This window comes from Balaenoptera acutorostrata, chromosome 2, assembly GCF_949987535.1.
Source record: "Balaenoptera acutorostrata chromosome 2, mBalAcu1.1, whole genome shotgun sequence".
Lineage (NCBI taxonomy): Eukaryota > Metazoa > Chordata > Mammalia > Artiodactyla > Balaenopteridae > Balaenoptera > Balaenoptera acutorostrata.
In genome coordinates this window covers 167,900,902-168,045,080 of record NC_080065.1, presented here as the reverse complement: position 1 = coordinate 168,045,080, position 144,179 = coordinate 167,900,902, and the positions used below count along the sequence as shown (strand labels likewise).

Sequence of the window (144,179 nt, the reverse complement as noted above, 5' to 3'; positions counted from 1 at the left end):
CATGGACTTGGATCGGGGAGGAGTGAGGTCTACTACCCTACAAAAGTAGGGGCCACAGATTCAGGGCAGGCATAAGCAGCTGTCCACCCCTGGTACTTGCCTTCCAGGGGTGTGGGAATAGCTCCCAGATGCCCTGGTGGATTCTAATGCTGACAGTGTTTGGCCTGAGGAGTGGCCTGCCTCACCCAGAAAACCTGAGCTGTCTTCTCACCACCCCAGGCTCCATCCAGATGAGAAGTAACTCTAGAAGGTGGAGACCTCAAAATACCACTTTAGCCAAAGTCTGGAATCTCACAATCAGATGTGAGAACAAAATACAAAGTTTAAGTATTCATAAAGAGTTGGCAATAGTATCATCATTTGTAGATGATACAATTACAAACCTGAAAAACTCAAGAGAACTCACTGAAAGTTACTAAAAACAATAAGATAATTCACTGAGTTATAAAATCTATACCCAAAACAAGATTGATTTCCCATAGTTTGTTATAAGAAATAGAAACAATACCAACTAGACTGTGTAACACAAGAAACTATATCATTCACAAAAAGGACAAAAGAATTTTCAACTAGGAATGAACTGTATGAAAAAAATATTAAATGATGTAAAGGAGGACCTGAATAAATAGGCATACCTTGTTCCTGAATACAATACTGATACAAATTTTAAAGATGTTCTACAGGGTTTGAGTGTCCTCCCAAAATTCATGTTCTTCCTGAATCCTCAGAGTGTGACTTTATTAGGAAATAGGGTTACTGAAGATGTAATTAGTTAATATGAGGTCATACTGGAGTAGGGTGTGTCTTTAATCTAAAACAACTGGTGTCATAAGAAAAGGGCAAGAGACACACAGGGAGAGCACCATGTGATGACAGAGACAGAGATTGGAATCATGTCTACCAGTCAGTAAATGCCAAGAACTGCCAGTAACCACCGGACACTAAGAGGAAGGCATGGACCAGATTCTCTTCTAGAGACTTCAGAAAGAGCAGGGCCTGCTGACACCTTGATTTCAAACCTCTGGCCTCCAGAACTGTGAGAGATTAAATTTCTGTTGTTCTAAGCCATGTAGTTTGTGGCAATCTGTCACTGAAGTCTAGAAAACTAATACAGATATCAATTCTCTCCCATATTAACTATAAGCTTAATTCAATCCTAAACAAATTCTTAACAGGATTTGGCTGGGTTTGAAGTTTGGTTTGGTTTGACATTTCCTTCCTTCCTTCCTTCCTTCCTTCCTTTCTTTCTTTCTGGTTTAGGATAGTATCTTGCTCTATTTTTTTCTTCTCTTTTTTTTTTTTTGGAAAAGGAAGAGATTTAAAAGCCAATCTTGGGACTTTCCTGGCAGCACAGTGGATAAGACTCCATGCTTCCAGTGCAGGGGCCTGGGTTCAATCCCTGGTCAGGGAACTAGATCTCACATGCCTGCTGTAACTGAGAGTTCATATGCTACAACTAAGGAGCCCGCCTGCTGCAACTAAGGAGCCCTGGAGCCGCAACTAAGGAGCCCACGTGCTGCAACTAAGGAGCTGGTGAGCCGCAGCTAAGGAGCCCGCAAGCCACAACTAAGGAGCCTGCCTGCCACAACTAAGACCTGGTGCAACCAAATAAATAAATAAATAAATATTAAAAAATAAATAAATAAAATGTTGGCATTTAAATAAATAAATAAATAAAAGCCAGTCTATCCGAAGGAAAATAAAGTTATAACCAGGAAATTTCTGGAAACCAAAAGTAACAAAGCAGGACTAGCACTCTCTCCTGGATGTGATAAACCCACCCGGCACCACTGCCAAGAAGGAGAAATCGGGGCAGACAAGGGAGGTCAGAAATAGTATAAGTAAAAGCAGGGATCTGATATGTGTTAGAGGAGAACCATTGAATCAGTGGGCAAACATAGCTCATTCAATAAAAGGCATTAAGACAACTGGAAATTTAATCAGTTAAAAATAATACTAAAAATTTAATGCGGGGCTTCCCTGGTGGCGCAGTGGTTGAGAATCTGCCTGCCAATGCAGGGGACACGGGTTCGAGCCCTGGTCTGGGAAGATCCCACATGCCACGGAGCAACTGGGCCCGTGAGCCACAACTACTGAGCCTGCGCGTCTGGAGCCTGTGCTCCGCAACAAGGGAGGCCGCGATAGTGAGAGGCCCGCGCACCGCGATGAAGAGTGGCCCCCGCTTGCCACAACTAGAGAAAGCCCTCGCACAGAAACGAAGACCCAACACAGCCAAAATAAATAAATAAATAAATAATAATTAAAGGTGCTAATAATTTAAAAAAAAAAAAAATTTAATGCCAGGTCACAACCATACTCCTTTCACTAAAATAAAGTTCTCATGGATCAAATATATAAAGCTAAATGAGTCAAACAGATATGGCCAATTCAAGATGGTGACCCATATTCATATCATATCCCCTACTTCCAAAATAGCTAAGAAATAGCAGGAGAAAACAGCATTTTCAAATGAATAAGTCCCCCCAACAATATGGGGAAATAAAAATGATGCTCTTGATGGACCACATGTTTTGAGGAATTTCTGAAAAATAGAAAGCAACTAAGATCCAACTTATGAGAGAAATCAGTGCAGAGGAACTTTCATTTTGGGTGAGGATTTATTTTTCACACCAAACCTCTTTGCTGCTCTTGCAAAGGGATCCCGACACCCAAACGTACCTGAGACCCAGGGCATGTGCCTGCAGTTACACTTAGAAGGATTCTCAGAGATGAAATCCAACATTCTAATAAGGAAAAATATTACTAATCAGATAAAATTTTCTATTCATCTTATAAACCATTTTCCATTCAAAGATTTTAGAAAACTGAAGCAAACTCAGGAATTCCTGAAATCTAAAGGTTGTTATTCAAGTAAACCAATGTATAAGACATAGATGACATTGTATAAGACACTGTGTAAACCAAGGTCCCACTACTGATTTATACTCCTGCCACACCGAGCACCACTTGTCATGTTTTGCTCACAGCTCTGTCCAAAAGAGGAAAATAAACAATTGAGGGTGAAGCTGCTGCAACACCCCACAAGAGAAGAACACAAAGGACACTGGATTCAAGCAAAGGCCAAATTCCCTTCTCCTTCTCTCCTCCTACACAAATACCGTTCAGACAGTTTTTAGGCTTTTTGTAAGCTATCCTCCAAAGACCTCCCCCAACAAGGACTGCATCTGCTGAAATGGAATCATTCTCCTGACAACATCTCTGAGCTTGGCTGAGTCCTGCTGGTGTTCCTGCAGCGAGTGTGTCCTTTGAGTTGGTTCCAGAAGTTGTGATGGATTTTCACTTATCACCTCCTTGGCCCCTCTCAGGCAGCCCACAGAAACAGAGCTGGCCCCGTGGTGGGAGCAGAACACACTGGCCTTTGCTACACAGTTGGAGACATGCTCTGTATATTCTTGAGAAATGGGAAGACCACGTGGAGGCCAGGCCCTGTGTCCCAATTCTCCGGCACAGTCTGAAAGCAGCCCCATGGGCAGTAGCTAAGGAATAAACACAGTCCCACCACAGGAGAAAGAGCCCACACCAAACAAATCCATAGACATCTTCACCCCTTGCTATTAAAATTAAAGCAACATTGAAGTTTCATTTTACACCCATTAAATTAGCAAAGAATAGGAAAGTTAAATGGTTGCTCTGGATGCTGGCAAGGACATGATGAAATCTGTGCACTGGTGCACATGAGGCTCCTGGGCAAGGCCCTTCTCCCAGGAGGTCTAGGGACCAATATCCCTCAGCTACTCAAGTCATCTTTGTCACTTACAACCAAAGAGTCCTGACTAAAACCAGGACTAAACACAGAGATGCTTAGAGCATCTCTGCAAAATTAGAGACAATCTCAGTCTACCACACAAGATTTACTAAAAAGCAATGACACACCAGCACAATAGAATCGGATGTGGCCTTAAAATGATATAAAGACTAAGTAGTACGTATATCAAATCATTATGTTGTACACCTAAAGCTCATACAATGTTACATGTCAATTATATCTCAATAAAAACAACAGTAATAATAGATACCTTTCTAATTATCGGAAGAAATACACATAAAAAGACAGATAATATACGGAGTTTTTTAACAGCCTTAAAAACTAAATTATATGACAGAACTAAGACAAAACACACTTGCCATGTAGGCTAGTACATAGATTAATACACAATTGGGACTTCCCTGGTGGTGCAGTGGTTAAGAATCCACCTGCCAATGCAGGGGACATGGGTTCAAGCCCTGGTCCGGGAAGATTCCACATGCTGCTGAGCAACTAAGCCCATGAGCCATAACTACTGAGCCTGTGCTCTAGAGCCCACAAGCCACAACTACTGAAGCCTGCATGCCTAGAGCCCGTGCTCCAAAAAAAGAGAAGCCACCACAATGAGAAGCCCGTGCACCACAATGAAGAGTAGCCCCCGCTCACCACAACTAGAGGAAGCCCGCACACAGCAACAAAGAAAGACCCAATGCAGCCAAAAATAAATAAATAAATAAATAAATTTTTTGTAATTCTAAAAAAAAAAACTATACAATCAAAAATGTCCCAAAAAGCAACATCCCACTCCACTCTAGGTACAAGAGATATAACTAAAACAGAATAATTGGGAAAGATAAACATAAAAGTATGAACAACTTATATCAGAAATGCAGCAGAAAGAGTATAAAGGAGGTTGGGTTCATGGTGAAAAACATTAATTAATATGAAGACTGGCCCTTTTTTATGGTCAAAGGTGCAATTCTCAACATAGATAATGATACCTAAATAACAAATAACATAGCATCAATATTCATAAAGCAAAAATTACAGAAGATATAAAGAATAATAGACACATGAATATTAAAACCTTAAGCTCACATCTCTTCTCCATGACAGTGCAGGAGACCAAAATAAGGATTAATTAATTATTTTAAAATAAATAAAAGCTTAAAGTAAATAGTCTCTTTTGTGCATCTTCCCACTTAAAAAAAAAAACCTCCTCCTCAATATCAACAAACAGAAACAAACACAGACACACACAAACACACAGTATAAAAAAACACACATGATGCCCAGTTAAGGGAAAGAAGAACTCAGAATGAGATCCATCTCATCCTTCCAAATATACAAAAAGTAACCACATGTGTGGGCAAGAATGGGTCTTTATTTGGCCCTCATTTTATGCCAGGACCAGTGCTAAGTGACATACATATACTATCACATTTAACATTCACTACGGCTCTCAGGCAGGTAGGTTTTGCAAACAAGGACACCGAGGCTTCAAGAAGTAGCCTTAGGGATAACCCTCACCAAGGAGGTGAAAGACTTATATGCTGAGAACTATAAAATTTTAATAATGGAAATTAAAGATGATTTAAAGAAACGGAAAGATATCCCATGCTCTTGATTGGAAGACAATATCGTTAAAATGGCCATACTACCCAAAGCAATCTACAGAATTAAAGTGTTCCCTATCAAATTACCCATGACATTTTTCACAAAACTACAACAAATAATCCTAAAATTTACATGGAACCGTAAAAGACCCAGAATTGCCAAAGCAATCCTGAGGGAAAAGAACAAAGGAAGAGGCATAACCCCAGACTTCAGACAATACTACAAAGCTACAGTAATTAAAACAGTATGATATTGGCACAAAAACAGGCATATATCAATGGAACAGAATAGAAAGCCCAGAAATAAACCCACACACCTATGGTCAATTAATCTTTGACAAAGGAGACAAGAATATAAAACAGGAAAAGATAGTCTCTTCAGCAAGTGGTGCTGAGAAAGTTGGACAGCTGCATGTAAATCAATGAAGTTAGAACACACCCTCACACCATGCACAAAAATAAACTCAAAATGGCTTAAAGACTTAAAGACAAGACACCGTAAAACTCCTAGAAGAGATCATAAGCAAAATATTCTCTGACATAAATCATATCAATATTTTCTTAGGTCAGTTTCCCAAGGCAGTAAAAATAAAAACAAAAATAAACAAATGGGACCTAATCAAACTTACAAGCTTTTGCACAACAAAGGAAACCATCAACAAAATGAAAAGACAACCAATGGAATGGGAAAAAATATTTGCAAATGATGTGACCAACAAGGGCTTTACTTACAAAATATACAAACAGCTCATACAACTCAACAACAAAATAACAAACAACCCAATCGAAAAATGGGCAGAAGACCTAAATAGACATTTCTCCAAAGAAGACATACAGATGGTCAATAGGCACATGAAAAGATGCTCAACATGGTTAATTATTAGAGAAATGCAAATCAAAACTATAATGAAGTACCACCTCACACTGGTTAGAATGGCCATCATTAAAAAGTCTACAAATAACAAATGCTGGAGAGGGTGTGGAGAAAAGGGAATCCTCCTACACTGTTGGCGGGGATGTCAGTTGGTGCAGCCACTGTGGAAAACAGTATGGAATTTCCTCAGAAAACTAAAAATAGAATTGCCATATCATCCAGCAATTACACTCCTGGGCATATATCTGGACAAAACTATAATTCAAAAAGGTACCTGCACCCCTATATTCATAGCAGCACTATTCACAATAGCCAAGACATGGAAACAATGTAAATGTCTACCAACAGATGAATGGATAAAGAAGATGTGATACATATATACAATGGAATATTACTCAGCCATAAAAAAGAATAAAATAATGCCATTTGCAGCAACATGGATGCAACCAGAGATTATCATACTAAGTGAAGTAAGTCTGGAAGAGAAAGACAAATACCATATGACATGGTATCAAATACCATATGATACCACACTTATATGTGGAATCTAAAACATGGCACAAATGAACCTCTCTACAAAACAGAACCAGACTCACAGACATAGAGAACAGACTTGTGGTTACAAACGGTGGGAGTTGAGGGCAGCATGGACTGGGAGTTTGGGGTTAGTAGTTGCAAACTATTACATATAGAATGGATAAGCAGCAAGGTCCTACTGTATAGCACAGGGAACTATATTCAATATTCTGGGATAAACCATAATGGAAAAGAATATAAAAAATAATGTTGGGCTTCCCTGGTGGCACAGTGGTTGAGAATCTGCCTGCCAATGCAGGGGACACGGGTTCGAGCCCTGGTCTGAGAAGATCCCACATGTCACGGAGCAACTAGGCCCGTGAGCCAGAACTACTGAGCCTGCGCGTCTGGAGCCTGTGCTCCGCAACAAGAGGGGCCGCGACAGTGAGAGACGCGTGCACCGTGATGAAGAGTGGACCCTGCTCGCCGCAACTAGAGAAAGCCCTCGCACAAAAACGAAGACCCAACACAGCCAAAAATAAATAAATAAATTTATTTTAAAAATTAAAAAAGTTAAAAAAAAAATAACGTATATATGTGTATAACTGAGTCACTTGGCATACAGCAGAAATTAACACAACATTGTAAATCAACCATACTTCCATTTTAAAAATCAATGTAAAGAAAAGAGTTAAGTAGCTTGACGGTGATCCCCAGCCACAGCTCTCAAAGGAAAAGGAGCATTCATTGAAGGTAGGGAGGACTGTTCAGAGGCTTTTCATTTGTTGGTTTGTTTTCAAATTCCATTTTGAGTTTTTCTGTCATCTTTTCCAATTAAAACAAAATCAAGAAAGCTGTGAAAAGATAAGCACCTTCCACCTGGCTCTCAAATCCACCTCCTTTTCCCCGTGCCTGGCACCCACTGCCCCGGTTCAGCCCTGGCCTCAGCCACACACTCTTCATTCTGGAGTAGTCTTTCTTCTGCTTGCCACCCTCCTGTTCATGTTTTTCACTGGCCCATCATGGCCTTCAAAGAAAATCCAGGCACCACAGCTTGTGTGCTCCAGCCCATGCCCACTGCTCTCGTCTTCCGCCACACCAGTGCCCCTCCACTCACTGCCAGCTGCCATCATCACATCAAATGTTCCAAGTTCCCAAACACACCCATTTATAATGCCGTTCCCCAGCCCAGCATGCTCTTCTTACTGCTGAGTGAATTCTTTTTTTATTAACAATTTTATTGAGATACAATTAACATACCATGAAGTTCACCTTTTTAAAGTATACAATTCAATGGTTTTTAGTGTGTCACAGAGTTATGAACCATCAGCAAAATCAATTTTAGAACATTTTCATTACTCTCCCCAAAACCTCCATACCCATTAGCCTTCAGCCCCTTTTCCCCTCCAGTCCTAAACAACCAGTAATCTACTTTCTGTCTCTGTAAATTTGCCTCTTCTGAACGTTTCATATAAATGGAATCATATAATTGGTCTTTTATGACTGATTTCTTTCACATAACATAATGTTTTCAAGGTTTATCCATGCTGTCACATATATCAGAACTTTATTCCTTTTTATTGCCAAATAATATTCTACTGTATGAGTATACCATATTTTGTTCCATTCATCAGTTGATGGATTTTGGAGTTGTTTCCACTTTGGGGCTATTATGAATAAAACTACTATGAATATTTCTGTACAGGCATACCTCATTTTATTGTACTTCACTTTATTACCTTCATGGATCTTGAAATTTTTACAAATTGAAGGTTTATGGCAACCTGTGTTGAGCAAGTCTATTGGTGTCATTTTTCCAACAGCATTTGCTCACTTCGTGTCTCTGTGTCACATTTTAGTAATTCTCCCAGTATTTCAAAATTTTTCATTATTATGTTTGTTATGGTGACCTGTGATCAGTGATCTTTGACGTTACTATTGCAAAAAGATTACGATTCACTGAAGACTCAGATTATGGTTAGCATTTCTTAGTGTTAAAGTATTTTTCAATTAAGGTATAGACATTGTTTTTTTAATGTAAGGCTATTACACACTTAATAGACTAGAGTATAGTGTTAACATAACTTTTATATGCACTGGGAAACCAAAACATTCATGTGACTCACTATATTATGATATTCAGGAACTGAACCCACAATATCTCCAAGGTACGCCTGTACAAGCTTTTGTGTGAACGTGTCTTATTTTTGTTGGGTATATACCTAGGAGTGGAATTGTTGGGTCATATTGTAACTCCATGTTTCACCTTTCAAGGAATTGCCATATTGTCTTCCCAAATGACTGTACTGTTTTATGTTCCCACCATCAGTATATGAGGGTTCCAATTTCTCCACATTCTCACCAACACTTGTTGTTATATGACTTTTTTATTCTAGCCAAGCCAAGTATGAAGTGGTTCTCATTGTGGTTTTTTTTTTTTTGATAGATCTTTATTGGAGTATAATTGCTTTACAATGTTGTGTTAGTTTCTGCTGTATAACAAAGTGAATCAGCTATATGTATACATATATCCCCATATCCCTTCCCTCTTGAGCCTCCCTCCCACCCTCCCTATCCCACCCCTCTAGGTCGTCGCAAAGCACCAAGCTGATTTCGCTGTGCTATGTTGCTGTTTCCCACTAGCTATCTATTTTACATTGGTAGAGTATATATGTCGATGCTACTCTCATTTCCATGATAGCTAATGATGTTGAACATCTTTTTATGTGTTTATTAGCCACTTGTATATCTTCTTTGAAGAAATGTATATTCTGATCATTTGTCCTTTTTTTTTTTTTTTTTTTTGCCACGCAGTGCAGCACGCGGGATCTTAGTTCCCCGACCAGGGATCAAACCTGTGCCCCTTGCAGTGGAAGCGTGGAGTCCTAACCACTGGACCATCAGGGAATTCCCCATTTGCCCATTTTAATTGGGTTATTTGTCTTTTCTTAGTAAAATGTAAGAGTTCTTCAATATTTTAAATACAGGGCCCTATCATATATACAAATATTTTTACATGTTTGATGGTGTCCTTCACAACACAAAAGTTCTTGACAAAGTACAACTTATCTCTTTTGCTGCCTGTGCTTTGTTGTCAATCTGTCTATGTGCTATAGGTCTATTCAGATTTTCGAGTTCCTCCTGAGTCAGTTTTTGCAGTTTGTCTCCTAGAATTTGTTCATCTCATCTGTTATCTAATTTATTGACAAATAGCTGTTCATAGTATTCCTTTATAATCTTTTTATTTCTGTAACGTCGATAGTAACATCCCCTCTTTTGCTTAGTAAAGTCTTATTCATCTTGTAAAATCCAGCTCTTACTTAGTGAGTTCACCACCTTCCCAACACACACACTCACACACCTTCCTGAGTGTTCTTCTGTGTTCACTGCCTACCTCAGTCACACTGTAGCCAGGGCACCTTGTCACTCAGTGTCACAGTCGGCTTGCTTACACATCAGGAGACTGTGAGTTCTTCAAAGGATAAGACATCCCCACTCATCTCTGAGTACCCAGCTACCAGGGCAGTGCTGGCTGGACCGTCACTGAACTGGATGAGTCTTTGCTGGCATCAAAGAAGGGGATATCCTTGGCTTTCTCTGGCAGTGCTGAGGACTCAAAGAGTGGGAGTAGAGAAATCAGGTGTGGGGGGAAATGAAGTAAAAACTAGTAAGGGGGCTCCTTTCCAAATGTGAGTGGTTCCCCAAGCCCTCAAAGAACAAATTCTTTGTAGACCATATAAATTAACTGCTAAGGAAGCACAGTGCATGGAAGGCCCTAGGGGCAACACTACACTATTAGGTATTCATAAAGTGCCTTTATGCAGCCCTCTTTCTTTCTCCAGAGGTATTTGGCATAAGGGACTTGACAGATAAGGTTTGAAAGTTAAAACCAGTTCCCACTAACACAGTCCCGAGGTCCTTTGGATACTATCACCAGCCATCTGAGCATGTAATAAATACCGGGGCTGAACAAAGCCTGGCATGGCTGTTTCATCAGGGCTGGTGAGATTTTATGGGATCCCTTTGCTAATTAAAATTCACTCTGCCAGACAGCTGTGATCTTTGGTGTCTTATGCACCTGAAAAATATATCTTGACATTTAAGCCACACTCTCTGGGATGGTTCTAGTGGCAGTAATAAGCCCTAAATTCCAATCAGAATGAAAATGCTAAATTCTATGTTGGGGCTTGATTTAAAGGGCAAGGACACCCAGACTCCTAAGGTTTGTCATTAATCCATCACTACCCCTCTCCCTGTCCTTGGAATGACAAGGCCAACAACCCAAGGCCACTGCCCACTCCAGAAATTTGAGGCTATTATCACAACATACCACCTTCTTGCTCTGGACAATTTGGGGTGCTTTTAATGGGCAGTTGGAATATAGTTCAGAAACTCACTGGGCCACACAAGGTCAGGAGACTGGGTGAGCAGAGCCCCCAGCCCTGCTCCAGGCTCAGTCCCAAGACCACGGTGACAACTAGCTGCCACCTCTGCCCAGGATCCCAGGGTCCCAAACAGGATCCAAGTGACTGGGGGCGGGGGGGGGCGGGGGAGGCTCCTCGCTTTCTGCCAGATCTCTGCTCTCAGGCTCTCCTATCCTGGGACCCTGGCCTTTCAGCCACCCACACAGGCCTCCTCCCCAGTCCCTCCCAGGTCCCCAGGAGGGAGCCCACGTGGAAAGGAAACACTGTGACTGCAGTAGTCCTCTTCTGTCTGTGCAGGCCAGGCAGTGCATTCCTGACCAGGAAGGCTTTGAACCCTGCCTGAAATGTGGGCCCCAAGCACACTTTGCCTTCATGCCTTTGCAGTGCTGCTGTTGGACCAAAATGCCCCTCCCCATCTGCCCCTAGACCAGGACTGCACCCCTCATGGTGGCTTCCCTCACCTGCACCCCAGCAACCAAAGAAGATCAACTACCTCCATTCTGGGGTCCCCCACATCTCTGGTGTAGACAGCCCTGATGGGCTAGTCGTGCTCCCATGGTCAGCCGTTGCCTGTCCCCTCATGTAGGGAAGGCAATAATGGCTCACGGGGTGGGGCTGGGGTCAGGAACACAAGGAGAAATCTGCCCCGGAGGTTAGCTAGACCCATCACCTGCCTCTTGGTCACATCAGGCCCAGGGAACAGGAGGAGCTGGGCTGTCTTCTCAAGTGGAAGAGCAGTTTAAGGAAACGCTGTCTTTGTTCTTCCTTCCTCTAGGAGACTGCCAGAGAATGCAGTTTTTTACAGGAGACAGAATCAAAGGATAAAGGGAAGAGTGAGAGAATGAGGCAGAAGATAACTGCAAAGGAAAGGGACACTGGGACAGCAGCCCTGAGACAGCCAGTGATGCTCACTCCAAATAAGCTGGTTCCTGCTCCAAGCTCTGGGTCCCATCTGTAACCCAGCACCAAGGTTTTTGGTTCGGTTTGGTTAACAATACAAATGTATTACCTATTCACAAAATTAAATTTATCTTAAAAATATGTGTGGAAGCTTGAGGCTGGAACATACCAGGCCGGCTGCCAAAGCCCTTTGTTGCCCTTGGGCCTGGCAGGCATGTCTGGTGAGGGTGAGTGGTCTAGGTATGATTGGAGATGCCCCTGCTGGGTCAACGCCACCAGCTGCAACTAGGGGAAAGCAGGATGAAGTGGTCCAGTTTTTAGGATAGTCGCTGCAGGGCAGCTTCCTACACCCTCTACTTCAGGGATCCCCAACCCCCATACCGGCCCGCAGCCTGTTAGGAACTGGCTGCGCAGCAGGAGGTGAGCGGTGGGCGAGTGAGCGAAGCTTCATCGGCCGCTCTCCATCACTCGCATTACCGCCTGAACCATCATATCCCCCCGCCACCAGGTTCGTGGAAAAATTGTCTTCCACGAAACCGGTCCCTGGTGCCAAAAAGGTTGGGGACCGCTGCTCTACTTAATATTCTCTTTAACTCAAGACATTCTGACTCTATCTTGGAGGCTGGTACCAGAAATTGCCATGCTTGGGTTGGACCCAAGGCTGTTGGAACTGTGACATTTAAAAGTCCCTTGCAAAATATTTGTTGACTTTATTGTTAACCACCCCATATTTTTGTTGCCTTAGTAGATTTATTTATTTTCATTCTTTTTTGGAGTATATACAAAGGCAATTTATTTTTGTTTATTGATTATATATCCAGCAGCTTGCTAAACTACCTTATTAATTCCAGTCTTCTGTCTGTCAATGGAGGGAGGAGGTCTATTTATACAAGCATATCATCAGACAATAATTACTATTTGGTTTCCTTTTTCTAATCCTTTATGTTGAATTTCTTTTTCTTCTTTGTCTGCCCTGTCTGGGACCTATAGGACAATACTGGATGGAAAGAGCACACTGGGTATCCAATCTTATTCCTGATTGGCTAAGAACTACGTCTAGCATTTCACCCTGGAGTGTAATGTTTGCCATATAGTATATAGCTTCTTCTATTTCTAATTTGCCAGAAGTTCATTAGGGTTTTTTTTTAATCTATTTATTTATTTATTAATTTTTGGCTGTGTTGGGTCTTCGTTGCTGTGCGTGGACTTTCTCTAGTTGCCAAGCGGGGGCTACCCCTTGTTGTGGTGCACGGGCCCCTCACCACCACGGCCTCTCCTGTTGCAGAGCACGGGCTCTAGGCGTATGGGCTTCAGTAGCTGTGGCTCACGGGCTTAGTTGCTCTGTGGCATGTGGGATCTCCCTGGACCAGGGCTCAAACCCGTGTCCCCTGCATTGGCAGGTGGATTCTTAACCACCGCGCCACCAGGAAAGCCCAGGTTTTTTTTTTTAATCATGAGCAGCTTTTGAATTTTATCAAATTCTTTGTCTGCATCTATTGAGAATATCATTTTCTATTTTCTCCCTCAGCCTATTAATGTGTTGAATTCACTAGTAGACTTTCCAATTCAACATTGAGTTTCTGGAATATTACAACCTAGACATGCTTATATTTTTATATATATTGCTTTGAGTCAGTTTGCTGATATTTTACTTAGACAGGTTTTGCACCCATGTTCAGGAGTAGATTGGCCTATGATTTACTTTTCTTCTAATTTTGTCTAGTTTTAGTATCTCCGTTATTTTAGTATTAAAATTTGAATTGGAGAGTATTTTTTTCCAGATTTTATATAACCCTGAAATGATCTTCTCCTTCAAAGTTTTCTTAAACTTACCTCAGTCTGTTGTTTCATTTACAAAGTATTGTTTACTAATAATTTAGTTTCTTTAAGTATTATTAGGTTTTTTTCTTCCTCCTTGAGCCAGTGTTGTTTAATTGTATTTTCTAGATGTTTTTAGAAAGTTCTGGATTTAAGGGCATCAAATCTTCCATGTTATTTTCCTATTGTCTTTGCTTTATCGTCTCTTCATTCCTGAAATTTTTGGTGTGCATGTGTGCCTTTTTTTTCCAACTTTATCAGGATATATTTCCTATAGCATAAAATTCACCATTTAAAGTGTAGAGTTCTGTGGTTTTAGCATATTCACAGAGTAGTGCAACCACCTCCACCATCTAATTTTAGAACATTTTCAATATCATTAAGAGAAACCCCATTCACATCAACAGTCATTCCCCATTCCCACTCCCTCCTTACCACCTGAATTGGCTTTTAATATGTTGAATGTTTACATTGGTTCAAAAGTCAAAAAACATTAAGTGGTATAAAATAAGTATAAAAATATACACAGAGAATTCTAACTCCCACCCCCTCTTTATAGGTAATTATTTCATTAGTTTTCTATTTATTTTTTCTGTATTTCTTTATGCAAACATAAGGAAATGCAAATACATTTATTCCTGTTTTCCATACTTTCCTTACAGAAAGATAATATAATTTACACACTATCTTGCACCTTGTTTTTTCACTTAGTAGCTAGAACTGCTGGTACTATGTTGAATAGCAGTGGTGAGAGCAGACATCTTTGCCTTGTTCCTGATCTTAAGAGGAAAGGATCTAATCTTTCACAGTTAAATACAATGTTAGCTACAGGTTTTTTGTAAATGTTCTCTTTCAAGTTGAAGAAGTTCTCCTCTATTCCTAGTTACCTAGGAGTTTTTATCATGAATAGATGTTGAAATGTGTCAAATGCTTCTCTATATCAATTGATACAATCTTGTGATTTTATTGATATAGCAGATTACATTAATTGATTTTTGAATGTTGAACCAACCTTGCATCCTTAGAACAAACTTTATATGATCATGGTGTATAATTGTTTTTATATATTGTTGAAATCTGTTTGCTAATATTTTGTTAAGAATTTTTGAAATATCTTACAATTCTATATGTCAGTTATACCTCAATTAAACTGAAATTGTAAAATAAAACTAAATTAGCAGAGAAAAAATAATTTTTGCATCTATATGCATGAGGGATATATATATTATGTCTATACGCATGAAGGATATATACACTAGTCTGTAGGTTTTTCTTTTTCTTTTTCATTTTCTTTTCCATTTTTTTTTTGGCATTGTCTTTGTTTTCTAAGTTCTTGAGTGAAAACTTAGACTATTGCTCTGAGACTTTCCCTCTTTTCTAATGTAAGCATTTGGTGCTACAAATTTCCTTTTCATCACTGCTTTAGCAGCATCCCATGAATGTTGATGCTATATTTTCATTTTCAATGTATTTTTTTAATTTGCTTTAAGATTCCCTCTTTAATCCATGGATTATTTACAAGTGTGTTGTTTAGTTTCTAAGTGTTTGGAGATTTTCCTGTTATTTTTCTGTTACTGATCTCTAGTTTGATTCCAGCATAGTTGGAGAACATACTCTGTATGATTTCAGTTATTTTACATTTGTTGAGGTTTATTTTATGACACAAGATATGGTCTATCTTGGTATATAATCTGTGGGTGCTTGAGAAGAATGTGTATTCTGCTGTTGTTGGGTGAAAGGTTGTATAAATGTCAATTAGATCTTATTTGTTGATGGTATTACTGAATTCTTCTATATCTTTAATGCTTTTCTGTCTAACTGTTCTATTAATTGTTCAGAAGGGGTGTTGATGTCTCTAACTGTAATTGTGGTGTTGTCTATTCTTTCCATTTTTTCAGTTTTTGCTATGCATGTTTTACAGTTCTGTTATTTGATGCATACACATTTAGGACTGATATGTCTTCTTGACAGATTGGTCCTTTTGTTTGGTGGATTGGCTTTATTATCATTATGTGATTTCTCTCTCTGTCCCTGGTAATTTTATTTGCTCTGAACTCTACTTTATTTAATGTAAATATAGCCACTCTTGCTTTTTTTTTAATTAATGTTTGCATGGTATATATTTTTCTACACTTTTACTTTCAACTATATCATTATAGCTGAAGTGAGTTTCTTGTAAATAGATATAGTTGGGTCATGTTTTTTAATCCACTTTGCCAATCTCTGCCTTGTAGTTGGTATATTTAGACCATTTATATTTAATGTAACTATTTACATGTTAGGGCTTAGGTCTGTCAGTTTATTTTTTCTGTTTATTCTCTCTTTTACATTTCTGTTTTCCTGTTCCCATTTTCCTTTGGGTTACCAGGACTTTTTTGTTTTTTGTTTTTTAGAATTCCATTTTGATATATCTCTGATGTTTTTGAATGTATACTTTTATAGAGCCCTTTGGTGGTTGCTGTAAGTATTACATTATATATACATAATTTATCACAGTCTAATGGTATTGCCATTTTACCAGTTTGAGTGAAAGAAACCTTACCTCCTTTAAAGTTCCTTTACCCTCCACCATTTATAGTTGTCTTAACTGTTACCTCTATATATATTGAGACCCACATTAGACAGTGTTATAATTTTTACTTCAACCATCAAAACTAATTTGGAAAACTCAAGAAGGAAAGTCTATTGTATTTATCTATATTTTTGTTCTTTCCATTGTTCTTGTTTTTCGATGTTCCAAGATTCCATCATTTTTAATTTCCTTTCTGTTTGGGGAACTTCCTTAGCCATTCTTTTATGTTAGGTCTGCTGGCAACAAATTCTCTTAGTTTTCCTTCGTCTGAGAATATCTTGATTATCCCTCTATTCCTGAAGCATATTTTCATTGGGTTGACAGAATTCTGGGTTGACAGTTATTTTTTTTCAGCTCTTGAAAAATATTGTACCACTTTCTTCTAGTCTCCATGGTTTCTGGTGAGAAATCTGCTGTAATTTGAATTGTTTTTCTCCACAGGTAATACATTGTTTCTCTCTAGCTGCTTTCAAGATTTTTTATTTGTCTTTATTTTTCAGATGTTTGACTCTAATGTGTATTGACATGGTTTTCTTCAGGTTTATCTTATTTAGAGTTGTTTCTTACATCTAGATGTATGTTTTTTGCCAAGTATGGGGATTTTTCAGCCATTATTTCTTCAAATACTTTTCAGTCCCATGCCTTTTCCTCTCCTGGGACTCTGATGTTATAGTCCCACATGTCCCTGAAGCTCTGTTCTTTTTTTTCCTTCTGTATTTTCTCTCTGTTATTTCAATTGGGTAATATATGTCATTCTATCTTTTTTTTTTTTAATATGGAGCACTTCAGGAATTTGCACGTCATCCTTGCACAGGGGCCATGCTAATCTTCCCTGTATCATTCCAATTTTAGTATATGTGTTGCTGAAGTGAGCACTATATCATTCTATCTTTAAGTTAACTGATTTAATTGATTCTTTCCCCTATCCTCTCCAATCTGCTATTAAACCCATCCATTGAGGTTTTTGTTGCTGTTGTTATTGTATATTTTAGTTATAAAATTTTGCACTTAGTTCTCCTTTATATCTTCTATTTCTTTGTTGAGGCTTCCTATTTTCTCATTTGTTTCAAGCATATTCATAATTTGCACACTGCAGCATTTTTATGAAGGCTGCTTTAAATTTCTTGTCAGATAATTCTAACATCCATGTCATCTTGGTGTTGGTGTCTGTTGATTGGCTTTTCTCACTCGTGTTGAGATTTTATTGTTTCTTGGTGTGATGAATGATTTTCTGTTGAAACTTGGATGTTTTGGTGATTATGCTATAGGGCTCTGGATCTTATTTAAATATTGTATTTTAGCAGATTGCCTCTGACACTACTCCAGTGGGGAAGGGAATGCTGCCTCATTAATACCAAGTGGGGTAAAAGTTCAGGTTCTCCACTCAGCCTCCATTGACACCCAGGTTGGAGAAGGGGCTCCTTGTTACTGCTGGGCAGGGATGGGAGTTCAAGCTCCTTACTAAGCCTCCAATGAACCACCCTGCCAGGAGGGCAAGGATTACCTCATTACTGCAACCCACATCTGATCCCTTGAGGAGGCGGCCTCATTACTGCTGAGAAGTTGTTAAATTCCTGACCCTCCCTCAGGCCTCCTCTGACAACACCCCAACAAGGAGGCAAAGGTGTGCCCTGTTACTGCTGAAATGGAGGTGGAAGTCCAGGCTCCCCATGTGGTCTCCACTGACAAGCAGGGTGTTGGGGTGGTAATGCTTTGTTTTCACCCAACAAGGATAGAAGTCCTGGCTCCTCACTTGGCCTTCTCTGCCACGAAGCTTCTGATGGGGGCATAGATCGAGCTATCTCATTACAGCCTGGCAAGAATGAAGTCTAGGCTTTCTTCACAGCCTTTAATGATGGAGGTGGGGGTGAGGCCATCATTTTTTTTCTGTGGAGTTTGGCTGAAGTAAGGGGTTATTGTCTAAAAGTTTTCTGTCTTGCTAGGCTGTCTCTTTCTAGTCCTTTGGCCACAGAGAGCAGGCTTTGTTTTGTCTTTTAGTCAGTCTGCTTTTATCTCTCCACCTTTCAGAGTTTTCTTACATCTGTTTTATAAATAACTTCCAGGAGTTTTAGTTGTACTTAGCAGGAGGAGTAGGGAAAATTATATCTACTCCATCTTTCCAGAAGCAGACTGGAAGACTGTTTTAATATTGTCAAATGTATTTTACATTCCTACCAGCAATGTACAAGGGTTGCATTTTCTCCATGTCCATACTAACACTTGTTTTCTGTTTTTTCGATCATAGCCATTCTAATAGGTGTAAAGTGATATCTCATTGTGATTTTTATTTGCATTTCCCTTATGATTACTGATATTAAGCATCTTTCCATGTGCTTACTGGTCATTTATATATCTTCTTTGGATAAATGTCTATTCAAGTCTTTTGCTTATTTTTGAATTGGTTTGTTTGGGGGTTTTGTTATTGAATTTTAGGAGTTCTCCATACGTTCTGGATATCAATCTTTTATCAAACCAGTGCTTGCAAATATTTTCTCCCATCCCATTACTTTTTTACTTTGTTGGTGGTATCCTTTGATGCATAAAAGTTTTTAATTCTGATGAAATCTAATTTGTCCATTTTTTTCTTTTGTTGCCTGTTCCTTTGGTCTCATATCCAAGAAATCATTACCAAATCCCATGTCATGAAAATTCTCCCTATGTTTTCATCTAAGAGTTTTATAGTTGGGAGTTCCCTGGTGGTCTAGTGGTTAGGAATCTTTGCTTCCACTGCTGTGACCCAGGTTCAATTCCTGGTCAGGGAACTGAGATCCCACAAGCCATGCAGCCAAAAAAATAAATAAGAGTTTTATAGTTTTAGTTCTTACATTTAGGTCTTTTATCCATTTTGACTTAATTTTTGCCTATGTTAGGTAAGGGTAGAGTTCATTCTTTTTCATGTTGATATCCAATTTTCCCAGCACCATTTCACAACACTACTGAAAAGACTGCCCTTTCCCCAATTGAATGGTCTTGGCAACATTGTCAAAAATAACTTTTTTAAAAGACTGAAATCATGAATTCATAAAAATATAAAATAAATACATTTAAAATATTTAATTTAACTCATTGACTAATGATAAAATAGATAAGATGTTACAACCAGTTTAAAGGAGAATTCAAAGGACAGAGACATACATAGAGCATGAAATGAATCTACAAATAGATATAAAATTGACCTTTTTAGGGGTGTATGTATTAGTTTCTTACTGCTGCTGTCACAAATTTACTGGCTTAAAACAACAAATTTATTATCTTACAATTCCAGAGGTCAAGAAGTCTAAAATGGGTGGACAGGTCTTTTTCCCTCTGGAGGCTCTAGGGGAGAATCTGTTTCCTGCCCTTTCCAGCTTAGGCAGGTTGCCTTCATTCTTTGGCTCATGCCTGTGCATCACTCCAACCTCAGCTTCCATTGTCATGTCTCCTTCTCTAACACTGACCCTACCAGTCAAAAGGACCCTTATGATTACATTGGGCCCTCCTGGATAATTCAGGAGACTCTCCTCATCTCAAGATCATTAACTTATCACATCTGCAAAACCGCTTCGGCTATGGAAAGTAACACATTCACAGGTTACAAGGATTAGGACATGAACATTTGGGGGGGGCATTATTCTGCCTACCAAAATGGGGAGTCAATTGTTCCTTCCATCATAAAGAATTAATTTGCATATGTACAGATTAAAATCATTTGCATTGCTATTGGTTATCTTTAATTTACAAAATTATAAAATAGCACAAAGACAATGAAAGGCGCAGACACAAGAGGTAATAATCCAGAAGGTAGTGCTTAGTTTTCTATCCCACTCCAAAGCATAGTTTTCCATTGAAGATACCCAATAATTCTTTTGGCCCATTTCAAAGTCTTTCACAGTTTGTACTGATTCTCTAATCTGTTTTATCACTTTATTTCTGTTTCAAGTTCTTTCCTCATTGATAACCTCTATATGCCTTATCATGCTTTCTGCTCTATTCTCCTTTGAGCTCCTTTTAATTTTGTGTTCATTTCTGATTTTGTATTTTCTTCTGCTTCTCTCCTAACTTCTACCAGGCCCTAATGTCCACTGACTATCGGCCCATCTCTTCCTCTTGTCTGGCTTTTTCTTTCCTAAGGTCTTAAATTTCTGCTTTGCTGTCTTTCTTCAAAGCTGCAAATACTTCATTGAGGTATTGTTATTATTATTAATATATGTTGTAAGGTTAGGGTACAATTTTCCCCCTCCTTTAGCAGCATTTTTTCTGATGTATTTTCTTCATCTGCAGAATAATTCTGTTGTCCCTTTTCAGGATTTTCCTTATGGTATTCTTATGAATGTGCTGCAATACCTATTATGTTGCTGATATTTAGGTGAGTTCTATTTTCTTGGACTAGCTATTAGCAGGGGAGTCCTGGGTGTTAGTGGGATTGGGGGACATGGCTCCAGGGCTCCCTCCTCTGTGACTACAAAGGACAGTTTCTTTCACCTATATCTCTGCAGAGCCAGGACACCAGACTAGAAGGGCTCCCCCAAGCTCACAAATACAACTAAACAACACACTCCCAGATAACCAATGGGTCAAAGAAGGAATTGAAAGTAAAATCAGAAAGTACTTCGAGATGAATAAAAATGAAGACACAACATACCACAACTTATGGTATGCAGCTAAAGCGTGCTTAGAGGGAAATGTATACCTATTACTGCCTATATTAAGAAAGAAGAAAGATCTAAAATCAATAACCTAATGGTTTACATTAAGACACTGGAAAAAGGAGAGCAAACCATCCTAAGGAAGGGTGTCTTCCCAGCCTCTGAGCTCCTTCAGTTCCTTCACCAGCAGCTGCTGTTTCCAAGGGATACTGAGCCTGCCTTCCAGAGATCTACTCTTTCTCCAAAGCAGTTATCTCTAGGTTGGCCACATCTGGGCCTCCTCCAGGCCCATCCACATCTTCTCTCAACCTCCTCCAGCTGATTTTCAATCTTTATCACAGCAGCTTCTCCTCAGGGTGAGGCCTTCTCTTTCTAGGACCTGCTTGTTAGACTCTTCCCCACTCCCCCTGCTTCTCTGTCAGTCCTAGTGCTCCACTGTGAGAGCTTTTGGTCACAGTTAAATGCAGTTTGAGGCTTGGAGCTTTCTTCTTGTTCTTGGAGGGACAGTGGTCTTGAAGAAGGATCTTACTTCCCTGTTTAGGGATTGAACCTAGCTGCCAGTCTACCAGGGGCTAGAGGCTAGAAGCAAAGTTCCCTGATTCTTACCCCATTTGAAAGCAAAAATGTTTCAAGGAGGCAAAAACTGCAAAACAGGTACAAAGTTTATTATTTAGAAACAGGCAATCAACATATGGGAGAGCACACAGAGAAACAGTTTATTTATTTAAAGCAGAAATGCACACCCGGAGAGGAGTGCGAGCGTCCTGAATGAAGAGTGCATATGAAGAGGTGATTTAAATCACTTACATAGGACAGTTCTTCTGGGTCTTTTTTTACATTTGGCCAATTATCTTGTTTCTTTTTTTCACATCTGACTAGTCTTAGGACCCTCCCCAAGATGCCTGCACAACTCTTTTCTAAGATGAATCCCACTGCAGAGGCCTATGGGTGTATGTCCATACATATTATGGGGTGGCACCACCTCCCTTTCTGATCCCCAAGGAGCCTTCCTGCACATGTGCAGACAGGGAAGTTTTCCTTGACCCCAGGGGTGGGCACCTTATCTCTTTACTTTAGCAGAGTTCAGCTTCTGCCACTAGCTTTGTCCTTGGAGAGTCTGGGTGAGAACAAAGCTTCAATTTTACTCCACCTGACAAACACCAGCTGTCTGGCCCAGGGGCCCATCTATCTCCTACCTCACTCAGTCTCCTAGATTCACCGAAGGTGGAGCTTTGTTTTGTTATTGGGGGATGGGGGAAAGTTCAGGGTCTACACTGTTCTGCATGGTTTTTAGGACAAAAAGTGTGAAGGTCTGAACCCTCAGAATGGGAGAAAATATTTGCAAACGAATCAACGGACGAAGGATTAATCTCCAAAATATATAAACAGCTCATGCAGCTCAATATTAAAGAAACAAACAACCCAATCCAAAAATGGGCAGAAGACCTAAATAGACATTTCTCCAAAGAAGTTATACAGATTACCAACAAACACATGAAAGAATGCTCAACATCACTAATCATGAGAGAAATGCAAATCCAAGCTACAATGAGGTATCACCTCACACCAGTTAGAATGGGCATCATCAGAAAATCTACAAACAACAAATGCTGGAGAGGGTGTGGAGAAAAGGGAACCCTCTTGCACTGTTGGTGGGAATGTAAATTGATACAGCCACTATGGAGAACAATATGGAGGTTCCTTAAAAAACTAAAAATAGAATTACCATATGACCCAGCAATCCCACTACTGGGCATATACCCAGAGAAAACCATAATTCAAAAAGACACATGCACCCGAATGTTCATTGCAGCACTATTTACAATAGCCAGGTCATGGAAGCAACCTAAATGCCCATCAACAGACGAATGGATAAAGAAGTTGTGGTACATATATACAATGGAATATTACTCAGCCATAAAAAGGAACGAAATTGAGTCATTTGTTGAGACGTGGATGGATCTAGAGACTGTCATACAGAGTGAAGTAAGTCAGAAAGAGAAAAACAAATATCGTATATTAATGCATGTATGTGGAACCTAGAAAAATGGTACAGATGAGCCAGTTTGCCGGGCAGAAGTTGAGACACAGATGTAGAGAATGGACATATGGACACCAAGGGGGGAAAACTGCAGTGAGGTGGGGATGGTGGTGTGCTGAATTGGGCGATTGGGATTGACATGTATACACTGATGTGTATAAAATTGATGCCTAATAAGAACCTGCAGTATAAAAAAACAAACAAAACAACTAATACTAAACTTTCATTGGGTTATTTGTATGGAAATATGTTAATATAAATGTTTCAGACATTGCATGAAATTTCTAAAAATCTTATATTTGTATTTGTATGGAAATATGTATGGAAATATGTCAATATAAATGTTTCAGACATTACATAAAAAAAAAAAAAAACCTGGGCCCTGCAGTGAAAGCGCCAAGTCCTAATCTCTGGACCACCAGAGAATTCCCTATAACCTCTCATTTATTTATGGCAAACCAAAGTTTTTTCTTTTTTTTCTTTTTTTTTAATTTTCAAAGTCCGCTAAGTGTATACTCATAAAAGAAATCATTTCTGGAGTAATAAATGTTCTGAACAGCTCAAAATAAATAAATAAAGCTAAAGTGAGCCCCCCCCCAAAAAAGTGTGAAGGTCTGGAACTAAGCTGCTGCCAAACTCCTGCCTGAGCCCCTGCAGGTGTTCCAAGGAGCTTTATCCCCACATAACTCAGTCTTGACCACAGCTCATGTGAGAGGGAACAGGGGGCTGTCCCAGCCCATGGTATTGGGGGTACCCTAGGTTACACTAACATGGCTCCCACACCAAGGAAGAGAGGCTACTGTCCCCCTGCATGCTCAATGCCACATTTTTACTGGGATTATTGAGCCAGAGTGCAATACTTCAGTTAAGTTCTGATGCCAACCACCAAGAGCTAGCATCAGATTCCATAAGCCTTTCCTTACTTCAGACACAAGCTGGCTACAAATTTGGGGGTTCTCATGACCCCCTCAGTTTCAGTAATTTACTAGAATGACTCAGATCTCAGGAAAGCACTAGACTTATAGTTTTATTATAAAGGATACAAATCAGGATCAGCCAAATGAAGAGACACATAAAACAAGGTCTGGGAGAGGCTCAAATGCAGAGCTTCCATAGCCTTTCCCCTGGAATCAGGACACATCACCCTCCTGTCACATCAAGGTGTTCACCAACCAGGAAGTTCACCTGAACTTCAGTGTCCAGTGTTTTTACTGGGGTTTCATTACATAGGGATGGTTGACTGAATCATTGGCCATGTGATTAAACTCAGTCTCCAGCCCCTCTTCCATCCCCGGAGGTTGGGAGTTTGGGCTAATATCCCATGGCTCAAAGCCCCAATTCCATGGTCTTCCTGCCATGACCAGCCCATCCTGAGTCATCTTTTTATTTTTTAAGTTTTTGTTTGTTTGTTTGTTTTTTATTTTGGCTGCATTGGGTCTTCGTTGCTGCACGCGGGCTTTCTCTAGTTGCGGCAAGCAGGGGCTACTCTTCGTTGCAGTGCCCAGGCTTCTCATTGTGGTGGCTTCTCTTGTTGCAGAGCACTGGCTCTAGGTGCACAGGCTTCAGTAGTTGCAGAGTGTGGGCTCAGTAGTTGTGGCGCACGAGCTTAGTTGCTCCACGGCATGTGGGATCTTCCCGGACCAAGGCTCAAACCCATGTCCCCTGCATTGGCAGGCGGATTCTTAACCACTGCGCCACCAGGGAAGTTCCCTGAGTCATCTTATTAGCATAAACTCAGGTGTGGTTCAAGGGCCACCATTAATAACAAAGACTCTCCTGTCATTTGGAAAATTTCAAGAGTTTAGAAGCTTCATCCCAGAAACCCAAGACAAAAACCAGACAAATTCTTTATCATAGAACATAAGGGCTACCAGATAAGTGTGCCCAAGACAGTGAGAAGCTGAAACCTGTCTTCAGAGCAGTCGAGGGGACCAAGAAAGAAGGCCTGGGAAAGAGAGGATGGCAGACCAGAGAGCTGTGTCCATAAGAAGCTACAAGGGACTTATTCCTCTGGGCTCAGAAGAACAGGCAATTCCAGGCCTAGGAAACAGGCTGGTCACTAGGAGAAAATGTCCCTCCTACTTGAACCCCTCTGAGACAACAGTGGACTAGCATGTAAGCCAGTGGCTGCCATCTCTGGGCTCCCATGTGATGGGAGGCTAGAAAAGACCCTTCTTTAGGAAAGGAACCAGGTGACCTCTAAGGATCACTGAAACTCACAGGGGTCCCGCACAGTGCCCAGACCTCAATGCACACTCAGTAAACGTTTTGTTAGTCTGTGCTAACCTGCCCCTCCAGCTTTTGGAGTAATGGGGGAGGGTGGAGTAATGGGGGAGGGTGGAGTAATGGGGGAGCCACTGTTGTATACAACAGGATGCAGCATCAAAATTGCATTATCGGGGCTTCCCTGGTGGTGCAGTGGTTGACAGTCTGCCTGCCAATGCAGGGGACACGGGTTTGAGCCCTGGTCTGGGAAGATCCCACATGCCGCGGGGCAACTGGGCCCGTGCGCCACAACTACTGAGCCTGCGCGTCTGGAGCCTGTGCTCCGCAACAAGAGAGGCCACGATAGTGAGAGGCCCGCGCACCGCGAAGAAGAGTGGCCCCCGCTTGCCGCAACTAGAGAAAGCCCTCGCACAGAAACGAAGACCCAACACAGCCATAAATAAATAAATAAATAAATTTATTAAAAAAAAAAAAAATTGCATTATCTGCAAAAGCCCCTCTGAGCAGAGCTCACTGGCCATCTTTCCTCCTCACACCTCCTCTTGCCATGGTCTGGGTCTACTCTCTTCTTCTCCCACAGTATCAGCCTCTTATCCTCAAATTCCTGTACACAACCCCAAATGAGGCTCCAGGACAACCTCTACTCAACTATGAACTCACTAAGCTGAACCGTAAGCAAAACACCAAGGACCCTTGGTCTCTGCCCTCAGCAGTACAGAAAGGAAGATTTGACCCCTCCTCCTTCAACACACCTGGGTCTGTTCTTAGCAGGGTCCCCACTGCAAGGGTGGGCTAGGGTGAGGTGTTTCCTCCCACTTTACCAGCCAGACCAGAGACAAATAACACCATCCTCTCAGGGGCTCTTCTGTCTGTCCTTCTGCTGCTCACCCGGCCTGGTTTCTTGGGTACTTGCTCTGGACTTGCTCGCCATGCACAAGCTGATTGGAATTCTGCTCCATGATGCCCCCTCTCTTGGTCCCCTGCCTGTCAAGTCCCCACCTGTGGTATCCTCAGAGTCTGCCCTTCTCTTCCTGTGTCTATGACTTTCACACTCTCCTTAGGTGCTCCTACCCAGTCCTATGGCTTCGCATCCTACCCAAATACTAAAGACCTCTATTTTCTGCCCAGGTCCCTCTCCCACCTGTAGATGGATATACAGGGACTTTTAACTGTGGTTTCCTCTGGGGAGAAGTTCCAGGAGTTTGGGATGGGAAGAACACCCTTTTTACTTTACTCATTCCCTACTACTTGAATATTTCACGATTCTGTGGTTTGCCATCTATGAAGGTTAGTGTTATGTATCAACTTGGCTAAGCTGTAGTATCCAGTTATTCAACCCAACACTAATTGAGATATTGCTGTGAAAATATTTTGCAGATATGATTCACTTCTACAATCAAGTGACTTTAAGTAAAGGGGATTATCCTTGATAACCTGGATGGGCCTCATCCAATCGGATGGAAGTCTTTAGAGTAAAACTGAAGTTTCCCTGAGGAAGAAATTCTGCCTGTGGATGCAGCGTCAGCTCCTCCCTGATGGTTGCAGCCTGCCGTTCCTCACAGCCTGCCCTACAGATTTCAGACTTGCCTAGGCAGCTCTACATGTAAGCCTTGCAATAAATCGACCTCTCTCTCTCTCTCTCTCTCTTTAATATCTTGCTGATTCTGTTTCTCTGGCAGAACCCTGACTGGTACACTGTTTAATACCATTAATTAAACTCAAACTCATTATTCTCACTCCCTCTGCCCCACCACTGCTCCCACCCAGGTGCGCTCCCACGGTCCTATCCTGATGGACTGCACGGCCTGCTTGGCAGCTCCCCAAGTCAGAAGCCCTGGGGTGTGACCTGACTCCTCCCTCCCGCACCTCATATACCCAGTCAGCCGGGCAGAGGGAGGTGGTGAGGGAGCGTGGTTCTCTCGAATCTGTGCCCACACCTCCACCCCTACCCCAGCCTCTTTTCCCTCTGGCTCCGGCAGTAGCCGTCTCACTGGGCTCCCTGCCCCCATGACAGCTTCACCCTCCCCATCCACCCACCAGCCACAGTGGCCTCTGAGAGACCCACTTTCCCTGTTTAAAGACACCTCCCTTGCACAGCATGGAGTCCACACCCCTAAGCCAGTGAGCTCTGCCCATCTCTCACCACACCTCCTACTTCAGCTGCTGCCCGCTTCAGTTCCGTGCCTGGAATGGGCCTCCCTCTCTCACCTCTGCACCTTTTCTTCAACTTTCCCGCCTCCCCAACTGCTCCACGGGTCTAAGACCAAGTTATCAGGCCTTGGGCTATCACCTGGCTGGTTGCTTACTTCCCTGAATCCCCAGCAAACTCAGCCCCTGGTGGCAAGGGCTTGGGCTGGCTTCACTCAGTTCCTACTTCAGAGCCAAGAACCACAGTAAGGGCTCAAAAAATGTCTACCCAAGGAGTCATCAAATGGACTAATTTACTCGCTCTTCCCTTGTCTCATTTTCCTTTTACTGGTCATGATACAGAACCAAAGAAATGTGTTTAATTAGTTTAGGGGGTTACCAAAGGGAATTTCATTGTCTCTGTTCATGACCTAACTGCAGATGATTTAGGATGAAGAATATTTTGTCCCTGAAGAAAACTAAATAAATTGCTTTGACTCATATATGGGCTTAAAATGAGTTTAATTTTTTGTTTCCCAGTGGCACTTGATACTAAAATATGTTCCACTCTGTTCAGTGATTCTTCAGTATGTCCAAGGAGAATATGTGGCTTCAGGGCCACTTCTTTAGGGTCTTAAGCAGTTGAGAAGAGCTTTGTTCTGCTCCATGTCCTGAAGGTCCCTGCTGTTTGTGCCACCGTGACTGTTTTGGATGGAACCCATTCCATCTTCATTTCCCAAGCCAAAGTCTTGTCCCTTACCTCAAGCCTTTGTCTCCATCCCCATCATGGAATTCTTTTAAGCATTAACTCATCAGATAAAGCCTGGTCCACCAGATCTTACCCCAAGGGCAGAGCCCTGAGCCTGGTGTCCTTGCTGGGCAGAGCCCACAGGGTCCCATGCCTGCAGAGCTGGCTGGTCCCAGACACCACAGGGCTGAAAACATAGCAACTGCAGCCTGCCGACGTGGAAACCAGAAGCACTTGCTGAAAAAGTGTTGGGGAACTGGGACCTGACTTTGACATCCTTCTCCATTTGAGATCCTTCATTTCCCTTGCATGACCCTGAGTTCCTAGTAATCCTGTGATAATGTTTCCTCACTGGAAAATTATGGACAATGATTGAACTGACATTTCTGTCAGCAAGTAACTGCAACACATACAATCTTCTGAAGTTAATTTTTTTTTTTTTTTTGCCTTGCCTTGCCTTGCCTTGCCTTGCCTAGCCGCGGGGCCTGAGGGATCCCAGTTCCCTGACCAGAGATCTAACTCAGGCCCCCTGCAGTGGAAGCACGGGGTCCTAACCACTGGACCGCCAGGGAATTCCCTGAAGTTAATTAAATGAAGAGATCCTATGAAACAAAGATGGCCAGACTCTTAATTCTAACAGCCCACGTGCCAATGACATCTGTGAAGAGAATCCCGTGGCCCTTTGGGGGCGACCCTGTCTTTCCTGCCACCCTTTGCTGGAAGCTCAGCCCTCAGAATCGGCCTCACCTCGGAGTTCCAGCCTCCATTCAGAGAGACGTGCTATCTCCCGGTACTTTTCCACCCTCGCATTCTGAATTCCTGCCATTCAATCGCTTAAAGTCGCACTTTTTATAAGCTCAGAACTTTAAGGTTCTCTCACACAGAGACCAGACTTATAAAAGGAGTAACAAAAGAAATTCTAAAGCTCCAGGAACTAAGAGGAGCGAAGAGGGCGGCTACCAACAGCAAAGCAGGTGAGCCAGCTCCGAGCGGAACGAGCCAGCCACCTGGCCTGTCCCCGCGGGCCTCCGCAGCCCACTGCCATGGAAACCGCACACAGCATCGCGGCTTCTCGCACCCTCATGGAGCAGGCGACAGTGTTTGGCAAGGCCACTCGGTGGATAGAAAAGAGCTGAGCGAAACCTTGGGAAGCTGGCCTTCTTTTCTCCGGTCTGACACCCTCTCTTCTTATGTCTGGAACGAGGGATTGGCCCATCAGGAGGACCGCCTCTCCCTGGAGGATGGGAAATAATATCAAAAGAAGAGCGGATAAGAAATCCTGATTCAAAGGCACCAGCTGCTCTGTGAGCTTAAAGGGACTCAGTGTTTCGATTATTATGCATTGAATGACAATGATGAGGCCAACCCTTGAGGGGCCAAGTGGGAAAGTGGCCCCTTGCCCCTTCCAGTCAGAAAGCATAATAGAGAAATTACCCCTCCTGACTAATGAATTCTCCCCGAACCCCCTGCATGTGATGTACCAGACAACTGCTAAATAGCAATATTACACATTTCTTACCATAGCAAGCCACAGCAGGTACATGTAAGAATTAAGAATTGCAGTCTTTAGTCTCTTCCCCAATCCTGAGGCCACTGGAATTAAAATCTGCCTTGACATGGCTCTAACCGTCTCCTCCCTCTACTGTGAAACCTTCCATGACTGCCTGTTGCCTGCAGGAAAAATCCAAAGCTTTTGGTGTCTGGCAGCCCAGGTTCTCCACAATCTGTCCCTGAGCTTCCTTCTCACTACTCAGCAGCTTGAACATGGACCCCAGCCACCCTGAACTCCACATCATCCCTTAAATATTCTGAGTTCAACAATTCCTCATCTGGTGTACCACAAAGCAAATATAACACATTGTCTACTTATGAGCAGCTATAAGAAACTTGTACTAAAAGAAACCTGGACAATACTGGAGAACAAAGACAACACTGCGAGGCAAAGGGGAAAAGGTATTATTTGGTACTAGATGACAAGAAAGGATTAGAAATATTCTCACCCAGGAGAAAGAGGTGCTGTCAGACATTGCTGGGAGAGGGGAAGATGTAAAGGGACAGCTCTGAAGGGACAGCTGGCAAAACCTGCCAAAGTATAGATGCAAGTACATTTTAATGCACCAATCCCACTTCCGGAAATCAATTCTGCAATTACCCCTGCACACATACAAATGACAGACACAAGATTATTCATTGGGGTGTTCACTGTAATTGCAAAAGACTGGAAACATCCCAAGTGGCCCTCAATAGGGGGCTGGTTAATGTACTATGATACATCCAACAAGGGGACTACTAGGAGCTGTGAAAGACAACAAGGGAGATCTCTGTGGACCGATATGAAAAGATCTGCAGGGTATTTTGGTAAGTATATTGCATGTCACCCTTGTTAGGAAGGGAAAATTAAAATACGTTTCCATATATTATGCATAAGGAAATATTAGAGTAGAAATAAGAATCTAATAAAAACGGTTAGCTAGAGGGAGTGGAAGATGAGGAAAGAGTGGATGGGGATAACTTTTCATGTCATTTTGATTTTTGAACCCTGTAAGGTACCTCCCATTTGAAAATTAAACATTATTTTTAAAGGATTATACCTACACAAACAAAACATTTTTAAATTCAGGAACCACAAAAATGTGTCAAGTTGGGCTGCACTTGCTGATGATCCATGGAATCTACGCATTTTGCATTTTCTTCCCTTGAGGGAAAGCATTTTGTCCTATTGATCTTTGTGTCTCTCGGTCCAAGCACATAGTAGGCATTCAACAAGTATTTATTGGTTAGATGGCAGTTGTTTTGTGGAAACTGACAGCCACAGATAAAATGCCAAAGAAGGGCCATTCACATGATTAGGACTGTTCACTTTATTTAATGAGAATCTCCATAGTGATGAGAGACAAGTGAGAGAAATGGCTCTGTGGTTGCTAACAGCAGCAGCCTGAGGCCGGCAGGCCCTGTGAGGCAAAACCTGGACAGCATTCGAATGAGGGGCTAATCGCTGGCTAGAACTTATGCTTTGGGGGGATTTTATTGTAAAGTTTTATTCATTTTAACAGCAAATGCTGAAAATGTTTAAATATGTATTATCCCTTAAAATGTGTAGCTAAAATATAAGAGCTTTGGTTTTCTTGCCATTTTTCCTTTGCTGATTAAAAAAAAAAAAAACAGGAAATGAAATCTGGTTTATATATAATTTGTCACACATGTAATATATCCAACTTTGTAAGCACTCCAAGTTTTCATTAACTCTGCTGAAATATATTTACATTAAGAAATCTCTCAGCCCTAGTGTCGTTAGTTTCAACCTTCCAAACTTAGTTGTTTTGCTAAAAATGCAGATCAGACCCAGATGGAGGACCAAGCACCCCCATTTGACCTCCTTCCTAATCAAAATCCCATAAATGACAGAAAAGACTTGTTTAATTAAAAGAAGCAAAAAAGGGGGGGGGGAAGAAAAGGAAAGGAAAAAGAAATACATAATGGTAACCAAGAATCTCCAAACATTTGAGAAAAATCAACACCATGATAAAAAGATATCAAATATAACATAGAAGAACTACAACCAGTCAATAGGGAAAGTAAAGACATTATAATAACTATAATTTCTATCTTCAGAGAGATAAGAGAGGATATTTTACCCATAAAAATTAATTGCAAATAGTAAAAACTGAAGATTAAGTTCAAAAATAGGGTGTTGGGACTTCCCTGGTGGTGAAGTGGTTAAGAATCCGCCTGCCGATCCTTTTTGACCCACCTCATAGAGAAATGGAAATAAAAACAAAAATAAACAAATGGGACCTAATGAAACTTAAAAGCTTTTGCACAGCAAAGGAAACCATAAACAAGACGAAAAGACAACCCACAGAATGGGAGAAAATATTTGCAAGTGAAGCAACTGACAAAGGATTAATCTCCAAATTTTACAAGCAGCTCATGCAGCTCAATATCAAAAAAACAAACAACCCAATCCAAAAATGGGCAGAAGGGCTTCCCTGGTGGCGCAGTGGTTGAAAGTCTGCCTGCTAATGCAGGGGACACGGGTTCGAGCCTTGGTCTGGGAAGATCCCACATGCCGCGGAGCAACTAGGCCCGTGAGCCACAACTACTGAGCCTGCGCGTCTGGAGCCTGTGCTCCGCAACAAGAGAGGCCGCGATGGTGAGAGGCCTGTGCACCGCGATGAAGAGTGGCCCCCGCTCGCCGCAACTAGAGAGAGCCCTCGCACAGAAACGAAGACCCAACACAGCCATAAATAAATAAATAATTTAAAAAATGGGCAGAAGACCTAAATAGACATTTCTCCAAAGAAGATATACAGATTGCCAACAAACACGTAAAAGGATGCTCAACATCACTAATCATTAGAGAAATGCAAATCAAAACTACAATGAGGTATCACCTCACACCAGTCAGAATGGCCCTCATCAAAAAATCTAGAAACTATAAATGCTGGAGAGGGTGTGGAGAAAAGGGAACCCTCTTGCACTGTTGGTGAGAAAGTAAACTGATACAGCCACTATGGAGAACAGTATGGAGGTTCCTTAGAAAACTAAAAATAGAACTACCATATGACCCAGCAATCCCACTACTGGGCATATACCTTGAGAAAACCATAATTCAAAAAGAGTCATGTACCACAATGTTCATTGCAGCTCTATTTACAATAGCCAGGAAATGGAAGCAATCTAAGTGTCCATCAACAGATGAATGGATAAAGAAGATGTGGTACATATATACAATGGAATATTACTCAGCCATAAAAAGAAACGAAATTGAGTTATTTGTAGTGAGGTGGATGGACCTAGAGTCTGTCATACAGAGTGAAGTCAGAAAGAGAAACATAAATACTGTATGCTAACACATATATATGGAATCTAAAAAAAAAAACAATGATTCTGAGGAACCCAGGGGCAGGACAGGAATAAAGACGCAGACATAGAGAATGGACTTGAGGACACAGGGAGGGGGAAGTGTAAGCTAGGACGAAGTGAGAGAGTGGCACGGACATATATACACTATCAAATGTAAAATCAATAGCTAGTGGGAAGCAGCCACATAGCACAGGGAGATCAGCTTGGTGCTTTGTGACCACCTAGAGGGGTGGGATAGGGAGCGTGGGAGGGAGACACAAGAGGGAGGAGATATGGGGATATATGTATATGTATGGCTAATTCACTTTGTTATAAAACAGAAACTAACACACCATTGTAGAGCAATTATACTCCAATAAAGATGTTAAAAAAAAAAAAAGAATCCGCCTGCCAATGCAGAGGACATGGGTTTGAGCCCTGGTCCGGGAAGATCCCACATGTCGCAGAGCAACTAAGCCCCGTGTGCCACAACTACTGAGCCTGCACTCTAAAGCCCACAAGCCACAACTACTGAGCCCGCATGCTACAACTACTGAAGCCTGCTTGCCTAGAGCCCATGCTCTGCAACAAGAGAAGCCACCACAATGAGAAACCCATGCACTGCAACGAAGAGTAGCCCCTGCTCTCCGCAACTAGAGAAAGCCCACACACAGCAACGAAGACCCAATGCAGCCAAAAATAAATAAATTAAATAAATAAATTTTGAAAAATAGGCAAACTGAATTATACCTTTAAAAAAAAAATAGGGTGTTACCAGAATACCACAGCTCAGAAGAAACTAGTGACATGAAGATCAAACAAAGGAATTCTCCTAAAGCTAAGTTTGAAGGACAAAAAAACAGAAAATATGAGTCAGAAGTCATGAGATATGAAAAGTAGACCCAGAAATTCCAGTATGTGTGTAACAGGAGTACCAAAAGGAAAGAACAGGTAAAATGGAAGTGAAGAAATACTCAAAGAAATAATGGGATGATGGGTGACAATTCAACAGCTGAAGAAAGACATCCATCTTCAGACTAATAGGGTTCATTGAGTGCTAAGCAGAGTGAATGAAAAGTAAAATAGAATTTCAAAAATCTAGACATATTGTGGTAAAATTTTGGAACACCAAGGGTGGAAGGAAAATCCTACTAGCTTCCAAAGAGAGAAAATAGGTTATCCCAATAGAATGAAAATCTGCTTGACATCAGACATCTCCATTATCAACCCTGAATGCTAGAAGATGGTAGGGCAATTTCTCTAATAATCTGAAGGAAAAATCATTTTTAACCTAGAATCTAATACCCAGCCAAACTAGCATTCAAGTGGGGATGCTAAATAAAGACATCTTCAAGCATGTGTCAGTTCATACTATTTAAAGCTTGCCCCAAAGAATCAAAGAAAGTGGAAGATATAGAATCCAATAAATAGTGGAGGGGGAAGTAAAGTAAAAACTTAGAGTTGGTGCACTAGGTTTAACAAAAAGTTAAATTTCAATCTGGAATTAAAATCTCAAATGAGCTCACTGTGGTAGGGAACTGGTTGCAGGGTTAATGGGAGCAGCTAGGAGAGAAAGAAGTGAAATCATTCTCAAAGTTCATATGATACTGACCGACTGCAAGAACAAATCTTTTACAAAGCATCCAATTATAACTGCCATGCTCTGTAAAAATAACTCAATTTTTGATTTTCAATAAATTGTTCTGATTTACTAAATAATTGGACTAGTAAACCAGGTTTGCTCTTTTAAGCTAATGAACGTGTTTATAAATTTTGTCTTTGAACTCACTCAAGGCCAGAAGTAAGGTGGGGAGTACATCTAAGATATTCATTTAAATTATCACATATCCTTTTCAGTAAATCAGATCATGCTAGGTGGAGAGCTGCCTGGGATCATATATGATCAGGAACTGTACAGGAAAAGTTGTATCCTGACAGGTTCTCTTAAAGAGAATGTTGAATTGCTGATGTATGAAAAACTTCTAAAATAACTAATATATATTATATATATTACTAATATATCAACATATTAAGCTTAAAAGAAATCTATCCTTTATCCTTTTAAATCCAATAAAGAAGTTTCTTTTAACTTACAACAACAGGAAGCAGGGAGTGGTAAATTGAACTACTGGCCCCAGTTCTTCACCCTCCCTGCATCCATACCCTTGCCACAGTCTCCTTGTGAGTGAGATCCACTTTCCCACCACTTGACTTTGGGCTCAGCCAATGAGATATTAGCAGCTATGACACAAGCAAAATTTTCAAATGTGTTTGAGTGGTCAGGTGTGCCCTTTCTCAGGTGCCTGTGATGAATATGTCCCTGTTAGTCCCAGGAGGAGGGTGAGAGTCCCAGGAAGAATGAAACGGAGCCACACAAGCCGATTTGCAAACTAATCAGTAGGAAATACTTATTACTGTATGTCATTGACATGTAGGGATGTTTTGTTAAGCAGCTTAACTGTGGCAATAGCTAACTGATACTGAACAGGTGTCAGGTGTCACTGCAGAAAATGGAGGGAGTAATTCCTGAGTCACTGCCTATTAACATGACTTCTCCCACTGTAGATAGAACATTCCACTATAGTAAAAAGTCAACACTTCTAGGAATGTTGTGGTGACAAAGACACTCTCATATGCTGCTGGTGGGAGGGTAAATGGGTTCCTTTTAGAGAGCAATTTGGGCATAGATATCAAGATTCTTAAAAATGCTCACATCTACTGACCCAGTAATTTCACTTTTGAATATTGATCCTAAAGGAGTAATCTTAAATAAGGGGAAAAGCTTTGTGCACAAGGGTAATGTGGGTTATAACAGAAAGAATTTACTGCACATTACTCCACTAAGGTTTTCACATGCATTTTCTTATTCTATGCTCACAACATGCTCTCTGTAGAGGCTCAGAGAGATTGAGTCACTTTCCCTTCAAACCCAGACTGCTGTTTCCAGGGCCCATTGTTCTAACCTCCACGCATACTGCCTAAAACAGCCAAAAGAAAGTATACTATTCACTCATATTCTGGATTATTATGCAACCATTTAAAAATGCACAATAATTTTGTTCTTTTTGATGCAATGGTAAATGGGATTGTTTCCTTAATTTCTCTTTCTGATAGTTCGTTGTTAGTGTATAGAAACACAACAAATTTCAGTATATTAATTTTGTAACCTGCAACTTTACCAAATTTATTGATGAGCTCTAGTAGCTTTCTGGTGGCATCTTTAGGATTTTCTATGTACAGTGTCATGTCATCTGCAAAGAGTGACAGTTTTGCTTCTTCCTTTCCCACTTAGATTCCTTTTATTTCTTTTTCTTCTCTGATTGCTGTGGCTAGGACTTCCAAAACTATGTTGAATAAAAGTGGTGAGAATAGGCATCGTTGTCCTATTCCTGATCTTAGAGGAAATGCTTTCAGCTTTTCACCACTGAGTATGATGTTAGCTGTGGGTTTGTTATCTGTGGCCTTTATTATGTTGAGGTATGTTTCCTCTATGCTCACTTTCTGGAGAGTTTTTATCATAAATGGACTTTGAATTTTGTCAAAATCAAAAGCTTTTTCTGCATCTATTGTGATGATCATATGGTTTTTATTCTTCAATTTGTTAATGTGGTGTATCACATTAATTGATTTGTGGATATTAAAAATTCCTTGCATCCCTGGGAATACCTAAGAATAGACCTATCTAAGGAGGTAAAGGACCTGTACTCGGAAAAGTATAAGACACTGATGAAATAAATTGACACAAACAGATGGAAGGATAAACCATGTTCTTGGATTAGAAGAATTAATATTGTTAAAATGACCATACTACCCAAGGCAATCTACAGATTCAATGCAATTCCTATCAAAATACCAATGGCATTTTTCACAAAACTAGAACAAATAATTTTAAAATTTGTATGGAAGCACAAAAAACCCCGAATAGCCAAAACATCTTGAGAAAGAACAGAGCTAGAGGAATCACACTCCCTGACTTCAGACTATACTACAACACTACAGTAAGCAAAACAGAATGGTACTGGCACAAAAACAGACCCATAGATCAATGGAACAGAATAGAGACCCCAGAAATAAATCCACACACTTATGGTCAATTAATCTACAACAAAGAAGGCAAAAATATACAATGGAGAAAAGACAGTCTCTTCAATAAGTGGTGCTCGGGACTTCCCTGGTGGCGCAGTGGTTGAGAATCTGCCTGCCAATGCAGGGGACACGGGTTCGAGCCCTGGTCTGGGAAGATCCCACATGCTGTGGAGCAACTAAGCCCGTGCGCCACAACTACTGAGCCTGTGCTCTAGAGCCCGTGAGCCACAACTACTGAAGCCTGAGCACCTAGAGCCTGTGCTCTGCAACAAGAGAAGCCACCGCAATGAGAAGCCCATGCCCCACAATGAAGAGTAGCCCCCGCTCGCCACAACTAGAAAAAGCCCGCATGCAGCAACAAAGACCCAACACAGCCAAAAATAAATAAATAAATTTATCAAAAAAACAAAATAGGGACTTCCCTGCTGGCACAGTGGTTAACAATCCACCTGCCAATGCAGGGGACACAGGTTTGAGCCCTGGTCTGGGAAGATCCCACATGCTGCGGAGCAACTAAGCCTATGCGTCACAACTACTGAGCCTGCGCTCTAGAGCCTGCGAGCCTCAACTACTAAGCCCACATGCCACAACTACTGAAGCCCACATGCCTAGAGCCCGTGCTCCGCAACAAGAGAAGCCACCACAATGAGAATCCCGCACACTGCAAAGAAGAGTAGCCCCTGCTCACCACAACTAGAGAAAGCCTGCGCTCAGCAACAAAGACCCAATGCAGACAAAAAAAAATAAAATATAAAATAAATAAATAAATCTTTAAAAAAAGATAAGTGGTGCTGGAAAAACTGGACAGCCACATGTAAAAGAATAAAATTAGAACATTCTCTAATACCATATAAAAAATGAACTCACAATGGATTAAAGACCTAAATATAAGGCCAAATACTATAAAACTCCTAGAAGAAAACATAGGCAGAACACTTTCTGACATAAATTGTAGGAATATTTTTTTGGATCTGTCTCCTAAAGCAAAGGAAATAAAAGCAAAAATAAACAAATGGGACCTAATTAAACTTAAAAGCTTTTGCACAGCAAAGGAAACCACCAACAAAATGAAAAGATAACCTAATGAATGGGAGAAAATATTTGCAAATGATATGACCTATAAGAAGTTAATATCCAACATATTAACCCCTAATACAACAGCTCATAAAACTCAACATCAAAAAAAAAACTGATTTTAAAATGGACTGAAGAAGTGAATAGACATTTTTCCAAAGAGGAAATGCAGATGGCCAACAGGCACATGAAAAGATCCTCAACATCGCTAATCATCAGGGAAATGTAAATCAAAACCACAATGATATATCACCTCACACCTGTCAGAATGGCTATCATCAAAAAGACCAAAGATAACAAATGTTGACGAGGATGTGGAGAAAAGGGAACCCTTGTACACTGTTGGTGGGAGTGTAAAGTGGTGCAGCCACTGTGAAAAACAGTATGGAGGTTTCTCAAGAAACTAAAAATAGAAATACCATATGACCCAGCAATTCTACTCCTGGGTATATATATGAAAAAAAAAACACTAATTCAAAAAGATACGTGCACCACAATGTTCATAGCAGCATTATTTACAATTGCAAAGATATGGAAGCAACCTTAGTGTCCATCAACAGATGAATGGATCAAGAAGATGTGGCGTATATATACAATGGAATACTACTCAGCCGTTAAAAAGGAATGAAATATTACCATTTGCAGCAAAATGGATGGACTTGGACGTTCTTATGCTAGGTGAAATAAGTCAGACAGAGAAAGACAAATACTGTATGATATCACTTATATGTGGAATCTAAAAAATACAATAAACTAGTGAATATAACAAAAAAGAAGTAGACTCACAAATACAGAGAACAAACTAGTGGTTACCATTGGGAAGAGGGAAGGGGGGAGGAGCATTACAGGGGATTAAGAGGTACAAACTGTTCTAAAAAGTACACAATCATTTTTTAAATACTTTGAAAATACATTATGATATAAGGCAGTATATTATAGAAAAAATATAGAATTCAAATTAACTGCCTGAAATCCTTCTTAGAATAAGGCAGAGTTTAAATACACTAATAAGTAAAATATATATATATAAAATTGAACATATGTGCAATTTAAAACTATAGGATATTACTACACACACACTAAGATGTTCACATTAAAAAGATGTATAGGGGCTTCCCTGGTGGCGCAGTGGTTGAGAATCTGCCTGCCAATGCAGGGGACACGGGTTCGAGCCCAGGTCTGGGAAGATCCCACATGCCGCGGAGCAACTAGGCCCGTGTGCCACAACTACTGAGCCTGCGCGTCTGGAGCCTGTGCCTCCGCAACGAGAGGCCGTGATAGTGAGAGCCCCGCGCACCACGATGAAGAGTGGCCCCCGCTTGCCACAACTAGAGAAAGCCCTCGCACAGAAACGAAGACCCAACACAGCCATACATACATACATAAATAAAAGAATGTAAGCAGACAAGAATCTCGTTAAAAATATTTTTTAAAAAAGATGTATAAATTGATACAAGTATTGTGGAAAAGTTTGACAGCTTCTTATACTGTTAAACATTCTCTTACCTTATGACCCAGCAATTCCACCCCTAGGTGTTGACCCAAGAGAAATGAAAACATGTGTCCACACAAATCCTGTACAAGAATGTTGATTGCAACTTTATTCATAATAGAAAAAATTGAAAACAACTCAAATGCTCCTCAACAAGAAAATGGATAAACAAATTGTGGTATATTCATACGATGGAACACTACTTGACAATTTTAAAAAGGAATCGTTTACTGATACAAGCAAAAACAAGGAAGAACATAAAAAAAACAGTGTTTTGAGCTAAAGGAGTCAGATCCAAAAGAGTACATACTTTATGATACATTAATATGAAGTTCAAACCAGGAAAAAAAAAACTAATCTTTTGGAAAAGAAATCAGAATAGTGGTGGCTTGGGGAGCAGGATGGGGGCAGGGGGGAGATGGATACACTGGAAAGGGGCTGATGGAAATTTTTCTAGAGTGATGACAATGTTCTGTATCTTGATTGGGGAGTTGGCTACATAGATATATAAATATTTGTCAAAAATCATCTATCTATACACTTAAGATCTGTGCATTTGACTGAACTATACCTCAATTTTAAAATGTATATGTGTGGAGTTGGATATGGTATCCGGCTGAAGCTGAGGGACAGACAGGCCCATCTGTGGAGCTGGACAGCCCCCAACACACAGCGGGCTCTCAGCAGACAAAGCTCGGTGCTCTCGTGAAGAGTCTGGAACACTTTTCGTGGGGTTCAGGGTCTGGGCCCATCTCTAGATTTTTCTGAGGGCCCAGACGAATCATAGGGAAGAACTTCAACTGGGCTCACAATCACATTGAAACATGTCTGCTGCATGGTAGGGAAGGAGGCTGAAGAAGGCAGGTGAGCAGAGGGAACAACAGGGCATGTGCTGGAGAGCAGAGTATCAATAGCAGGAAGTTGGCCCTGAACCCTCCTGGGCAGCCCTGCCTGGAGTCCCATGGGCCCTGGGGAGGCAGGGTGGAGTCCCCCTTCACTGGCTGCTCTGTTCAAGGAACCTCCTTCCCACCTTGGCTCGCCAAGAGTCTTATGTAACTCTGCAGTTCCAGCAATCTATACCTTCTGAGAGGTGAATGTGGGCCAGGCAGGCTTTTCTCAGCTCTGTCATAGAAGAGAGATGCATGGGAAGGTCCTGGGAGCTGGCCCTGCCACAGGTGCTAAAGAAGTGGACACCATGGGGCCCACACAGAGCCTGAAAATAGCATCAGTGGAGCAGCAGGTCATGGCAGGGGCCCCGACCCGGGAGGGCAGAGTGAGCAGAGGTCAGAGGATCAGGAACAGGGCACCACAAGGCCATGGCCCCCTCACAGGATGGCAGACACCCTCCACACCCCACAGAGGCCAAGAGGGACAAAGGCAGGGGGCCTGAGGGCTGCTGCCTACAGGTAAAAACACCTGGGGACACGCCTTAGCCAGAACGCACAGGTGACAACCTAGAGGCAACTAGGGTTATTCAAGTAAGACCCATTGAAGGCCATTAAAATACGGAGGGGCATGGCCCGCCTAGGATCCTGGGCTGCAGCTTGAGCAGGTGAAGGCTCCAAGCTGCCACATGCACATGTCAACATCAACAAGACGGGACTTGGCTGATGCAACCTGGGACTCTGAGCTTATATCCAGAACACCTCAGCTGTGCAGAAATATGTGCAGAAACACTGGGTCAAAACATGGCAAAACATCAATAGCAATTGTCTCTCATCTCTTGGCCATACCCTAGAACCAGTCCACCCCTGTGTGTCTTCCCATGAACAGGAGACCTTTCCAAGTGGCCTCCAAATGGGTAGGCAAGTCACAGCCATCATAGCAAATAACTCATATTAATTTTGCATACGATCTTAATTTGTATATTTTTGTGATTTATTTTGGCATTGTTATGAGTTTGATTCTCAGGGAGTTTTGTTGTTACAACCCTTGTGTCTTTTGTCACAAAACAATGATAATATTTGCTAGACAATATATGGAATTTATTTTTGATTGGTAATAAAGAATGATATATGTATTTTTTAAAAGTGATTTTCCCTTTCTCTGTAATGTGTTGGTACTTTATAAATTTATAATAAAAGAAAAACCTTGGGGCTTCCCTGGTGGCGCAGTGGTTGAGGATCTGCCTGCCAATGCAGGGGACACGGGTTCGAGCCCTGGTCTGGGAAGATCCCACATGCCGCGGAGCAACTGGGCCCGTGAGCCACAACGACTGAGCCTGCGCGTCTGGAGCCTGTGCTCCGCAACAAGAGAGGCCGCAATAGTGAGAGGCCCGCGCACCGCGATGAAGAGTGGCCCCCGCTTGCCGCAACTGGACAAAGCCCTCGCACAGAAACGAAGACCCAACACAGCCAAAAATAAATAAATAAATAAATAAAATAAATAAATTTAAAAAAAAAAAACCTTGAAATGTATCTATGGATGTGTGATTACATATAGAACAGTGACTGTCAAATGTTTTTGCCTCAGGATACATTTATACTCTTAAAAAAATATATTGCAGACCCCCTAAATAACTTTTGTTTATGTGAGTTATATCTATCAATTTTAACTGTATTAGTAAAACTGAGGAGATTTTGAAATATTTATTTATTTATTTTAAAATATCAATAATAAACCCGGTACATGTTAATATAAATAACACTTTTATGAAAAATAACTATGTCTTCTAAAAATGTAGTGAGAAGGGTGGCATTGTTTTACATTTACAAACCTCTTTAATGTCTGGCTTAGTAGAAGACAGCTGGATTCTCAGATCTGCCTCAGCCTTCAATCTGTTGCAATGTCACACAACATGGAGTCTCTGGAAAATTCCACTGTATACTCCTGGGAGAAACAGTGAAAAAAGGCAAATGGCATCTTAGTGTTATTAGGAAAATAGTTTTGGCCACATTTGAGAACTAATAGAGAGTATAATCACAACTATATAAAAACAGACAAGCAAAAATGCCTGATTAAAAGTGTCATGATGCCACTTGGTGGTATCTCTAATTATTGCAATTCCTGGTTACCACACTTGTGTGTATGCATGGAGTGTATGGAGTGTATGTACGTGTGTGTGGTGGAGTATGTGCGTGTGTGTGTTCACATAGGTCATATGTGTGATGTGTACTGTGTGTGCATGTGATACAAGTGTGTGGGTGGGTGGTATGTGATATATGTGAGGTTGTGGCATGTGTGCATGTGTTGCATGTGTGTGGTGTGTGTGCATGTATTGTATATCTAGGTGTCTGTGTGTGCATGCATGTATGTGGTGTCTGTGTATGCACATGCACCATGTCTATAGTATGCATGTTTGTGGTATGTGTGCCTGCAGTGTGTACTGCTGGGGTGCACGTGCTGTGTGTATGTGGTGTGTGTGTTGTGTGTGTACATGGGAGAACAGAATTACTCTTTCACTGTCTTCTGCATGTGTGCCTGGTCCTATGCTAGTTGCTCTACTGTTTCAAAAACTCCTATTAAATTGCCTAGCACAGCTCCAGGTAGGTAGGTATAAGTCATCAAGAGACATTCATTGCTGTCCACCAGCTTCGTGAATCAGGCATTATCTCCATTGAAGGAAGCCTTTTGGAGATAAAGTACTTGCTCAAGGTTCCACACCTAGTGAGTGGTGAGCCCAGGATTCAGACCTAGGTCTTCTGATCAACTAGGAATTTAATCATCTGTACTAATGATTACCTCTAAGTTATAAAAATCATCTACACGGTATGATCCAAAATGTGCTAAAAGGCAAACAAATTTCTGAATGAAAATAGTATGACAGGGGCTTCCCTGGTGGCGCAGTGGTTAAGAATCCGCCTGCCAATGCAGGGGACACGGGTTTGAGCCCTGGTCCAGGAAGATCCCACATGCTGCGGAACAACTAAGCCCGTGCGCCACAACTACTGAGCCTGTGCTCCAGAGCCCGTGAGCCACAACTACTGAGCTCGCGTGCCACAACTACTGAAGCCCGCATGCCTAGAGCCTGTGATCCACAACAAGAGAAGCCATCACAATGGGAAGCCCATGCACCACAACGAAGAGTGGCCCCCGCTCACCGCAACTAGAGAAAGCCTGTGCACAGCAACAAAAGACCCAATGCAGCCAAAATAAATAAATAAATAAATAATAAAATAAATAAATTTATTTAAAAAAAATAGTATGACAGCATCACCTGGGCATTTTCTCTGCTCCATTACCCTTTCCACTGATGTGTGGGCACATATCTAGGCTCTGTGCATAAATGAAAAGACATTAACTAGCACCTACTGGGCACCAATTGTATGCATGATATTTTCACATTCAAGTATAAATATAACAAGTACAAATTCTCAGTCTCAAAGTTACATGTTCAAAACCTAACGCTCTATTTTTCATAATGCAATCTGAATTTCTGATTCCAGTTTCTGTACACCTCATCTAGTCCCCTGAAGGAAAACTCAGTCCCATCTAAGATTACTCAGACATTTCAGGCAGATTGATCCCACCCTGTCCCCCTTTCCTCAGGTGGAGCCCCGGCTGCAAGGACATGGATGCCTGGTCCCAGCTCCGCCAGCATCCTCCAAGGCAGCACAAGATGGACTGGTATCTGTGCCCACTGCATCCACTGAAGCTCACCCCCAGCCATGGCCTCCTGCTGGGGAAGCACTCTTCGTGTTTTGTCACCACTGAGAACGTCCCTGAGGTTCTCTCTCAAGAGACCCAGGCTGTTCAGCTGCTCTCCCTGTCCCCAGCCCTTGGGGTGCTGGAGTGCTGGGACCCTGCAGCCAGCAGGCTTTCCAGGCTCATGGCACTTCTTGCACACACTCACAGCCCACATACAGTCCCGCCAGGCTCCCAGCCAGTGGACTTATCTCTCAGCTCCTACATCAGCCTGCTATCTTCCCCACTCAGTTCTTCACACAGAAAAATGTTTAGACAAGAGTCCGTCAGGATTAGCCTAAGCAAATCAAAAAAAAAAAAACAACTTGATTTTCAAATTAGTCTTTCCTCGGTTGTAAGTTCTTTTTTTTTTTTTTAATTTATTTTATCTATTTATTTTGGCTGCGTTGGGTCTTCATTGCTGCGTGCGGGCTTTCTCTAGTTGCGGCGAGTGGGGGCTACTCTTCGTTGCAGTGCGGGGGCTTCTCATTGCAGTGGCTTCTCTTGTTGTGGAGCATGGGCTCTAGGCGCCTGGGCTTCAGTAGTTGTGGCACGTGGCTCAGTAGTTGTGGCTCGTGGGCTCTAGAGTACAGGCTCAGTAGTTGTGGCGCATGGGCTTAGTTGCTCCGTGGCATGTGGGATCTTCCCGGACCAGGGCTCGAACCTATGTCCCCTACATTGGCAGGCGGATTCTTAACCACTGTGCCACCAGGGAAGCCCGTAAGTTCTTTAAATCCATTTTGAAACTCAGCTGACTTTGTGTTATATCTGGGTCTGAGACCTCAGTGTCCTACCTTTGTTGGGCCAGGAAGAGGCCTGAGAAAGCCCTCAAGGATCACAGTGAGAACAGTGAGGTAAGAACAGTAATTAACATGCACAGGGCTGGCTGGATGCCAACTCAACCCAAAACATACACATGGAGAAGTGGAGAAATGGGGAGCCAGACCTTTGTTGGCCAGCTCACTCACCATTCTCTTGTCCCCACACCCCTAAGAGAAGGAAGGACTTGCTTCCATGCTTCATGCCAGCTCCCCAGTGCAGCTGGCCAAGAGCCCCCGATCCTCACTAGTGCAGGTCTGGAGGGGCCCACATTCCTCACATGAGTAGGAGAGTAAAGGCCACAGGGATATAAGCAGCAGTTCTCAACAGAATCCCTGGGGAGCTAGTAAATATGCACATTCCTGGGCCCCGCCCCCAGAGATTTGATTCAGGGGGTCTCCAGCGGAGCCTGAGCATCCGCATTCCCAACAAGCTCCCAAGTGATGCTAATGTCCCGGTCCAGGACCACAGCGAGAGCACTGATACAAAGGACCCAGTGGCTTGAGGGAAGGGGACAGAGGCCCACCATCAGAGCAGGTGGCTCCAGGAGAGGCAGACTTCAGAGAGGAAACAAAAATAGCTTTGAGAGAAACACGAGAAACACTATAATGAGAACCCTTAAGAAGACAGTTATGTCTATATAGGTAGATAGAGATAGAGACAGAAATTAGATATAGATTTGGAATAGATATATTCCAAAATCTTTGTTTTTTCTTATTGTTTCTTTGTGATATCTTCTTGACTCTCCTTAAGAGTTCTCATTACAATTATTTTTTAGATTTTTATTACAATTTTAACTTTATTTATACATTTTTATATATTTGTATACTTTATATTTTATTTTATTTTATTTATTTATTTTTATTTTTGGCTGTGTTGGGTCTTCATTTATGTGCGAGGGCTTTCTCTAGTTGCGGCAAGCGGGGGCCACTCTTCATCACGGTGCGCGGGCCTCTCACTATCGCGGCCTCTCTTGTTGCAGAGCACAGGCTCCAGACGCGCAGGCTCAGTAGTTGTGGCTCACGGGCCTAGTTGCTCTGCGGCATGTGGGATCTTCCCAGACCAGGGCTCGAACCCATGTCCCCTGCATTGGCAGGCAGATTCTCAACCACTGCGCCACCAGGGAAGCCCTATATTTTATTTTTAATACAGTTTTTATTCTATATACATACATACATAACATATATACATACATTCAAATTATAAAATTCAGTAGAGGTAATGTAAAATAAAATGGATGCTGCTGGCAACATAATTCATGATCCAAAGGTCAAAAAGAAGAGCTAACATCATGATTATCACTCCCTTGCATGCACCCCAAACTCCTGCCCCTCCTCACTTCCTTGAACTCTCTTGATGAAACCTTAACCATGTTAAATCCAACTCTCCAGCAGAAGATGGCTGGGAAAATCACAAGCCACATGGACCTGACGGGCTTCACTCCAATTCCAGACTGTGAACCTCAAGAGGCAATTTGTCCTGCTCAGGTCACGTTGCATTTCCCTGGTCTGTCCAATCCCCAGTCTCCAGAGGCTGTTTCACACTTTCCCCTCTCTTCCCAAACCCCCAATATTCTGCCTTTGCCAGCCCCCTTCCACCAGAGTCTGTCCAACTTTTCTACCTTCCACCCACTCCCTGAGATGGACTGTCCAGGCTGCCACCCACAGACAGTCCCTCCTTACCTATTCAAGTGCCCTGTTCCAACAACATTGCTCTCTCTCTGCTACATCATCAGTTCTCATTCTTTCATTCTACTAGATCTTCTTCAACGGTATATAAAAATGCTGTTACCTCTCCCAGCTGAAAAGAACCAGCAAAAACACCCTAGTCTTTTTGGTTTGTTTTGTTTTGTTTTGTTTTTTGGGGTTTTTATTTTGGCCACGCAGCACGGCATGAGGGATCTTAGTTCCCCGACCGGGGATCAAACCCACACCCACTGCAGTGGAAGCGAGGAGTCTTAACCACTGGACCACCAGGGAAGTCCCCAAAACACCCTAGTCTTGAACTTACTTCTGCTGCCAACATCTGTCCCATTTCTTGTCTATACTTGTCTCAAACTCCTCCCCACCCACCATCTCTCTTTAACTCACTTCAACCAGGCTTTTGCACACGGCAGTAATAAATTTCTCTCCTCAAGGTTACAGATCATTTCCACCTAGATCCAATGGCCTGTCCTCATCTTACTGTCCCATCTTGGTCACCCCCTCCTCCTTGTAACATTTTCATCCTTGGGTTCCAGGATACCATCTCCTTGTAACATTTTCATCCTTGGGTTCCAGGATACCATCTCCTGGAACTCCTTCCACCCCCTGAACATTTCTTCTCTGTCTCCTTTGCTGGTTCCTCTTCCTCTCCATGACCTTCTTTTCCCTCTATCTACTTGCCTTCCCTGGGGATATCCACATCTCCTCCCACATCTTCCCAGCAAATAGAAAACCATATGGGACTGGTTCTGGCCAATAGACTGAGCAGAAGAGATGGGTCACTTCCCAGCAAAGCCTGGCATACAACTCTCCAGCTGTCTTTTCTCCCGCTGCAGCTATATAGAGAAATCCTCATGTTGACGTGTAGGACCAAATAACCAAAGCAGCCTGATCACTGAGTCACTCTATAAGACAGATGTCCTGGAAGTGAGTCCAGACCTGCATCAAGCTTCATATCATTGAGCAATAAACATCTGTGTGTCAGCCACTGGGATTTGGGAGCTATTTGTTACCAAGGCAGAAGCCTAGCCTATCCTGAGCAATAAAGTTACCTCATCCAGTTTTATAGCTTTAAATACTATCTCTATGCCAATAACTCCCAAATTTGTAGATTCAGCCAAATTTGTCTCCTGGATTCTAGACTCAAATATCCAACTACCTACTCAACATCTCCACTTGGGATGTTAGACTTCTCAAACTTAACATATTCAAAACCAAATTCTTGGGCTTCCCTGGTGGCGCAGTGGTTAAGAATCCGCCTGCCAACACAGGGAACATAGGTTCAAGCCCTGGTCCGGGATGATCCCACATGCCTTTGAACAACTAAGCCCATGTGCCACAACTACTGAGCCTGCACTCTGAAGCCCACATGCCACAACTACTGAGCCCACGTGCCACAACTACTGAAGCCCGCACGCCTACAGTCCATGCTCCGCAACAAGAGAAGCCACTGCAATGAGAAGCACGCGCACCACAGCGAAGAGTAACCCCCGCTCGCTGCAACTAGAGAAAGCCCGCGCACAGCAACAAAGACCCAACGCAGCCAAAAATTAAATAAATAAATTTATTTATTTTTTAATTATTGATTTACTCTCATAGCATTCCGCATTTCAGCTGGTGGCAACTCTACTAACCATTAGAGTCCACTGCTACCAACCTCCACAGCTACCACCCTGATCCCAGCCACTATCACCTATTGTTAAAGAAGCACTTTCTATTAGGTCTCCTGCTTCTACCTTTACAATCTATTCCTATACAATCTATACTTGTACAGTCTATGCCTAATATGTTAGCCAGAGAGATCCTCTGATTTTTTTATGAATCTATACTACAAAGTTTTTTTTACTGAAGTGTAGTTGATTTACAATGTTGTGTTAATTTCTGCTGTACAGCAAAGTGACTCAGTTATACACATATATGCATTCTTTTTTTATATTCTTTTCCATTATGGTTTATCATAGGATATTGAATATAGTTTTCTGTGCTATACAGTAGGACCTTGTTGTTTATCCATTCTATATATAATAGCTTACATCTGCTAACCCCTACCTCCCACTCCATCCCTCCCCTAATCTCCTCCCCCTTTTATAATAAGTCAGATCAAGTTATTCTTCTGTCTCAAAACACTACAATGGCTTCCCATTTTAGCCAGAGTAAATGCAAAGTCTTTACTGTGGCCTACAAGACCCTACAGGTTCTGTTACCCATCAGAACCCCCATACCCACTCTGTATCAGTCACACCAGCATCCTTGCTCTTCATCCAACACACAAGGTACACTCCCTTCTTAGGGCCTTTGCGCTAGCTGCCTCATAGAATGTTCTTCCCCCAGGTCCTGCAAGGCTCACTCCCTCACCTTGTTTTATTAACTCTCACCGTCTCAAGAGGCCTACCCTGAACACCCCGTTTTAAATTGCAGATCATCCCTATATCACCAATCCCAACCATCCTTACCCTCCCCTACTTGTCTCTTTCTTCCTTAGTACCTATCATCTTCAAATATTGAATATATTATGGAATCTACTTCTTTACTTATCACCTGTCTCTTCCCACTAAAATGTAAGTTCCGTGAAGGCAGGGTTCTCTGTACTGTTCATGATATAACCCAAGTGCCTGAATTTGGGCAAAGAGGAGTGCTCAAAAATGTTTGTTAAGTAAATACATAAATAAATAACTCCACAAACACAATAAAAGGTAAAGAAATCATTCATGAAAAGAAAAGAAACATGGAGAACAAACAATGAATAATAGTAGTTCCAAAATGAAAGAAAGGAACAGTAGAGAAAATAATAAGATATAATACATGAAAACTTCCCTTATCTGAAAAAAAGGCTTGAATTTTTTGATTGAAAATGCCAAGCTAAGTACCAAGCAGAGTTAATTTTTAAAGTAATAAGTATAGACATTTCCTGTAAAATTTTTGAACTATGATTGTCAAAAGAAAATCTTAGGAGTTTTCAGGAAGAAAGAACAGGATACTTGCCAAAGATAATCACACACTTCCAACATATTTCTCATAAAGTCCACCATAAATATGCCCTTTCTGAGGAAATAACTCAAGAATAGTCTCATGAACATGAAAATTAAATCAGAACAATGACCTCAAGATAGGAGAAGCCAAACTATACAAGAAATATCAGTGAATGATAAATCTAATTAAAAATATAACCTCTTTATGAAATAATTTTACCAAACTGCCCATTAGGAACTGGGTGCTATCTGACCCACCAAATCATAAAATTGGGTGTTCCCAGAAGCATTCCATTATAACATGGAAGTGGTACATACTAGACAGGTCTGAGTGGCTCCAGAAGTCCCAAATAAACTACCTATGGGTCACATCCCACAGGACCTGCCCCTACTGCTTTGCTGCCATGCCTGCAGCTATTCCAGGATCTCATGGGGACTCCCTGTGACCATAAAATGAAGAGGAAAAAAGCACAATATGCCAGCACCAGCCTGAAGTGGACAGCCGCTCAGGGAAAACTCTGAAAGACAGTAGGGAGGGGAGATCTTCCCAAAGGCAGAATTTCAGACAAGGCATCTGGTGGTCCATGTTGTATGGAAGGAAAGATGGCCTATGATATGGGTCTACAGTGGTTCATGGGCAGTGGCTAACAGACTGGTCAGCTGGTCAGGGACTTGGAATGAAGCAGACTACCTAGAAGACGGCACCCATCCCCTGAAGAGAATGTTCTCATAACCCTTCTATGGATGTCAGTCAGCCTCTTCCCCAGCCGCCCAGTGCTTGTTCATTAGGTCTAGGTACAAAGTGGCCATGGAAGCAAGGTGCAGGCTCTTGTGTAGACTTCCCTTCATAGAGACTGCTCTGGCCACAGACACTGCTGAGTGCCTACCCTGCCAAAGGCAGATGCAATGATGGTACCACTTCCCAGGGAGACCACTCAGCCCACGCCAGGTGATTACACTGGGCACTTCTATCATGGAGGGGACAGAGATTTGTCCTAACAGAGACAGACACATATTTGGGGTATAAATTTGCCTTCCCTGACCACAAGATTCTTGGAGGCTGCCATAATCATGACACCAAAACTAGACAAACAAAGATGTTTTTTAAAAGGAAGTAAGATGGACAGAGGGAAGAAAAGAAAGAGAAGAAGGAAGGAGGGAAGGAAGGAAGAAAGGGAAGACAGGAGGAAGGGAGGAAGAAAGGGAAAGGAGGAAAAACAAATCTCCTTACAAACCAAATGCAAAATTTCTAAATAAAATATTAGTAAATAGAATCCAGCATTCTATTAAAAGAATAATAGTAATAACCAAGTGGAACTTATTTCAAGAATATAAGGATGGGGCTTCCCTGGTGGCGCAGTGGTTAAGAATCCACCTGCCAATGCAGGGGACATGGGTTCAAGCCCTGGTCCGGGAAGATCCCACATGCCGTGGAGCAACTAAGCCCGTGCGCCACAACTACTGAGCCCGCATGCCACAACCACTGAAGCTCGCGCGCCTAGAGCCTGTGCTCTGCAACGAGAAGCCACCACGATGAGAAGCCCGCGCACCGCAACGAAGAGTAGCCCCCACTTGCCTCAACTAGAGAAAGCCCATGCACAGCAACAAAGACCCAACGCAGCCAAAAATAAATTAATTTTTTTAAAAAAAAGGAATATAAGAATGGTTCAAGGGGCTTCCCTGGTGGCGCAGTGGTTGAGAACCTGCCTGCTAATGCAGGAGACGCAGGTTCGGGCCCTGGCCTGGGAAGATCCCACGTGCCGCGGAGCGGCTGGGCCCGTGAGCCACAGTTGCTGAGCCTGCGCGTCTGGAGCCTGTGCTCCGCAGCGGGAGAGGCCGCGATGGTGAGAGGCCTGCGCAGCGCGATGAAGAGTGGCCCCCACTTGCCACAACTAGAGAAAGCCCTCGCACAGAAACGAAGACCCAGCACAGCCAAAAATAAATAAATTAATTAATTAATTAATTAATTAAAAGCTATCTGTGTTTCCTGAAATGATGGCAGCTGTTGTACAAAAAGGCAACAGGCTTTTAAAAAAAAAAAAAAAAAAAAGAATGGTTCAAGAGTTAAAAATCTCTTCTTACCACATTAACAGATCAGTGAGAAAAATTCCATTACTATCTTGATAAACACAGGTTTCTCCTACTATCCAAAAGTAGAGCATTCCTATGAAACCTTTCGTAAAACAAAAAAAGGGGGCAATAAAGCTAGGAAGCGATTACCTTAGGATACATCTTGCTAAAGGACGCACAGAATAAATCGAGATAAAGCACAGATGCTGGGCTTCCCTGGTGGCGCAGTGGTTGGGAATCTGCCTGCCAATGCAGGGGACACGGGTTCAAGCCCTGGTCTGGGAAGATCCCACATGCTGCGGAGCAACTGGGCCTGTGAGCCACAACTGCTGAGCCTGCGCGTCTGGAGCTTGTGCTCCGCAACAAGAGAAAGCCCTCGCACAAAAACGAAGACCCAACACAGCCAAAAATAAATAAATAAATAAAATTTTTTTAAAAAAAGCACAGATGCTCACAGACGTGGTTCACAGCTTCAGCAGCTCCATGCTGAGGTGCTGAATATCTTTCCCAGGGAGGGAGCTTGGTGGGGCCGTTCTATGCTCAGGGAAGCAGCTGCCTCTATACCAGCTCATCTGGCTGCAAAACAAATGCTGAATGCTATTTTCGATTCTTGCCTGTTTTGTAAAAGCAAAAATCCTCTTCAGATTTCTTTCAGTTCAAAGCAAAAACAGGTCTTTGTAATGCAAATCTTTGTAAAAGTGAAGTGGTGTAAAGCGGGGGATACCTGTGTCTATAAGGCATTTTATACCGGTGGATCCCATTCCTGATTTTATTTTAAAGTTGAAGAATAGAAAGAAGCTTGTTTAACTTCATAAAATTAAAAAATGTCTCCCCACAAACCTATAGCAAGAAACAAATGCCATAGCCTGAAGTATTCAATCAGCAAAAGACAAAGATATAAATGTTGGAAAATAAAAAAAATTGACAATATTTTGCAGAAGATGTGATTGCCTGCCTAGAAAGTTCAAGAGAATCAACTGGTAAGTGAAGAATTAATAAAAGAATAAAATAGAGAGCTATAATCTCAACATACAAAATATCAATATTTTGCATTTCAAGTAAGTGGAAGAAAGATGGACTATTGAACAAATGTTTTGAATAAATGGCTAACATTTGGGGGAGAAGTTTATATCTTGTATCATATCAGACACAAAAATAAATTTCAGGCAGATCAATATATCAATATAAAGAATAAAACTATAATAGTACTAAAGCAAAATATAGGAGTGTTTAGAATCTTGAGATGGTGGGGCAGGGGGATGGATTTTAAGAAAACCCCAAAGACATAAAATAAAAGAATAATATAAATTCCAGAAACAGAAATCCAAGAAAACTAAGCAGGCAGGATTATCAAAGATATAATCTGAAACCATTCCCAGAAAAGCAGGATACGAGTTTCCAGATTAAAAGTGTCCACTAGATGGAAGAAAGGCCTTTCAAACCATAATTCAAAATCCACTGGGGATGAAATATACAACATGATGACTATAGTTTACACTGCTGTATGGTCTATTTGAAAGCTAAGATAAGAGAGTAGATCCTAAAGTTTTCATCACAAGAAAAAAATTTTTTTTTCTCTTTTTTTCTTCTATCTATATGAGATGATGGATGTTAAGTAAACTTATTATTTTGCAATATATGTAAGTCATCACATTGTATACCTTAAACTTATACAATGCAGTATGTCAATTATATCTCAATAAAACTGAAATTAAAAAAATAAAATAAAATTGGAATTTTAAAGATAAAGAAAAAATCCAGAGGCCACAATGGCCCTGCTTCCTGCCAACTTGGCAAGCCAAAGCTGCAGACTTGCTCCCAAGAATGGAGAAGGAAGCATGAATACCAGGAACTAACCATCCCCCTCCCCCAAAAAAATCTCTGAGAAAGCTCTGAAAAGACAAAAACTTAAGTAAAGCCAGAAGTTGCAATGAGAAGGCAGGTTGGAGAGAGCTTTTTACTTCATCCCCCAGCCCCCAACCCACCCATTTTCTTGGGACACCACGTCCTCCCTAGAAACCCGTGGTAACTACCTGGACCATGGGTGCTACAGATCGTGAGGTGGTGTCAGGGCAGTGTAAAACTCTGCTGAGATAAAAGCTGGTGGAGAAATACTATTCCACCATAAAAAGGAATGAAAATTTTCCAGCAGTATTGAAACATTATTGATATATAACATTGTATTAGTTTAAGGTGTATAACATAATGGCTTGAAATACATATATATTGCAAAATGATTGCCACAATCAATTTAGTTAAATTTTGACATGGATGGATCTTGAAAATATGCTTAGTGAAATACGCCAGACACAGAAGGACAAATATTATCTGATTCCACTTACATCAGGTACCTAGAATAGGCAAATTCATAGAGACAGAAAGTGGAATAGAGGTTATCAGCGGCTGTGCGGAGGGGGAGAGGGAAACTAGTGTTTAATGGGTACAGAGTTTATGTTGGCGATGATGAAAAAATTTGTGGTATAGATACTGGTGCTGGATATACAACATTGTGAATGTATTTAATTATTTAAGGCCAATGAATTCTATGCTTACAAATGGTTAAAATGATAACTGTTATCACATTATAAAATATTGTGTATATTTTATCACAATAAGAAACATATTGCTAGGAAAAAAAATTGATGAAGAGAGGTGTAGGCTCACAGGGCATTACTCCTCCACTTTTCCGCTCCAGTCCTCATGGCTAGAGGATTACAACCTATAGAAACTGCCTCTTCTTGGTGCTGCCTTTAAACATGGGGATTCGAAGGTAAAATTCAGAGCTGAGGAGATGCCCGGTGGTGGCAGCAAACAAGGAGTGATCAGTGGTGGTTCTGTGGTATCTCAGAGTCCATCTTGGGGCCCATCCCCTTTCACTCCTTAATCACCAATCTAGAACCTCACCTTCAGCCAGCCCTTCTTCAATCTCATGGCCAGCTTAAGTGTCCGATACCCTCAAAATAGCTAGACATTCAAGGAGTACAACCAGCTCAAAAGGCACCAACATGTACTAGAGAGAGAGAGAGAGACGGATAACATATATCATCTGAAGCAAAAGTGTTAGAGAGGACAAACAGAGACTTTAAATAAGCTTAAGGAAACTTCAGGGGACTATATTAGCAACAGGAAATGAGAACAAAAAGTACTATAAAACATAAGTGGAAATATTAGGTATCAAAAATGTAATAGTAGAAATAAAGATCACAATAGATGGTGTAAATAATACAAGAGGTAGTACTGAAAAGAGAATTGGTCATTTGGAATATCAGATGAAGGAGTTCTCCCAGAAGGAAGCTGGAAAGGGTAATGGGTTAGAAAATATTAAAAGGAACAGAAAGAGATTTAGAGGATAGAGGTAGAAATGTCAATATTTAGATGATAACAGACCCACAAAAGAAAGATAAGAAGGAATCAGAAGAAATTCCTGAAAACAAAAATGGATATAAATTTCCCAGAATCAAAGCAAGATGGAAGTTCTTTTTTTTTTTTTTTTTTAATTTATTTATTTATTTTTGGCTGTGTTGGGTCTTCGTTTCTGTGCCAGGGCTTTCTCTAGTTGCGGCGAGCGGGGGCCACTCTTCATCGCGGTGCGCGGACCTCTCACTATCGCAGCCTCTCTTGTTGCGGAGCACAGGCTCCAGACGCGCAGGCTCAGTAATTGTGGCTCACGGGTCCAGTTGCTCTGCGGCATGTGGGGTCTTCCCAGACCAGGGCTCGAACCCGTGTCCCCTGTATTAGCAGGCAGATTCTCAACCACTGCACCACCAGGGAAGCCCAAGATGGAAGTTCTTGAACTGAAAAAGTCACAGGATGACACAGAGGAGATGTAAGGAAAAACACCACGCTAGATACAGTATAATGACATTTAAGCAGATCAAAGACAATGAGAATATTTGAAAACTTCTAAACAAAAGAACAGTTCACCTACTACTGAATAAGAATCTGATTGACATCAGACTTTTCAATAGAACACTGAGTGACACAAAACGAGCAAGTCAAATTTTTCAAAGTAAAAGAAACTTGAACCTAGCCAAATATCCAGGCAAATTTTCACTCCAATATGAGAGAGTAACAAAAAAAAGAAATCATTTCAGGCAAAGGTCCTCAGAGGTTTTCTCATACAATGATTCCCATCTGAAACAAAATTCTGATTTCCTAAATATGACTCAAAATCTAAAACCAATAAGGACAAAGACGTATATATTTGATTACATTAAAGTATGAATTGCATGGCAAAAACCACCACAAAGTGAAAAGATAAATGAGAAAAAAAATTAAAACTTATAATACAAGGGATTATTATGGTTAATATATGAGGATCTTCTAAATGTTGAAAAGAAAAAATATCAACAACCCAATAGAGAAATGGACAAAAGAACTGAAGAGACAGGTCACAGAAAAAGAAATGGAAATGCCACTCAAATCTATGAAAAACACTCAACTTAGCTTATAATAAGAGGAGTGCAACTTAAAACTACATTGAGATATAATTTCTCATCCATCATGGTAACAAAAATCTAAAAACTTAACCATACACCCTATTGGCAAGGTTTTGGGGAAACTGTCACTCTCATATACTTTGGGTAGGAAGCCCACATTTTATAACCCTGTGGAGCAGAAATTGACAATATCTAGCAAAATTACATACATATTTACCCTAATAGAAAAAAATATATCCACACAGACATATTTGGCCCAAAACTTAGAATCTTGAGTTATGGAAAGCCACAACTGGAAGAATTTTTAAGAGAAATAATAAGTCAATAATGCTAGCATACATTCTCAGAAACTGAGAGAACGGTAGGAAGTAATAGAATCAATAATTTTAACACACCTCTCTCGGAAACCAATAAACCCAGCAGATAAAAAATATAAGCAGAGATATGAAAGACCTGCACAATGCTTTTTAAATGTATATGTGTGTATGTGTCTATAGCCACAATAAACCGAATCTTATAATTTTCAAGTACATTCAGAACATTTATAAGAATTAAACATATGATTGCACCGTAAAGGACACTTTAATAATTCCAAAAATTCAATATCATACCAACTGTGTTCTCCAACTCTAATGGAAATGGAAAGAAAGAAAGAAAGAGAAGAAGGAAGGGAGAGAGAGAAGGAGGAGGAAGGGAGCTGGGAGGGAAAAAAGAAAAGGAAAAACAAAGAAAGAAAGAAAGTAAATAATGTATTACTAAATAACTTAGCAGAAAGCAAACTAAGAAATATTTAAAACTGAACCATAGAGATGTTAAAATTTGTGGGACTCAACTAACACAGTACTTGAAGGAAAATATATATCTCTAGATACATTTATTGGGAAACAAGTAATGTTAAAAATAAATGAGATGAGCATTCAACTCAAAAAGTTGGCAAAAGAACAATAGACCAAATCCGAAGAAATGAGAGGGGGAATACAATAGAGATAATTGTAGATTAAAAGATAATAGGAAAGATTAGTAAAGGAACAGATATTTATAGCTTATAAAATGCTAATAATTTTTAAACATAAACAAAATGGATAAATCCAGAGACAAAATTTAAGATACCAAAACTGCACAAGAGGAAAGATAATTTGAATAAATTGGTAATTATTTTTTAATTGAAATGGTCATCAAAGACCTCCTCCAACTCAAGACTAGACCAAAAAAAAAAAAAACCTATTTTATAGGTGAGTCCTTCCAAATTTGCAAGGCAGAACTGGTTCTTCTCCTTATACTAGTTGTTCTAGAACTGCATTTCTAATACAGTAGCCACTAGCCACCTGTGGTTATGGGCCCTTGAAATGTGGCTAGTATGACTGGGGAACTGAATTTTTTAGTTTTATTTCACCTTAATTAATTTTAAGTTCAAACTGAACAACTGATACTCAATTCCATTATAGGAAAACTTTTTTTAATGTTGTTAAGTTCAGCATTTATTAAACTTATTCAGTTGTGGAGTCTTTTTTATTTTTTTTTAATTTACATGAAGCTAATTAAAATTTACTGCTTTTGGTGTACAGTTCTGTGAGTTTTGATACATGCACAGAGCAGTATAACCAACACCACAATTCCGATACAAGACAGTTCTCTTGCCCCAAAACTGTCCCTCATACATCTCCTTTTTAGTTAAACCCTTCCTCCACCCCTCACCTCCGGCAACCACTAATCTGTTCTCTGTTCTCATAGTTTTGCCTTTTCCAGAATGTCCTGTAAGTGGAATAATAAGCATGTAACCTACGGATGTACCTATTAGAAAGCTTTTACGGACGTCTGAAATAACTCAGGTATGTGGATCTACTTTTTCAATTATAAATTTATGAAATCTAAATACAGATCATATATTTCTTATAAAAATATACAAATTAATTACATTTGTTCACACTAGCTTAAACCAACACAAAATTAATGTAAATAAGATATCACACACAATGGCAAAGATATATTGTGGATATAAAAATTATTTATAAATTAACCACGTGGTACAAGTATGTACAAGACCACTATGAAGGAAATTTAAACACTCTTTTAAAAGACATAAAAGATCACCTGAAGAAGTGAAGAAACACACCAACGTCTCCTTCATATTAATCTATAAATTTAATGCAATTCCATTATAACTTCAGTTGAATTTATTACAGAACTTAAACTTACTCTGAAATATTTTGATACTAGTAATGGCAGTTTATTCAAATAAAGCTTCCCACCAGGAAAAATTATAATGCAACTTCAAATATTTCTTAAATCTTCTTTAAAACAATTAAGAGATTCTGATTCCAAGTAAGATAGAGTCAGCACAGCCCTCTCTGTCTCTCCCACTGAATGAAGCTAAAAACTCTGGATACAATCTGTGGGGCGGCTCTCTGAGGGTCTGAAAAATAAGTGGTGATGGACAGATTGAAGAATCCAGAACTCAAGTACAAATGATCTGGAGGTGGATTGCCTGGGGTTCTTGGCCTCCATAGCTCCTGGTCTGGATTCAAAGGCAGCACAAATCCTGGAACTGGATACTGGGCACCAACAGAAATTGCTCCAAGAGAAGCCCTCCTTTTCTTATCTGAGGAGCAGGAAGAGAATCCCTAATGGAAAGAGAGAATGGAGAGTACACCCAGGTTGGTTGGTTGGTTTTCTATCATGGCCCTGGCCCCAAGTGATTTCAGTCTTGAAGCTGCAGTCCTGTGCTTTTTTTATTCCTCTCTCTCCTTCCACCACTTAACCATGAAGACAGACTTCTTCACAGAAAGTGTGCAGAGAAGGGAGACTGCAGTCCTGATATTCTAGCCAGAGGACAAGGAAGGGGGCTCCTAGGAGTGAGAGAGTGTAGAGGAGATTGTGAATAGGGGTCCCCTAAAGTGGTATATGAACTCCTAGGCTCACCCCCCAAGGTGCACATGCGTGGATCTGACCCCAAACAGGATACCAAAGGCTTTGAGAACTGAATTACAAGTTAGGTCAGTGACCAGGGCTCAAGTCAGCTATGAAAACTGAACAGATATCAGAACCCATAGAGGGCACGTTGGAACTTGTAGTCTAAACCTAACCAAGTGAATTGCCTGCTAAGAAAAAATAAATCTCCAAAAGATTTAAATAATACTCAGAGTCTCATAGGATATTATACTCGAAACGCCCAGGATACAATCCAAAATTGTTTAATACACAAAGAACCAGCAAATTGTGATCAATTTTCCAAAAAAAGGGCAATTAACACACCAATTCATGATGACCCAGGTGCTGGAATTATCAGATCTTAAAACAGTTATTATAACCAGGTTCCAAGATGTAAGGGCAAGCATTCTTGAAACAAAGAGAACGCAGACTATCTCAGCAGATAAACAGAAGCTTAAAGAAAAGAAGCCAAGTAAAATTTTTATAACGAAAAAATATAATCACTGAAATGAAAATTTACTGGATGAGCTCAAGAGCAGATTGTAGAAGAAAGTGGAAAGAATCAGTGAACTTAACGACAGACCAATAGATGTTACCCAATCTGAAGAGCAGAAACTAAAAAAGATTGATATAAATGAACAGAGCCTCAGGGACCTGTGAGACAATAAGACAATACCTAGTGGCCTAAAATCCATGTCATTGGAATTACAGGAGAGGCAAAAGGATGCACTACTGAAAAAATATTTGAATAAATAATGATTGAAAATTTCCCAAATTTGGTGAAAGACCTAAATCTACAGATTCAGGAACCTCAGTGAAGACCCAAGCTGGATAAACCCAAAGAAATCCATGCTCAGAAATATAAAAATCAAACTGCTAAAAATCAAAGACAAAAAATTTTAAAGCAGCCATAAAAAAGACACACAATGTAAAGGGAAACAATTATCCAAATGACTGGAATTTCTAATAGCAGATTTATTTGCAAAAACTGGAAATAATCCAAGTGTCCATCAACAGGGTGAATAGGTAAATTTTGGTGTATTCATACAATGGAAAACTGCTCAGCAATAATAAGGAAGGAACTGTTGATGCACACAACAACAAAGATAAATCTCAGAATAATTATGCCGAGTGAAAAACGCCAGACATAAAAGTGTACATAGTGGGGCTTCCCTGGTGGCGCAGTGGTTGAGAATCTGCCTGCCAATGCAGGGGACATGGCTTCGAGCCCTGGTCTGGGAAGATCCCACATGCCTGGGAGCAACTAGGCCCGTGAGCCACAATTACTGAGCCTGCGCGTCTGGAGCCTGTGCTCCACAACAGGAGAGGCCGCGATAATGAGAGGCCCGCGCACCGCGATGAAGAGTGGTCCCCACTTGCCACAACTAGAGAAAGCCCTCGCACAGAAACGAAGACCCAACACAGCCATAAATAAAATAAATAAATAAATAAATATTAAAAAAAAATCTGTGAGGCAGAGAAAGGTGACTGCCTACTTCCAAAGTTTAAAAAAAAAAGTGTACATAGTGTATGATTCCATTTATATAAAGCTCTAGAAAATGCAAACTACCTATAGTGACAGAAAGCCAGGGCTGGGAGGATTATGCAGGAATGACTGGAGAAAGGGATTATAATGAGGCATGGGGAAAATATGGGGGGGTGATGTTCATTATCTTGATCATGGTGATAGTTTCAAAGGTATTTGCATTATGTCAAAATTTAAAGTAATTACTAATTCATTCATATGGATGAATCTCAAAAATATCATGCTGAGTGAAAGAAGCCACATATAAAAGAATACATGCTGTATAATTCCATTTACACAACATTCTAGACAGGAAAAACTGATCTAGGACCTCCCTGGTGGTGCAGTGGTTAAGAATCTGCCTGCCAATGCAGGGGACACAGGTTCGATCCCTGGTTCAAGAAGATCGCCACTGCAATGAGAAGTCTGCACACTGCAACTAAGAGTAGCCCCCGTTCACTGCAACTAGAGAAAGCCTGCACAGAGCAACGAAGACCCAACACAGCCAAAAGACAAAAACTGATCTATACTAATAAGAAGGAGGAGGAGAGAATGGTTGCTGCCCCTGAAGTGTGGGGACAGAGATTGACCAGAAAGGGGCATGAAGGTGATGATACTGTTCTTGATACAGGTTTAGGTTACATGAGTGTATTCATTTGTCAAAACTTACAGAATGGAAACTCTAGATTGGTGCAATTCACTGTATGCTAAAGTGTTTACGAATGAAGTGTCCTGATACCAAAAACTTACTTTAAAATATACTTTTTAAAAAAAGATGAATTGATGGATGAATAAGGGGAAATAAGGATAAATGGATCAACATGTGATAAAGCGATATAGCAAAATGTAAATTCTAGAATCTAGGTGGTTTGAGGGTGTTGATTCTATAATTCTCTCAACTTTTCTGTACATTTGAAATTTTTCAAAATAAAATGTTGGGAGGAAACACCAAAAACAAAACTATTTGTGTATCTCAGTCTATACACATATAAGTAAATGCAAAGGAAACAGTCTATATGGACACCCAGAAAGCTTTTAAGAGTGGTTATTGCTGGAGAAGGAAGGATGGGGGAGACAAAAAGTGGAACTTTTTCTTTTTCGTGTTTTGATTTTTTACAGTGAACATATAGACATGTAACCATGTGTAATTTTTTTAAGAAAAAAATCACCATGTGAGCTTCCCATAAACTCACATTGCAGGTATCATTCCGGCACAGAAGAGCAAATCTAGGGCTAGATGGATGTAGTGGTCCATGCAAGGTTCCCAGAGAGACTGGAGATCAGGAACGAGAACCCGGTCCTGTGATCCCGCAGGTAAAGAGACCTTGATGGAAAGGCCTCAAGTGGGTTCATCACATCTCCCACAGCCCCACTCCTTCACAAGTAGCTGGAGTTAACATTTAACACCAGCATTCCTTCGCTACTATTCACATGGCAGGAGACACACTCGGCCAGGCTCTCCTGAGCTCTGGGTCCACACGTCCTACCCCATTCTGGACTGCTCCACCTGAACATTTCTTCTCTCCCACTCCACCACACATCCACTCACCTGGGTCAGAAAGCTGAGCATATCCTTCAATTCTCCCTCCCCCTCACCCCCATGTCTCACCAATATCCAAGTCCTCTAAACCCTCCTTCTCAAACATCTCTGACGTTAGACTGCTTTTTGTAATCCCCACTGTTTCTGTCTCATTTCAGATCTCCTCATCTCTCACCTGGATGACCATGAATGGTGTTCCAACTGGCCTACCTGTCTTTGATCTCATATGCCCTCAAACCACGCTGCCTGCCATCATACTTTAATTTCTAGAGCACAATCCTGAACAAGTCACTCCCCTGCTTTACAAGCATCACTGTCCCTGTTACTCACAGGATAACATCAGCATCCTCCAAGGTCTGCACTCAGGCATTTTTCCAGACCCACCATTACCCATTCCATCAGTCAAAGCCCACATCCCATTCTGCACAAGTTGCAGGTCTTAGAGCTATTTCAGGCCTCTGTGCTTTACTCTGACTGCTTCCTCTGCCTACCCCCAGCTCTGATGGAGGTGAGCAACTGCTCGTCTTTCAAGACTCAGGCCATATTAGCTCCCTGTGCATCCTTTTTGGCACTTCCCCACCACGGCCCAAGAGGGTGACCACTGCTCCTCTGTGGATCAGGAGGTATTGTGCTCTGCTACCCCTCCTAGCAGAGCCCCTCATGGCACTTTTTGTTTGTGTCTATCTCACTAAGGTGGAAATCATCAGTCTTGGTCACCTCCAGTTCTGGTTCTTCTAGAACCATGGCATGCATCCACTCTCACAGATGAAATATGAGCAGAAGAGCATATGGGTCACTTCTGTGAGGAAGCCTTTAGGAGCAGGTCACTTGGTCACTTTTCTCTCTGTTCCCTTCCTCCTGCGGAGGTAATAAAGGAAGTTCCAGAGTCAGGGGCGCTCAGCCAACTGGGAGAACTCTAAGTGAGAAGAACAGAGGACAACTCTGCCAATCAAGGTGGCTGTGTGATGTAAGCATGAAATAACAATAATTTTTGTTGTTCAAAATCACTAACATATAGGGGTAGTTTGTTCTGAGCACTGGGGATACAGCAGTGAACAAGAGAAATGAGCTTCCCTCGGAGCTACATTCCAGTGAGGGGAGGAAACAATACCAAAAAAAACAATACCGAAAAAACAGGAAGATGTCTGAAAATGTCATAAGTATTAATGTTATGAAGGAAGTAAAACTGTGTGAAGTGACAAAGAAGGACTGGAGGCTGGAAGGGTGTATATATTTTAGAGTGATTAGGAAAGGTCTCTCTGAAAAGTTGAATTGAGCTTGGATATGAAGGATGATGATCAAAAGTCAGTAAGGCTAAGCCTGGGAGAAAAATCATTCCAAGCAGAGGGAGAAAAGCATATGCAAAGAATAAGCTTGATGTGTTTAAGGAACAAAAAATTCATGTATAACTTAACAAATCCACATATAATGATACAAAATGGGATCAGAAAGATTCGCAAGTATCAGATCACATAGGGCCTTGTAGACTGTGATGGCTACATGGATGGAAAAATGGATATGAATGGATTGAAGGTTGGATGGGAGGATGAATGGATGGATGGATGGGAAGACGGATATGGATGAATGGAGGATGGATAAAGATAAATGGGTGGGTAAGAATGGATGGATGGATGCAAACTGTCAAATCCTGGATTGTTAGAAACCCAAATCCATTTTAGACCTCTAGATGGAGCCAAACATTGATATTTGTTACATAGTCGTGTGTGTCTTTCTTTTGGTATAAATTTTAAAGTATTCATGATATTTCTCACTGGGAAGTAGAAAAGCCTTCACCTCTCCTTAGAGCAGAGCAGAGCTTCCAGACTAGTGAAGCTATTGGGCAAGTAGCTGTTCAGAGATGCTGATGCTTTTGGCCCAGGGGTGACCCAGTGAAGTCTGGAGAAGCCCGACTCCCCAAGTGCTACTTCTGTAGCAAAAAGCCCTCCATCCGTTTACAATGCTGTGTTGTACAACAAACATTATCATGTTCTAAGTGAGTCATGATATGAAAAAGATTAGGAGGCACAGCCTTAGAGAATGAGAATCTCTCATACTGGTAAAGGAATAAAAAGACCAAAGAGTTTGAGAATACTGGTTCAGGAAATGACCTGGAGGAGCCATCTACCCTAACAAGTAAATATCCATCCTGGACTCTCCATTTTAAAAATAATTTGCATATGGGGGACTTCCCTGGTGGTCCAGTGGTTAAGAATCTGCCTTCCAATGCAGGGGACGGGGGTTTGATCCCTGGTCGGGGAACTAAGATCCCACATGCTGCAGGGCAACTAAGCCCATGCACAGCAACTACTGAGCCCACGTGCTTTAGAGCCCATGCGTCACAACTAGAGAGCCTGCACACCACAACGAAAGATCCCACATGCCACAATGAAGATCCTGCATGCTGCAACTAAGACCCGATACAGCCAAATAAATAAAAAAAATAATCATTTTTTTAAATAAAAATAATTTGCATATGGAATTAAATGATATCACTCATTCCTTCAAGACACACTTAATAAGCACTCAATCTGTGTCTGCTCTGTCATACAGAAGTGAGTGTTATTGTCAGGTGGTCGCTTTTCTCAAGGAGCTCCCACTATAGAGAGGAGCCAGACAGGCAAACCAAGGATTATCATACAGCAGTAAACAAACTGTGCAACTAGCACACAAAATGAAGTTCAGGTTCACTAGGTATACATCATTTAGAAATACTTGCAGCTGCAAGTAAGAGATTTACTGTGGCTTAAACAAATAGAGTTATTTACTTGACTATTCCCTCATGCTTGTCACATTATGATGCCAAAATAGCTGCCATAGCTCCAGGCATCATGTCTACATTCAAGGCAGGAAAAAAAGAGAAAGGAAGGGGATCATCAGCTGATGAATACATAGACAGACATGGTAAATGTTATAGGTTTTTCCCACTTATCAGGAAAAGCAAAAGACTTCCCAAAAGCCCCAATACATTAGTTACAGCTCATTGGTCAGAACTATGCCGCATGGCACCCCTGGCTACCAGGGAGGTAATAAACATGAGTATCCCGTGCAGGGCTTAGCCTACTAACAAAATCAGCATTCAATTAGCAAAAAAGAAGAGGGAATTGATATTGGGCATGCAATTAACAGTGCATCTATACTTAATAATCAAAGAAATGCAACTTAAGATGAGACATCTTTCTCATTTATCAAATTGGCCCACTTTTCTAAAGGCTGATAAATATCTAGTGTTGGAAAGATGGAGGAAAGTGAACATTTTCATAACTCCTTGGTAGCAGTGTACAATCTTCATTTGACCATCTACTGCAAATCAAGATTTTTTTAATGTTAATATTTTGACCCAAAATTCCATTCCCAGAAAGTTATCTAGGAGGTAAGTACACAAAGATAGAGTGGTATTTAAATATTGAAAATTAGGAAACTATCCACATATCCAACAGTAGGGAATTGATAAAATAAATGAAGATACCTCCATGTAATTGAGCTGGAACTTATGGGGACAGACCCCCTCCCCCATATCCTCTGCTTTAGCTCCTCTCTGAAGTACCCAGATAATAGTATCTGATGCACATGATGAATATTTCCTGAGTTTTTCAGATGCTAAAGCCACCAGGGAATGGAAGCAATTAATTACTTGATGATCATGAGCACATAGCAGCCCCCAGAACTTCAGGAGCCTAAGGACTGATAACATTAACCACCTTGTTACATCAACCAATCAGAGGATTGTACACGATCTGATCACGTACCCTGGGATGCCCCTCCCTCACCTTGCCTTTTAAAATGCTTTGCTGAGGGCTTCCCTGGTGGCGCAGCGGCTAAGAATCCGCCTGCCAATGCAGGGGGCATGGGCTCGAGCCCTGGTCAGGGAAGATCCCACATGCCGCGGAGCAACTAAGACCACGCGCCACCACTACTAAGGCTGCGCTCTAGAGCCCGCGAGCCACAACTACTGAAGCCCGCGCGCCTAGGGCCCATGCTCTGCAACAAGAGAAGCCACCGCAACGAAAAGCCCGTGCACCGCAACGAAGAGTAGCCCCCGTTCGCCGCAACTAGAAGAAGCCTGCCCTCAGCAACAAAGACCCAGCACAGCCAAAAATAAATAAATAAAATAAAATTAATTAATTTAAAAAAAATGCTTTGCTGAAACACTTTGAGGAGTTTAGGAGTAACCCATTCTCCTTGCTCAGGCCTGCAATAAACCTTCCTCTGCTCCAAACTCCAACATTTCAGTTTGTTTGGCCTCACTGTGCGTCGGGCACACAAACTTTCATTCAATAACATCCATACCATGTTGTGTGATCAATTTTTTTAATTAATTAATTAATTAATTAATCTGGCTACATCGGGTTGCCTGCATGTGGGATCGTTTTTTGTTGCTGCACACTGACTCTTCATTGCAGTGAGGATGCTTAGTTGCCACGCAGCATGTGGGATCTTAGTTCCCCAACCAGGGATCGAACCTGCGCCGCCTGCATTGGAAGGCAGACTCTTTTTTTAATATTTTATTTATTTATTTATTTATTTATGGCTGTGTTGGGTCTTCGTTTCTGTGTGAGGGCTTTCTCCAGTTGCGGCAAGTGGGGGCCATTCTTCATCGCGGTGCGCGGGCCTCTCACTATCGCGGCCTCTCTTGTTGCGGAGCACAGGCTCCAGACGCGCAGGCTCAGCAGTTGTGGCTCACGGGCCTCGTTGCTCCACGGCATGTGGGATCTTCCCAGACCAGGGCTCGAACCCATGTCCCCTGCATTGGCAGGCAGATTCTCAACCACTGCGCCACCAGGGAAGCCCTGGAAGGCAGACTCTTAACCACTGGACCACCAGGGAAGTCCCTGTACAATCATTTTTTCAAGTTAGGAATTGATATAAATGTTCAGTGTTAAATATGATAACTTTACCATGGTTATATAAGAGAATATCCCAGTTCTTAAGAAATATATCCTGAAGGATTTAAGTGTAACAGGTCATAATTGTATGTAATATACCCTCAAAAAAGTTCAGGGTAAAAATGTACATGTATAAATACAGATAGAGAGACAGCACATGCAAATGATAATGCATATAGAGTGAAATGTTAACCACAGGTGAATCTGGGTAAAGGGTATACAGTTGTACTCTGTGCCATCTTTATTCTTTGCAACTTTCCTTAAGATTGAAATTATTTCTAGATAAAAAGGTTTTTTAAGTATTAGGATCTGGAATCTCCTTTAAAGTACATCAAAAAATAAGATGGATTAATGGATGGACACAGGGATAAATACATAGACATGGTAAGTGTTATACGTACTCTATGTTTAAATTTTTTCATAATAAAATGTGGGGCAGGGGAGAGTACTAGGTAAATTTATATGATCTGTTATGGAAAAATGTTACCAAAACAGAAAGTCCATTGTTTTTGAAGTCCCTGGCAGGCGCTTTAAAGCCCACCTTTCTGGCCCTTGGTATTTCCTCCGAAAGCATGAGCTGGGCTGCACTCAAGATTCTCTCCACTGTTCCATGGTGACTGCAAGGTGCTAAGCAGGGAAAGGACAGGTCACTCACTGACATAATGAGGGCTCTCTCCCTTAGGGACACATTATGCAAATTCATTATGCAAATGCTCAGGTTAACTTTTTTATAAGTAAGCTATCTATTTTTAATTAATACAAGATTATTTTCATAAAATAACTGTGATACATAATAAGAAAGTTATATTTGATCTCTGCTCCTGGTTCCCAGCACAGAGCACTTAAAACTCATGTAATTTCCTGAATGAAAGAGAGATGGGAGCATCTTTTGTTATTCCTAATAAGCCCCTTTCAAACATACCTGAGTTTATGTTAATGAGGTGACCCTTAGAGGATAAGGGCTGGTTGCCAGAAGAACCAACCCTGTGATTAGAGAGTTGGAACTTTCATGCCCACCCCACCCCCACCTCCTGGGAGGGGGAAGGAGCTGGAGATTGAGTTCAGTCACCTATGGTCAATAATCAATCATGTAATTGAACCTTCATTAAAACCCTAAACAATAGGGTTCACATCAAGGTGCTGACAGGGTAATGCACCCAGAGAGGGCGTGGAAGCTCCAAACCCCTTCCCACATACCTTGCCCTATGCATCTCTTCCATTTGGCTGTTTCTGAGTTATATCTTTACCATAAACAGTAATTAAGTTAGGCATTTTCCTCAGTTCCATCATTCTAGCAAGTTATGAAACCTGAGGAGGGGGTTGTGGGAACTGCCTATTTATAGCCAGTCAGTCAGAAGTACCTGTGTCACTAAGCAAGGGCTCTTATGCCCTCAGCACAGAAAGCCAAACTCCGACAGCAGGTGTTTGCAGCAAAGTAAGGGTTTATTTGCAGGGCATCAAGCAAGGGAGTGGGAGACAAGCCTCAGATCCACTCCAACCTTACCTTTGAGTTGGGGGTGTTTTTGAAGGGGAAGAACAAAGAAGCTGGGATTAATCATCGTCTTGTGACATTTCTTAATCGTAATTTCAGGGGTCAGGATGTCTCCAGTTTGAAATTCTCTAGCCAGGTGGTCCATGGCTTGGGGGTCTGTTAGCTCATCTTGCCCTGGAGAAACAACCTGAGTTTGTACATTAATGATGATATCAGTCTTAGGGGGACTCAGTTCACTGGAGGCCTAGATTGGCATCTGAATTGAGGGAACAGTCTTGTAGGACTGAGCCCTTACCCTGTGGGATCTGCACTAACTCTGGGCAGTTAGCATCAGAAGTATTGTGAGTAGGAAAACTGAGTTTTCCTTTCAGCTGGTTACCCTTTCAACTGCCATACTTTGACGCCATCTCAGCAACAGCACCTACATCCCACTCAGTTATAACCAACCCCCACAACAAGTTCTACAGTTCTAAACTCATCATCTGAGAATATTTTACCCAAGTCCCTGCAGTTACAAGGCCATTCAGAGAAGCAGAAGTCTTGGTAATGTTAAAATATTCACTAATGAGTATATTAATATTATCACTTATAAAATATACTACCACTTATAAAATCCATCCCTACTCAAAGCTCATTTCCTGCTGAACCCCAAAGCATCATACCTCATGTACTGGGCCAATGGCTAGCCAGTCTCTAGCTGAATGTCAGATGTCTACAATGCAAATCAATTGTACAGTGAAGCCGTAAATCTGCACACGATGCAAGAATTCACAGAGTAAACAAAAGTGATGCTCAAGTCCCACCCAATCCCACACAAAGCCACTGACACATAAGATCGGCAGAAAAGAAAACCAATGCTGCTGATCCAACAGGAGCTTCAAAACAGAATGGTTGAAAACAATAGTAAATTTAGAACATATTAAAAGTGAAGAGTGAGCTTAGATGGGCTCAAACATAGAGTAATAATATTGCAAAATAGCTTGTTTGTTCCTATGAGACATCCCACAAAAATATCTAGAAGGACGATAGCATGGTGAATGGGATAATTACTTTTCCACTTTGGGCCAACTAGCTTGAGTACTAGCTACATGAAAAGAGATACAAATAAAATGAAAAGGTAGCCAAAATAAGGTATGGTTTATCTATCGCAGGATTAAAGAGGCCTTGAGAAAAAATGTGAAGCCTAAATATTTTTGGACCCTCTTTCTGACTCCACTGTGAGTCAGATGTGAAATGAATAAAGCTATATAATGTGATTTTCTTCAGAAAAGTTGTGCAAAAAAAATTAGCACTTATTCATTCTTTACTCATTATAAAAATAGTACATGGCTGCAAACACATTGTAAATTTTGATAAATATATGATAAAGGTAACATATTTTTGTTTTCATTATTCAAAATAAAATCTCAATCAAGCCTTTTGTGAGGATTTTTCAGTCTTTTTGTTTTGTGGCCACACTGTGCGGCTTGCGGGATCTTATTACCCTGACCAGGGATTGAACCCAGCTCCTCGGCAGTGAAAGCACTGAGTCCTAACCACTGGACCACCAGGGAACTCCCTAGGATTTTTCAGTCTTTATGAAACATTGGCTTCTATTTCATATGGATTCACTTTTTTATATGTCTTTTTACTTTTTATTATGAAAAGTCAGACATTCAGAAAAGTAGAGAGAATACATAATAACTCTCCTACACTCATTACCTAGATTTCAAAACTGTCAAGATCTTGCCATGTTTGCAACAAATATTTTCTTGTGCTGAAGTATTTTAAAGTAAATTACAGACATCATGAGGTGTTACCACTTGATACTCTAAATCAGCTCTAAAAAATAAAGGCGTTTCCGGGCATACCCAAAACCCATTATCACATTGAACAAAATTAACAATAATTCCATAATATCTAATATGCAATCTGTATTCAAATGTTCCCAACTGACAAAAAGAAGTCTTTCCAGCAGGTAGTTCCAGTCTCATCAGGGTTGCCTGTTCCACCAGGTCCAGGGGGTGCTGCCCCTTCCGGGAGTGTCTCACTGCTTACTACAGGTGCTGTCTCCCTTCTTCCTTTCTCCCCTAGGTTTCCTAAAACCCAGTCACACGCGCTTCATTGCAAGTGCTCAGTGGCCACCTGTGGCTCCTGGCCACCGTACAGAACAGCACAGATCTAGAGCATTTACATCCAAGGGTTCTATCAGACAGTGCTGTTCTAAAAGCTTGTTTTGTTTATAGGTAAACACTTATGGCAGAAGACCATAGCCAATTGTGTGTGCTTCATATTGCATTGCTCAGAAAAATGATTTGACCTTAATTGGCCATTCTTGGCTCCAGGGTACCAACTATGTCCAGATAGTGAAACTCTCCTAGATTATGAAATGCAAGTCAAAGTGTACAAAATATATACATATGAGACAAAATTAGTAAAGTACTCCCTACTGATAGGTCAACTCACAATCCCAATGAAGCCACGAGGATCCATCTCTTTGGCTACCACTTTGGTCTCAAGCAAGTCACCCGAACATCCTGGGATGCTGCATAACTCAATCTCTAGTCCACATCAAGGAGAAAATGAGCAATCTGCAACTGCAGCACAAAGACAAGACAAAGCCTCCTGCCACAGGGAAGCAAAGGGAGACTTGAAAGCAGGAAGGTGAAAGGATCAGCCCTGGGTCTTGGAAGTCCTTGGCTGAGGTGTCTAGAACAGATGGAGGAGGTAAAGCTGCAAGGCACAAGGAGGTGTCCTGGAGAGTGACTACAAACCAGGCAAGAATCCACTCAGGCAGTGGTACTGGGCATAGACGGGCAGGACCTGATTTGAGAGATGGAGTCTGAGAATCCTCCAAAAGATTTTTTTTTTTTCAGAAGATTTTTTTTTAAGTGAGAGTGATGGCAATGGGCAGAGGAAGGAATCACACTCAGCAGGAGGCAGCAGACCAATGAAATCCAAGACACGAGAAAGAAGTCTGAGAAGAGAGGAGAAAAGGACTAGGTCCAACCACACAGAAGGCATTTGTTAAAATGCTCTTCTGGGCATATATCCAGAACAGACAAAAACTCTAATCTGAAAAGATACGTGCACCCCATATTCATAGCAGGACTGTTTACAATAGCCAAGTCATGGAAGCAACCTAAGTGTCCATCAACAGATGAATGGATAAAGAAGATGTGAGATATATATATATATATATATATAGATATATAGATATATAGATATATATATATATATGAAATAGAATATTACTCAGCCATAAAAATGAGTGAAATATTGCCATTTGCAGCAACATGGATGGACCTAGAGATTATCATACTAAGTGACATAAGTCAGACAAAGACAAATATTATATGATAGCACTTATATGCGGAATCTAAAAAATAGTACAAATGAACTTATGTACAAACAAATACAGACTCACAGACATAGAAAACAAACTTATGGTTACCACAGGAGAAGCAGAGGGGGAGGGATAAATTAGGAGTATGGGATTAACAGATACACACTACCATATATAAAACAGATAAATAACAATGATTTACTGTATAGCACAGCAAACTATATTCAATATCTCGATAAGAAAAGGACTTCTGTTACGTTAAACCACGAAGATTTGGGGGTTATTTGTTACTGCAGCATAACCTAGCCTGACAGAATATTAAAACTACTCCCCCCAAAAAGTTTACGTTTTTATGCAAAATGGAATTAGGTTCCAGCCTCTGATCATTATAAACAAGCTTTTCACCTACATGATTGTCCAGCGACACTGGAAAGTAATGAAGGATGCAGACAGTTCTTCCAGACTACCCAATACCCCGTCTACCCTATTCCAGTAAAGACCAGTAGCATCCCCTCAAACATTGTGAAAATTCAAACAGCAAGCCCACAGATTCCTCAGTCACTCCCCACCCCACTCTCCCCACAGAAAACAACTGGCCTCCAGGGACCAGACAGATAATAAAAACTAGTTAAAGGAGCTAGACCAAGATGCCAGAAGAACCTGGCTTCTAAAAGGGCAGCCATCTACAAACAATAAATGCTGGAGAGAGCGTGGAGAAAAGGGAACCCCCTCCTACACTGTTGGTGGGAATGTAAATTGGTACAGCCACTACGGAGAACAGTATGGAGGTTCCTTAAAAAACTAAAAATAGAGCTATTGGGTTGGCCAAAATGTTCTTTCAGTTTTTTCTGTAAGATGGCTCTAGTAGCACTTAGTTGTCTTTAACTTCATTCGAAACAATCGAACATGTCAAAAGTGGTTTGCGAAGTATCACGATGGAGATTTCTCACTGGATGATGCACCACGGTCAGGTAGACCGGTTGAAGTTGATAGCGATCAAATCGACACATTAATTGAGATCAACATTATACCACGTGGGAGATAGCCTACCTACTCAAAATATCGAAATCAAGCATTGAAAATCATTTGCACCAGCTTGGTTATGTTAATCACTTTGATGTTTGGGTTCCACAAAAGTTAAGTGAAAAAAACCTTCTCGACCATATTTCCGCATGCGATTCTCTACTTAAACATAATGAAAAAGTTCTGTTTTTTTAAAACAAATTGTGAAGGGCGATGAAAAGTGGATACTGCACAATAATATGGATTGGAAGAGATCGTGGGGCAAGTGAAGTAAACTACCACCAACCACACCAAAGGCTGGTCTTCATCCAAAGAAGGTGATGTTTTGTATATGGTGGGATTGGAAGGGAGTCCTCTATTATAAGCTCCTTCTGGAAAACCAAATGATTAATTCCAACAAGTACTGCTCCCAATTAGACCAACTGAAAGCAGCACTCGATGAAAAGCGTCCACGATTAGTCAACAGAAAACTCATCATCTTCCATCAGGATAACAGAAGACCACACGTTTCTTTGATGACCAGGCAAAAACTGTCACATCTTGGCTGGGAAGTTCTGATCCATCCGCTGTATTCACCAGACATTGCACCTTCGGATTTACATTTATTTCGGTCTTTACAAAATTCTCTTAATAGAAAAAATTTCGATTCCCTGGAAGACTGTAAACGGTACCTGGAACAGTTCTTTGCTCAAAAAGATAAAAGTTTTGGGAAGATGGAATTACGAAGTTGCCTGAAAAATGGCAGAGGGTAGTGGAACAAACGGGTGAATATTGTTCAATAAAGTTCTTGGTGAAAATGAAAAGTGTCTTTTATTTTTACTTAAAAACCGAAGGCACTTTTTGGCCAACCCAATACCATATTATCCAGCAATCCCACTCCCGGGCATATACCTGGAGAAAACCATACTTCAAAAAGATACATGTACCCCAATGTTCATTGCAGCACTATTTACAACAGCCAAGACATAGAAGCAACCTAAATGTCCATCAACAGATGAATGGATAAAGAAGATGTGGTACATATATACAATGGAATATTACTCAGCCATAAAAATAAAGTAATGCCATTTGCAGCAAGATGGATGGACCTAGAGATTATCATACTAATTGAAGTAAAACAAAGACAAATATCATATGATATCACTTATATGTGAAATCTAAAAAAATGATACAAATGAACTTATTTACGAAATAGAAACAGACTCACAGACTCAGAAAACAAACTTATGGGGACTTCTCTGGTGGCGCAATGGTTAAGACTCTGCCTGCCAATGCAGGGAATACAGGTTCGACCCCTAGGCCAGGAAGATCCCATATGCCACGGAGCAACTAAGCCCATGAGCCACAACTACTGAGCCGGTGTGCTGCGACTACTGAAGCCCCACGTGCCAAGAGGTGCTCTGCAACAAGAGAAGCCACCGCAATGCAAAGCCCACACACCACAACAAAGAGTATCCTCCACTCGCTGCCACTAGAGAAAGCCCACATGCAGCAACAAAGACCCAATGCAGCCAAAATAAATTAACATATATACACAATACTATATATAGAATAGATAATCAATAAGGACCTACTGCATAGCACAGGGAAGTCTACTCAATACTCTGTAATAACCTAAATTGGAAAAGAATCTGAAAAAGAATACATATATGTATAACTAAATCACTTTGTTGTACACTTGAAACTAACACAACATTGCAAATCAACTACACTCTGATAAAAAAAATTTTTTTAATTAAAAAAAAAAAAAGGGCAGCCAACATCTAATCCACCAGTTTGTTGCCATCAGAGAATATACTGAGTTGCAAAAGACTTCTTATGTCTCAAGAGAAGGCCAATATCCAAATTTTAATGTAAAAATTTTTTGATTTCTAAATATCTTCAACTTAAATTCTTTTTTTTAAAATTTTATTTATTTATTTTTATTTTTGGCTGTGTTGGGTCCTCACTGCTGCGCGCGGGCTTTCTCTAGTTGCTGGGAGCGTCTGGCCCAAGCCACATGGTTGAGTAACAGATAATCATCACAATTATTCATGTCTGCCATGTGCTCCTTATTTAATTGGTTTTATTATTTTTATTATTATCGCCATTTAACTAATTAATAGCAGAGTCCGGATCTTCTGATTCCCAGTCCACCACAGTGTGCTCTTTCCTGCCAAGTTGTAGATTTTAGTTATTTTTTTTAAAAAGTCCTGCTTTCCTGCCTCACCTGTCCCACAGTTTCCTTACCCGCTCTTTTAGGGCTTGTTCTGAAAACTGCTGCAGAAAAATCACTAAGTAGAAGTAAAGCATGAAATGAAAATGAAAAAGAGGAAATAGTGTCACCAAAAAAACTACGGCCATGTGGGCTGTGCCCAAGCCAGGTTGGATGCACCACAACAAAAGGAGAAAGCCCAAGAATAACTTCCACGAAAACAAGTCCTCCCAGGTGATGAGAACGTGGGTGCTTCTTATGATTTGCACTTTCCCGAGCTTTTTTAAAATGAAAGAAAAGAAAGGAGGGCGGTAAGAAGGAAGTCCCGTCGCGAACACGAAAAACTAGTAGCAAGGGCGCAAAAGCGCCCGCCCGCGCCGAGTCCGCTGCCTGCTGGGGCCACGTGACAAAACCAAGATGGCCGACGGGGAAGACCGCTGCCGGGCGGGGCAGGAGCCGGGGCCGGAGCCGGGAGAAGAGTTTGAGATCGTGGACCGGAGCCAGCTGCCGGGCCCAGGCGAACTGCGGAGGGCGGCGAAGCCGCGTGCGGCGACGGAAGGCTGGTCGGCGCCCATCCTGACCCTGGCGCGGAGGGCCACTGGCAACCTGTCGGCGAGCTGCGGGAGCGCGCTGCGCGCAGCCGCTGGGCTGGGCGGTGCGGACGGCGGCGCGGACGGCGGCGCGGACGGCGCGGCGCGCGCAGGTAGGCTCCGGCCGGGCGCGACCCACGATGTTTCCGTGGGACGGGTGGCCGTTTTACGGTGGGAGCCAGGCTGGCAAGGGTGCTTAACCAACTCAGCCTGTTAGACAGGTTGTTAAAAAAACAGCCTGTTAACTCGCGTAACTACTCGTCTGTTTTCTTTATACCGTGTGTCCATGCCAAGATAAATACGTGGGCGTGGGTGGCCTGAGATTGGGGCGACTTCACTTCTAGTTGTGTTCCCCAGGCAGCATTCTTATTCTCACTGGTGAACTTTATACTTTAAAATGTACGAGTTTAAGCTTAGGTAGTCCTTATTAATTTTTAAAGGACTTACTTAAGAAATGAAACCGTACTGTTCTCTGCTTTAAATCTCAAAATGCCATCCTGGCTCACACCTCCAGTTATTGACGGCGCATCTCGACTCACCGGGGAGTCAAAGCACCAATGCGGAATTAAGGGGGTGAGGGTTCCAGGTGAGCTCTACAACCAACTAGCTGTGTCATGCAGAAAAGTCATCACATTTCCCAGCCTGTTAAATAGGAACTTTGTGGTCCACCCAATGATCTCTTATAGTCCTTTTAAGCCTTTGTCATCTATAATAGAGTTTCAGCAAATGAGTGAGAATGGAAACATTAAATGATTATGATATTTAGAGTGTGACTTAGCCCTGTAAAGCCAAATATTTAGAGCTGTGCCAACCAATACAGTAGCCACTACCCACATGTGATGTTTAACTGTTAAAAATTCAGTTCCTCAGTCACAACAGCCACATTTGAAGTGCTCAGTAGTCTACACGTGGCTAGTGGCTACTGTATTGGATTGTGCAGTGAGAACATTTTCATCACACAAAGTGCTGTGGGGCAGAGTTCACTAAAGACTGTGGAGTGCTCTCTAAGAAGCATTATATTATAGTGTGCCTTTGAGGTTCCTTTTTTTTTTAAACAAGTACTCTTTTTTAATATTTATTTAATTTATTTTTTTGGCTGCGTCAGGTCTTAGTTGCAGCACTTGAGATCTTCATTGAGGCGCACACGATTCTCTCTAGTTGTGGCGCGCAGACTCCAGGGCGCCTGGGCTTAGTGGTTTGCAGCATGGGGGCTCTCTCATTGAGGCATACGGGCTTAGTTGCCCCGCAGCATGTGGGATCTTAGTTCCCCAGCCAGGGATCCAACCAGCGTCCCCTGCGTTGGAAGGCGGATTCTTTACCGCTGGACCACCAGGGAAGTCCCTGCGTTTGAGGTTTCTTGATTCCATCCTGTCCGATGTATATTTGATGTAGAAGTCAGCACTGGCACCAGGATGGTGAATTGTGAGAGTTTCATTGGTTAAGAAAGATTAATGAGTAAAGTTTAAAATCTGACTTGAGATAGAAAACAATATTTCTTTGGCGATGGAAACTAGGACTAGAAGGTAATGAAGGAGCCTGTTTAACTCAGGAATCTAGTTCCCACTAGGTCGCCACCTTTACACACATCAATGGGTGTTTGACTGTATGCCCACCATTGGTGGTCAGTCCTGAGAGTCAAGGCATGGGGTCTTCTGGAGGCTTCTTAGTAAGCAAATAATACATGTTAGCTGTTTGGTGATAAATAAAATATGCCATTGCCTAGAACTGTGCCTAGCACAGAATAATAAATATTTGTTGAACAAATGCATATTTGAAAAATACTTATTTTCTATTTATGGTAATGCTATAAATAATACCCAGCACTTATATTGTGCTTCCTAGGTGCCAGATATTAGTCTTAGGTCTGTACATACATTAGTTCATTTAATCTTCACAATAATCCTAGGTGATCGCTGAACTGGCTTCATGATGTGCAATCAATGCAGGCTTTAATCAGTGTGATTGTGCAGGGCCAGGTACTCAGAAGTGCCCCATGATAGAAATTCTTACTAATTTTATCTTTGAATTTGTATTAAGTGAAGTCTGATGGGACAAAGGAGCATGTGCGGGGGCCTTGGAGCCGGGCTTTTGTGTGGTCCCATCTTCCACTGTCTTCCTGGGACAGGTTCTCGGCCTCTCTGGTCCACTTGAACTGCCCTGGGGCTTCTCCCTACCCCTCCCTGACCACACTGCATGACCAATGCTGCCCCAGGGAGGGTTGGGGTTATGCTGTCCGACTCTCAGGGCGGGGCCAGGTATGCACTGGCCTGCCCCAGGCTGGCAGCGGCACAGCACATTAGGCAGGCACTGGGCAGCAGCCTCTCACCCACCCAACCAGATCGGGACTGCATCCCTGCAGGAAATTGCTGTCACTTACGGCCATGGGAGGGAGAGGTTGACTTCATGCCTCCGCCCACGTAGCCTGCCCCACGTGGTAGGTACCGTTATTATCCCCTATTTATAAAGAGGGAAACTGCATTAAAGAGAAGTAATTTGACAAAGTTACTTAGAAATGGCAGAGCCAGGACTTGAACCAAGACAGGCTGCCTCTCAAGCCTGTGCTCTTAGTCACATCACCTCAATGCCTTGATGCCTTTAAATAATTTTATAAGTAAAATGCTGTAATATATACATATGGATTTTTAATTAGTTAATTTAAAGAAAATATTAAGTAAATAACTGCCACTCAAATCTGGCGAAAATTGTGAACATGGCTTACTGAGGGCAGAAGTGTGGGGAACAGCTGGGATGAGCTGTGTGGCTGGTCTCCGAGAGTAACCCAGATTTGAAGCCATCAGGTAGGACAGGAGTGGGGATGGGGAAAAGGAACTGAGCCCTGGGTAGCATGCTCTGCAGAGGCCTCAGAAAAGCAGGTCAGGAGAAGATGGCGGCCACCACTCCAGTCAGGGCTGGCTCATTTCATCTCTTTTCCATTGATCTGCGTATCTGCTTACAAAAGCAGTGAGAACAGAGATTATTCAGAGGGAGTGGTGAAGGAGCGGAGACTGAATGTGAGCAGCACTATTGCCAGATAAAATCTTTTTTTGGTGATACAAGTTTAAGGAAAATGCTGTGGAATGTCGTGGAATATAGAACGCTTTGAATACTTGTTTTAAAATGTTATCCCACGTGGGGTCTGGTAGCACATCTTGCCACAATGATTGCATTCTCTGTAGTTATCTTGTTTGGTTTTTTGGTATTTTTTCTAAAGGTAATACACATGGTAAAACAAAAACAAAAAGCAAACTGTACTAAAGGACACTCAGTGTAGAATAAGTCCTCCTTCCCAGAAACTGTCCCCAATCCTATTGTATTTCAGAGTGTCTGTGCATGTAACATGTGCTTTCATCTCTATACACGCAGTTTTCACACAAACCACAGTATACACACACAGGGTTCTACATCGTGCTTTTTAAAGTAATGCCTCCTCCTAAAGCAGCGGTCCCCAACCTTTTTGGCACCAGGGACCGGTTTCACGGAAGACAATTTTTCCACAGACTTGGTCAGGGGGCAAGGTGGGGGGAATGGTTTCGGGATGATTCAAGCACATTACATTTATTGGGCACTTTATTTCTATTATTATTACATTGTAATATACAATGAAATAATTATACAACTCACCATAATGCAGAATCAGTGGGAGCCCTGAGCTTGTCTTCACTTGCCACTCACTGATACAGTTTTGATTTGAGTCTGCAAGCAATTGATTATGGTCTCTGTGCAGTCAGACCTCTCTGCTAATGATAATCTGTATTTGTAGCCACTCCCCAGCGCTAGCATCACTGCCTCAGATCATCAGGCATTAGATTCTCATAAGGAGCATGCAACCTAGATCCCACGCATACACAGTTCACAGTAGGGTTCGTGCTCCTATGAGAATCCAATGCCACCGCTGATCTGACAGGAGGCAGGGCTCAGGTGGTAATGCGAGTGATGGGGAGCAGCTGTAAATACAGATGAAACTTCGCTCACTCACCCGCCACTCACCTCCTGCTGTGTGGCCCACTTCCTAACAGGCCACAGACCAGTACCGGTCCGTGGCCCGAGGGATAGGGACCCCTGTCCTAAAGGATGAATAACAAAACTCACTGAAGAAGTCATTCTTTAATTTTAAAAGTATTTAGATATATATTTGGCATTAGGTAGGTGATATGTATTATGCCTTTCTCTGTTGTCTTCCATGGCAAATTTTTTTTCCATGTGTCAGAGCACCTCTGCACAAGTGATATTGCTCCTTCCAAAATGAAGTACAATGACTTTTTCATTTCACATTGCTGAACTCCTTAAGCTAGCCATTGAGATAAGTGAAAATTCCGGAAAATTAGGAAAGTGTAAAATGGTTTTCTTCATTGTCAGTACAGGGTAACACCATACTGTATTATAAGATCTTTCAAGACACCAAAGGGCTAATCAAAACTAAAACTCAAAAAAAAAAACTAAAACTCAAATTTATAAAGAATCTAGTTAATTCTCTATAATTCAGAACCTGATCAAAAAAAAAAAAAATCTGTAGAATCCACTCCCTGAAGTGAATACTTATTCTCTACACCAAAGGTATAGAGCAGCCCTTTGAGATGTTTGTGGCTGGTAGTTGCATTTTTTTTCTATCCTGCATAGTTTATACTTAAATGCTTTGATAAGCATTTAAAATTTTTTTAGCCAATTACCAGGTTTTCCATAAAAATCCAGATCACCACCTTCTCCTGAAAACTCCCATCTGGCACATGTGATCAATCAGCATTCCTCCAGCAAGAAGGTGGCTGCACGTTCTCTCCAGCTTGTCCTCTCACTGCGTCACTCTTTTATGTTACAGGCCCAGCCCCTCTACAACAGTCAAGGTCGAGATCCCTGATCAGACCATTTACTTAGCAATTCAATAAGTATAGAATTTTGTGACACTCTGTGTGTTGTGTTGAACTATTATTAACAAAGCTTAGAGATGTGAATAGCTTAGCCAGGGTCACAAAGCTAATAAAATTGAGAGATGAAACAGCTTAAAGATCCTTCCAGCTCCAATTTTCCATGACCCTAAATTGAGCTCAAATGGCAGTAGGTGACTAACCCAACCAGGGGATGGACACTGCTGTGTTCCCAGGAACGATGGTAGGAGCCACTGCCTTAAGCACTAGTCTTCACATTTTTTGTTCACATGACCCCCTAAAAAAAAAATCTTCAGCTTTTAAAGTTGATACATAAAATTCTTCATCATAATTTTAAAGTTTAGAATGCATTTTCTGGTTTATTGTAAAATTGACTTTTTAAAATAAAACCATGATATCATTCTTTTAAGTGTATCAAGTGGTATATAATTACCTTAATGATTTGATAACATTACCATCCATCTTAAAAATAAATAACAAGTTAATTAATATTTGAAAATTTTACATTTTTCCCTTTTATTCCTTGGACTTGAATTTCCAATCCACTTATGTATGTTTTAAATTTTTTTTATTGGTCATCCTATCATACATCTCAGAAAAAATATGTAAATTAATTAAAATGTAATAAACTTTTCTCGTGACTAAAGCTGAGTGTATAAAATATTTTTTCTTGGGCTTCCCTGGTGGCACAGTGGTTAAGACTCCGCCTGCCAAGGCAGGGGACACAGGTTCGAGCCTTGGTCCGGGAAAATCCTACATGCCACGAGCAACTAAGCCCGTGCACCACAACTACTGAGCCTGCGCTCTGGAGCCGGTGAGCCACAACTACTGAAGCCCGCGGGCCTAGACCCCATGCTCTGCAACAAGACAAGCCACCACAATGAGAAGCTCATGCACCCCGCAACGAAGAGTAGCCCCCTCTCACCACAACTAGAGAAAGCCTGTGCTCAGCAACAAGGACCCAATGCAGCCAAAAATAAATAAATAAAATAAATAAATTAAAAAAAAATTTTTTTTTCTTCTGGAACGAATTACCATTAGAATTATTAGTAATGCTAAGTTGATTAAAGGAATATAAATATAATTTTATAAGTAATTATACATAAATTTTTCTTGGAATTACTTCTCTTCATGAGCTGGTGTTGGTTTTTTAATTAGCATGTACTTGTAGATGAATATATATATTTACTGATAAAATGTGATAGGACTCAATCAATTTTATTCCTTTTTTTTGATTTTTTATAGATGTGATCCTTGAGAAATCTGGCTCATATAAATAAGAAATAGAAATGGACAGGTTTTTTTTTCCCATTGGTAAATTCTACCAAACTTTTTTTTAAGTTTTATTGAAGTATAGTTGATTTACAATGTTGTGTTAATTTCTGCTGTACAGCAAAGTGACTCAGGTATGAAATGGACAGTTTTGTTATAGTAATGTTGTTCAAGTCTTTGAACTCCTTCTAAGTTATATGCCCCAAATCACGTTGATCTAATGTCAAAAAAATTTTTTGTTCATTTTTGTTCAAATATTCATTTTGTTCAAATGAAAATCACCTTACTTGCAAAAGGATGCAACCTAGTCACATTAAAGAAATTTCTCTACCTCTGGGAAGTTCCCCAAAAAAGGCTTTATCAAGACTTATCAGATGATAATTATGCCTTATAATTCTTTCACTTTAACTCAGAACACTCAAAATGGTTGGGGATATCTAAACATTGCTTATTTCATTACACCTTGCCAATACAATATTTTTTGACAAAAAGAGTTAGTTTAGGGAATTCCCTGGCTGTCCAGTGGTTGGGACTGCACACTTCCACTGCAGGGGACACAGGTTTGATCCCTAGTCAGGGGATTAAGTCCCATATGGCCAAAATTAATTAATTAATTAATTTTTAAAAAGTTAGTGTACATGTACTTGAAATCCATTTTCATCAAAAACTTGGAGCTGCAGTTTGGCTCATTTAATTTATTGAACGTGCCCATCAAGTTAATGGCATATCCAAGGGATGAGTATTGAGACTGACTGAAAACAATTATATATATTCATATTTGTGGGGGAAAATCTTTTTTAACTCTCTAAATTCAGGATACCCAGCAGAGGGCTGGAGACCAACCCTCTCTCCCAAGACCAAGTTTAACTAAGTTCAACAAAACAATGAGAGACTGGAAGCTCTTCATGTTTTGGGTGACTTGATTAATCATCAAAGGAGGTTTCACCTCCATTTGGTGTGTGAGACTTTCTGCACCCCAGGTCAGTGCATCAAGAGGAAGATATGGGGGCTTCCCTGGTGGTGCAGTGGTTAAGAATCCGCCTGCCAATGCAGGGGACACGGGTTCGCGCCCTGGTCCGGGAAGATCCCACATGCTACGGAGCAACTAAGCCCGTGTGCCACAACTACTGAGCCTGCGCTCTAGAGCCCATGAGCCACAACTACTGAAGCCCGCGTGCCTAGAGCCCATGCTCCGCAACAAGAGAAGCCACTGCAATGAGAAGCCCGCACACCGCAACAAAGAGTAGCCCCCACTCTCAGCAACTAGAGAAAACCCGCGTGCAGCAGCGAAGACACAATGCAGCCAAAAATTAAATAAATGAATAAATAAATAAGTTTATTTTTTTTTTAAAGAGGAGGATATGGGACAAGGAGTGAATTGCAGTTCTTCTGTAGAGTGGAAGAAGAAAGAGTGCCTGTGAAACTTGAGGATCTAGAAATCGACTTCCTTAAAATATCTGGGCCTGCCTAGCCCTCCGTAGGACTTGCTGCGTACGTATTCCCATTCGAACAACACTAGACTTCGTTTTTAGACCGGGGATTGGTATCTTCTCTAAGAATAAATCTTTACAAATTGCTTCTGTGGTTATTGGTCTATTCAGGATTTCTCCCTCTTCTTGATGGGGTTTTACATTTTCTATTCCCTTTGCCTATCATCTATTTCATTAAACTTTTCAAATTTATAAATGTAATACATAGGATTCTCTCAAAATTTAAAAATAATTATACCACTCCCACCCAAATGCTTTACTTAAAGTCCATTTTTCTTTTTCCACACCAAGATGAAAGGTTTAGACCGATTTTTCTTTCCCAGCAGCTGTCCTCTTGGGTTTTGATGAGAATTTAGAATTTTCAGTCCCAGGCTGTCTCTAGTCGCAACCATATTTACTTAATACCTGTATTATAAATTCACAGTCATAGTATCATTCTTTTCGATTTAGCTACACATACATATGCTCTTTTAACTATTTATATGTCCATATTATTTACTGCCCATGAAATAAAGCAGGTAGACAAAGGATTAATATCCAGAATATACGGACCAATAAAACAAAGGCAAACAAATCAAGAAAGTTAAAAGATTTAACAGGCAATTCATAGAAGGAATACTAGGAGACAAACATGAAAAGCTGCTTAACATCTGTAATGAACAACTGCAAACTAAAACAATAAGATCCCCACCCCACCCCAATCCATTTAAAAGACCGAACGATGGCGCAGGTGTGGAGAGAGGGGCGCGCTGGCCCGGGGTATTTTTCCGGCCGGGAGTAGGTTATAGTTTGGGGTCTATATTTTTAATTTCTCGAGTGACAGTTTCCTGGGCTTGAGATGACACTTGGTAAGAATTTGTCATGGATAGCTGATATTGACTACAAACTTTTACTCTCAAAGTGACAAGGTTAATGGAGTTGAAAAGCAGCTTTCATTTTATTCTAACGGTTTTATTTACAAAAGAAGTGTAAAACTCGTAATTGTCCACTAATTGTGGACGAAAGACGGGTAACAACGAAAATTTGAGTCCATTACTGAGGAACTGATGCTTCCCCGAGGGCTCCGGCTGGCACTCTCAGGCAAAACAACCGGCTCAGAAAGCCCTGTGGCCGGTGGGCGGACCAACCCAACCAATCCCGGAAGCCGCTACCTCCGTCCTGGCTGAAAAGTCAAAATGGCGCCCGTGAGCTCCATGGGCGTGGCCTCGAGCTGGCCTCCTCCAATAGGAACGAGAGGGGGTGGAGCACTTTCCCAGCAAGCCTTCTAGCTTGGGGCAGGGCTTCCCGGAGTTTGCGCCCTTCCATTAGTCAAAAATGGAATGGGGGCGTGGGAGAAGCCGTTCGCGGTGAGTCTTGGTAGGGTCGTCGCCGTAGCAACGCGCTGAGCTACCAGGGAGAGGCCTCTAGAGTCTGACCCTCGGCCCCCGCCGCCCACATGCGGCTGTGACCTCCCGGGGTCAGGGCCCGGTTGGCTGCGATCTCCACTTAACCCGCACGTCCGCGCTCCGAGCAGACCGCCTGGCCGGGCTTCCCTCCATTGTTCCGCGTCCAGCCTCCTCACCCCCGGCTACACTCAGTCCACTAACGAAGCTGTCCCCGATTCTGTCCTCCAGCTTCCAAGTGCCAGATGATGGAGGAGCGTGTCAACCTGATGCACATGATGAAACTCAGCATCAAGGTCTTGCTCCAGTCTGCCCTGAGCCTGGGCCGCAGCCTGGATGCAGACCATGCCCCCTTGCAGCAGTTCTTTGTAGTGATGGAGCACTGCCTCAAACATGGGCTGAAAGGTGAGCCTGAGGGCGGGGTCGGGGGCTTGAAAAATTCGGGCTAGCTGTTTCCCAGCATCATCAATGCCAAACGTTGTTCTGGGTGCTGGTGTTGTTCTTGTGCACACAAGACAAACAGTGCACAAGACAAACAAGGTCCCTGCCCACAAGACGTGACATTCTAGAGCAGCGCTGTCCAATAGAAATGCCATGCAAGCCACATGTGTAATTTCTAATGTTCTAGTAGACACGTTTAAAAAAACCGAAAAGAAACAGATGAAATTACTTTTAGTAATTTATCCCAATATAGCCAAAATATTATCATTTTGACACATATAATCAGTATAAACCTTACTAATGAGATATTTTGCATTCTTTTTTACACTGAGGCTTAAAGATCCACTGTGTTTTACACTTACAGCACATCTCAATTGCACTGGCTACATTTCAGTAGCACTTGTGGCTAGTGACTACCTTGGACAGCACAGTTCTAGAAGAGGAGACAGACAACAAACTCAGAAGCAAACATAATTACAAAATGCTACAAATTCAGGGACGCAAAATAGGTTAAATGATAGAGAATCAAGAGAAAAACCTTTCAACTAGGGTGAGAGGTAAAGGTCTTTCTGGGGAGGTGAAATGTGAGCTGAGACCTAAAAGAGAAGAAGGAGTCAACCTTGCAAATGTTTGGGGCAAGAGCCTTCCTAGAAAGACAGAACAAAACAGGTGCAAAGTCCTGAGTGGGACCAACCTTGGTTTCAGGAAGACACCAGGTAACTGAGGCATGCTGAGAAGGAGGAGGTGAGGTCAGGGCAGTTGGGATGGGCTGGATCACGTAGGCCTTTATAGGTCAGGTGAGGAGCTGGATTTTATTCTAAGAGTATTTAGAGGATTTTCAGCAAGGGAAAAACAAGATCTAACTTACATTTTTAAAAGAACTTCCAGCTATGTGGAGGACAGATTAGAAAGGTGGGGAGGTGATGGTATTAGGAGCAGGGAAACCCATTAGGAGATTATTGCAGCAGTTCAGATGAGAGATGGTGGTGGTGATTTGAAATCAAGAATTGACTTTGGCATCATGGTGGTGATGATTTGAAATCAAGAATTGACTTTGGCACAGGAGAGAGAAAGGGCAAGTATTTCACAGGTGATCATTTGAGCACTTGTTTTATTTCATGGTCAATAAATACTTGAAAGAAAGAGCCTAGTGGGTATATCAGAGAAGCCCTTTCATTAGAGGAAGGGAGAGCTTATTTGGTACCTGGCCTCTCCCAGTCCCCAAGACTGAATCAGAAGGAGTAAGCAGTGCAGCTCCACAGCATTCATTTGGCTTTTGGGAGACTGTGGGACCCTGAAGATATTTTGCAACCTGTTCTTATGAATAACACTTCTGTTTTCCCTTTTAGTTAAGAAGAGTTTTATTGGCCAAAATAAATCTTTCTTTGGTCCTTTGGAGCTGGTGGAGAAACTTTGTCCAGAAGCGTCAGATATAGCCACTAGTGTCAGAAATCTGCCAGAATTAAAGTGAGTGAGAAGTAGTTACATCGATTTGATGTTTTAAGAAAACTTCCTTGTATTTATCAATTTCTCTATTTCTTGCTGATAAAGCGTTTTCTAATTTAGAACAAATTGTAGCAAAAGCTACACTCTACTTAGACTTTAGTCCCAGCTCTGCTGCTTATTCTCCACATAAGCTTGAGAAAATTTGCCCCTCTCTGAGCCTCAGTTTCCTTTTCTTTAAAATGGGGACAATGATTTCTGCTTGTCATACAAGGTCAAATAGTGAAAAGGTGTTGTCACCCAAAGAGCAGTTACAGGAGGAAAAGGAGTTATTACACTCCTGGAATTGCTGCTTCAGATGCACGTGGGTGCTCTGTGACCACCTAGAGGGGTGGGATAGGAAGGGTGGGAGGGAGACGCAAGAGGGAGGAGATATGGGGATATATGTATATGTAGAGCTGATTCACTTTGTTATAAAGCAGAGACTAACACACCATTATAAAGCAATTATACTCCAATAAAGATGTTAAAAAAAAAAAAAAAAAGACTCACAGATGCACCTGGGCAGTTTTCTGAATAATACAGTTTGGAACAGATTTTAGATTCCAGGACAAGAGACATTTGTGGAAAGGCTGGCACTAATGAATCGTTTGCCTTATCTGTGTTTGCCCTTGGGATCCCTACGTATAGGGGTCATATGTTTATCTGCCTAACAGTTTAGGGAACAATTTGGCAATTTTGTGGATTTTGAGATTATCGTTCTCTTAAAGTGCCAGTGTTTTAAAATAGCGTTCTTGTAATTTTACACGCTTTTGTGATGGAGTGCTGTTTTGTTATATAATTTTGACTTGGATTCTTTCCATTTGCATTTGTTTTATGTAATTTCAGGAAGAATACTGAACATCTGAGTCCTGGATGATACTAACAAACTAATAATTGCAGAGATTTAAAAAAAAAACAAAACTGAATGGAACACAAAAAGGCGTATCATGGAATCTGCATTTAGAAAGGGCCCTGGAGATCCTTAGGCCAATGCAAAAGTTCTCCCGGCAGAGTCTTTCACAGGGGACTCAACTGTCCAGCCTCTGTTTGACCTTCTCCTGCAGAGCCAGCTTATTCCATTTTCAGATAATAATAATAATAGCCACCACCATTAACTAAGGGCCTGCCGTGTGCCAGGCATTGTGCTAAGGACATTTCATTATCTCATTTTATCCTCCACAAATCCCTAGGAACTAAGCTGTTGGTGTCCCCATCTACAAGTGCAGAAACTGAGACTCAGAGTAGTTAAGTAACTTCCTCAAGGTCCCTCAGCAAGGGAGTGGTGGAACCAGGAAGAAAACACAGGTCTGATGGCCTCTGAAACCCTCTAAATCCCACTAAACTCCATCGTTGCTGAGCCCTGTGCATTCATAGGACTTAAGCCTTCTGTCTCTGTCCCTGGTTCATCCCTCTGGGCCTATACCACCTAAGGTGAAAACCTTTAGCAGGCGACAACCTTTCATATATTTATTTGGTGACCCCCTCATGAGCCTCCTACGTCTTCTGCCTTGTTTCTTCAGTTCTTTTTTTTTTTTTTTTTTTTTTTAATTTATTTTTGGCGGCTTTGGGTCTTCATTGCAGTGTGCGGGCTTCTCACTGCAGTGGCTTCTCTTGTTGCAGAGCACGGGCTCTAGGCACGCAGGCTTCAGTAATTGTGGCTCGCGAGTTCTAGAGCGCGGGCTCAGTAGTTGTGGCGCACGGGCTTTGTTGCTCCGTGGCATGTGGGATCTTCCCGGACCAGGGCTCGAACCCGTGTCCCCTGCATTGGCAGGCGGATTCTTAACCACTGCGCCACCAGGGAAGTCCCTTCACTTGTTCTTTACGTGGTCCTATTGTCCATCCCCTTCCAGTGAGCTCACTCCCTCAAGAGTACAGCACTAGACCGTGTCCCTGGGCGGCCTGGTTGAATGCAGCAGGGCTCTCCCTCCTCCTGCACTCAGGCTATTTCCACTTAGGCACGTAGGCATTTTTGAAGTCTTGTTGTGCTAACAAAGAGCTTATTGTCAGCTAAACTCACTGCTTCTGTTCCCTGTGGATGCTAAACAAGTAAGTAGCTTAAGTACCAGAATCCTCCCTCTGTCTGCCAAAAAGGAGATACACAGTAGCTCCCGCCTCTTGATGCCTCTGGAGGACTAGCCTTGTTGGGAGCCCCGTGAGAAAAGGCTACTGCTTTGCTCTATAAAGAGCTGCAGTGTTTTTACTATTTCATTAAATAGTAACAAAAGTTCTAAAATTTCTGCAGTATTTTGGAAGTTATGACCAGAATTTTTTTTGAGGGTAGAGACTATTTGCTCTAAGGTGGTTTGAAACTTGCAGGACGAACTTTGCATCCTGAGAGACATCCCTCTAGAGTTTAATGTCCTTGTCTAATTGAGATAAAAATATCTTTTACAGTACGGCCTATCACCCAAAATATTTCATTGTTTTCCTGTCATGGTTTATTATTAAACATACTGTTACACACTGAATAAGATTACACTTAAGATTGGCACTTAAACCCAGACAACAGACAAAGCTTGTCTCTCTCTTTTTTGAAAATTAAAAACAACCTCTTTGGGGACTTCCCTGGTGGCGCAGTGGTTAAGAATCCGCCTGCCAATGCAGGAAACATGGGTTCGATCCCTGGTCTGGGAAGATCCCACATGCCGCGGAGCAACGAAGCCTGTGCGCCACAACTACTGAGCCTCTGCTCTAGAGCCCGTGTGCCACAACTACTGAAGCGCACATGCCTAGAGCCCGGGCTCTGCAACAAGAGAAGCCACCACAATGAGAAGCACGCGCACTGCAACGAAGAGTAACCCCCGTTCACCGCAACTAGAGAAAGCCTGCACGCAGCAACAAGGACCCAACACAGCCAAAAATAAATAAATTCTAAAAAAACAAAATAACAAAAAAAACAACCTTTTTTTCTTATTACATAACTTTTAATTAAGAAACAAAAAAGGCGCTTCTGTTAGCTTACTACTCAGAAAAAAAAACTACAATTAATATCTTGGTCAGTATCCTTCTAGATCCTTTCAGTGCATAGTCGGACAGACAAATAGATAAGATTCTATTTTTATTCCCCTCCACCTCCCCCAGTGACCTCATTATTGCACTGCTTCTCATGGAAGACAGTTTGGCACTATCCACAAAAACCACCAATACATCTACCCTTTGACCCAGCAATTCCACTTCTAGGAGTTTTATCTCGTAGATCTAACACATGAAAATGACACATGTACAGAAATACCTGTTGCAGCATTATTTGTAACAGCGGAAGATTAGAAACAGCCTAGATAAAAACCAGCTAAATAAATTATAGTGCAGTCCAATACTGAAACACTCTAAAGCTATGAAAAAATGAACGAAAAATTCCGTGTCTGGAAAGAATTTCAAAATGACAGATATTCAGTGAAATAAGCAAGTTGCAGAACGGCATATATAGCATACTAATTCTTTTCTGAAAAGGAGAGAAAAATAGAATTTACATTTATTTTCACATGCATAAAAATGTTTTGGAAGTGAACCTAAACTAAGAGCAGTATATGGTACAGAGGTGGGGAACTGGGGGGAATAAAATCAAGTATTAAATTGTACGTACTGTTTTGTAGCTTTTTTTCCCATTTAATATTAGATTTTAAACCTTTTGCCATGATAGTCATCCACATCATTTTTGTATAGCTCCTCCCACTTTGCGCTTTGTGGTTGTCTTCAAATTCTCATTATCCAAACAGTGCAGCGGTGACCATCCCCAAACATACATCCTTGTGTACCTCCTAAATTATTTCCTTATATTACTAGATGTAGAATTTTGATAACCTGCTGTCATTAAATTGCCTGCTAGAAGAATTGTACCAGTTTGCACTCCCACCAAGTAGCACATGTCAGTGTCCATTTTTCCTATCATGCCAACATCAGATATCTTTTTCTTTCCTACTTTATTTCCTTTCTTTTTTACTCTGGCTTTACATCATTTATTGAAGGGAGAAGGGGGGAATCCAGTCTTTTGTATTGATTAAGTTGGGTGCCCTCTGACCCTTTGAGGCTGATATTGATTACAGCAGTACCTCTAATACTCTCTTGGGTGTTACAAATGCAGTTACTCTGCTTAGAACAGGATCTTTTTTTCCTTGAATAATGTTAGGTCTACAATTGGGAGGCCTTTTTTTTTCTTTTAATGTTTAAAACAGATCTTTTCAAAATCACACCTTTGAGATTGGTTGCACAACAACGTGAATGTACCTAACAGTACCTAACAGTTAAAAATGGGTAAGGTGGTAAACTTTATGTTATGTGTATTTTACCACATAAGAAATAAAATTGTACCTTTGAGCTAATGCCCTAGAAATCTTGTGAGACTTCAACCCTTTAACAACTACGTTCTATATTCGTCTTTTGAAAGAAAATTTATCCATTATACAATCTAACCTGATATTTCCTGGCTACCTGTGAAATTTTATGAATACATGCAAAGTTTTATCTAATTGTATTTGTTCCAGAAATCAGATGTTTGTGCCTTAAATTTTTTTTCCTATTTTTTTGGGGGGGGGGGTGCAGAATACATGCCCATGATACAGACTTCAAACAGTACCCAAAAGAATGCAGTGAGCCATTTCCTCAGCCTTCCCAGACAGTGTGCTCCCCCAGCCCCCAGGGCAGCTCTATTACAGCGTTCTCTGCATTCACAAGCATGTGTATGCGTGAACATGTGTTTCTCCTTGGCTAAGTTGGTTTTTTTCCCTTTGTTTTTTGTTGTTATTATTGTTATGCCATAATAGTTTGATTCTCTGTTTGAATTCCAGGACAGCTGTGGGAAGGGGCAGAGCTTGGCTTTATCTTGCACTCATGCAGAAGAAACTGGCAGATTATCTGAAAGTGCTTATAGACAATAAACATCTCTTAAGGTATTTCATCACCTATCTTTGCTTAGCTTTTGCTTCGTAATTAGAACACAGTTCTGTAGATCATTCGGAATTAAAACAAGAATGTATAATGTACAGTTTTTATTCAAATTATTATTAAGTGTAACTATTCTGTGGCTTAGTTTTAAAATAGCAGTATTTTATTTTTTGATAGTTTTAAAATAGCAGTATTTTATTTTTTGATAGTTTTAAAATAGCAGTATTTTATTTTTTGAGCACTGATGTCTGGAAGTCTTTATGAATGAAGATGTATATTTTCATTTTGAAAAGTCATTTTGAAGATAGTTCTTCAAAAATACCTAAGATTAGGTACCCTGACAGCATACTACATTAAGTTTCAACAAAATGGTATTTGATTGGATGATAATAGGGGAAAAATGACTTGAACTAGATTCATTGGGCAATTTTAAAGTATAAAACCCTGCTTTTTATAAGAGAACATATCTAGATTACCTGTTTTAGGATTCCACATTCAGTTTGTAAACTTTTATATCTCTTGGCATCAGTAAAGACGAACTGTCTATCTCTGAAATTTATGACTGGGTTCATTTTTTATATTTATAACTCTATAAACAAAAGTAACCATTATTAAGAGGAATTTTCTCCAGGATATGAGCATTTACAAGGAACAGATCTCTCCAGAGATAATTCTCTTATCTAACTGAAATAACAATGTCTTTTGCAGTATGGCCTGTCACCCAAAATTTTCCATTGTTTTCAAGTCATGGCTTACTATTGAACATATCTTTTCATGATAAATACTGATTTCAAATAGTTCACGTACTTTGTACTCTTCTTTGAGTACCGTTTTACTGAGTAACACTGAGGTACAGATTTTGTTCCAAACAACTAATTCTTAGGATGATAAGTTCTCATGGACTCACACACACGACGGTAAATTAGCTAATCGCTGGTGACCAGAGCAGTAATGGACGGCGCCTCACTGTAATGGCTGAGGTGACTTGGAGGTAAGGAAGTAAAAGCAGCCAGTGTTGTTCCATGGGACACAGGGAAGAGGGAAGAGTTTTATCCTTGGATGGGTGGTGGGGGAGGCTGTGGGATCCCCCTTTATGTTGACATGAACGTAAGTGTAGAAGTAGTTCCTAGCGACACAAAAGAAGGAGCCAGGGTGGACAGGAGGGGCAGAGTGATGTTCAGGAACACAGGAGCCAAGCGATGAGAAGGACTGGGGTCCAGGGTCCAAACAGAGGAGTTAACCCTAGACCAGAGGTAGGAGGAGTCCATTTTAAGCCACGGGAAGAGAGGGAGAGGCCAGAGAAGAGATAGCAGCACTTAAAGTGGGAGAGGAAATAGAAGGAAGAAGGGAATTCACACAAGGGAGCCTCTGGCTCCTGATGAAGTCGGCAGCCAGGCCATGAGCTAAGAGGTGAAAAGGCAGAGTAGGTCCAAGAGAAGGGTGGTGAAGGTGTTGCTGTTGTATCAATCTCTTTCAGTGAGTTCTATGAGCCTGAGGCATTAATGATGGAGGAAGAAGGGATGGTGATTGTTGGTCTGCTGGTGGGACTCAATGTGCTTGATGCCAACCTCTGTTTAAAAGGAGAAGACTTGGATTCTCAGGTAAAATGGGAATTTTGACGCCAGATCGAATGCCTTGTTTGGGCCAGGGATTTTACATAGGCTCTGGAGGCATATGCTGAACCTAAGGAAGGGGCAGATGGCAGGGGGCATCTGGCACAGGGCCGTGCAAGGTGCTGTGCTGGACCAGAGCGGGGAGCAGCTGGCAAAGGTCTTGGGGAAGGGTGAAAAATAGCTTGGGCAAAGGCACAGAGGCACACACAGAGAGCATGGCGTGTCTGGGAACGGGAAACAGTTCTCCATGGCTAGAACACAGGATGCTCGATGAGTGAAGTGAAGGTAGAGGCTGGCCCAGTTGTTAGGCCATCAGTGCCATGTTAGAGGCTTTAGTTTTTGTCCCTGGAACTTTGGAACTTAAAAACCTTTGGAGGTATTTAAGCAGTACACTGAAATGATCAGGCCTGGGATTGAGAAAGATCAAGCTAGCAACCATCCAGTTCCTGAGTTAGAAGCAGCCAAGAATAGGGAAAGCACAAACATTGAGCAGACAAGTCTGGAAGCTCCAGGTTGCATGGGGAGTGGCAAAACAGACTCAGGAGAGATTTGGGAAGTCAGATGGTAAAACGGAGCACAAATGAAAGTAGGCAGTAAGATGCAGAGTGCCCCATGGGGTGGGACAGCCCTCTTGCCATGGGCTTTCCTCTTGCACGGGAGCTGGTGACCAGGGCTGAGGCCTAAACTCGTGGTGGCAGGGACTGTAAATCAGGACACCCTGCCTCACCGTCACCTCCACCTCTTCAGGGCATCTGTAACTGGGCAGTGGCCCAGGCTTCTTCCCACTACATGTTTGGGCATGACTCTAAAGTTTCCCCAATCCCTCCATGACCAGGTCAGCTTTTTTTTTGTAACCTCTCCTCTCTTTTTTTTTTTTTTCCCCAGTAGTTTTCTTGTTTTTGCCTGTTAAATATTTCTCAAAATATACAAAGAAGTTTTTTTGAAAAGAAACAAAATATCACGTATAATCCCATTACACAGAAAGAGCTAATTCAGTGTTACATTTCAGGATACATCCTTGCAGCATATGAAGAAAGGTGTATGTGTGTATTTATGTTTCAGAGACAGATGTTTGGAGTTTTCTTTTTTCATTAAACCAAAATATGATTATTCCAAGCACACCATTTTGCAATTTTTTTATTTAATAATATGTTCCACATAGCTCTTGATGTCAAGAGATATAAATGGTTTTAAACAACTGCATAGTAATCCATTTTATGAATGTACCATAATTTATTTAACCAATACTTATTAATGTAAGTTGTTTCCATGTTATAACAATGATGTTATAAACATCCTCATACTTCTTTTTACTCATGTCTGTTTATTTTTTTAGGATAAGTTTTGAGGTTGCTGTGTCAGAGTGTACACATTCTGCATGAGTGTTGTGATGATATGTGAGCATTCTTGGTCTTTTTTAATCTGAGAGAAAAACAACTCTTCATCTCAAATTTATATTTTTGAGAACTAGGAAGATGAAGTATTTTTTTCATGTTTTATTTGCCGTTGGTGGTTCACCTGTTCATATCCTTTGCCCATTTTTTTAAGTTTTCCACCTTTTTCCACTCCTTTATTATAGATTAAGGATATTTACCATTTGTCAGAATATTTGTTATAAATTTTTTTTTTTCTGCTGTCTCGGGGCTTGTTTCCCCTGTAGACTTTTTTTTTTTTTTTTGGCGGTCATATTTAATGTACTTTTCCTTTATGCCTTCTAAGGTATTGTGCTTAGAAGGTCCTTCCACGTCTAAAAATTAACCTAATTTTTTAAATCACATGTATATTTTTTACACTTAAATAATCTGCCTGTTATTCATTTTGACATAGTGTGAAGTAGAAGTCTAGATTTCTTATAAAAGTACAGTAGTAAACCAGTTTTCTCAATATCATGTATCAAATATTATTTTCCTACTAATTTAAAATTCCACCTTTATCATGTGTTGAAATATCCATTATGCTCTGAGGCTTATTTCTGGACTCTCTATTTAGTCTCTGGATCTTTTTATTTCTGCCAGTAACGTAGTCTTTTAATTTGGTTACCAAAACCACATAGTGTGTTTTATGCTCTGGCAGTTCACCTCCTGCCTACTTTGTTGTACTTCTTTTTCAGATATAGTTGAGGCTGTCCATTCTGCCAGATGACCTTGAACATCATTTTGTCAGATTCCAAAATAAAAATTTAATTGGGATTTTTGTTAAGCGATAGATGTGATTGAGCCCCCTGGCCTATTCTTATCTTTAATACCTCTCGTATGTCACCATAAAGTATGAGTATTTGCTATTGCACCCTGAGGGATCCTCTTTCTCATGTTTAGGAAGTACTGTACTATTCTAACTTACTTTATATTTTTATTTAAAAATGAACATTGAATGCTATCAAATACCTTTTTTGGCATCTATTGAGATGTCATATCCATTTTTAACCCATAGTTTTAATTGAATTAATTCTTAGGTTTCCTATTGTGATATCATAAAATAAACCTTACTTGGTCATCGTGCATTATTCTTTTAGTATACTCCTAGATTTAATATGTCTGTGGTTTATTTGGAAATTTTGTATTTCTACTTAAAAGTGACACTGGTCTGAATTTTCCTTTTCTATACTGTCTTTGTCACTTTTCAGTGTCAGGATTGTATGACCTCATAAAATAAACTGGATGATATTCTTTTCTTTCTTGTTTTCCACAACAGTTTATTAGAGCAGGAATTATTTTTCTTTAAAGGTTTGTTAAAACTTGCTGGTATGACAGTTTCAGCTTTATGCAAAAGCTTTATGGTCCTCATGCTTTGACCACTTTAATTTTTTGCATAGCTTTGGTCAATTTATTCGTTTCCTAAGTCTTAGAAAAATTTTTAGTCATTTACATTTTTCCAGAAATCATTTGTTTCATTCAGATCTATTAGTTGCATGAGAGTATTTTCTTACAGCTTTTTAAAATCTCACTATTCTAAATTGTAATATTGTGCACTTGGTAGAGATTTGTCTACTGTGTTGAGCTCGAAGAACCAGGTCTTGCTTTTACACATCACTTCTGCTTTGAGAGGAGAGCTTTATCTGTTTTCTAGTCCATTAATTTCTACTTTGGATATTCTTTTTCATTCCCTCTATTGTTGCTTTTTTTCCAGTCAAATATATATTTCTTTTTTAATTATTTTTGTATTACAAAAGAAATGCATGCTTGTTGAAAAAAAGTTAAGCAATTACAGAAGCATGTAAAGTGAAAAGTGAAATTCAAGCTCCCCTTCTCCTCTCCCCCTTCAGTCCCACTCTTGTCCCCACAGATAATGGTAAAAATTTGAGGGACTTTTTCTACTTTTCCTATGCATTTATGTATACATAGGTTTTGTTTTTAATTAAATCTTTTCTGGTTTTCTGTTGTAGTGTAACAAATTAACAGTCACATAAATGATTACAGTCCCTCATATTTGAGGGATGGCTGAGCTCAGCACGGTGACTCTTAAGCACGCCTGTGATCACGGGCAGTTGGTGGCTGGGGCTGGAGTGGCTGAAGGCATATGCACTCTCACTCTCTGTCCTCTGGGCTGAGAAGGCTCAGGGAGCTGAGGCTGGAGCAGCAGGGGCTTCTTGAGCATCTCTGTCTACACGTGGTCTCTCCACGTGGCCTGCAGCGTGGTGCCTCAAGGTTAGCCAGACTTTTCCCATGGAAGCTCAGAACTTCAAAGGTCTATGCCCAAGGGAAAGAGCCAGGAGGAAGCTCGTACTGCCTTTGTTAACCTAGCTGCAGAAGTCACAGCATCCTTTCTGCTGCTTTCTGCTCATAAAGACAGGCCTTACTGGCCACCCAGGTTCAAGGGTCAGGAATATAGATTGGTGGGAGGCGCAACAGAGGAGTTGCAGAAAACATCATGTATAGCTTTGGTTTTAACATAAGTGAGGTTACTATAAGGATTTAATGCTGTACACAGTATTCTTTGAGTTAAAATTTTATCCTGGAGCTTTCTTCATTTCATTACATATTCATTCCCTGCATTCTTTGTTATGGTTGCATAAGGTTCTGCAATATGGCTATAACGTGACTGATTTAAATATCTCTCTATTGATGGACCCAATTTTCCTATATTTCAAAGGAATGGCTGCACTTACTCACAGTAGAGTGGATGGTGGCAGACTAGGGCTCTCATTCACTCTCTCTGAAGTGCTTTATTTCTGGACAAAGCCCCTGACTTTGAGATGTTGAGGGGTCTTGGAGCCCCTAGTTCCCCACAACAGCAGAGAATTTTCCCTGAAATACTGACTGGACCTTTTCACCCCAGTTTGGGGGAAGAAGGAGTCAGAGTTATCAGTTAAGGTCACCACTTTAGAGAGCCAGGTCTCTTTTTTTTTATTACTTTGTACCCAAAGAACTTTGTTGATCTTTGTCAACAATTTGATTGTTGAATAAATGCAAGAAACAAATCATAACTAGGTGGTAAAACTTCAGAATATTCCCTTAAATTCTGATTTTTAGTAAGTTTTTCTTCTAGAAGGTGATGGGGTTATTTTTCTTTTGGTTTGCTTGACTGATTGCTGCTTTAAGCTGGTTAACCTAACTGATTGTCAGGTTATCCTAACAATCCTATTGTTTTATCCTGAGATAGGAAGGTAAATACCCTGAATTTTAGACTGTAAGGTTTGTGGAAAGTGCGAAAAGTTATTTTTCATTTAAACTGGTACATTTTATTTCTATCAGGTTGGAGTGATCGATTTTTCTCTCTACATTAAGGATGTGCAGGATCTTGATGGTGGCAAAGAGTAAGTTCTGTATTGTATGCTGTTCTTCACGTTTTTAATGAAATTCTGGCAAAGAATGCTACTTTTTAAAATTGAGGTATAATTAACATATAACATTATATTAGTTTCAAGTGTATAACATAATGATCTGATATTTGTATATATTGCAAAATGATCACCACAATAAGTCTAGTTAACATCCATCACCATACATAGTTACAAAAAATTTCTTTTCTTGTGATAAGAATTTTTAGGATCCACTCTCTTAGCAACTTTCAAATATGCAATACAGTATTATTAACTACAGTCACCATGCTGTACATTACATCCCCAAGACTTACTTATTTTATAACTGGAAGTTTGTGCCTTATGGCCCCATTCACCCGCTCCCCCACCCCCCGACCTCTGGCAACCACCAGTCCCTGTATCTGTGAGTTTGGTTTTGTGTTTATTTTCGATTCCACATATAAGTAAGATCATAAGGTATTTGTCTTTCACTGTTTTACATATTTCACTTAGCATAATGCCCTCAAAGTCCATTCATGTTGTCAGAAATGGTAGGATTTCCTTCTTTTTTATGGATGAATATAGTATTTTATTGTATGAATATACCACATCCATTGATGGACAGTTAGGTTGTTTCCATATCTCGACTGTTATAAATAATGCTGCAATGAACATGGGGGTGCATATACATTTTCAAGTTAGTTTTCATTTTCTCTGGCTAAATACCCAGAAGTGGAATTGCTGGATCATTTAGTAATTCTATTTTTTAATTTTTTGAGGAATTGCCATACTGTTTTCCATAGTGGCTGCACCAATTTACATTCCCACCAACAGTGCACAAGTGTTCCCTTTTCTCTGCATCCTGGCCTACACTTACTACTTCTTGTCTTTTCGGTGATAGCCATTCTAATGGGTATGACATGATAGCATATCGTGGTTTTTGATTTGCATTCCCCTGATGATTAGTGATGTTGCATCTTTTCATGTAACTATTGACAAAGAATGCTACTTTTGTTTTTGCGTTGTTTGAATTTTTATTTTTTATTTAGCTATTTTTAATTACAGTGGTAATACATTCCTATTCCCATTGTTTAAGGAATTAGGCTCTGTGGAAGAATAGAGAGTACAAAGCAAATTTCCCCATTAACACTATCCCCTCGTCTCCATCTCAATCCCACTCCCCCTGCTTCTTCAGAGGAAGCTACTCATGCATGACTCCTTCCAAGCCTTTCTTTACTGCCTTGCAGGTATATATTTGTTGGTAGTGTAATTTGCGTTATGGTTTGGATGTAAATGGAAAGGTACTATTATATATTTAAGTTGCCACTAGACTTATTCTTTGATCCTACTGTGTCGTGGATGTCTTTTCACGCCACATTGTAGCTCTACCTCATCCTTGTTAACAAGAGCATTAAAAGAAGTTATCCTGGAGAAAAAAAAGCAAACAATGTATATGACATGCTACCATTTATGTTATAACAAAAAAGACATACAACCATATTTATATGTTGTACTTCCATATACATGGATCACTTCTAGCGAGGCACATCGACCTGAAAACACGACCGCCTGTGGGGAAGAGGTCAGGAGGCAGGCATGGGAGGGAGTTTCACTGGAAACCCTGGCACTGTGTTTGATTATTTTACCACATACATCTGTTACCTGTCTTTCACACATCTTTGTAATGAGAACTCTTCCTTCTCAGTGCCCTGGCAGTGCACCTTACCAAGGAAGGGACCAGCGGGAATCCCATTAATGCTTCATGCACCCACAGTACAAGGATTCACTCACTTGAAATTTAAAATATATTCTTAATGTCAAAAAGAACTGGAAATAAACTGATTATCCACTATGAAAGGAATACAGTCAGCCCTTCAACCTGCAGATGTGGAACCCACAGATATAGAGGGTCAGCTGTGCTATGCCATTTGTATAAGGGACTTGAGCATCTGCAGATTTTGGTATCCACAGAGGTTCTGGAACTAGTCCCCCGTGGATATCTAGGGACATCTGCGATTGAATGAATTGTAGAACATCTGAAGTATTCCACACTGTGTATTATACAGACATGAAGGAAAAGAAATTTGGCCTACTGTGTAGTAGATTTAGAGGGATTTCCACAGGTATTATTGAGTGAGAAAAGTATAATACTGAGAAGTATATATATCCCATTTTTTAAAACCCCAAAATTCTCTAACATATATTTTATATTTTAATTGCATATACTATATGTAAAAACATGTAGATATTATGATTATATACACATAGGATACTCAACAAGCTATCAGTATGTGTTACCTGGGAGAGCTATGTAAAGGGCAGAAAGGTAAAAGAAAAAAAATGACTGCACTGACCAGCAGATCCAGCACCTGTGGCATGAACCTGGGTCAGATGATCCCATTTATGTACATATGTATGTAAAGAAATTGGTGGGGGGAGCCGAACTTTAAAATGATGAAGTCTTTTTTGCTTTTTTTATAAAGATGTATGAAGTTTTGTTTTGTTGTGTTGTGTTTTTGCTTTTTGCTTTTTTTTTTTTTTTTGGCCATGCTGCACAGCTTGCAGGATCTTAGTTCCTTGACCAGGGATTGAACCTACCCCCTTGGCAGTGAAACGTGGAGTCCTAACCACTGGACCGCCAGAGTTCCCAGAGTCTTTTTTTTTAACCCAGACTAATCAGCTTTGTGTTTTGAAGAGTCTTGTGGTCTTCTTTTCTGAGGCAGCTTCTTTTCCTTCAATATAACAAGGGCTGCTTCATCTCCTAACTCGAGAGCCATTTACATGTGGCTTTTGGTGTTTCTACCTTGCATGCCAGTGGCTTTCTCAAATGCTAGGGGAGAGGTGGGAGGAGCGTCTGCAGGGAGGTTCCTCTCCAGGCAGCCTGTTTCCAGTGTGTCCCATGTCTTCCCAGCCCGCCTTGCTGGTTCACTCAGGACTGTGCAGACATTACTAAGCTCTAACCATCTCTTGGTTTCCTGATGACATTGGTACTCCTACAAGGTGACTGGAAGGTTGGGGGACAGTTACAAAGTATTAACCCTGAGTAAAAAGAATTTCTCTCTTTTTATGTTCTTTTTAAAAGACATGAAAGAATTACTGATGTCCTTGATCAAAAAAATTATGTGGAAGAACTTAACCGGCACTTAAGGTAGGACTTCCTCCTTTTTCCAGTGTTGCGGTTCATTCTCAGTGCCCAGTAATTGCCTCATGGAACCTTTTTGAGTTGCCATATATTTATAACTAACTTTTTTCCAAACCAAGAAAAAAGGTTGTCGTTCAGTGCTCATGTGTACAGACTGTAGAAGTATGATTTCTTGATAGAGAGCTTTGGGGAATCCTTTGATCTTTTGTTCTGTGTAGTTATGCAAATTAGAGAGTAATAAATGAAACCTCTCCACCCCTTAGCCCACCGCAACTTAGTTGGAAATCACTGCATGGGAAGCGTTATTGCTGCTGGGAATCAACACACATCCCTCCAACGTTCTGGGCAGGAAAAAGGGGGTTGAAAACCACTGGGCTAGACCTCTGAAAGCAATTCAATAGTGATAGCAGGTATCTTTAGCTTGAATTTTCATTTTAATTGGAAAGCTGCTCCTGTGTTTCATGAAACACTAGTTGTTGCGGGTGTTGATGGAGAATGGATGGAGATTCTCAGCCTAACGTGTTTGGGAAATATAATTCTCTCTCTGAACCCTCTTTAGAGAGTACACTGTGCACATTAGCAGTTCTCTGCGGGAGCAGCCTGTCTGGCCCCCAAAGCCAATGAAACAGGCAAAGGAGCTAGTGTGTTCTTCAGAACATACCTAGGGTAGTGCTGCTCTGAGCTTTCCTGAGGTGTGACGCTGGCTTTTATTTTGAGAGTGAGATTCTTAATCCATTCTTAGTTTATTGAGAACTTTTATAAGGAATAGATGTTGAATTTTATCAAATGCCTTTTAGCATCCATTAAGTTAATCATGACTTTTATCCCTTAATCTATTGATGTAGTATAGTTTATTAATGGATTTCTTCGTAGGGATAAACTCTACTTGATCATAGCTTTAATAATGTAATCATTCTCTTAACATGTAACCTAACATAGTTGTTCCATAGTTTCCCCTCTGGCATGGTATCAGGGTTATGCAGCTTCACAAAATGAATCAGGAAGCTTTGCCTTGTTTCTGTGCCTGGGAACACCTTCTAGTTCATGAGCATTATTTGCTCCTTAAAAATTTGAAGCTCAAAGCCTGTATGGAGGCAGTACTTTGCCAGCTTTTCAGTTTTTCCTTAGCTGTTAATTCATCTAGCTTTTCTCCTCGTGAGGATATATCTTTTTTGATAATTTATGTTTTCTAAGGAAAAATAGAAATTTTATTGATAGTTTCTGAGTTATGTAGCTGGTACAGAATTGAAAATGGCATACTCTTAAAACTTGTAATTCCTTCTATATGTTTTGTTTTGTTGACTTTTTCATTTTGTGTCAATTTGTATTTTTATTTTTCTCCCGCCCAATTCTTGAACCTTGGTTCATTAGCCTTGTCAGGTTTGTTTCTTGGTACCCCCCCTCACCGGCAAAAAGCCCCAGTTTTTGGCAGTAGGGTCTGTTGCCTAAAAGTGCAGGCCCTGGAGCCAGACCACCTGGGTTCATAGGGGTATGAAGTTAAGTGAGTTTTTCAATATAAAGTTATGGTTTCCTCATCTGTAAAACAGATTAACAATAAGAGTTGCCTCACAGAATTGTGGGGAGTTGATGCATTTAAAGTGCTTAGAACAAAGAGGGCCTGACACATTGTCCAAAAAGAAAACTACTACTATTATTGTTGTGGTTATTATTGTTGTTTGTCAAGTCTACATTAGCTTTTTACGTATTTTTCGGTATGAAAGTAGTGCATATTACTTAAAGAATATGTGAAAAATGGGACAAAGTATAAAAAAGATTTAAAAATCACCTTTGATCCTACTACCCAAAAGTACCAATATCTTGTTATGAATATTACTTTAGATATATGACTGCCAGCGCGTTTTGGTTCCCATATAGTGTGTTGGGGGAAACGCTGTTTTCTTTCCAGTTGGCTAAACAAGAAATGGGTAGCATATTTGGAGAAAACATTGAAAACTTTTCCGTAAAAAAAAAAATATATATATATATATACACACACACACACACACTGCATACATATATATTTAGAATTCTCATCTATGAGTTAATTGGAGGCCCTTTGACTCTCCATTTCATACAGGAAATCTAGGAATCTCTATCCTCATTGTTTACAGATTGGGAAAACAGTCAGCTTTTATAAGTTCGCATTCACTTAATATTTTCTTTTTTACAGCTGCACAGTTGGGGATCTTCAAACCAAGATAGAAGGGTTGGAAAAGACTAATTCAAAGCTTCAAGAAGAGGTTTGTAACTTACTGAAATTCTTAAAACAGAATGACCCAAGAAGAGAAATGGTATGGTTGGTATATCTGACCAGAGCTTCTCACTGGTAGGAATGGGAATTGCTAACCTTGGGTTGAGCTGCACAGGACAGACATTCTCAGAATTTCACATCCTCAGAATGTCCATGTTCTGCCCTGGCCGGGGCTCCCATGAGCCAGTGCAACTGATCATGAGCCAGTTCTAAGTGACTTAGGTTTTATCACCTCACAGTGGTCCAGTAGAAGACAAGTCCTAGTTGGAAAAGCCCTACTCCTTTTGTGAACGTGCTATTCTCTTCCTCTTTTCCCACCTTTCCTGTGATGTAGTGTGTCTCCCTGCTGCCCAGAAGGCACAGGCTCTTTTATGGGGTAAAAGTATCCTCGCCCACCCCTTCCTTGTTTCGGCCTCTCCAGTGTGGTCTTTCTCTGCTTTCTCACTAGGAAGAGAGAGAATGAAAGGACAGGAAGAAGGAGGGCTGAGGCCGAGGAAGAAAGCTTGCTGCCAGCTGCCCGGCAGTCTCCTTGGTGGACACATCTTGTCTCCTGTTAGCAGGAGGGGGGTTGCTCAGCCTTTCTGAGGCTTTCCACAGGTAGCGGTCCCTGGCTGCTCGGCCCTCCCCACCAAGTCTCACCGGGAAGGAAGAGGGCTGTGAGGGGGGCCAGAGAGTGACCCCCCCACGGTGTGGAGGCAGGTTACAGCTGAAAGGAGAGTCGCAGAGCACACCTTTGTAATGGAGGACCCAGTTTAAGGCTCACTTTAAACTTCCTGCGCCCTCCTGAGGGGCCAGGCCTGAACAGCTTTCAGGAGAGGAGCTCAGATTTGTAACAGGAGAAAGAAATTCAAAGATGGGCATCATGGGAGAGACTTCATCGCCCTTAGAGCTGAAGGACTCGAATTCACCTGGGGGGTGGAGTGGGCCTTTGGGCCTCACTTTCCTCATCTCTAAATTGGGTGATAATTCAACACACTTAACAATAGTATTGTAAAGATTAAATTAGGTTAATACCATTTAAATGTGCCTTGCCCAACACTTAGCATGTGGAGGCACTCAAGGAGACCTTAGTTGATTTGATTTTATTTATTTATTTTTTAAATTATTTTATTTTATTTTATTTTATTTATTTTTGGCTGCGTTGGGTCTTCGTTGCTGCACACAGGCTTTCTCTAGTTGCGGTGAGTGGGGGCTACTCTTCGTTGTGATGCAGGGGGCTTCTCATTGCGGTGGCTTCTCTTGTTGTGGAGCACAGGCTCTAGGCGTGCGGGCTTCAGTCGTTGTGGTGCACGGGCTCAGTAGGTGTGGCTCGCAGGCTCTAGAGTGCAGGCTCAGTAGTTGTGGCGCACGGGCTTAGTTGCTCCACGGCATGTGGGATCTTCCTGGACCAGGGCTCGAACCCATGTCCCCTGCATTGACAGGCGGATTCTTAACCACTGCACCACCAGGGAAGTCCCCTTAGTTGATTTTAGAACAAGCGGATTCACTCTTTGTTCTCCCAGATGAGGTGGCATACTTTGTTTTTTTTTTATAATTTTTATTGGAGTATAGTTGATTTACAATGTTGTGTTAGTTTCAGGTGTACAGCAAAGCGAATCAACTATACATATACATACATCCACTCTTTTTTAGGTTCTTTTCCCATATAGGCCATTACATAGTAATGAGTAGAGTTCCCTGTGCTATACAGTAGGTCCTTACTAGTTATCTGTTTTATGTATAGTAGTTTGTATATGTCAATCCCAATCTTCCAGTTTATCCCTCCCCGCCCTTTACCCCCTGGTAACCGTAAGTTTGTTTTCTACATCTGTAACTCTGTTTCTCTTTTGTAGATAAGTTCATTTATACCCTTTTTTAGATTCCACGTATAAGCGATACTGTATGATATTTGTCTTTCTCTGTCTGACTTACTTCACTCAGTCTGACAATCTCTAGGTCAATCCGTGTTTCTGCAGATGGCATTATTTCATTCTTTTTTGTGGCTGAGTAATATTCCACTGTGTATATGTACTACATCTTCTTTATCCATTCCTCTGTTGATGGATATTTAGGTTGCTCCCATGTCCTGGCTACTGTAAGTAATGCTGCAATGAACATTGGGGTACATATATCTTTTAGAATTATGGTTTTCTCTGGATATATGCCCAGGAGTGGGATTGCTGGATCATATGGTAGCTCTATTTTTAGCTTTTTAAGGAACCTCCATACTGTTCTCCATAGTGGCTGTACCAATTTGCATTCCCACCAACAGTATAGGAGGGTTGCCTTTTCTCCACACCCTCTCCAGCAATTATTGTTTGTAGATTTTTTGATGATGGCCATTCTGACCGGTGTAAGGTGATACCTCATTGTAGTTTTGATTTGCATTTCTCTAATAATTAGTGATGTTGACCATCTTTTCATGTGCTTTTTGGCCATCTGTATGTCTTCTTTGGAGAAATGTCTATTTAGATCTTCTGCCTGTTTTTCAATTGGGTTGTTTTTTTGATATTGAGCTGCATGAGCTGTTTGTATATTTTGGAGATTAATCCCTGGTCTGTTGCTTCATCTGCAAATATTTTCTCCCATTCTGAGGGGAGGTGGCATGCTTTGAATGAAAGTCTAATTTAGCTTTTGAAACTGAACAACTGGCTTATTTTTCCTCCAAAGGCAAACAGATGTAATAGAAAATGTACTTCAGAGAAAAGTATACCTCTCACTTCAGGGTGTGCTCCCTACGTCTTCAGAGAGTAGGATGGGAATTAGCTTACGGTTTTTGCCTGCTTCTTCCCTTGCAGCAAGTAGCACCTCGTTTCAAGCCTTAAAGTTTCTTACTTGGGCCCAGCAGTTATGTTTAGAAACCCCAGTCCTGGGTTCTGAGTCTGAGTGGACCTAGATGCTGTTGACCAAGAGGAGGTGAGGAGTTCAGTGCTTCAGGGCCCCCCGTTAGTGAATGATGCTAAGAGCACAGCCAAGTATGGAGGGCAAATGTCTGGCCTCTTTCTCCTTCTCCGGCCTCACCTTCTCTCTCCAGGCTGGCTCAGAGGCTGGGAAAGGACAGTTTGGTTGGGGTATTTACTCGCCTCTCCTGCTAGCCTCTCCTCAGCAGGTACATGAAGGCACCTGCTCCTATACACTTTTCCCTAAACTACGTTAACTCGTTCAGGGCAAGGAAGATGTTTTCCTGGGGCACATCTTTAATGGTTTGGTTGTGATTCCTCTCCCAGATTCTTTGATTCTCTCTCTAGTGATAAGATACCCTTTTGCTCATTGGCTAGAAAAACTAAAAAGAATGAAGAATCAGGGGGAAAAAAGCCCATTATCCCTCAGCTAAGTGACAGCTGTATGTAGAGTCCCCATCTCTTCTTAAGCTTTTTTTGTTTGTTTTCGTTTTTCCTCTTAAGGATTTTTAACATAGTTAAGTTTTTTTCTTTAAACTAGACGTGAGAACATACTGTATAACCTGCTTTTTTATTTTTATTGTATCATAAGTATGTTCTCAAGGCATTAAAAGCTTTTGTAAGTATTTTAATAACTACATATTTCTGCTTTATGCTTTTACTGTGATTTGTTAAACCATTTCTAGTATTGGACGTTTAAGCTGTTTCTAATATTTTGTGTCCATAAATCTTTGCCCACGTGAAGTAGTATGCTATCATTTTTGTAAAAGAAGAATATCTGGGGAGGGCAGAGATGGCTAGGGGCAGGGGTAAGAGAGAGATTTTACTGTTTATGTTTTTATATCTTTGGAATTTTGAACCATGTGAATGTATTACCTATTCAAAACAAGGATAAAAAATAAAATATCACATATGTGAAAATACATTGTCAATTGTGAAGATGCCAAATGTTAGCTTTTAATTTGAACAGTAAGATTCATTTTGATGTTAAGAAATCTAAAACTCTTTCTTAATCAGCTTTCAGCTGCAACAGACCGAATTTGTTCACTTCAAGAAGAACAGCAACAATTAAGAGAACAAAATGAATTAATTCGTGAGAAAAGCGAAAAAAGCGTAGAGGTGAGAAGTAGGCCTTGCAGCTGGGCGGCATGTTCCTCACTCAGACATGTCCATCAGAGATCTCAAGCTCAAAACGTGCAAAGATGCCTTGTTTGACACCAGAAAATCCTGCCGCAGTGCCCTTCCGTGTCACTCTCAGGCCACCTGGACCACTTGGGGTTTCCCAAGTGCACTGCTCCCTTGCCTCTGGGCCTTTGCGAGTGAAAGTTCCTGTTCTCTCTTCAGCTTCTCTCATGAGCCCGGTCCCCTGTGATGCTGCCTCTGGCACCCATCAGTAGGTCTGGACCCTTCTTCTCCCATGTTTCCATAGCTCTTTGCACCTCCCTCCATTATAGAATCCACTTGCTGTTGTGTAGAATTGCTGGCTTGCAGCTGTCTCACCTGATGACTTGAGAGTAGAGACCATATCTGATTCATCTCGAAATTCACCCAGTGCTAAAAATGTGCTAGATAAATACTGAATGGGGACCTTTCCCACTCAGAACTAAAACAGACTATTCTGTTTTAAAGAAAATTAAATTGTTTTCTGCACCTACCTTTTCAAAAATCTATTGGCTTGCTCTCATCCTTCATGTTCAAAGATATTTCAAAATACCTTTAAAATTTTAACCTTTCTCTATTATTCTTAAAAAAATAGAAATTATGCTACTGTTAAAAATATATATATATGTTATATTTTTAAATACTTTGTAGTTAGCTTGCTTCTGTAAGCAAACCATTCCTCTGGTGCTCTTATTTGATCACAGATAACAAAACAGGATACAAAAGTTGAGCTGGAGACTTACAAGCAGACTCGGCAAGGTCTGGATGAAATGTACAATGACGTGTGGAAGCAGCTGAAGGAGGAGAAGAAAGCCCGTTTGGTGAGTTTGCGAGCCTGAGAGTTATCAGAAAGATTCCTCAGTTTGTTCCTTCTATGTTACTTCTCTCAGCACTTTGCACACACATGCTTCAACCTGCTTTTAAAAACAAGTGAGGGGCTTCCCTGGTGGCGCAGTGGTTGAGAATCTGCCTGCCAATGCAGGGGACACGGGTTCGAGCCCTGGTCTGGGAAGATCCCACATGCCGCGGAGCAGCTGGGCCCCGTGAGCCACAATTACTGAGCTTGCACGTCTGGAGCCTGTGCTCCGCAACAAGAGAGGCCGCGATAGTGAGAGGCCCGCGCACCGCGATGAAGAGTGGCCCCCACTTGCCACAACTAGAGAAAGCCCTAGCACAGAAACGAAGACCCAACACAGCCATAAATAAATAAATAAATATTTAAAAAAAAAAAAAAAAGTGAGTTTTTATGCAAATAAAGTTTTTAACGTGTGAAAAAAAATACTCATGGAGTATCCCTCATTGCCACGTACCCGCTTTCTGTTGACTTGATGCAGAGCCAGTGTTCACTGTAAAATGAGGAAAGGGGAAAAACTTAATCTAGTTAACGCTCCAGACAGACTTGTCTACGTCTCCCTAACCTATTCTGACCTTCCATTTGTATTTTCAGCACTGCCCAAGATACAACATCAGTTAAGTTCATTTCTGTGATCTACTTTAATAATATTTTCCTTATTAATATCCTTTTAAGGAACTAGAAAAAGAACTGGAGCTACAAATTGGAATGAAAACCGAAATGGAAATCGCAATGAAGTTACTAGAAAAGGACACCCACGAGAAGCAGGACACTCTAGTTGCCCTTCGCCAGCAGCTGGAGGAAGTCAAAGCAATTAACTTACAGATGTTTCACAAAGTTCAGGTGGGACTTGGCTTTATGTCCACATCACAACCCGGTTTCCTGCTGCTTGTCCACAATGGTAGAGCTTGTCACGTGCTGCCTTTCCAGTCTTGGGTCATTCTTCCTGCAGAAGGAGAGAATAGACACATCTGTGAGGGCCTAGTATTTGCAGACCTGGTCCTAGGCCATCTTACATGTTATTGCATTTATTTTATTTGTTTATTTATTTATTTTTAATTTTTTTTTTTTGGCTGTGTTGGGTCTCCGTTTCTGTGCGAGGGCTTTCTCTAGTTGCGGCAAGCGGGGGCCACTCTTCATCGCGGTGCGTGAGCCTCTCACTATCGCGGCCTCTCTTGTTGCCGAGCACAGGCTCCAGACGCGCAGGCTCAGTAATTGTGGCTCACGGGCCCAGCTGCTCCACGGCATGTGGGATCCTCCCAGACCAGGGCCGGAACCCGCGTCCCCTGCACCGGCAGGCAGACTCCCAACCACTGCGCCACCAGGGAAGCCCCGCATTTATTTTATTTGAGTCTCCCGGCAATCCCTGACAAAAGTTTATAAAATGGGGGAAAATATAAGTGACAAGGCAAAATCAAATGGCTAAGTCACATGTCCCTGGTGGCACAGCTAATAAATAGAGCTGAAAACTGAACTGTGTCTCTTGAATCTAAACCTGAACTTTGCCTGTCATACGTTCACTGTCCCCCTGCTGTCTGTTTCTGTCTACTTCAGGTACTAATTGTTTGCCCCAAGAAATGGAGAAGTGGATTAAGGATATTAGTTAGTATTGCCTTTTCAAGCTTTGCCAATAAATTAATCTTGCTGAGTCTCCAAGATCACCTCCCTGGTCATTTCAGAGTGGTCAAGGGGAGCTAGCCCAGAAAGAACCGGTCACGCCAGAGTTTGAAAGACAGCATCTAAACACTGCAACACTTTCTTGCCCAGAAGCTACCCAGAAGGATTCCATTCTGTGTCCTCAAAACTTTTCCTTTTTTGAAGTTCTCTTTCCTATTTTATTGCCGAAACAGTCCCACTTCCTTTTGCATAGAGTGGTTTCAGTGTTACTAGTAGTAACATCTATGTCAAAGATAATGTGAGAGCAGACCGTACAAATAAACTGTGCTATTTTGTCCATCTTTTTTAAAATTATTACATAATTAATATTTTTTGTAATTGCAACAATGAAAATTGAAGCAAAAAGAGAAAAGGAAGAAAATAGTTTTACCCTCCCAACAAATTATCTGTTTTAATTTTTTCATGTTTTCTTCTGGTTTTGGTTGGCATATAGACATACTGTTAATACACGTTAGGGGAAACTAAACTACTATAATAGCTTAAAGCATTTCAGACCAGTGGTTTTTCTCCCCACAGTCATTCAGGGATTCAGACTAATGGCAGCTCCAGCTCTCAAGGCCACTTGAGTTGTCACCATTCTTGGCAGCAGAAGTGGGGAGAAGAGCAAAAGTCCAGAGCCGGGGATTTGTTCTCAAACAGTGAGACAGCAGTTGCACCCACCATTTCTTCCGATCACATAGGAAAGGGCTAGTCAGCATGGCCAGGCTTGGCTGCAAGGGGAGCCTGGGGCTGTTGGTTCTGGGCTGCAGGCCAGGTGAAGGGGAAAGCAGGTGTGGGTAGATGTAGTTGTCACTACCAGTCGACCCCACTGAGCTACCGGCAAGCCCTGCTTCCTCAGAGTCCACAACCCTGGGCGATGGGCAGCAGTCTCCCTCAAGCCCACAGGGCCTGTGTTCCAACTAGAAGACTATCTGTCAGTCACGTTAGCCTGTCCTGCCCAGGGTGAACTGGTAGAGCAGAAACAGGATAACCATGATGAAATGCCTATTGGGAAAGAGGAAGCAAGGGACACACCTGGCAGTCCCTGGCCCTTGGTGGTCATTGTATCCTCTGGGCAGGAACCGTGAAGGCTGCCCAGGGTACCGAAGACTCCATTTCTTAGCATGTCTGGCTACCGCTTCTGCCTTCTAGAGAGCATGTCCGCTGACCTCCGTGGCCCCTGAGGCCACCATCTTCAGTGGCTCATGGGAAGTGGGTTCTCGTGGAGTGGGCTACACAGCTTTGACGGCCAGCTTCTTGCCAGTGTCGGTCTACTGGCCTGGAGGTTGTATAAGGGATCCAACAGTCAGATATTTTTCAGACCAGACTGGTGGTTTCTTGGACAGTCCAGTTCCCTCTGTCACAGCCTCTGGTCTGCTTGCATCCACTTGATCCATGTGTCAGTGACCGTAGTTATGAGTAAACACAGTTCCCACACCTGCTCCGTTTCTTTGCTGTGTCAGTCTTTCTCATGTTAGTGGCCAGTCATCTGGAACAACAGCTCGAGGCATGAGGAAAGCAGCCTACTCTGATCTTCGCTGCAGGATGTCACAGGGCCATATGGCTCACTCTCCAGTCCTCTCTCTTCCTTCTGAGTCCAGAAGCAGTTGACTTTTCTAACCTGTGAGGCCCCTACCTTTGGCCTCTGTATCCCTGTCCATCTCTCCCTGCAAACCCCTTGCTTATAGCACCTGTTCACATGGCAAGCCCCACTGCACATCCTAGCATTCTGGGGCCCTGGCACAGTTGCGTGGATTCCATCTTCCAAGTTTGGGCAAGCGACAGTTTGACTAAATGTTTGCCATAACTAACAAGGGTCACAACATCTGCTTTGACAGTGCCAAACCCCTGGCTGCTGAGTCAGCACAGCATACGTTGGGTTACCTGGGGAAACAGCACCCCCAAGTCCGTCTCTGGTGCTGCTGGAATTCTGGCTTCATACCCTTTTCTCCCTCTGAGCTTCAGATGCAGAAGGTTGAGTCAGTCATATCCCTCCGTTTGGGGCACTATAATAAGACACCCCTCCTGTTTTCTTATTTCCTTTTATCCCCCACCCCTACTCCCATCCTCTTTCCTCTAGGCCAACATTCTAAAGTGTTTATCTTTTTATTTATATTTGTCATTCTAAAACATGTTGTATCATTTTGAGGACATGAATTTTAATTTACCTAAGTGGTATTGTGCTGTGGATCTCATTCTATTCCTTACTTTTTCTCCCTCAGTGCTACATTCATCCGCATGTATATCTGCTGTTGGCTTCATAGTGCAGTTTAGCTTCCCAGCGTTTGTACCCACTGTGTTTTCTTGCCCATTCCCCCGGTGACGGACAAACAGTTTTCCTCCACTGCGCTAGCACAAGCAACACCTTGGCAGCTAGTGTACCCATCTCCCTCTGAAATCTCTCTGGCAGACATAATTGTAGTGTCCTCCCAGCCAGACACTTCCTTTCTTCCTTTGTGTCCTCGGTTTGCATAAGCCCAGCCACACTGCTTTCCAGAAGGGCTGCACCAACACACGCTCCCTCCAGCTGTGTCCTGTGGTGCCTGTATTGCGAGGGTACAGTTGATTTAATGTTCATTTCTCAGTCTAGTGAGCTTGAGCATCCCTTCATGTTGGTTAGCCATTTATGTTTCTTCTTTGTGGCTTGCCTATTCATATTTTTTGTCCTTTTTTCTTTTGGGTTTCCTATGTTTTCCTTGTTGATTAGTAGTAATTCCATGTATGGTCTAAATATTAGTCCTTTACTGGTTTACAGGTTGTAAATATCTTCTCCTAGTCTGTCATCTACTGTCCTTAAGTCCCTATTTTTGATGTAGTCTAATGTGTTGATTTTTCACATATGGTTTGCAGTTTGGGGGTTTTGTTTTAGAACTCTTTCTCATGCCTAGATGTCAAAGATATTCCACACTAGTTGTCTAAACCTTTCACATTTAGGTTTTTAATGTATCTAGAGTTAACCTTTGTATATGGCCTTACCTAGGGATCCAGTTTTCTTTTTCTCCATATAGTAAGCTGCTTAAAAGCTAATCATACTTTTCTCATTGGTATGTTGTGCCACCTTTATCATATATCAAGTTCCTATGTAAATGTAACTATCTCTTAGGTCTCTATTCTGCTTGATGGTTTATTTGTCTGTTTTAATTGCCATAGCTTTGTAGTATGTTTTACTGTCTGGTTGGTTCTGTTAGTTTGCTAGGGCTACTGTAACAAAGTACCACAAACTGAGTGGCTTTACAAAAATTTGCCATCTCACAGTACTGGAGGCCAGAAGTTTCAGGGTAAGGTGTTGGCAGGAAAGGTTTCCTCTGAGGGTTGTGAGGAAGTCAGTCCCATCCGTCTCTCCTAGCTTCTGGTGGTTGCTGGCAATATTTGGGGTTCCTTCACTTGGAAAAGTTATCACCTCCATCTCTGCCCTCATCTTCACACAGCTTTCTCCCTGTGTGTGCATGCCTGTGGCCACATTTCCCCTTTGTATAAGGACACCAGTCATATTGGATTAGGAGCCCACCGTACTCCAGTGTGACCTCATCTTAACTAATTAGGTCTGTGGTGAGTGACCCTTTTTCCAAATAAGATCCTGGGTGGTACTGGGGGTTAGGACTTCAACATAATGGATTTGGGAGGGACACACTCGACCCATAACATAGGTCAAGACTGCCCACTTTTCCCCCTTTTTTCCCTCTTCTTTTTTTGTTTGACTTATCTATTTGTAAACATTTATCCTTTTTTTTCTTTTTTTTTTAATTGAAGTATAATTAATTTACAGTGTTGTGTTAGTTTCAGGTGTACAGCAAGGTGATTCTTTTTCAGATTCTTTTCTATTATAGGTTATTACAAAATACTGAATATAGTTCCCTGTGCTATACAGTAGGTCCTTATTTATCTATTTTATATGTAGTGGTGTGTATCTGTTAATCCCAAATTTCTAATTTATCCCTCCTCACCCCTTTCCCCTTTGGTAACCATAAGTTTCTTTTCTAAGTCTGTGAGTCTGTTTCTGTGTTGTAAATAAGTTCATTTGTATCATTTTTTTAGATTCTATGTGTGATATATGATATTTGTCTTTGTCTGTCTGACTTCACTTTAGTATGATAATCTCTAGGTCCATCCATATTGCTGCAAATGGCATTATTTCCTTCTTTCTTATGGCTGAATAATATTCCAATGTATATATATACCATATCTTCTTTATCCAGTCATCTATTGTTTTTTATTTTTATTTTTGGCCGCATTGGGTCTTTGTTGCCATGCATGGGCTTTCTCTGGTTGCAGCGAGTGGGAGCTACTCTTCGTTGCAGTGCACAGGCTTCCCATTGCAGTGGCTTCTCTTGTTGCGGAGCACGCACTGTAGGCACGCGGGCTTCAGTAGTTGTGGCACACGAGCTCTAGAGTGCAGGCTCAGTAGTTGTGGTGAATGGACTTAGTTGCTCTGCGGCATGTGGGATCTTCCCGGACCAGGGCTCGAACCCGTGTCCCCTGCATTGACAGGCGGATTCTTAACCACTGCGCCACCAGGGAAGCCCCTATCCATTCATCTGTTGATGGACATTTAGGTTGCTTCCATGTCTCAGTTATTGTAAATGGTATTGCTGTGAACACTGAGGTGCATGTATCTTTTTGAATTAGAGCTTTCGTCTTTTCCGGATATATGCCCAGGAGTGGGACTGCTGGATCATATGGTAACTCCATTTTTAGTTTTTTAAGGAGCCTCCATACTGTCTTCCACAGTGGCTGCACCAATTTACATTCCTACCAACAGTGTAGGATTTATTATTTGCAGACTTTTTGATGATTACCATTCTGACTGGTGTGAGGTGATACTTCATTGTAGTTTTTATTTGCATTTCTCTAATAATTAGCCAAGTTGAGCATCTTTTCATGTGCCTATTGGCCATCTGTGTTTTCTTTGGAGAAATGTCTGTTTAGGTCTTCTGCCCATTTTTTGATTGGGTTGTTTGGGTTTTTTGATATTGAGCTGTATAAGCTGTTTGTATATTTTCAAAATTAATCCCTTGTCAGTCACATCATTTGCAAATGTTTTCTCCCATTCCATAGGTTGTCTTTTCATTTTGTTTATGGTTTCCTTTGCTGTGCAAAAGCTTATAAGTTTAATTAGGTCCCATTTGTTTAGTTTTGCTTTTGTTTCCATTACTCTAGGAGACAGATCAAAAAAAATATTGCTCTGATTTATGTCAAAGAGTGCTCTGCCTATGTTTTCCTCTAGGAGTCTTATAGTATCCAGTATTACATTTAGGTCTTTAATCCATTTCAAGTTTATTTTTGTATATGGTGTTAGAAAATGTTCTAATTTCATTCTTTTACATGTAGCTGTGCACTTTTCCCAGCACCACTTACTGAAGAGACTGTCTTTTCTCCATTGTATATTCTTGCCTCCTTTGCTGTAGATTAATTGACCATAAGTGCGTGGGTTTATTTCTGGGCTTTCTATCCTGTTCCATTGATCTATGTGCTGTTTTTGTGCCAGTATCATGCTGTTTTGGTTACTGTAGCTTTGTAGTACAGTCTGATTCTTGACAAAAATTTTAGAATAAGGTATAAATTTCCTTTTTAAAAAATCCAGCTGAATTTCTTAAATGGGAATTGCATTGAATTTATAGATTACTCTTTTTTTGTCCTTTTTATTCCATAAGAGTTGCATTTTCTCTAGGTGAACTCCTCAATTCTGTCTAGTTCTTGTCACTAGTGTGATGGGTGCCTTATTTTGGCTGCATCCCCTAGTGAGGTCTTGCTGATGTAGAGAAGTGCTTTTGTGCTTTATAGGTTGATCTTGTGTTTGACAGCCTTGCTCACCACCTAGTTCTAATAGTTTGTCTATTAATACTGTTGGTTTTAGATGTAATTGATTGATCATATCATAGGCAAATAAAGACAGTTTAATTTCTTCACTCTCAGGTTTTGTACTCCTCATTCTTTTTTGTTTCTTTTAGCATTGGCCAGGACCTCCATGACTACATTAAACAGTAGTAGGAATAGTAAGCAGACTTGTGGTCCTGATCTTAAAAGTAATGCATGTAAAAATTTCTCCATCAAGAATAATGCTTACTAGATGGTTGATGTATAATCTTTACTTAGTTAAGGAAGTTCTTTTCTATTTCTTGTTTGCTCAGATGTTTTCTCATAAATAAATATTGAACCTTATTAAATGTTTTGGGCTTTTTTGTATTTTATCTGTTGTGATAGTCCTGTTCTTTTTCTCCCTTATTTATGTGGCAATTTATACATTTACGTTCCTGGATTCCTGCTTGATTGTGATATATTTAAATATACTCTTAACTCAGTTAGCTAATATGTTATATATAATCTGTGTGTTTATATATGAGACAGACCTCTTTCTTTCCTTTTACTAGCCTTATTTGGCTTCAGAATCATGGTTGGACTGGTACTATAAAATAAGGTTTCCTGTTCTCGTTCTCTGAAATAACGTTTATAAGATAGAAAGTGTCTATTCTCCAAAAGTTTTGAGAACCCACCCATGTTGTAGGATTCATCTGGGCTGGGCCTTTTGGGCAGGGAGACTATGACTACCATTTCTATTTATTGAATGTTTACTGGCTTATTCATATTTTCCATTTCTTCTCAGACCAATTTTAGTATATTTTTATATTTTTTTCCAAAATATATCTTATTTGTTTAGGTTTTCAAATGTTTTAGTTCATAGTTGTTTATAACATTCTTTTGCAGAATTTTTAAATCTCTTTCATTCAGCATTTTCTTTTTGCATTTTCTGTCTTCCTTATCTGGTCTTACCAGAGGTGTGTCTGTTCTCATAATCTTTTCAGAGAACCAGCTTTTTTTCTAATATTCTTTATTGTGTATTGTTATTATTTCTTTTTCATTGATTTCTACTCTCACTTTTATTATTTTCTTTCTTATTTCTTTGGGTTTGCTCTGTGGCTCATTTTCAACTTCTGAAATGCATGCTTAGCTCATCTGTTTTATCTTTTTAAATTTCATTAAACATTTTATTTAAAGTTTAAAATTACCTGCAATTACTGCTTTAGCTATGGCCCTCAAATTTTGACAGAAGTATTTCACCTAAAAAGCATGTTTTTCACATTTGTCATCTTTGAAATCAAGATGCATCTTATAGTCAATGGCATGACATGTTTCAAGTAGCAGTTTTTTCCTTCATAGTGGTATATAAAATTAGGGTGCATCTTCAATATAGTAAAATATTGCAGAGCGTTTTCATTGTCTTTCAGCTCTAAGTATTTCATAATCTCTCTTCTGGTTTTTTTTTCTTTTATTTTTACCTCAATAGTTTTTAGTAATATGCTATTCCATTTCCAGATATGAGGTGTTTAGCTATTCTTTTGTTGCTTATGTCTAGTTTTATTACTTTAAAGCCAGACACTACAGTCTATATATTCTTAAGAATTTATCAGGACTTCTTTCTGTCTTCAGCCTTTCTGTATCCTTGTATTTTAAGAGTGTCTCTTGTAGGCACACAGAAACATGTTGCTCTTTTGCTGCCTCCTAGTCACTCAGCATCTGCCATGGTTAGAAGCCTGGACTCAGAAAGTCACATGGTTGTGAGTAAGAACCCAGCTGCACCATATTTGTGCTCTAACCTTTTCCCAGGTGCTTTCTATTTCTGAGCCTCCCTCTCTTGCTCAGAGAAGTGGAGGCTAACAACACCCACCATGAGAACTCTGCAAGAGTCAGGTGAACTCATGGATGTGCCTGACACATGAGAAGACTCAGTAACATTGAGTCAGATCTGACTCTGAAGTTCCTTTTCAAAAAGGGGCATGGACTGTTCAAACAGAGGGCTTCAGTATCTCCCTCTCTGCCTTTTTTTTTTCTTTTTTTCTTTTTTTGGCCGGGTGGCTTGCAGAATCTTAATTCCCCAACCAGGGGTTGAACCTGCACCACAGCAGTGAAAACACCGAGTCCTAACCACTGGAACTCCAGGAAACTCCCCGTCTGCCTTTCTTTATGTTGATGACGTGGGAGCCTTGGCTCAGTTTGTCTTCCAGGGCTCTGGGGAAGAGCAGCAATTAATGAAACGCTCTTGAACGTGTTATAAAAACAGTACAAGAATAGTTGAACCCACTTGTAATCCAGAGCAGGCAGGGGGGTGAGGGAGAAGCAGAAAATGACCCTCTTTCCTTGCTTTTATAGAATGCGGAGAGCAGTTTACAACAGAAGAATGAAGCCATCACATCTTTTGAAGAAAAAACCAACCAAGTTATGTCCAGCATGAAACAAATGGAAGAAAGGTAAACACTTCCCCCTGGCAGATATTCCCTAGAAGGTGCTGTGCATTATCTGGGCCTGGGGACTTAGAGTCTCTCAAAAGTACAGACAAGTTAGGATGACTGTCCTTCAGGTCTGTAGTCTTGCCCAGCAAGGGGACTGGATTCTCGAGCCTTGCCTAAGCATGTATTCATTTAATCAACCTTAGGGCTACATCACATTGTCCTCTCAGGGGGTCAGAACTATCCAGTGAGCTCAAATTTAAATATCAGGTCAGGACTTCCCTGGTGGTGCAGTGGTTAAGAATCCACCTGCCAATGCAGGGGACACAGGTTCAAGCCCTGGCCCAGGAAGATCCCACATGCCGTGGAGCAACTAAGCCCATGTGCCACAACTACTGAGCCTGCACTCTAGAGCCCGCGAGCCACAACTACTGAGCCTGCGCCCCTAGAGCCTGTGCTCCGCAACAAGAGTAGCCACAACAATGAGAAGCCCGCACACCGCGACAGAGAGTAGCCCCTGCTTGCCACAACTAGAGAAAGCCTGTGCACAGCAACGAAGACCAAATGCAGCCAAAAGAATAAATAAATAAATAAATTTTAAAAATAAATAAATACATTTAAATAAATAAATACATTTAAATAAATAAATACATTTAAATAAATAAATACATTTAAATAAATAAACAAATATCAGGTCAGAGACTTCCCTGGTGGTCCAGTGGTTAAGACTCTGTGCTTCCACTGCAGTGGGCACGGGTTCAATCCCTGGTTGAGGAAGTAAGATCCGGCATGCTGCACCAAAAAATAAAAATTTTAAAAATAAATAAGTAAATGTCAGGTCAGTAGGGGATCAGAATAGGGTCAAAAAATAGACTCGCACAAATACAGGTGGCTGATTTTTTTACAAAAGTGCAAAGGTAGTTCAATGGAGAAAGGATAATCTTTTCAATGAATGATATTGGAACAATTGGATATCCATACACCAAAAAATGAACCTCAATTTAGACCTCACACCTTTATACAAAAGTTAACTCAAAATGGATCATAAATCTACATGTAAAACTTAAAACTATAAACTTTTAGAAGAAAAAATAGGAGAAAATCTTTGTGGCCTTGGGTTAGACAGAGAGCTCTTAGACATGACATAAAAGCACGATCCATAAGAGAAAACTTGATAAATTGGACTTTATCAAAATTTAAAACTTTGTTCTGTGGAAGACACACTTGAGAGAATAAAAAGACAAGTTATAGATTTGGAGAAAATTTGCAAATCACATATCTGACAAAGGACTTATATCCAGAATATATAAAGAACTCTCAGAACTCAACGAACAATCCAATCTAAAATGGACAAAGGACTTCCCTGGTGGTCCAGTGGGTAAGACTCCACGCTCCCAATGCAGGGGGCCTGGTTTCAATCCAGGGATCGGACTGGGGATCCAGGGATCGATTGGTCAACTAGATCCCACATGCATGCCGCAACTAAGAAGCCTGCATGCCACAACTATGAGCCCGCATGCCGCAGCTAAAAGATCCCGCATTCCACAACTAAAATTCAGTGCAGCCTTAAATAAATAAATAAATACATTTTTTAAATGGACAAAAGACTTAAACAGACCCTTCACCAAACAGGACATATGGATGGCAAATAAGCACATGAAAGGATTGTCAAGGTAGCAGGATACAAGATTAATATACAGAAATATGTTGTATTTCTTTACCCTAACAATGAAATGTCAGAAAGAGAAAGTTAAAAAAAAAAAAAAAATGCTGTTGAAAATTGCATCAAAAAAAAAAAACAAAATACCTAGGAATAAACCTAACCAAGGAGGTGAAAGACTTATATGCAGAGAACTACAAAACATTGATAAAAGAAATCGAAAATCGAAGATGATTCAAAGAAATGTAAAGATATCCTGTGCTCTTGGACTGGAAGAATTAATATAGTTAAAATGACCGTACTACCCAAAGCAATCTACAGATTTAATGTGATCACTATCAAATTACTCATGACATTTTTCACAAAACTACAACATATAATCCTAAAATTTATGTGGAACCACAAAAGACCCTGAATTGCCAAAGCAATCCTGAGGAAAAAGAACAAAGCTGGAGGCATAACCCTTCCAGACTTCAAACGATACTACAAAGCTATAGTAGTCAAAACAGCATGGTATTGGCACAAAAACAGACATGGATCATTGGAATAGAGAGCCCAGAAATAAATCCACACACCTACATCAATTAATCTTTGACAGAGGAGGCAAGGATATACAGTGGAGAAAACACAGTCTCTTCAGCAAGTGGTGTTGGGAAAGCTGGACAGCCTCATGTAAATCATTGAAGTTAGAACACTCCCTTACATCATACACAGAAATAAACTCGAAATGGCTTAAAGACTTAAATATAAGACATGACACCATAAAACTCTTAGAAGAACATAGGCAAAACATTCTCTGACATAAATTGTAGCAATGGTTTCTTAGGTCAGTCTCCTAAGGCAAAAGAAATAAAAGCAAAAGTAAACAAATGGGACCTAATCAAACTTACAAACTTTTGCACAGCAAAGGAAACCATAAACAAAATGAAAAGACAACCTACAGACTGGGAGAAAATATTCGCAAAATGATGCAACTGACAAGGGCTTAATTTCCAAAACATACAAACACCTCAAATGACTCAATAACAGAGAAGCAACACAATCAAAAAATTGGCAGAAGGGACTTCCCTGGTGGCTCAGTGGTTAAGAATCTGCCTGCCAATACAAGGGACACGGGTTCGATCCCTGGTCCAGGAAGATCCCACATGCTGCAGAGCAGCTAAGCCCGTGCACCACAACTGCTGAGCCTGCGCTCTAGAGCCTGGGAGCCACAACTGCTGAGCCCGTGTGCCACAACTACTGAAGCCCGCACACCTAGAGCCCATGCTCCACAACAAGAGAAGCTACCACGATGAGAAGCCCACACACCACAACGAAGAGTAGCCCCCACTCACCACAACTAGAGAAAGCCCGTGCGCAGCTACAAAGACCCAACACAGCCATAAATAAATAAATACAATACAATACAATACCAAAAAAAAAATGGGCAGAAGACCTAAGTAAGCGTGTCTCCAAAGAAGACATACAGTTGGCCAATAGGCACATGAAAAGATGCTCAACATGGCTAATTATTAGAGAAATGCAAATCGAAACTACAATGAAGTATTACCTCACACTGGTCAGAATGGCCATCATCAAAAGTCTACAAATAAATGCAGGAGCGAGTGTGAAGAAAAGGGAACCCTTGTACACTGTTGGTGGGAATATAAATTGGTGCAGCCACTATGGAAAACAATATGGTGGTTCCTTAAAAAACTAAAAATAGAGTTGCCATACGATCCAGCAGTCCCACTTCTGGGCATATATCCAGAAAAGATGAAAGCTCTAATTTCAAAAGATATGTGCACCCCAATGTTGATAGCAATACTACTATTTACAATAGCCGAGACATGGAAGCAACCTAAATGTCCATCAGTAGACGAATGGATAAAGAAGATGTGAGATACATACACACACACACACACACACACACACTGGAATATTACTCAGCAATAAAAAAGAATGAAATAATGCCATTTGCAGCAACATGGATGAACCTAGAGATTATCATACTAAGTGTGCATGAGTCAGGCAAAGAAAGACAAATACATGATATCACTTACATGTGGAATCTAAAAATGATACAAATGAACTTATTTACAGCACAGAAACAGACTCACAGATTTAGAAAACAAACTTATGGTTACCAAAGGGGAAGGGGAGGAGGGATAAATTGGGAGTACGGGATTAACAGAGATACGCCACTATATATAAACTAGATAAACAACAGAGATTTACTGTGTAGCACAGGGAACTATACTCAATATCTTGTAATAACCTATAATGGAAAAGAATTGGAAAAAAAAGAATATAGATGTATACATATATATGTATTGTATAACCAAATTACTGTACACCTGAAACTAACACAATATTGTAAATCAACAATACTTGAGGGCTTCCCTGGTGGCGCAGTGGTTGAGAATCTGCCTGCCAATGCAGGGGACGCGGGTTCGAGCCCTGGTCTGGGAGGATCCCACATGCCGCGGAGCAACTAGGCCCGTGAGCCACAGTTGCTGAGCCTGCGCATCTGGAGCCTGTGCTCCGCAACAAGAGAGGCCGCGACAGTGAGAGGCCCGCGCATCGCGATGAAGAGTGGCCCCCGCTTGCCGCAACTAGAGAAAGCCCTCGCACAGAAACGAAGACCCAACTCAGCCAAAAATAAATAATAAATAAATTTAAAAAAAAAAAAAAAAAACAATACTCGAGTTAAAAAAAAAAAAAAGATGTTCAGCATCATTAGCCATTAGGGAAGTGCATGTTAAAATCACAATGAGATGCCACTGCACACCTACTTTTTTTTTTTTTTTTTTTTTTTTTATGGCTGTGTTGGGTCTTCGTTTCTGTGCGAGGGCTTTCTCTAGTTGCGGCAAGTGGGGACCACTCTTAATCGCGGTGCGCAGGCCTCTCATTATCGCAGCCTCTTTTGTTGCGGAGCACAGGCTCCAGACGCGCAGGCTCAGTAATTGTGGCTCACGGGCCTAGTTGCTCCGCGGCATGTGGAATCTTCCCAGACCAGGGCTCGAACCCGTGTCCCCTGCATTGGCAGGCAGATTCTCAACCACTGCGCCACCAGGGAAGCCCGAGAACAGCTACATATTTTTTTAATGACAGTACCAGGTGCTGGAGAGGCTACAAAGCAACTGGAACACTCATACATTACCAGTGGGAATGCAGAATGGTACAACCACTTTGGAGAACAGTTTCTTAAAAAGCCAAACATACTCTTACCATATGACCCAATAATCCCACTCCTGGCTGTTTGCCCACAAGAAATAAAAACTCATGTTCACACAAAAACCTGTACACAAATGCTTATAGCAGCTCTGTTCATAATTGCCAAAAACTAAAAGCAGCTCAGATATCTTTCATCAAATGAATGGATAAACTGGTACATCTATGCAATGAAATTCTACTCAGCCATAAAAAGGAATGACCACTGATACACACAAAAACTTGATTGATCGCAAAGATATGCTGAAAGAAGCCAGTCTCAAAAGGTTATATGAAGTATAATTTCATGTATATGACATTAGGGGTGGAGAGAAGGTGTGACTCAGAGGAGCAGTGCCAAGGTGTTTTGTGGGGTGATGGAACTATTCTGTATCACCTGGTAGAATGGATTGTGGTAATGGTTACATGAATTTATGCCTGTGCTAAAACTCCAGGAGCTATTCACAAAAAGGAGTCAATTTCACCACATATTAATTTTTAAATGTAAAAGAAAGCCGGCAAGAATATGCAAAAATTGTATGGTAAATGTGAGGATTGATCCTTTCCTTACAAAGATTTGGTTCATTTGGTCTAGGTTACAGCACTCAGAGAGGGCGAGGCAGGGGGCCGAGGAGCGGAGCCACAAGCTGCAGCAGGAGCTCGGCGGGAGGAGCAGCGCTTTGCAGCAGCAGCTCTCCCAGCTGCACGAGCAGTGGTAGGAGCCCTGGCGGCAGCAGGTGGCCGAGTGGTGCGGGAAGGACTGGGAAGGCCATCTCCCAACTGGGGCAGACAGTGTCCCAATGTCCACTTCAGAGGTGGCCCCTGCAAGGCTAGGATTCAGATGAGAGAAGAGATGTCTATGCCCTGTTTCACGAATGAGAAAAACGATTGCAGGGGGTTCAGTATAGTCCCCAGGGCTACTCAGCTGGTGAGAAGGGCATCAGGATTTAGCTGCGGTTCACTTCCTACCCCTCTGTAGCTTTCTCTTTGCCCCCAACCCCCCAATATCCTCCATTGTCAGCTGGCTCTGGGTTGGAAAAAGCAGGATAAATGTTGCAGAATAAATGCCTCTTTTCCTCAGGTCTCCATCTCAGTAGAGGGTTCTGTGTGTGTGACCCCAAGTGTTAGAGCTCTTTTCCTCCCTCTCCCTTCGCCTAACTGTCAAGTGTGTGCCTGTGCCTGCTTTCCATGACATGTTCCTGGTCTTTCCTGTGGAGGTGCAGATGGCCCTGCGGGAGAGGGAGCCTTATTTCCATGCTTCGTTGAAAGGTCTAGATGCTCACGTGGCAATTCAGATTCCTGTGAACCCCGCATTTCTTGAGTGGTGACCTGGGTTGTGGATTGTGGACCTCCATGAAAACCTCTCATTGAGACTAACTCAAGTTCATTTTGCGAAAACAGCTCAAGTCTAGAGAAAGAGCTGAAATCAGAAAAAGAGCAAAGACAGGCTCTTCAGCGAGAATTACAGCATGAGAAAGACACTTCCTCTCTACTCCGAGCAGAGCTACAGCAAGTAGAAGGATTAAAAAAGGTAAGGCAGCCTGTCTTGGGGAGAAAAAGAGCCTCTGGCATCTCCAGAAACTCCTGCTCAGGAGCCTCCCATTGGGCAAGTGAGCCACACGCACGACTCGTGAATCCGCAGCTGCAGGGCCAGTCCCCGCTGTGTGCCAGCCGGCTCCGGGCCTGGGACACTGTTCCCACATCTGCTCTAGGAGGAAAAGGCAAAGACGCATCATAATCCAGTGAGCAAACCAGAGAGACTTGGTAACGAGGACAGTGAAGAGAGTAAACCAGGAAAATGTCCCCACACTGGCGTGGCGGGTGGCCTGGGAAGAGAGTGACAGTTAAGCAGACAATTGAATGCTGAACAAGGGCCAGCCATGCAGAGCCACCAGGAAGTGTGAGGGTCTGTCGCAGCAAAGGAGCAGAAAGAAGGGCTGTGTGGCTGAGGTGTGATAGCAGAGGAAGGAGGGCTTGAACGGAGGCCTCAGGCGGCCTTCCTGCACCACACCTTCCCTGGAGGAGGATCCCTGCAGCGGGGGCAGTTCCCAGACCTAGATTTTGTCTTGTTGAGCACGGTAATGGGTACCGCTGCAATCTGAGAGAAAGGCGCTTTGATTTCCATTGGAAAGTACCTAGAGCCCCTCATGGGAGAGCCTGCTAGGCCCAGCGTGGGGATTGCTAGGGAGGGGAGAGCTTCCTCAAGAGCCACTCCGGCTCAGAGGTGGGAGGAGAGGACTTCTAGAAAGTTCTGCTGGATGATGGAACATGCCCCCTTTACTTCAGAATACTTTGATCTAAGATTTGAATTACACACACCCCTGCAAAAGAAACAAAATAATGTGTCTAACATCACTGGGAAGCCTCAGCATGCCCTTGTGAGCCTGTGTTAATAGGCTCTGGAGCACAGGGCCCAGGAGCGGCTAAGGGGGAACGGCCACCACTCAGGCCTAAGCCCTGCTGCTGCCCTGGGGTCAGCCCTGAAAACCCAAGTTACTCTTCTGGGTCTTCGTCTCTGCCCTTGACAGCCTGTGTCCTCAAGGCGTGCTGGCCCCAGATTACAAACAGTCATCAGCATCATCCCCAGCGAGTTTCACTCCATGGCTCGGGGCCCCCAGAAGGGCTTGCCACTCTCGGGGCCATGAAAGAGATCCCAGATCTTGGCCTTCATCAGCCTTGCTCATTCATTCTCAGGAAATTTTGACCAGCCCTTTCCGAAAAACAGTTTATTCCTAAACTAGCTTGCCCTGATGCAAATCTGTCTTTTCATAGAAACTCAGACAAAGCCTTTTTTGCACTGTGAGGGTCTGTTTTGAACGTTTCTCGCCCCATGTCACTGTGTGCACTGCAGAGCCACTCCTGAAGCGCTCACCTTCCAGTTGCCCATTCTGGTGAAACATGAGGGAACCCATGAAATAACCCTGTCTTGAAGAAGGTTAATACAACAAAACTGTTTCTTGCTCTTGAAAAACATTCCAGGGACTTCCCTGGCTGTCCAGTGATTAAGACTTGGCGCTTCCACTGCAGGGGGCACAGGTTCGATCCCTGATCAGGGAACGAAGATCCTGCATGCCTTGTGGCGTGGCCAAAAAAAAAACCAAAACACAACAGAAAAAAAAAAACGAAAAACATTGCAACCTGCTTGTCACTATTATTACTAAACCTTAAAAAAAAAAAAAAAAAAAAAAAAAAACGACTTTCAAGTCTGTGTCAAGCACCTGGTTTGTTCATTTTAGGAGCTGCGGGAGCTCCAGGATGAGAAGACAGAGTTACAGAAGGTTTGTGACGAGCAGGAACAAGCCCTCCAGGAAATGGGTCTGCACCTCAGCCAGTAAGAACCCCACTCCCTTTGTCTGCCGCCTCCATTAGGGCCACTAGGCCTCCCTCCCCCTGGAGAGTCACACCAGCCTGCCCACTGCATCACTCAAGCCCCAAACCTGTGTCCTCTTGTTAGAGGAGGGAAGGCCAGTCGGGGAGGCCTGCCAGCTATTCAAGGGTGACCCCCACCACCAAACCCAGGAAGTCAGGCCTCAGGGACGCAGCACCGGTTTGGGTTAATTAATTCATCAAGAATATCCTTTGCTAGTGACTGGAACTCTCATGTTCACAAACTTAGTATCTGTGTCCCAAGGGAACAAAACGGGTGATGAGAGGGTTATGTTTGGCTCCAGAGGGAGGACTATGGCTTGAGAATGTAAGCCTGCCACAGTGCAAGTATGGTGACTGCTGAACCTCTCTTGAGACTGGATACTCACATCTAGCAGAGTCTGTCTGTCTGTCTCCAATGGGTGATGCTGAAGGAGTGTAGACCCTGCTGGTTCTGTCTCCCCTTCGACTTGACAGCCGTCCTTCCTGGTGTGCCAGTCCTGCCAGGTTGCTCTGGACAGTCTGATAGGTCACACTGCAGATTGTGGAACTTGCCCGTTTGTGTGACGATTGCATTTTTAAACCCAGTGTGTAGCTTTTTCTCTTCGAGTCAGGACTCTTGGTTGCCAATGACAGATATCCAACTCACACTGGCTTGCTTAACCAAAAAAAAATCATCAGGAATCAGTCTCTACCTCCAGCTCTGTCTGTCACTTACCTCACAGGTGGGTCTGGCCCCCACGGGGGCAGGGTGGCACCCAGCAGGATTGTCCGTCAGAGAAGCGAAAGTTCCTCTTCCCCCATCACTCACACAGAGACCCCAGGTTGACTCACTGCTCCCACCTGAGTCCTGATGCAGGCACAGTGAGCAGCACAGCCCGGGCTCAGGCCCAGTGCAGAAGACACTGTGACCAGAAAAGGTCCAGAGATGGGAACTAACGTGAGGATAAACCAGAAACACACTAAAGTAGTCCACACATGTGCACAACCTTAGGATTCTTCTGTCTGGAAAACTGGAAGGTTTCAAGCAGTGCTCTGGGCTGGCCCACAAAAGTATGAAGAAAAACAAGAAAGGAAAATGTTATGACTCTGGTGGGAATGTGGTCTTCTCAGTAGTCTGACGTGAAGATGCTGCCCATTCGCCATCCTCTCCCACTCACCATATCTTTCTAGGTCAGCTCAGGGCTGCTGGTCCCTTGTGCTCTGAGGGCTGCCTGCCACCTCTCAGGCCGAGTGCCCTGTGCTGCTGCCCCCACCGTGGGGAGAGCTCCCGGAGAGCGGGCAAGGCCAGGAGTCAACCCCACACTCAGAGCACAGGCCAGCTCTGAGGGCGTCCCTGAGACTAATGAGAACCAGATGTGGAGGCTGGCGTGGTGCTGGCTTCTTGGATTTGCAGTGGTGTTTAGACAGACGGATAGGGAGGTGTCCTCGGGGTGCCCTCCCCCCTTCTCAGGTGGCTAGCCCCACCTTTTCTCCTGCCTGTCCTCTTCATGTTGGACAGACAGCAAACAGAGTTGGAGACACACTCCTTCCTAGTAGGCCCCAGGCCTCAGAAAAGCGGACAGGCTCTGGTCTTGAAAACGCACCCCTGCACTTGGCAGCCTCCCAGCACTGCTGCCTGACCCAGCTTCAGAATGTCCTTCCCAGCCGGGTTGTGTAGGTGTTGCCATGTCAGGGATACGTACCACGGCAAGGCTAGTGCTTTCTCCCCTCCTCCCTTCTTTTTGCAAGCCAACACCAGATGACAGAGAAGCCTGTTCTCAGATGCCTCCACCAACTACAGGCACAGCTGCCCAGTTTATCTCGGGAACATCTGGATTCTTTTCAAATTGTATTTCCCAGGAAAGTTCTTATATGTTGAGGCTGCCATCTTGACCTTGTCCATCCCAGGCAGCCTCTGGCCCTGTCAGCCCACTGGCCTATTTCTGCAGCCAGTCAGGGGACGGAAGGAGCACCTCCAAGCATTCCTGAAGGCCACAGGGTTTTTTCTTTTAAAGGCCTTGATTTTTGGTTTCCTAATCCTTCCCTAGAAGTCTAGCCTGTGTCTCAGAGGCCTGCCTCTCTGGCACTTAGATTAGGCTAATCCAGTGGCAGTTTAGGCTAATCTCAGCTTTTAAAAAAAGGCTTTGACAAATACATATGTTTCGTTTTATCTGGTTTAATTCTTCCAGTTTAGACAGTGTTCAGTCCTGTCTTTTATGTGGAGAACCAAGGAATTATTCTTGCAGTAACAAGAATGAAACAAGGGGACTTCCCTGGTGGCGCAGTTGTTAGGACTCTCAATGCCGGGAGCCCGGGTTCGATCCCTGGTCAAGGAACTAGATCCAGTATGCATGCCGCAACTAAGAGTTCGCGTGCCACAACTAAGGACCCCGCGAGCTGCAACTAAGGAGCCCACATGCTGCAACTAAGATCCGGTGCAACCAAATAAATAAATAAATATTTTAAAAAAGAATGGAACAAGAACAAACAATCATGCCCCCTGAGCCTGGCCATTCTAGACAGAGCAGGCAGCAGGAAAGGGGCTGGTGAGAGGCCTACAGATTCAGGTTCCTGCCATGGGGGAGCCCACGCCTGATACGGGAGCTCCCCCCTCCCCCACCCCGACTTAAAGCACATGTCACACTCAGGAATAGTTGCCCAGAGAAGCCAGAAACATGGGCTTTTATGAGATAATTCTCAATTTTTAAATGCTTGCAACTATTTCAAAGTCTTTTTAAATCCTTGCCAATTCAACAGTTTGTTCTTAGGCCAGATTCGGTCCGCAGGCTCAGCCTCAGACTGCACCAGACATGAGCCAATACAGTGAGATGACTCTGGGATTATAAAGAGGTGGAAAGAAATAATTTTACAATAACTCATATTATAACACTCCTCTCTTACAAGTCTTGTTGACTTCACAAAGCCAAAAAGTTTTTGTGGGTTTACTTCGAGTTTGAAAGCCCCTCTAGTGAGGCTATGAATCTCTTTCTCGCTCTTTTTTTTTTTAAGGTCAAAGCTGAAGATGGAAGACATCAAAGAAGTAAATAAGGCACTGAAGGTACTGGATTATTAATGTTATTAACATAAGAATCACTACTTGTAGCTATTAGTCAGCTCGTGCTAATATCCTAGCGTGCTCTTAGGTTTTCTCACAAAAATCAGGTGAGAATGTGTGGTTGATTGGTGGTTATTGTCACTTATTTACAGATAAGAAAATGCTGCTCAGAGCCATGTAACTTGGCTGAGATGACGATGCTGCAAGTGGCAGGGCGCAAGCTGGAACCGAGGTCCTCTGGTTCTGGTTTCTCTGCTGTCAGCTGTAGTTTGACATTAGGCCTAGATCATAGGTGCCCTAATGAAGGAAATGAAAAGTGACAGAAAGAGATCCAGGTTTTTTTTTTTTTTTAATAGTGACAGTAAGACCTTTCCCTCCAGGTGAGGGGCCAGAGGCCACACTGGCCCACTAAAGTGCCCTGTGCTATTTCTGGGAACCACTTAAGCCCTGAGCTGGGCCAAGTTTCTGGACCATTCTGGGGAGGGCAGAGTGGCACACACAGCTTAAGGAGAGCAGGAACATGTGGTCCAGGTGACCTCGTGCACTACCGAGCTGGCCTGCTGGGGCTGAGAGAGTGGAGAGGAGGGGGCAGGAGCTCCTAGCCTTCAGCCTCAGCTCTGCTGTAGCAGCACTGCACAAACACCCTCTTCACAAGGCACCCTCCAGCGTATGCTAGAGCAGAGATCCCAATGTCTCTGACTACCAGGGCACCTCAGGTCAGAAGCAGCAAATTGTCACAGCAACTAACAGCAGCCTGGACTTGTAGTTCACATCAGTTTGCTGTATCCTCCCTTGTAGACTGAAAGCTCCTTGGATGTCATTGCTGTGAGCTGTTTTATCTTTGTATCCCCTGCACTGCACAGAAGTGTTTGCACAAAATGTCAGCTGACAGTGCCAGAGGGAGGATAAAAATCATAAAATGGGACTCTAGAGCTGCGTGGAACTAGTGGACTCAAGGTTGAAAGCCCTGGGTGCGGTGCTGCAGCTCCCAATCATAAGGTCTGTCTGTGTCATCAGGAAAGTGATAGCCAACAAAAGCCAAGGAGCCATGAAAGTACACAGGGCCCTTGACCCCTGACCACCTCAGTCCCTGAGGCTGAATAAATCACATATCCTAGTTTTCCCTTAGAAAGACCTCCAAAAAGGCATCTCTCTAAGCCTCAGTTGGCTCCTGGGCAGAATGGAGACATCTGCCTCCCACGATGCCCTGAGGACTGGGGGCTCAGCGTGTTGTGGAGAAGGGCTTCCTGTCTCCACAGCACGTTGCCTTCTGTCTCACGGTGGGGACTGTTGTCACGGATTTTCTAGTCTGGCTGACAGCGTTTGCCCTTCTTCCTCCTGCCAGTTCAGGAGGCACTTTGGATAATGTCTCAGCCAGGGTTGGAGTTAACCAGATCCTGATTCTGGTTACCTCAGCCACAGGGCATTTATTGAAACGGGGTGGGTGAGTCTCAGGTTAACGGAAGGCTGGAGAATCTGGCTTGAGGACTGGGGGCAACCTGTAGAGAACAGGAAGCCAGAGGGCAGGCAGGCTGCAGCACATGAGCTCCAACTGTGGTCAGGGTGGGGGACAGTCCTGTGAGGCCACTTCTAGTGGAGAAGAGGCAGTCCCGCAAAAGCAAACCAGGTGCTATTAGGAAGGGACAGTGGATGCTGGGTTGAAGGATGAACACAGCTAAAGGTTCATCGGGAGCCAAGCCATAAAGTGGGATTCTGTGGTGTTCTTTCCTCCTCAGGGCCATACTTGGCTGAAAGACGATGAAGCCACGCACTGTAAGCAGTGTGAAAAGGAGTTTTCCATTTCCCGGAGAAAGGTATGTGGGGCTGCCCTCCACTCGCTCGCCCAGGCGCTGAGTTCGTGCCCTGCCTGGGCTCTCCTTCCTCTGGTTCTGGAAAAGGCCTGTGGGACTAGGCCCACTGCATTGTGTTCATGCTCACTGGTCTGCTGGCCCATGCAGACGACCTTCCAGCCTGCCCCCTTTCAGGGACCCCAGCCAGTAAGTTACAGGCCTTGTCTCCATCACAGTCCTCTCAATGATTTGGGAGTTCGGGCTGCTTGTTTGCAGAAATGGTCTAAGTGTGTACATCAACTGAAAATTCTTTGGGAGCAATAGGACCAAAATCTAAGTTAGGCAAAAACAGAATCTATGGGGAACCTATGGGCAATAAGTCTCAGGACAGGCATCCAGGTGGCACCAAAAGGTAACTGGCAATCTGGGCAGGGCACTTGCCCCGGATGAATGCCTGTGTAGCCTGCCTTCAGGTTCCGGGAACAGAAGGTCTTGGGCCCAGCCTTTGGTCCAGGGTTGACAGGGCCTTTATTGACCAGTGGGGCAGGATATAGATCTCACACAAAATACAGAGCCTTTACTAAGGCTCCCCACACTGAATGGCCCAGTTCAAGGTCCATTGTCTAGCCTGACTGTGGCAGTGGGGGGCAGTTGGCAGAAGTGATGTATAGAACCTGGAAGAGCAGGGGACACACATCCTTGTCTTGGTGTCTGCCATGTGCCCAAGGTTCATGGCAGCCCTGTTTACAAAAGCAAGATGCCCTTCTCAGGAGGGGCTGGCTAAAGAAACCTTGGGTCACCACCATGGAATGTAGCAATTGCAGAGAATGAACCCGGGCTCTTTAAGTAGCACAGACTACCAACTCAGTGAGTTAAGAGCTGTCAAGTCCAATAAAACACAAAGAAAAAGAACCTTAACTCACCCCTCCAAAACTCCATGGATTTTACAGGAACATAAATGTAGAAACAAGAGGTCTACAAGAACCCCTTCCAAATTGGTACATGCCTCACTGATACACGAGGGAGGAATTTTAAAGCATTAAACTTTTAAAGGTTGATAAACTAGAGCAGGTGTGCAGACCCAGGCAGCTCAGCGTGTTCTGAGCGTGAGCTCTTTTCCATCCTCTAGCACCACTGCCGAAACTGTGGCCACATCTTCTGCAACACGTGCTCCAGTAATGAGCTGGCCCTGCCCTCCTACCCCAAGCCAGTACGTGTGTGCGACAGCTGCCACACCCTGCTCCTTCAGCGCTGCTCCTCCTCCACCGGCTCCTAAGGTGGGGGCATCAGCAGGGCCTGCTTTCTGGACCAGTTGCCAGCCTGTCTTCATGGCCGTGGGCGGCCTCAGAACAGTGCCAAACTCTTTGGGTCTCGAGGTGGCCAGGGGCTTGGGAGGTTAGTTTCCCAAGAGAACAAGATCCTCGCCTGGGCTGCTGACACTCTGGAACACAGCACGCGGGACCAGAAGCTGCACTCCTCTCATTTCCAAATTGTATGGATTCAGCTCCTCTGGATTGAAATTCTTCTCCCTTGACACCACTGGCTTTGGTTCAGATATAACTTCATGATTTTGCTATTGTCATTTTTCAGTTTCCAAAGAATTAACCTATTTTGCAGCAGACCCACTAGTGTAGCGAGTAATCAATTCCCTTCCCTCCCCGCCACCCCAGCATGCCTTCCCTGCTTCAGAGTCAAGAAATCTGCTATTTCACACCCTTGTGAATATCCATCATTAGCCCTGCAATAAAATCATTTATTTTTCATAGTCAAGAAATTTGCTGTTTCACACTCTTGTGAATACCCATCATTAGCCCTGCAATAAAATCATTTTTCATTCTGGTGCAGAAAATGAAGGAGCTGTGTCAGCTTCACAGGATGCCCAGAGCAACCCCCATTTCAGGACTAGAGGCCCTTGGTGAGGGCGGCTGCATTCAAGGTGAAGACCTGAGCCTGCTGTGTTCTGGGGTGCAGGCTGCTCTGCCCAGTTGAGCCAAGGACAAGTTGGGCTGTTAAGTCCAACAAGCACAGAGAAAGTACCTGTCACCAAAGCCCAAAAGTTGTTCCCTTATATGTTTGGGTTGGCCAGAAAGTTCACTCGGGTTTTTCCTAACATCTTACAGAAAAACACGAATCTGTAATGGCCAGCCTCCAAAACTGTGCCCAGCTCCAAAGCTGCATTCATTCCAAACTGCAGATTTTCACAAGGTTCCAAATAACCACAATGTTTCTAGAGTTCTTTCAAGTTTCTAATTCTAGTCCCTTTTCTTCCTCCAATAAGGCATGTTTTTCAACAAAGATGTTCCTTGTGAAAAACTAGAGGACCAGGGGAAGGAACCCTCCTTGTGTCCAATTCCCCAGACATGGAGTAACTCTAATTAGATCTCAGGGGCAGCAGCTGAACACCAGTGTTCAACAGTGCCTCCCCAGAAAATTACCAAGTACAACACTTCTGTATCCCCAACCCAACTGAAGGTATGCACCCAGCCTTCAGAGAGCGTGTGGCAGGGCAGGCAGACTGCAGGGCCCTTCATGCATACCTTCCACAATGCTGCCATCTACAGTCTGTAAATTAACGACTATCATTCCAAGCAATTTTTCAGAGTATACTCACCATACTCACCTCACCCAAGAGGAAACCTTCAGCAGTCACAGCAAGTAAAAATGTACACACGTGGCTTCAAACAGCACAAGCCTATATTCACAGCTCTGATCCTTAATTCTAACCTCAATAGAGCCAACTTTTCCTATTAGAGGGATGATGAATGAGTGGCAATTCCCAAACTAGTGTTAAGTATCTGAAGGGAAACCTAGAACTACACTTGTAAGAACTGCTTACTTACTTTCCTAGCAAATGTCATTGAGTTCTCACCTACGATAATGGTTAATTACTGATTTAAACGAATCATTTGTTCTCCTAAAGTACAACTTGGTATTCTACTTCAGAAGCTTTGTAAATAAATGGAATAATGTCACTCTTAAGTAGACTTGATCTTGAGGAATGAGGCAAAAATAAAGGTTGAAACCTCAATGTGAAAGTCCTCTATGAGCTAGCTCCTTCTAGAAGATACCCCATATAAGCAAAATTCGGAAGATGCCACCAGACTAGGAAGGGCAGCTCTCGTCAGCCACCCCTCGCCTCTGGCACTTCCTCAGCCATGCTCAAAGACTTCCATGGACATGCATAGCATGCAGTGAGGAGACTTCTGCCTCCCCCTTGGCTTTGTGGAAGTGCTTAGCAAGTCAAAGGCAACTCAGATCAGATCCTGTGCAGCCAGGCCAGACATACAAGTCCTTCCACAGGGCCCCAGAGCTACATTTACCTTCAGTTGCACTGGAGGGAAGAGAGATCTGAAGACATCTACAAAACGGCCACAACTGCCGAGCCTGTCTGCCACAGCCAGAGACGTGGGCCACTGTTCACCTACGCCCCAGGCAGGAATAGATCACCAAGAAACAGTCCACATGACACTGAAGCACAGACAAGACAAAGTGCAGTTTTTAAAAGGAAGATTTATTCAACAAGTTTCACTTAGCGCAATACACCTAAAAGGAAAATCACAATACAATGAAAAGATTTAAATCAAGGCCTCAGAATTTCATACGAACACCAAGACCAAAATCCTAAAGTACTGGTATTGCGTCTCAAATTTTCCCCATTAACTTAAAAAAAAAGCTTAAACTTACGTGCCATAGAGGTTATTAAATGAAACTAGAATTAACAAACATGCCAAATGTTTCACTTTTAATTGTAGACACAGCTATATTGAGTTTTACAAAAAAGCATGTCTTTCAACAATGCATCCAACAGTGTTCAATGTAATGTGGTGTAAGCAACATTTAACATAATTCAACTGCTTTAACCTAAATACACCTACTGCTTAAGTACATCCTACAATATAACTAACGTGAGAAAAGCTGAAAATTATTTAACAGTAATAGATTACTCAACCTAGTCACATCCTAAATGAATGTTTGTGTTCAAAAATACTGAACCTTAAGTCTTTAAAACAATCCTGATTTCCACTTAGAGTAAGCATAAATCACAAGCTTGTAATGCAAAACTGTTAAAACTTAAGTTTTGTTTTTCTTTTAAAAAATGTTGACCAAGAGTCAGTGATCAGGATCAATTACATTCCCCATCCACCACTCATACTGGACATGCTAGATATCCCTCCCATTCCGTTCACTCCCATAGATGCTCGGCTTCCACTATTGTAGTAGCTGCTGTTCACTGCTCCTTGGCTGCCTGCAAAGAGATCAATTTGACAAGTCAGGATAAGTATCAGATTATCAGTCAACTAAAATATAGCATTCCAAGAAAAAGTTTAAAAAGTATACGAGTACAAATGGCTGCTGTCCAAGTGGCGAGAAGCATGTTTGGGAAAAGGGACTCGCGGCGCCAAACAAATCTCAATTAACCCCTTTTCTCTGCAGTACCAACTTGCCAGACTCTTGTGCTACCATTTAATTGGATGCTTCAGGATCAACGTGGAAAATTAAGTTTAAAGGAAAACTAGTGTTTTTCAAAAATTGCAAAATTACTTCATGTTGTTTTTAAAGCTAAACAAAGCATTTTAAAAAAAAAATTTACCATAAACATTCACAATGTGTCCATCGAATGGCATGTATGAATAGGGAGCACAGGGGCAATCTCTTGCTTTTCCTATTCATGGCGGGCAGGAAGTGAGACGACGAAGTTGGACTAAAGGCAACTCACTGTGCCCAAAATGGCAGCCTCCATGGAGTTAAATCAGAGCCATTGACTGCTATAGAAAGTGTTACTACAACATATCAGTATTTGCTATTGGGAATTTTAAATTATACTTTTTGAGAAAATATTTACCTATGCAATGTTTGATTGAAAATCACTGGAGTTTTCCTGTAAAACTTGGTCTGCAAAAGGATTTTGTAGGGTAAGACTATAATACCAAAATCACCATTCTTTAGACCAATTGAAAAAATTAATTAATAAAACCAATCCTAGGTTAACTGACTAGTAAATACGGTCCTAAACCCAACCACCATTCTATTATTTAAAATTCTCCCTCCATCTAAAATGGATTTATTGCTAACAAAAAGACAGAAAAAGTGAACAATTTTATTTAATGTTTTAACAAAGGAGGCAGATGTTTTCTGGCTCGACATTAAAGTTGCAATAATGACTATTTTGAATTCATACAATACTTCCCCCTCCCAATGATTGATTCTGAAAGTTAAGCTATTTGAACAGTTATATTAGGATCAAGAGCATACATTTAATAACCCAATTTCACCATAAAGGAGCCTGAATATTCCCAACTAAAGAAACCTGCCTGAAACTTATTCAAGTATATAAAAAAACACACTTACCATATCCACTCATGCTGCTCTGGCCACCATAGCCGCCTCCGTAACCACCACTCAGCTGCTGGCTGGCTGGGCCGCCATAACTGGACTGGTTTGCTGTTAAGTTAAGAGAACATTAGAACCTTGTTCCTTATGTAATGTGGTACCTGGTGGTACCGGGCTTGTAATTCTAAATCTATTATTTTCCAGTCTTGATCTTACATCACTATATATAACCCTCTGTGCCTCCTTCTGCCTATTGTCTATGACCAAACTACCTTTCTATCCATCATTTGAGCTAGTCAAACAGTTATAAACCACAAGGCCAACAGCATACACATCAGCAGTACTGAATCCACGTTTCCGTTAAGTAGAGGCATTTTGACAAGACCTTATGAAAATGCTTAACTGGATTTAGTGGGAATTTCCCCCATAATTTGATATATTAAGGGTAGGTCAATACACAGGTATCACTAAACACCTGATTATGCCCCAAGATTTATCTTGATCCTGTGCTTTTTGCTAAATATTACTTTTAGATTTATACTTCATATACAATTCAACTAGTTTCTTTCTGTAGTCCCCTCCCCCAAAAGTACTTCAAACTTGTTATCTAACAGTTTTATTTAACTCACAAGGATTTAAGGCACACATACTATTCAAATCAAAACTTTTCTTTGCCTGAATTATGCTAAACTCCTTATATATAAATTAACTTAACTTATAATTGACTTATATAGATATAAATGTTTTGGTTTTTAAAAAAACTAACGATATTTACACAAGCCCATGCCTCCCATCATTTGGCTACCATAAGCACCACCGCTTGCTCCTGCTGTAGAATTCAAGAAGAGTTCTACATATCTGTGTTCTGAAATGAGAGAAAAGGCATACAAGGTTAGCTTAAAAAAAGACACTAAAGTGATATTTACACAAACCCATGCCTCCTAGCATTTGGCTACCGTAAGCACCACCGCTTGCTCCTGCTGTAGAATTCAAGAAGAGTTCTACATATCTGTGTTCTGAAATGAGAAAAAAAAAGTTGAAAATGTTTGTTGGTGAAATAAAAGGATAAGCACTTTTAGTTCTTTTAAGTAGATCTGTGAACTATAAATACTTTTAGTAAAAAAAAAAAAATTCTAGCTGCTTCTTTCAGCTGATTAACTTCATGCAAGTTTCAAAAAGCAATCTTAAAACATTCATCTAAATTGCTTTAAGTCTGTCAATTAAGCATATACCTTAGTCAGTGTTATCACAAATTCTTTTTAATCATACTAACTTTAAAAATCCACGCACTTTTTAAACATCCCATAGAACCCTATTATTGAATTACAGATTTTTCTCATCCTTACTATTCCTTTATCGTAATCATTAGTCACACAACTACCTATAAAGAGACCTGAAGATCCTTAAATCACACTTACGCATATTTGCTTTGTCTTTTGACATAGCTGCCACAGCATCTTCATGAGTTGCGAACTCGACATCTGCTTCACCAGTTACTCTGCCATCGGGACCAATTTCAATATGTACTCTCACAGGGTTGAGTGGTGAAAAAAACTAAATATAAGGTATTTCAGAGAATCAAGTCAAATACTGTTACAGAAAACAAAATTTTAACATGCTGCTTCACTTAAGTAGAATAAGAACCATGTTTTTACTGTTATACTGAAATAGACAACTTATGAATTTATCCTACACTTACATTATAAATGTCGTTCTCAGTAGCTCTGTAAGGTAATCCCCGCATGTGTACACAGTGTCCTGTTGTGCTCTGGAAAGTAGAGCCACCATCCCCGTATCTGTGATCTGACATTCCTGAAAAACAATAATTGAGGTCTGGATGAACAAGAGTTAAGTATCCCTCAGATGAGAAATTCAATTCTTACCTTACCTCTTCCAAATCTATCTGACCCAAATCCATAGCCATCATTATAGCCATTATAATCATCATAGCCTCCATAACCTGAAAGGCAAGAAGTACAATCACTAAATGAAAAGTCACATAAAGAACAGACCTCGTGACACCTGCGCAATACACATACCTCCACCATAAGCACCACGCCTCATCCTTTCAAAGCCAGCTCCTCTTCCAATGCTGTTATACCCTCTGCCAGCCCCAGGTCTGTCATAGGGACCTGGCCGCTGCATGGCCATAAGTTTTCGTGGTGGATCATAGTGAGTTCTAACTTCAGCTCGACTGCTCTTAAAGATTTCGATATACCTAAAGCATTGTTCATGAGGAAAGGGAGTGGGGAAGGGAGAGAAAACATTAGTTCATTTCATACAGGTATTCAGTTACACAAGAAAACAATGTAGTCATAGCCATGAAACTGACTAATATTTAAAGCCAGATTTCTTATATTTGTATAGGCAATGACCAGAAATTCACTCAATTTTAAGATTTAATGTAAACTTTATAGAAAAAAAATTCACTCCTCTGAGGCAGAGAGCCCAACCTTAGGGGTAGAGAGGAGTACTGTAAATAAATGTCTTAGGAGGGAAAGAATTCCACTCAACTTTCAACATTTCATGTCTTAATAAATCCATTGGCATCATGTATAGCAAGTGAGCTAAAAAGCCAGTCTCCACCAACAGTCTAGCCCACACTACACATTTCCTTCTGCCAATAAATACCCCAGCCTATGCTTTTAGTAGGAATCAGCATAGGTAAGCGCATGCTTCAATGAAAAATAGTCACAAGCAAAGAGAATAAAACCTTTTGTGACAATTTCTTGAAAGCTATGCTTATTAATACATATGCAGAAAACATTTATACAGCAAGAAAGTTTGTTGCATTTCAACTTTAAAAACAAGATCAGAAAGTATCACATTTTCTTATGGTAATATTAATTTACTAGGTGGAATTATTACAGCTAAAGCCAGGTTTGCATTAACATTTTTAAAACCATAGTCTCTCAACTCCAGTGACTGGGGTTAATGAGGAATCCTACAAAATTGTAAAGCAGACCAAATTAACTGGGGACAATTTCAAAACCTAAAATTTAATCTGAAAGCACTATGGGACTTTGACATAGGAAAAGTTTGAAAACTGTGGCAAAACATCAAATAACTGGGACTAGGAATCAGATTTTCTTCCTTGATTCTAAGCAGAGAGAATATGGATTTAATTGTTTACCATAAGAAAAGTGACAAATCCAACCAACCATCCATCCCCACCTGTGCCCTATTCTTTCCTTGTGTTTCTTTAGAGCCTTTTCAGCTATTTCCTGTGAAGCAAACTGCACGAAGGCCTCCCCCGTACTCCTCCCCTGGAAGTCCACCGGCAATGTTATCCCATTTGGCACGATTTCCAACCCTTCAACCCAAGGACAAATAACCCCAGTAGGGGGGCAATATTAACATCACAAGCCCAGAAATGATTCTTCTTATAGCTTTAAATACACCAGAATTTTAACTTTAGGTGAACGGTATGCTTTCAACAAGTACTCTTTAAAAATTCATTGCAGTAATATGAAGTTCCATTATAACAAACTATTAACTCAATTCTTAACACACCCCATGACATGGTATGTAAGAAAAAACTTGCTGAACACAGGATGCATTAAGAATTCAACAATTAAGAACACTTATTTATCTATGCAACTTAATGTTGAAAATTATACAAGAATTTAACAAATTTTCAAGCATTAAAGACAACAGTTTTACTAAATTCAAGATACACCTTTTACCTCATTTCATATTGCAATGTTTTAAAGTTAGTGGAACTTCAGTTTTAAGAAATTACATATTTAAACATTTAATACACAAATTGAAACATTGTTTAGTCATATAATTGACAAACATACAATCTAAGCTTTCAACAAACAACTGATCTAACACAGCACAATCATGCACTCTTATGCTCTAATAGTAGTAAGATTCACTTCTGGAAATTCCGTCTATGAAAAATCCTTTCCGTGGAAACATTCCCAAGCTTACAAAAAGGACTTAAAGCACTTTCCTAGAAGATATGAAATTATGTTCATATTTAACGATGTTGACAGATAGCATTCAATTCTCACCAATTTAGACAAAAACAATAAAAACAGACTTGATTGCAAAAATTCTGGCAAAATATTAGGACTTGATATGTATCTAGTTAAGTCAAGATTTTAACACATACTACACTAAACCATGAAAGGATTTCTTGTTAATTCCAGTTTATCACAACATGAATATTAAGCAACAGTATTTAAAATATATGCTCTAACATTCTGCTAAACATTCAAATACTTTAGGCCCAAAACAATTTCAAAACACTTTCTGTACTTCAGATACTAAGACTACATTCAACCTACACTTATATTAGATTGACTTTCAGTAAGTTTAATTCCCTGGCTAAACCAATTGTTTCCGTAAATTTTTTTTTTTGTATAAACAGAATGAGATGATTAGAGAATTTCTGGTCCCATGACCCAGTGTCTCTTACAATATAGACACTTGCCATAAATTACAACAACCTAACATACTAATCTAATGTTAAGGGATCTTACCTTTAACTTGAAGTACTTAGCTGTACAGCAATGTGAGGAAAGTAGTTAAGTTGTTGAGGACAATCCTCAAAGATCTACTCTGAACTACAATACTAAATATAGGCAGTTAGCATTTTGGAAGTACTTAATTAATCCACCTTTAAGATGGGCTTAAATTATTTGAAGGTCTCCAGGAAGAAGAAAACATTAATTCATCTGCATATACTCACAACCTGTTTAAATATCTAAGCTACTCAACTTAAGGTCTATTCAATCACATGTTGCCAGAGGCTAGCCAGAACTCACTGCTCAGCAACAAACAGGACTACATACCTGAGAAGAACTGAACAATTTCTTCCTTGCTACATCCAAAGGGGAGTCCTCTAAGCCGTACAAAGCCATCATTGGCCGTGTCAGGACTATTTGGACCAGTATGCTTCAACACCCAATCCATTTCAACGTTGTTTGACTTGAATACTGAAAGAGGTGCTTAGAATTAGTCAACTTTGGAAAGTTAGAAAACCAAGTTCAGACTTCCTGGGTCTTTAGATAATCTAGGTAGAGCTGCCATAAACTCTTAGATGACCATTTCCATGCGGTCAAATACCTAAAATTCAGAAGGGGTAAGATAGATTTCTATTTGTTTAATGTTTTATTTACTGTTACTAGGGCAATGTAAATCAAACCTTCAACATATCTGTGTCCCATAGTTTCTCTGTCTTTTTTCAGGGCCAATTTGACTTCATCTTCTGATTCAAGTTCAACAAAAGCCTCGCCACTCGGTCTGCCTTCTCTGGTGTAGATGAAACGAATACCTTGAGCCCCATTTTGAATTTTGCAGTCTGGAAAGAAAACAACCGTTAATACAGAATTTAAAACTAAAAACCACCTCTGGGTGATGAAATGCCTATACACACCCCCACTACAAAGCAGACATTTGCAAAGCCTAAAATGAGCAAGGTATTACTAACTCCTAGGGTGTCTCAGTAATTAAGCAGTTTTCCTCTCATGACCAAACTTTCTTATTCCCTAGATATATTCCCAATCCATCAAGAAAATCCAGTATTCAAAGCACTTTCTTAATGAAGTTATCTCCAAGTCCTCACTATTCAAGTGTCCATTAATCATCCTTTTTATAACTCCTCAGTAAACTTTTAAGTCTGGACCTTGTGATTTTATGGCATTTTCTGAATAAATGTAGTTTGGAGTTTTGATTTGGGGTATCTGACAGTTTTACCTTACTAGCAGCAACATTACAATTTCTTGCTCGAATCCGAATTGCAGGGCCAATACTCACCTGAAAGGGGATCAATGTTACCAAGCTAAAATGCTCCAAGTTGCACAGCTGAAGCCAAACCCAGTCTTGCCCACTGCAAGGTGGCTTCCAGTGTACTTGGTTCTTGTTTTACAGGTCGTTTTCCGTTACACACGCTGAATTCAGATAGTAAGTCAATACTACAAATATCCTTCCAAAACCTGTAAATTTCTCCCAAATGTATCTTTCAATCTAATCTTACACTAATAATGAGAACAAGAACATTTGGCAGACATTATTCAGGAAACCTACATACCGGGGAAAAAACTACATAGGCAAGAAAACTTTCCTGGGCTTCAGTGTCCTCAACTGTAAAGTGAGCCAGATCAAGAACTATGAGAAATAGCTCTTCAGTTACAAAATCTTGATGAGGGAAATTGTCTGAAATTAAGAAATGACATTTTATCTTTCCAAAGTAGAATGCCCCTTTTCAAATAAACGCCAAAACTGGAAAGGTGTTATTATATTTGTTCAGCTGCTGGGCAAAGTTCTCAAGATTGAAGGGGAAATCCCATCTTTCCCCATTTATCCTTTCTAAAAGACATCCACAGAATGACTAGTACTTAAAGTAAAAAAAAAAAAAAAAAATCCGCCAGAGGGGCCGCATTCCCCCAAGAGGGCCGGGCGGGCGGGGCTTTCGCAATTTCCATTGCGTAACAGCGGCCGGCCGGGCGCGGGCAGGACAGTGAGAACCGCTGCCGCCCGCACCCCACCAGGGGGCGCCCTGGGCTCGGCCCCCCTACCCCCAACCCCGCCGCCGCCGCCGCCGCCGCCGCCTCCCCGCCCGCCCTGAAGCCCGGGCTGAACTCCCGCCTCCACTTCAGACTCACCAGAAAAAAACCGCTGCACTTCGTCGGCCGAGCAAGACCAAGGCAAGCCCCGGACCTTCACCACGAATCCCTCCCCGCCTTCCGTGCCCAACATCATCGTCTCTTACGGGGTCCTGGCGTCGAAACAGCCTGCAAGACGAAGCTGAGGATCAGACCTAAGAAATGTTAAAATTAATCAGCCCTCCAATCTCGAAACGCCCTGCCGGCCCGCGGCGCCTCCGTATAGGTCGAGCCCGTGCGGACGTTCCGACCCAGACGACTCCAACACCGAACGCCCAGTTGGCCAGCGGCCGGGTCCCCGAAGCCGCTCTGCGCACCAGGTACCAGTGCCCCAAGCCGAGGGGGCACCCGGCCTAGCGCCAGCGTGGAGGCAAGGAAATGGCGGCGACCGCTTCCGCTCCGCCTCCTCAGACATCTCACACAATAGAGTCGGCGCGGCCTGCAGGCCTCAGCGGCCCTGCCACGACTCGGCGAACCATTCCTGGTGTCTAACGGCAGCCCGCACCTTGCTAAAGCCCCCGCAGCCTCTACAGAGACCTTGGGACAAGCAATCCTCGCAAAACTGGCATCGTCGGGGACCGCTAGGTGGTAAATACGGAACACCAAACACTCACCTGCAAACACAACTTCGGCGCGGCTGCGAAGAAATGGCTAGCAGGCGCCTGCGCAACCTAAATAAGGCCCTTTGAACAAGCTCTGCGCACGCGCAGCTAGGTGCCCGCACCGCCCCCTTGCGTCACACAGAGCGCGGGCGCATGCGTAATATTATGAGCCGGCCCACCTCCCGCCAGTAAATTATTAGACGCATGCGTATTTGGGTCAGCCCCGCCCACCTCCTTAAACCCGCCGGGCTTTTTTGCGCCTGCGCCTTACCGCGATTATTCGAGCCTTAGCGGTTTGAGTTCCACGCGCATGCGTCTTCCTTCAAACCGTTTGCTCGACTTACCCGCCAGAAGGGGGAGGGGTATGG

At 41.7% G+C, this 144,179-nt stretch overlaps 2 protein-coding genes and 1 non-coding gene across 16 annotated transcripts; 1 reads left to right on the top strand and 2 right to left on the bottom strand.

Annotated features, from left to right (window-relative positions):
• Nucleotides 1–17,255: 17,255 nt before the first annotated feature.
• On the bottom strand, nucleotides 17,256–17,362 carry LOC114236271 (U6 spliceosomal RNA). The gene has a single exon (XR_003622242.1). It is a non-coding gene; the product is annotated as a U6 spliceosomal RNA (small nuclear RNA).
• A 58,329-nt stretch (nucleotides 17,363–75,691) lies between these two features.
• Nucleotides 75,692–134,266, top strand: RUFY1 (RUN and FYVE domain containing 1). 4 transcript variants are annotated; one of them, XM_007169866.3, is made up of 18 exons: nucleotides 75,692–75,986; nucleotides 85,129–85,302; nucleotides 86,688–86,805; nucleotides 91,608–91,709; nucleotides 93,182–93,305; nucleotides 98,009–98,070; nucleotides 101,138–101,203; nucleotides 103,368–103,437; nucleotides 107,345–107,446; nucleotides 108,193–108,309; nucleotides 109,017–109,184; nucleotides 118,143–118,240; nucleotides 123,667–123,786; nucleotides 124,473–124,602; nucleotides 126,308–126,402; nucleotides 129,429–129,477; nucleotides 131,211–131,288; nucleotides 132,394–134,260. In XM_007169866.3, the coding sequence occupies exons 1-18, from the start codon at nucleotides 75,701–75,703 to the stop codon at nucleotides 132,538–132,540; spliced, it is 2,106 nt and encodes a 701-aa protein (XP_007169928.2). In that variant the 5' UTR covers nucleotides 75,692–75,700; the 3' UTR covers nucleotides 132,541–134,260. The 4 variants fall into 4 exon arrangements, with proteins under 4 accessions (XP_007169928.2, XP_057395536.1, XP_057395543.1 ...); XM_007169863.2 differs by lacking the exon at nucleotides 75,692–75,986 and adding an exon at nucleotides 84,819–84,861; XM_057539553.1 differs by lacking the exon at nucleotides 109,017–109,184 and having other exon boundaries at nucleotides 132,394–134,266.
• Nucleotides 134,267–134,754: 488 nt separating this feature from the next.
• HNRNPH1 (heterogeneous nuclear ribonucleoprotein H1) lies at nucleotides 134,755–143,930 on the bottom strand. 11 transcript variants are annotated; one of them, XM_007169867.2, is made up of 13 exons: nucleotides 143,824–143,930; nucleotides 143,210–143,338; nucleotides 141,751–141,906; nucleotides 141,398–141,541; nucleotides 139,770–139,908; nucleotides 138,635–138,813; nucleotides 138,484–138,555; nucleotides 138,295–138,428; nucleotides 138,014–138,149; nucleotides 137,552–137,611; nucleotides 137,371–137,460; nucleotides 136,614–136,706; nucleotides 134,755–135,510 (listed from the first exon to the last, which is right to left on the bottom strand). In XM_007169867.2, exons 2-13 carry the CDS (start codon nucleotides 143,304–143,306, stop codon nucleotides 135,392–135,394), a joined length of 1,419 nt encoding a protein of 472 aa, XP_007169929.2. In that variant the 5' UTR covers nucleotides 143,307–143,338; nucleotides 143,824–143,930; the 3' UTR covers nucleotides 134,755–135,391. The 11 variants fall into 11 exon arrangements, with proteins under 11 accessions (XP_007169929.2, XP_057395583.1, XP_028019246.2 ...); XM_057539600.1 differs by lacking the exon at nucleotides 143,824–143,930 and adding an exon at nucleotides 136,108–136,157 and having other exon boundaries at nucleotides 137,401–137,460; nucleotides 143,210–143,363; XM_028163445.2 differs by lacking the exon at nucleotides 143,824–143,930 and adding an exon at nucleotides 136,108–136,157 and having other exon boundaries at nucleotides 138,295–138,407; nucleotides 143,210–143,363.
• Nucleotides 143,931–144,179: the final 249 nt, after the last annotated feature.

What these genes read in the sequence shown, in the direction of transcription:
- HNRNPH1 (XM_007169867.2), bottom strand. Translation starts at nt 143,306, where the DNA reads ATGATGTTGGGCACGGAAGGCGGGGAGGGATTCGTGGTGAAGGTCCGG. An exon ending in AATTGTTCAGTTCTTCTCAG is followed by an intron (nt 139,909 to 141,397) that starts GTATGTAGTCCT and finishes CTTGGGTTGAAG; the next exon opens with GGTTGGAAATCGTGCCAAAT. An exon ending in AAAAGACAAAGCAAATATGC is followed by an intron (nt 137,612 to 138,013) that starts GTAAGTGTGATT and finishes TTCTCATTTCAG; the next exon opens with AACACAGATATGTAGAACTC.
- RUFY1 (XM_007169866.3), top strand. Translation starts at nt 75,701, where the DNA reads ATGGCCGACGGGGAAGACCGCTGCCGGGCGGGGCAGGAGCCGGGGCCG. An exon ending in GACAATAAACATCTCTTAAG is followed by an intron (nt 91,710 to 93,181) that starts GTATTTCATCAC and finishes AATCTCTTTCAG; the next exon opens with TGAGTTCTATGAGCCTGAGG. An exon ending in ATGGGTCTGCACCTCAGCCA is followed by an intron (nt 126,403 to 129,428) that starts GTAAGAACCCCA and finishes TTTTTTTTTAAG; the next exon opens with GTCAAAGCTGAAGATGGAAG.